Raw genomic sequence first — 144,179 nt, 5'->3', positions numbered from 1 at the left:
TGGTGACATTCTGCAGGTGTCGTACGCAGTGTGCTGGCTACTGACCGCAGGTGTCACCTGTCAGCTGTGGTGCACGGTGTGCAGCAGTCGGATGCTGTACCGGTACAGGAATATGTCCGCAATCGCGGTGCGTACACCTCTATGGCACACACACCATTGTGTGCAGATGGGGACACCTGTCTGTGTGGTCAGCACCCTCACAAGACAATGCACCCACGCGCCATGTCACAGGGGTGGTCTTGCACAGGTGGCCAGTAAGGCTCACAGGTATGGCATTGACAGAGCTGTACAATGCAGCACCAGTACGGGATGGTCACCCTGTGTGGTCAGTGTCCAGTCACAACACTATATCTGCATACACCCTCACAACAGGCAGCAGACATACACACATGTTGACACACTGACATGGTGGTGACCACACATGTCTACACGGAGGGATGATGTGTTGCATGTACTGCACCATCCACATCGATGCACCCCACACTGAGGTAGGTACAGATCTCTACCATGGTGTACAGTGATGTGTGGCACGTGGCACATATTCCCCCCGATCTGTGGCATGCATGGGCACACATTCCTGCACACATGTTGGTGCTAGGAATGCCACACCTGCTACATGGGATATGTGCAGGCGTGCAGCGGTATGTGGTGCATCCTGCGTACTACCACTGTATCTGGCAGCTGTGCCAATATTTGCACTTGGGAGGTGGTAGGGGTTACAGTGACCATGTGACATATGGTCGATGACACATGGCCGATGGGTATGCATTATGGCAGCGCTGTCGTGTAAAGGCGACATAGCAGACTGTATGCACATGGCAGGTTAGGATGGTGTGTGACACACCTGTGACCAGCACCTGCACACATGCATGTGGACAGGTGTTTAAACACATGGTGTACACACAGACTGCCATGCATGCTGTTACTATGCCACCATATGATGGCCCCCATGATGGGTATGCATGTGGTAGGGGGTTGCAACTGTGTTATGGACACCGGACACCGCTCATGCACGGCTGCACCGTGCACAGTACACGTGTCACATGTATCCCCTGTTGCCATGTGTGTATGCATTGCTACGTTGTGACATGTGTGTCGACATACATGGAACATGGACTGTGGTATGGTATCACAGCTGTCACAGGCAAACTGTACAAGGGTATGTGTCCCAGTGAACACCGCTACACCCTGTAGGGGGTGCATACCACAGACATGTGTCCGCCTTCCCTTCGTGTGTGTATTACCGCGTACACCTGTGTTATGCATGTGGTACATCACAGGCTTCGTATGTGTCCTGCGTGCAGTCCATACACACAGCCAGGAAATCACATATGTGACATATCCGGACATTGTTTCACTGTGGTACAGCTGCAGTCATGTGTCATATCTGTGTCAGGCCCATGGTATGTGTGGAGCATGCCTGTCCATGTATACCGGTATGGGTGGACTACATCACACCTGTGGGATCATTGATAGTACATGTGTACTCTGCACAACGGACGTACACTGCCACATAGTCTTCTGGACATATGTCACATGCAGTTGCTGGACCGTGAGGCATACTGCTGCACCGATGACATGGTGCTGGCATAGCAGCTACAGTGTTCACTGCAGTGTGTACATGTTCAGCCTGCACCCGTGACGCCTGTGCTGTCATTTGTGTGTGTACGTGTGACTGCATGTGTGTCCACCCTGTGCGTGCGTACGGGTTTACCTGGCCGTGACTTGCGGTGTGTGCACTCCGTCTGCATGCTGGACGGCACATAGCACATACTACGTGTGTGAGCATGGCCGGGTTGCTGTTGTGTGGGTGGACACACACGACGGTCCACATTTTGCGTCCCATGATTTCACCCCATGTGTATGCATGTCTGCACTGTGCAGATTCTAAGTGTCTGAGCATGCCCAGTAAGCAGCTGTGTAGATGGACACACAGTACAGTGCACACCGCGCCCATCTGCATTGATACCCCGTGTGCATGCCTGTTTCCCCTTCGCAACCGCCACGTCTGTGGCATGGCCGGGTTGCTGTTGTGTGGGTGGACACACACAACGGTCCACATTCTGCATCCCATGCCGTCGCCCCATGTGTATGCATGTCTGCACTGTGCAGATTCTAAGTGTCTGAGCATGCCCAGTAAGCAGCTGTGTAGATGGGCACACAGTACAGTGCACACCGCGCCCGTCTGCGTTGATACCCTGTGAGCATGTCTGTCTCCCCTTCGCAACCGCTAGGTGTGAGGGCATGGCCAGTACACCATTCGGGGGTACACACTACAGTCGGCACCGATGTCTGCTACTAGGCTTGTAGCCATGGCCAATGACATCCTGCATAGCCATGGTGACCATCCAGGTGAGTCATATGTGGTTGTTATGCCACAATGGCTGCCTACATCGTGCACGCCGGATGCCCTCTCATAGGGTATACTGTATGTGGTGCATCCCATATCCATGTTGTGATGTACTGCTCCGTAGTTAGTTGGTATTCCCGACTGCAGCACTACCGTGTTACTGTACGCCCACCTTGGGTTGGTAACATGCTGTGTGACTGCGCACTCTGTCTTCATTCCCTATCGGCTGCCTTGCCTCTGCAGATGATACCACCCACCTAGGGGTATGCCTCCTGACAGTGCTGTGCTTAGTAATCTTGGTAGCTCGTTCTGTAAATGCATCATGCTGTAGTGAGTTCATGTAGGTAGGCGTAGGTTTGACTCCCGGCCCTTCCTTGTGTGTGGGTGCGGTGTGTGAGGTGTGTGTGTGTGTGTGTGTGTGTGTGTCTGTGTGTGTCTTTCCAGCTGCCTCTGCAGATGAACATGCTTTTAGATGCTTCGCAACACATACCTTGGCTATTGTCAGCTATTCCCTTACGGATGATGTCACCAGCCTAGAAGTATGCCTCTGATAGCGCTGTGCTCAGTAATCTCGGTAGCGCGTTCTGTAAATGCATCATGCTGTAGTGAGTTCATGTAGGTAGGCGTAGGTTCGACTCCCGGCCCTTCCCTGTTTGTGTGTGAGGTGTGTGTGTGTGTGTGTGTGTGTGTGTGTGTGTGTGCTTCCAGCTGCCTCTGCAGATGAACATGCTTTTAGATGCTTCGCAACACATACCTTGGCTATTGTCAGCTATACCCTTACGGATGATGTCACCCGCCTAGAAGTATGCCTCTGATCGCACTGTGCTCAGTAATCTCGGTAGCACGTTCTGTAAATGCATCATGCTGTAGTAAGTTCATGTAGGTAGGCGTAGGTTCGACTCCCGGCCCTTCCCCGTGTGTGTGTGAGGTGTGTGTGTTTCCAGCTGCCTCTGCAGATGAACATGCTTTTAGATGCTTCGCAACACATACCTTGGCTATTGTCAGCTATTCCCTTACGGATGATGTCACCCACCTAGAAGTATGCCTCTGACCACGCTGTGCTCAGTAATCTCGGTAGCGCGTTCTGTAAATGCATCATGCTGTAGTAAGTTCATGTAGGTAGGCATAGGTTCGACTCCCGGCCCTTCCCCGTGTGTGTGTGAGGTGTGTGTGTTTCCAGCTGCCTCTGCAGATGAACATCCTTTTAGACGCTTCGCAACACATACCTTGGCTATTGTCAGCTATTCCCTTACGGATGATGTCACCCGCCTAGAAGTATGCCTCTGACCGCGCTGTGCTCAGTAATCTCGGTAGCGCGTTCTGTAAATGCATCATGCTGTAGTAAGTTCATGTAGGTAGGCGTAGGTTCAACTCCCGGCCCTTCCCCGTGTGTGTGTGAGGTGTGTGTGTTTCCAGCTGCCTCTGCAGATGAACATGCTTTTAGACGCTTCACAACACATACCTTGGCTATTGTCAGCTATTCCCTTACGGATGATGTCACCCGCCTAGAAGTATGCCTCTGACCGCGCTGTGCTCAGTAATCTCGGTAGCGCGTTCTGTAAATGCATCATGCTGTAGTAAGTTCATGTAGGTAGGCGTAGGTTCGACTCCCGGCCCTTCCCCGTGTGTGTGTGTGAGGTGTGTTTGTTTCCAGCTGCCTCTGCAGATGAACATGCTTTTAGACACTTCGCAACACATACCTTGGCTATTGTCAGCTATTCCCTTACGGATGATGTCACCCGCCTAGAAGTATGCCTCTGACCGCACTGTGCTCAGTAATCTCGGTAGCGCATTCTGTAAATGCATCATGCTGTAGTAAGTTCATGTAGGTAGGCATAGGTTCGACTCCCGGCCCTTCCCCGTGTGTGTGTGAGGTGTGTGTGTTTCCAGCTGCCTCTGCAGATGAACATGCTTTTAGACGCTTCGCAACACATACCTTGGCTATTGTCAGCTATTCCCTTACGGATGATGTCACCCGCCTAGAAGTATGCCTCTGACCACGCTGTGCTCAGTAATCTCGGTAGCGCGTTCTGTAAATGCATCATGCTGTAGTAAGTTCATGTAGGTAGGCGTAGGTTTGACTCCCGGCCCTTCCCCGTGTGTGTGTGTGAGGTGCGTGTGTTTTCAGCTGCCTCTGCAGATGAACATGCTTTTAGACGCTTCGCAACACATACCTTGGCTATTGTCACCCACCTAGAAGTATGCCTCTGACCGCGCTGTGCTCAGTATTCTCGGTAGCGCATTCTGTAAATGCATCATGCTGTAGTAAGTTCATGTAGGTAGGCATAGGTTCGACTCCCGGCCCTTCCCCATGTGTGTGTGGGGTGTGTGTGTTCACAGCTGCCCTAGTAGAGTGTAGTTATTTTAGATGCTTGGCAACACATACCTTGGCTATCGGCGGCTATTCCTTTACGGATGTTGTCACCCAACTGGACGTGTGCCTCTGACGGTGCTGTGTTCAGTGGTCCACGTAACGCGTTCCATACCTGTGTCATACTGTTGTGCGGTTGGGTATGTGGGGGTGTGGTCAATCACCATGCCTACCAGATGTGTGTGTGTGTGTCTATGCTCCCAGCCGCATGAGTTCATAGGGTTTGGCTTTAGAGTTTCTGCAGAACACTTATATCCTGCCGCCATCCCTGTGTTTGTGGATGGTGAGACGCAGCTCGTGGACTGCCTGTGTGCCTGCTGTGGTTGGCGACCTCCGTAGCGTGTTCTCCACGTGCACCCTGCTGTGGTGTGTTGGGGTGGTGCTGTGTACATTACACTCACGGCCTTGCCACATGTGTCTGTCTGTATCTCTCTCGTTGTATATGTACATACCTATGTTGTGCCCATAGCGCTGCTCTTGCATGGACAGCTGTCTGTCCCATGTATCGCACATTTGCATGGCTGACACATAGAACTGTGGTACGATGCATATCTACTCATTGTCCATGCAACGTCCGTATTCCAGAATGCCCTAGAGACATCTTCTGGATATCGTGGCAGACAGCTATCCTTGCTGTACTGACACTGTACCCGTACACGCCATAAACCTTGTGTATAATTGCCTGTTTATGGTGTGTGTATGTCTAACTGTGCTGTATGCATGGTCGTGTGTGTGTCCCGCTATAGCCATCTGTGCAGGTGTCACCACTATGGGTAATCCTTGTAGACCACTGTTTCATGTGCACTTCAGCACATACCTGCAGACCGTACTACCCCTCCTACGGCAGCGGCCTTAGATCGACCGCTGCCCTAGGCTATAGGGCTCCATGGCACCCACCACCACAACACATGGTGCCCCCATCCTGGTGTACCTACATGACATACCTACTAGACAGGTGGCCCTACTAGTGCGGCGCCCTAGGCAGCCGCAGGATTGGCGTATGCCTACGGCCGGCTATGAGCACATCACAAGGCATACGTTTACATTCAGTGTTTTACAAAGGCTAGGTTATAATACCAGAGGGGGGACCTCATCAACTATGCTTTAGAATGCGGATTGAGATGGATTATTAGGGGTAGGGTTGACCACACACCAGGGCTGACTGATGAAACACCGATTAAGCCTCTTTTGAGGAGCAGGTGGCTTAAACCCAAGTAACAGGAATGTAGTGTAGGTACAGATATAACAGTTAACACACATTAGTCCACTCTTTCAGCTGTTTACCACTGTATTACATTGATATGATATACATATCTGCTATATATATCTTTGGATCTTTGATTGATGAGTATTAGGCATAGTACAGTATCATATAATACATGTTGTAATAGGATGGTTTTGGAGATGTTAATATATGTGTGTGTAGTTAACATTGCGTCTGTGCTTTATATGCTGTGGTTAATTGTTCATTGTTTGCTGAGAAATTGACCAATGAAAGTGTAAGGGGGGATATTTAAAGCCTGGATGCTTCTATGTTATGTGTAAGTCTGACGTAGCCTACGGGTGAAAGCGGTTACTTGTTTATGAAGGAACCTTTGTATACCATTTGGGCACTGTCCTGGACAGTTTCGACGTTGACTGTTTCATCTACCTATGTGTGTTTTGGATTGTGTGCCATAAGGTGCCAGCAGTTCTTTGATGTTGATTAGGTGTATTCCATGGTCAATTGACATTAATCCTATTAATTCACTGAAGGATGTTCTTTATAAGTGGGAACGCCGTAGTTTAACCATCCTATGAACTTCCTAGCTGAAGTTGTTAGTGTGCCATTGGTATGTGTTCCACAGGTCGCCCATTTGTTCCGCAGTATGGAAGCGAGTGATCCCCATTTTGTTGCTGGCAGATTGAGTGCTGTGTACGCCGGTATTCGCACGGCAGTCTGACTTTGTATGGGGAGTGTCTACTGTGGTCCCTATCTGTATTTCCCATGTTATGCCTTACTGCAGCTGTGTAATTCCACTGGGTCTGCAGTTATGGGTGCCATCTCGGTCGTACGCTTGTCCATCCATGGGGATTGCCTACTGGACACTGGTATAGGGCTGTACACATTTCACACCTGTATTTAGCATTATCCAGTGGATGCTTTGCATTATTAGTGGGGAGTAAGGCATGTGCTACACCCACATCCCTCCCACGGGGCGGGACAATGGATTATCTGCCAAACAACACCGAGCCCCATGTCTGCATACCCAGGATCCCATGGCTGCAACCCTCGACGGTACCCATTACACATCCTTCATGTGTGCGGGACTGGGATGTGGACGCACTTCTATGGACTCGACAATCTGGGGATTTCTGTTCATATGTCCTGCATTTCATGGACACTTGTCATCAACCTTAAACACGCTGGTGGTGCATATGTCTAGCTGTGCCGTACTCACGGCTGTCGCTTCTTCTGGTAGAACGATAACGGCTGGATGGTATTCCGTACGGAACAATTTTTGGGTCCTACAATGGACACCAATGTGCATATGTAAAGTGTAGAACTTTTTGGACTGTGTCCATCTGGCCAGTGGTTTTGACTGCTGCTGTATGTTCCCCAATCGAGGATGTCTCTTTGACTACCCATATTATGAAGTGCTACGAAAACCAGGTGTTTCTAAAATGAACCCAAATGGTGTAAATCCAATGATGCAGGTTAGCAACTGCTTTAAATAATCCTCAGAAGTCACAATAGGAAATATCCGCCACTGTATTGTCAAACTAACACCACCAAAACATGTGGATCCTACTAATTCATTGAAGGATGTTCTTCATAAGTGGGAACGCCATAGTTTAACCATCCTATGACCTTCCTAGTTGACATTGTTGGTGTGCCATTAGTATGTGTTCCACAGGTCGCCCATTTCTTCCGCAGTATGGAAGCGAGTGATCCCCATTTTGTTGCTGGCAGATTGAGTGCTGTATGCGCGGTATTCGCACGGCAGGCTGACTTTGTATGGGGGGTGTCTACTGTAGTCCCTATCTGTATTCCCTGTGTTATGCCTTACTGCGGCTGTGTAATTCCACCAGGTTTGCATTTATGGGTGCCATCTTGGCCGTACGCTTGTCCATCCATGGGAATTGCCTACTGGACACTGGTATAGGGCTGTACACATTTCACACCTGCATTTAGCATTATCCGGTGGATGCTTTGCATTATTAGTGGGGAGTAAGGCATGTGCTATACCCACATCCCTCCCACGGGGCGGGACAACGGATTATCTGCCAAACAATACCAAGCCCCATTTCTGCATACCCAGGGTCCCATGGCTGCAACCCTCGATGGTACCCATTACACATCCTTCATGTGAGTGGGACTGGGATGTGGACGCACTTCTATGGACTCGACAATCTGGGGCTTTCTGTTCATATGTCCTGCATTTCATGGACACTTGTCATCAACCTTAAACACGCTGGTGGTGCATATGTCTAGCTCTGCCGTAGTCACGGCTGTCGCTTCTTCTGGGTGGAACGGTAGCAGCTGGTTGATATTGCATATGGATCAATTTCTGGGTCCTACAATGGACACCAATGTGCATATGTAAAGTGTAGAACTTGTTGGACTGTGTCCATCTGGCCAGTGGTTTTGACTGCTGCTGTATGTTCCCCAATCGCAGATGTCTGTTTGACTACCCATATTATGTAGTGCTACGAAAACCAGGTTTTTTAAAACTGAAACCAAATGGTGTACATCCAAAGATGCAGGTTAGCAACTGCTTTAAATAATCCTCAGAAGTCCCAATAGGAAAGAATCGCCACTTTATTGTCAGAATGACACCACCATAACAAGTAGATCACGAGCACTTTCGCCCGGTCTTACCGGGCATTTTCAAGTGTAATTAGCTGAAACAAATAACTAAATAAATAATAATAAATATTTGAATAATAAAGATATTAATATGTTATTTGGACAATAGCTTCTGCTATTGACATACAATGCTGTGGGTGGTGCCGGTTACCATACATATGGCTTTCTCAAAAGCCGACTTCACATTTCTAAACACTAGTGTGGTCTCTTTTACGGCCCCTGAGCCAGTGGTAAACATTACTCAGGCCACTGAATCACTTACATATGCCTTCTACCAGCACCTACAGGACTGCATGGATCAGGCAATCCCTTACACAACTGTGAGTCTTTGTACCAATGCCAGGCATCCAGTCTGGTGTACCCCAGCCATACACATGCTCTACAATGAAAGGAGGTAGCTACTACAAGACAGAGCAGACTCCTTATGAGGTATGACACCCTTGCTCATTATATGTGAAGAACTACAAGCTCTCATGACATCATCCAGGGCAAGTCCGACAGATATATCACCAAGGACTCGACAGACAATCATACGGCCTTCTTTAGCTATGTTGGACACCTTGGAGGACACTCCCAGATATGCTCTGACTGGGTTCACAATGATGTGAGGTTTACTGAACATACACACATTGCCAACATACTGGCTGACAGGTTCGGTGAAAACATCTCCACCCCTCCCCCCCACATAGAGAGATGTCTGTACCAGAAGATTGTGGCCCCCAAAACTTCTGTAATGCACAGGTGGGGCATGCTCTCTCCAAGGCAGTGAACACAGCATCCATGGGACCAGATGGTGTCCCGGCTGTGTACTCTGCAATCTCATTGAGGAATTAGACCCACAGTTAGAACAGCTGTTTAATCTTAGCCTCACCTCAGGTAACGTACCTAAGTTGTGGCACACGGCGACTGTACTCCCACTTCACAGGGGCAGTGCCTCCACTGACCCTGGTTATTACCGTCCCATTAGCTTGAGAAGCCTTATCTGCAAAGCCATGGGGAAGGATCATACTGGAACTCATAGATGACGACATAGGGGACTTGCATACTTTGCATCCAACCCAGTTTGGCTTGGTCAAAGGCAGATCATGCGTTTAAAACTTGGTTGACGTTTTAGGAACAGTCACCGAGGCCATTGATGAGGGTCAGGCAGTCCATACAGCCTACCTCGACCTGGCAAAGGCCTTCAACACAATACCCCCCTCGGGTATTATTGATAAACCCATCGGCTTGGATGTGAACCCGTACATCGCAGGATGGGTTGCAAACTGGCTAGGTGACACAACCCACACGGTCATAGCTGCTGGCACCATGTCAGACTCACTGCCGGTCACAGGCGGTGTCCCACGGGGCTCAGTCCTGAGTCCACTCTTTTCCTGCATCTACATTTCCAAAGTACAAGCAAACACAGGGGGGGTTATGGCTGACATTGTTTGCAGATGACTGCGAACTGGGTGCCATAGTGGGATGGACATCTAACACAGATATCCTTCAGAAGGGCCTCACAGATATGGCTATCTGCTGCCAGGGACATGGCCTACAACTAAATGCCGGGTAATGCATAGTCATACCCTTCAGGAAGTACAAGGTTACCCCTAGCTGCCATATAGGTGGCACTCCACTGAGCACAGAGGGAGTTACCAGGGATCTGGGGACCCAGGTTGTCAGTCACCATTCGTTCGACACACACGTTGCTAACGTGGTTAGGTAGAACTTCTACATTGCCCACCTGATCGTGCAGGGATTCACATCTAGATCAGGGGAGGTCATCATCTCCTTGTACTCATCACTCATTAGACCAATGATTGAGTACATTGCCCCGTTCGGAAGGTATCTGACCCGACACCTGCAGCAGCTGGGAAGGCCCCATAGGTTCATCGTCAAACGGATGCAGGGTGTCAGGAATTTGTGTTATGCTGCCTGACTGTAAGGACTCCTGCTCCATTCAGTCACATACCACTTGTTCAGTGGTGACCTGTGTCTGACATACGAGGCCATGTCGACCCATATTTGATGACTATGCTTCACCTAATGGATCTACATCCCTCAGAACCACAGGGGCAGGTGACGTGAACCTTGACACGGTCATTAATAGAATGTGTTGGAGGGACAGATACATCACCCAGACACTCACTATGCTGTGGAACAACATCCCAGTACATGTGAGGCAGAGCACCTCGCTGGCCTTGTTCGAGGGGGATCTTGACCAATGGATGGGAGATTGCAGATATACCCCAGGGATTACATCATTGTCACTGCTTGACAGAGGTACAGCAATATAATAGGCATTGTTATCTCCGGACTGGAGGGTTGGCAAAGGCAACATAACTATGGGCTAGGGTTATAGCTGCCCTTGGGCAGATAGCCTACTATGTACCTATGGACCTATGAACCTATGTTCATAGTTTGTCCCATTCACACTTGTCTATCCCCTATCCTCATTCATATGTGTATATTTCTGTGGCACATGATTGAACTATGTATTACCTGCAGGTATGCTGTGTACAGTGCACATACGTCATGGTTGATTACAGTGTATCTGTGTACCTACCTCTGTGATACTGAGGACTACCACACATCCTTCACAGCATTACATGCATATGTCCATACTATTATTCTTTGGCCTGAGGGGGGTTGTTAGGGCAACGGTTACACGTGTCCCTGTTTGTGCACGCGTCATGGTGGTCTTTGACCAGCCTCCGTTGCTATCGTGGGATGGACGGTAGTATTGGTGTGTGTTTGGGATGTGTTTCCACTGCCGGTATATCTGTGGGGGGTGGGGTTGGCACATGTTCTTCTTTGCAGGGAGCCCCATCCTGGACATTTGTGTCATGCGTCAACACTTGGCACATGCCATATGTCCTGTGCTATTCCCACAGTCGTGTATGCCTTCCTGCATTACTACTGCGTGTTACTGGCTGTTTGTATCTGGTACACATGGCTATTATGGTGGATAGCTTGGCCTATTCCCATGCTATGACATACTCATTCATCCAGGCATATACATGTTATTCCATCCTTTGCATTGGCCGTGGGTGTTTGGCCATCCGGCAACGCTATTCTCAATGTGTGATGTCCCACCTTCACCTTCTGTGCCTGTGGCACCCTGTTGGGGCGTCTTGCTTGGTGGGCAGATGTCCCACCATATGTGTTGTGTTTGACATGTCTGCATAGCTAATCATCAGTACGGTGGCTGATCATACTGCCTTGTCCGGATGTGTACAGTTATGGGCACCGTGGCGTGTGCACGCCTATGGGGTTTCGACAGGTCCATACCACATGCGGGATGTACACATTCTGTCGACACATTCACATGCAGCCATTTGGATATCTGTACCTGAGGTGGGATGTTAACATGTGGGGTACATATTTGCCCGCGTGGCACTGCCTAGGACAATACTTCTTACTACATTTCAGGTATACCCATTGTGTGTAGGTGTGCAGCTGCGCAAGGCTGCTAGCTGGGTTGAGTGCGCGGTCGTACATGGGTGCAGGTTACATGCTATGACGGGGCTGTTGTGTGTTACATTGGCATGCATGGGTTCTGCTTCTGGATATTACGCTTAGGCATACGCCGTCCTATGTGTATGCGACAGGCACATTGCTGGGTGTGGTACATGTTGCTATGCACATGTTTGTCTGTGTTTAGGGTATCTGGTTTTCTTCTTGTTGTTATATCGACACGGCTACCTGGCTGTGTACTCTCACTACTGCTGGTGACCATGCCCATGTGGCTACTTCTGTGTAGGTGCGGCGCGCTGACATGCTGCAGTACACCTTCACTGGGTATGCCCACTGACAGTGCATTGCGTGACGGACATGGTATTATGTGTATCCTTTGTTCTTTGGACGGGTACAATTTGGACTTCGTGGGTTAATGTTTGGTTCTCCGTTTTGTGTGGATGGGTACTATGTTGCATACTCTGCGTATGTTTCATTATCCATGGATCCTGGCTGGTGCAGTTACTATTGCAGGCGGCCTGTGGAAGTCAGCACTTTAGGTTGCTCATCGCCTGCCGGCTTGGCCACGCCTACGGCTGCATCCTACTTGGGCTCGCTCACGTGCCCTCTGCACGTGTCTGTGGTTGCGGCGCGCACTCATTACTATGCATATGGCGCTGCTATGACGATTATTCACTGCACTGCCGGCGCAAGCCTTACACCGGCCTTGCACCGAGCTTCATGAATCCCGGGGAATATCTACTCTTATAATATAAAATATCCAATCAACTCACTCAATTAATTAAGCATATGCTTCTTAAAGCCACAGTAATAAAAACAATACCATAATGCACTAAATACATTGAAACTAATGTTTCTTCTACAGAATACTAATAAAATATTAATTTCATATAAATACATATACTATAATAACATAACACTTTAATAATAAATGTATAAGTGCATATATATCAATTGTATAATACTCTAATAAATACAAATAGTAAAGAATTCATTAAAACGTATTAAAAATCAGAGAAATAACTAAACCAACACTGTGCAAAATTTGGGGGAAGAAGAAAAGAATGTGTATTTTAGTTGGCAACTAATTTCCTAGACTTCAAAACAGGTCTCAAAGATGCCCTCTCATTGAGACCTCTGCCCCTATCTGCTCTCAGCCTCAAAATCCAACATCTCCCGGATTCCAAAATGGTGGACAGCCTGTAATCACACTGACAGTGCAGCTCCTGCATTCCTATACTATAATCTGACTTCAAACCAGCGCATCACTTAGGAAAGGTATACCAAACATCAATGGATTAAAGCAGAAATATGAGTACTTACTTGTTTCATCTTTATTTTTCAAAGCTTCTCTCATTCTGAAGGAAAATAATTACTTGTTGGAAACAGAGCCCTGACCTGCATGGTGTGGATTCTTCAAGACTAACAGGCCTAATAAGAGGAAAGTAACAAAAAAAAACAACTTTCATAACAAGACTTATCATTTAAAATTCTGCACTACTACTAGGAATCTAACTATACAAGATTAATGGAGAATCAGTCAGATCGGATGGAAACTGTAATCACAAAAACCAAACTCTCTGCAATTACTACTCCTGAGAAAGAAACCACTTCTAAAAGGCAAAAAAATAACAAGCAACAACAAGAAGCTGATAAAATGTCTCAAAGATTAAAACAGGAACAACCTTTAACACTGGAGAATCTGAAAACTGTTTTACAACCTTTACAAACAGAAGTGCAGAGTTTCTCTCATAAGCTAACTACATTTGGCTCAACTCTGGACCAAATTGTGCTTAGGCTTGAACAAAATGAAGCTAAATTATGGACAATGAGCTAAAAATAAATGAACTGCAACAAAAAGCACAAACCAATGACACCATAATTAAAGAATTACAGCAAAAAATGTTAGACTTGGAAGCTAGAAGCCGGAGAAATAATTTTATCATAAGAGGTATTCCAGAGAGCTTTGATAATTCACAACTTATTCCAATAATAAAATAAATACTAAGCTCTCTTCTGGCTAATAAAAATCTCCTGGATGAGATAGTGATCGAAAGAGCTCACAGAGCTATAAAGCATACACAAACAAGTGATTTTCCTAGACAAATCTATATCAGACTGCTTAATTCAGCACATGTTCAACAGATACTGTCAGCTTATAAGATTAAAAAGAATGTTACATGGAGAGCGCATAAAATTATGATTACTCAAGATCCTCCTTTACAAATTAAACAAAATCGACAGAAACTCAGCTAATACTGCAATTACCTCATTGAAAATAAGATTTGTTTCCAAATGAGATATCCTGCAACTTTAACATTTTATTACAAAGAAGAAAAAATATTCTTGGAAACATCTGACCAGGCAAAATCCACCTTTCTGCGTCTCTTCAAAGTAAATCCTGCCTGAGACAACTCTTTTCATATCTTTTGATCCAAAAACAACATTTGGAAGGCTAAACAAGTGCTACAGCTCCAAAGAACTACAGGACAGAAGAATATACCACTCTTATCGGAAATAACTCTGCTTACTTGCCTGTAAAGAAAAACTCTTGGCTACACTGTAATACTTAAGGTACTGTCTTTTAGTAACTGCCTTTACATTTAAAAGTTACAAAGCTTCCTAACACTGTCTGCATAGAGAAATTACTTTAAAGTGCATTTACAGCTTACAAAAAAGAAGTGTTAAATTACACTTAAAAATGGGATATAACCTTTGATATAATAGTTTAAGTAGTGCAAATATTAGACACAAGTAGTTTCAGTTAAAATGTATACCCATTATTCTACTGGCATAATCATTGAGTTGCTTTTAAGTATGTCTATGAGCAAGGTACAAAAACATTTCTCTTTTTTTTTCTTCCTCTCTGTTTGTTCAGTTGATAGCACTGGTTAATTATTAACATATGAGTTCACAATGATTTGTTTATATGGCTTTGGACAGTACAATGTTAAATGAAGATTCCAATACATTTAAAGAACCACAGCTAGTTGTTGTTAGCAAGAATAAGTCAAATGTATTTTAAAGTGCTGCCTTCTTTAAATGTTTAAAATGTATAATCATTATTCTGCTGACATAACTATTGAGTTACTTTTAAATGTGTCTATTAGCAAGGTATAAAAACTTTTTTCTTTTCTCTCTGGTTGTTCAAGTAGATGGCACTGGTTAATTATTAATATATGAGTACACAATGATGGATCTATATGGCTTTTGCCAGTGCAATGTTAAATGAAGTTCCAATACATTTTAAAGAACCACAGTTAGTTGCTGTTAGTAAGACTAAGGCAAATGTTGAATTTTAAAGTGCTGCCTTCTTTAAATGTTTAAAATGTATAATCATTATTCTACTGGCATAACCACTGAGTTACCTTTAAAGGTGTCCTATGAGCAAGGTACAAAAACATTTTTCTTTTTTTTCCTCCTGTTTGTCCAGTAGATGGCACTGGTTAATTAATAATATGAGTTCACAATGATTCCTTGTAGGGTTTCCAATACATGTTAAAGAACCACAGTTAGTTGCTGTTAGCAAGAATAATGCAAATGTTGTTAAATTTTTAAAATGATGCCTTCTTCATTTAACACTGCACTGTTATATATACATATATTGTACTTGGTTTTTGAAAATATTGTTACTAATATTACTAATAATATTATTAATATTACTCTTTAATAATTCTTGAAATGTTAAGAATTATAATATATTGCTGTTACTACAAAACTTTTTATAAAAGCTACTTTTCCTTTTCTCTCTATATAATATCTAAGGGTACAATTAATATAATATTTTAAGAAGTCTGAAAATGAATCTGCAGTATATAAATAATGAAAGGAGCGGGATGGGCACAGTCTGTTAGCTGATGACTGTTCGCATTTGTAACAGTATGGGTATTATTGACATCCCTCTGATATATATCTACTCCTTGTTGTTAAAAATAATAGTTTCTTTTAGTTTCTTAACTCATGCACATTTACAAATACAGAGGGATGGGTGGTTAGGCACCTATTTAGAGTTTAGGAGTATAGAAGTCACAACATTTATTTTTAAGATAAATACACTAACAGAAAAAGTTTATAACTGTATTTTTGTGTATCAACTAATGAGAAACTTCAACAATATTAATAAAAATTGATAACCATAGACTCTTGGAATGTTAAAGGGATGGTAGATAAAAAGAAAAGAAATTTAATCATGCACCTGACATACCAAACTAAGGCTGATATAACTTTCTTGCAAGAAACTCACATAGATGACCAACTTTGGGTTAGGGAAAGGAAAAGAAAGTGGGTTAAAACAATAGTTGCTGCAAATTATAGTTCTTTGTCCAGGGGAGTGGCCATTATAGTAAATAAATCCTTCCAAGGAGAGATTACTTCCTATGAAGCTGACTCAAAGGGAAGATGGGTATTATTTTCTACTGAATATCATACTTTAAACAAACCATTACTCTTTCTTCATATATATGGCTCCTGCTCAAATCAACAGCTCTTCATTTATGAAATCTTTAATATATTAGTCAAATACCCAAATCATCTGTTTATTGTAGGTGGGGACTGGAATGCTTTACTAAATCTAGATAAGGATAGATCGCATAATAAAAACAGACAGTCACAATCTACCACTACAGCACTTGAAGAATTACAAAATACATTTGAACTATTTGACCCTTATGTTAAATTTCAATATGATACAATATCAAGATTCACTTTCTTTTCAGCCACTCATAAAACTTGGTCCAGGATAGATGCTTTTCTAATTTCCCTTGATTTCTTTTCTAACAAATTAAATTATGCTGTATCACCTAGAACTCTTTCAGATCATTCCAAAATTAGACTTTTAATAAACTTTCAAGCTCATAAACAAAATATTTCCTATTTCAATACCTGGACGTTAAATCCTAAAATTATACAAAACCAAGAAACTATACAAGAAATTCAGAATGTGCTAGCCCAACTTCAAAATGATCTTATATCCGATCAAATTCCATATGACATACAATGGGCAGCTACCAAGGCGGTCATCAGGGGTATTATTATTCAAAAATCTGCATGGCTCAAAAAAAAGTATAACAATCTTAAGATTGAACTAGAGTGTCAAATAAACACTGCTGAACTAGAACTTCAGGAAAAATATTCTAAAGAACTTGAGGAAAAAATAATTGATTGGCAAAAGCAATTACACAAACATTATTTAGAAAATATCTCCTTCTTAGAATTAAGGCCAATATATCAATATTCAGAATGGGCAAACACCATAAAAATTCCTAGCTAGACTAATTAACATAAAAAGTGGACATCCTAGGATCAAAGAAATAAAATATGAAGGACAGGTGAAATATAAAGATCAAGATATAGTGGACGCTTTTGACGATATTTATAAGAAATTATATAATATATCCTTATCATCATCTACAGACAGATTTGAGGATTTTATACATAATATAAACTTTCTACAAATTACAGAAGATCAAAGGAAACTCTTAAAAATCGCTGTTACATTTAAAAGAGATAAAAGCTGCAATAAACAAACTAAAATTAGGTAAACCCCCTGGGCCTGATGGATACCCATCAGATTTTTATAAGCTATTCATGGAACCTATCTCCAAAGTGGTATTAAAAGTTTTCAACTATATAATACAATATGGTATAACAGACAAATACTTAATTAACTCCAAGGCAGTGTTGATTCCTAAACTGCATTCTGACCCAACAGATCCAGCAAATTATAGACCAATAGCCCTCATAAACACTGATCTTAAGATATTAGCCCATGTTATAGCAAATAGACTTAAGAATATACTCCCCTCTATTATTTCTCAACAACAAATGGGCTTTATGACAAACAGGCAAACAAGTGACAACACCCTCCTTTTAGATACCATTGTAAGACTACTTAATAGGGATAAATGCCCCAGATATGCCCTTACAGTAGATGCAACTAAAGCTTTTGATAGAGTAAACTTACACTTTCTCTTTAATATACTGCCTTTATATGGTTTTCCTCAAGAATTCATTAAAATGATCCAGGTTCTCTATCAGAAAGCTTCTACCACTATACAGGTAAATAAACTTATAACTAACCCTATACTCTTATCCAATGGTACAAGACAAGGATGTCCTCTTTCGCCATACCTATTTAATCTTTATCTAGAACCCCTCCTTCTGTTTATTTCACAAAAAACCTTTCATCATATTCCCAGAATCCACAATACAAATCTTATATACTCGGCCTTTGCTGATGACTTAAATATATAATTCCAACTCCCCAATACTGACCTCCCAAAAATACTTAAAGTTATTGATGAGTTCTCGGTAGTATCAAATTATAATTTAAATTTAAACAAGTCACACATATTTCCCCTCAATCCTATAGGGCATAAAGAATTGTACTTTCCTATGAGTGAGATCAAAATAAACTACCAGATAAAATATCTAGGAATAATATTTACTTCAGACTTCAAAGATATTATAAACAATAACCTACTAACTACATGGACTAGTATTCAAAACAATATGGATAGATGGAAGAACATTAATATGTCTCTACTGTCAAAAGCTAGTGTTGTCAAGATGAATTTTCTACCAAGAATACTCTTTCAATTAAATGCTACCTTTTCAAATATTCCCCAAAACTTCTTCCTTGCCATGGAAAAAGTTATATCAAGATTCTTATGGTATCCCAAATCTACCAGAATTAAATATGCAAAACTTGTACTCTCCAAAGATAAGGGGGGATTGGGGTTACCTGATTTTAAGCTTTACTATAGTATAATTACCGTATACAGACTAATACAAATAATAAACTATGACTCATATATAAATACTTGGATACCCCAGTGGACCAAAATCTGATATAAACAGTTGAAATCCCTTGGCTGTAATATCAAATCCTTACCATTCTTGAATTTAAACCAGGCTAGCATATACACGAAGAATTTACACCCACTAATTAAAAACATGATTCTTACAACACAGAAACTATTTAAATCATTGCAATTAGCTGACACTTTTGCCCTTATACAACCATTACACCTAAATCCTAATTTACTAATAAATAATAAACCAGTAAATCTAACAAACTACCCCCTGATAAAAGACTACACAATATGGGATATATACCAATGGAAAGACTCTAACACGGGGCAAATGATACTTGAACTCAAACTTCCTATGAAATATAGTATTATCCTTAACCAACTTCATCTTATAAATGCTAATTTCTCACAAATACACACGGACTTACAGATCATAGATTTAGTTAAATTAATACTTGAAAATCTTGCGATTAAAGGGAAAACAATTTCTAAGACTTATAAAATTGTAATGAGTGCAAAACATCAGAATTCTTTAATATTTTCAAACTATTGGCAAATGAAAAATCAATCACTGACTGAAGAAAATAAGAAAGTAGCCATTGAAAATACAATCAAATTCATTCCTTTCAAGAAGTTGTTATATACACAAATTATGGTAAATAACAATCATTATTATACCTTATCTAAATTAAATAAATTCAATCCTAACTTTTCGCCTATATGTCCCCATTGTCCGGATCAAACAGCTGAAATTTTACATTTCATGTGGAACTGTACTAAGATACACAACTTATGGTGTTCCTTGAGAGTAAGATTAGAGAAGATGGGATAAGAAAAATCAACCCTTATCCTTACTTTGGAGACAGCTATATTGCACATTAATATCAATCAACTCCCAAAAATATTAAAACATGTCTTTATTACAATGTGTCCCCTTATTAAATACTTTATTACAAAGAATTGGAATGTCATGTCACCAATTACATGGGAACATTTTAGCAATCTTGCTATCAAATATATCTCATCTCACAAATTAATTTATTCAAAAACAAAAAACAAACGTTATTACCAAAAATATTGGGGTTACTTACTAGATATAATTCTTAACAAATAAAATTTGTCTACAAATTGTCATGAAAAGCTAACCTTTAAATAAGAAATTAATGTAGTATAACCAGTATTTCTTGCATTTTCTCCCTTTTCTTAGTATATGTGTAACTAGATATTTTTCCCTAAACATACAAATAAATGGTTAAATTTCTATTTTTACTTTATATATAGACTATCCCCATTCTAACTATCCCATATGAGACCAAATGAACATAAGAACTCTCATACTTTACTTGACGATGTAGTGACTTCTTGTGTATATATTATATATATATATATATATATATATATATATATATATATATATATATATATGTGTGTGTGTGTGTGTGTGTGTATAATTTTCTCGGAACAAGATTGTTCTCTGTTTTCTTTAGATAGGTATTTGTATTGTTTGTTTGTGTTTTTGAGTTATCGTATTGTTGTTATTATTTGAAAAAAGAAAATTGAAATAAAGAGATTTTAGAAAAAAAATCCAACATCTTCCTTTTCTCTGTGCCATTACTTATATCCCCTTCACGGGCAGTGGGCAGTATAACATCAATAGCCATAAATCTAAATTGGTGTTCATCTCCACTAACCATAACACACTTCACTAGTGCATTGGTACTTGATTTCACCCTAATGGCATATAAATGTTCCCTTATCCTATCTTAAACAATGAGGATTGATATTTTTGAAGGAAAATTTAGGTCTAAGATATATAGAAAGCCTACCTTCAATAATTCCTATTTACCATGTGCTAGTGCCCACCCTTTCAAGCAGAAGAAAACTATTGTGAAGGAGCAAATGGTTAGAGCAGCAAGGATGACCTCTAACTTTGAAGATTTTTTAGAAGAGAAGAAGCAAAATTCATATCTAAGTTATTTATAGAAAAGAATTATCCAGAAAGTTTGATTATTGAGATGTCACAGGAGGTGTTATTAGGTTGAGGATCAAAATTTATGCCATTACTAGGCACTGAACAGATGGAGAAGGTTAACACACAGGCAAAGTCAAAAGAGAATTTTAATAGAACTTCTTCTTCTGGATTTTCCCAATTAGGGGTCACCACAGCGGATCATCTGTCTGCTCATGATTGGCAGTGGAGTTTTACAGTGTCGAGTTTCCAGTCCGGCGCCCAACCTTCCACAGAAGACACACACACACTCACACCTAGGGCCAATTTAGAGTGTCCAATCCACCTACTGCATGTCTTTTGGGATGAAACCGGAGCACCCGGAGGAAACCCATGCGACCACAGGGAGGACATGCAGACTCCGCACAGAAGGTACCCCAGCCGAGAATCGAACCGGATATTCTCTTGCTGTGAGGCGACAATGCTAACCGCTGCACCACCGTGGCCACCTAAAATGCAATTATGCTGCTAGTTTTGTAAAGGATGAAGTATCTAGTAATTGGAAGTTGCTAACGTTTAACCCTGAATTGGTTGTGAAATTGGGTACAAATCCTAAATTTGTTTTTAATGTACCCTAGCTTCTTTTAAGAATTATTGCTTGTACACAATTGTAAACCATATTAGTACTATAATGTTATGTAACAATCTTGTTGTTCTACTTGTAATTATGTACTGTGACTTTAACTGTAGTGGAGCTTTTCTCCCTGGGTCTCTACTGAAAATGGACATGTGTCCAGCTAGACTAGCCCGGTCAACAAATGCAAAATAAAATAAATAAATAATAAATACATTTTAAAACAGGGAAGAATTTCAAATATATTTCTGAAGGAGGTTTTAGAGCTAAAGGGGTTAAACACACTAATGGCACTAAACGATGTGGTAGATGCTCCTATTGTAAGTATATTTATGAGAAGGAGTCAGCTATTTTAGGTAGCAGCCTTCATAGTAAGATTCATTTTAAAAGGGGCAATTATTCTAGTAAAGGGATTATTTACTTAGCTATGTGTAGGGGTTGTACATGTTTTTATGTTGGAAAGACTGAAAAACCATTGAGTAAGCATATATGCGAGCATATATAGTATTAGGACAAAGAATCCTAATAATACATTGTTTAAACATACTTTGGTGCAACCAATACACACTGAGTTTTCTTTTGCTATGTTAGAACAGGTAAACATGGACCCCAGAGGGGGAGACTGGGAGAATTGGTTTTATTATAGGGAGACATGTTGGCAGTTTGAAGGCTTAAACTGTTCCAGGATTAAATATGTTTCCATTAAGCCCATTTTAAAATGCAGAGCACCAAAACTTTGATCGTAATTTTACTCTGCATATTCAGGGTTTCGATACGTAGTGCCATTTGAGTGTCTTACATCTGTGTTTGGGTAATAATTATATATTAGGTTATTCTATGTTAATTATATTTTAAAATTTTTACATATTTTGAATTAATTTGTTTTACAATATATTTTAAACCCCATATACTTTATTTTTGAATGTCTTGTGATTAATCCTACAAAGTTAAGTGGAACAAACAATATTTATTAAGTCATTTGGGTACAGGATTTGAGTTATACAACTTTGGAATTACACAAATGCTTTATAAATGTTTTTTTAGTGAACTTATATTTGTGGAGGGTTATACGTCTTTAAACATTTAATTATTTAATTAATGTTTGTGGTGCCTTTTATTTAATATTAAGATATTTATATGTTGTTTCTGTGTAATTATTTTATTCTGAAGAAGTCCTGATTGCTACAGGATGAAAGCATTTAATTGAACACTTGTAATAAAAGTTTGTTTTTTATCCTGCCAGATTGTGGCCTTTTGTCCAGGTGTGTGCACCTAAAGATGCTTTTTTATTTTCGGTCGCTGCTAATGTTTGTTAATATGTTTAATTAATGGTGATGCAATGTGTTCACACTGAAATGTTTTTTGCTTTACTGACTTTGGTCTACTCTCTGGTTACACCCTACTGCTTTTATGGTTCTTTACCATAACTAATACCCTCTCCTCCCTGTAGCTGTTTTCTTACAATACTGTTGTAGGGGCCTTTTGTCTGTTCTGTACTACAGCTCTCCACTTGTGATATTGGCTTAGGGACTCTATTTTCAGCTTTTCCTCCTTGCTGTATTAATTCTCTACAAACTCTTTTCTCCATTTTTCACCCTGTATTTTATTTCTCCTTTTTTAAAAACTACTTAAAAAAATCCTTAGTGTGGTCTTACACTCTTACCCATTCTTTTTCCTCTCAGTACCACAAACCTTGATTTTACATGCTTTCTCTGAAAACACTAATAATTTTCTCTTCCTGAACAAACTTGCTTTTAATTTTTTCTCTTTTCATCTTCCTAGGTCATAGCCCATAGTTAGCACTGTTGCAACATATTAGATGTTTGACTCCCTGAGGCTTATTTTGTGAGCAGCAGCACCACAATTCCTTCTACTCCTACTAAAAAAGCAATAAACAAACAGTCAGTGACGCTAAAGAAAGTGAACTTAAGCATATGTGTTAGTGTAATAACTTCTTTATTAATTTAACCACCAGTAGCAGCCTCATCACATTACCATGTAGCATTTTTCTCACTGCTACCCGTATGCGTAGTCAGCCTTAACTATTTCTGCCTCCTGCATCCTAACCAAGTCCTAGTCCCTTTTTCAATTGTCTATTTTTTCCACATCATTCTGCAGATAGTAACTCTTTTCAATAGCAGCGACAGCCATATACATTAACTACCTTCATGATACTATTTAATTCTTCTTATTTGTACTTTATTGTCTCTCATTCTACTTTTTACTGCCTTTCAAGAAACATGGTTTCTAGTAGCATACTTATAAAACACTATATGCTACTGGAACCTTTAAAGATTGTTTTTCCCTAGGGTTTCCACCAAACACAAACTATGTCTTGCCTGCTCCATTCACCCTTGCTTCACTGAGGCACTCTCACTCCCCTACCCCACTGCCATTCCCACCCACCCCCACATACTCCAAATTTATAAGCTAGCCACCTTGACTAAACCCCATCCCCAACCAATAAACAACTTATCAACTTACACACCCTCTTAACTAACCACTCCAACCAATAAACAATCCATCAATTTCCAAACCCTATTACCCACACCACTAAATCACTCACTTAACTCTTGAACTCTATCATATTCTTTACTCTCTTCTCCTCCTACTCTAGCCCTGTCATTTCCAGTGAACCACTGCTTCCCTATGCACTCTAACATAATATTTCCTGTATCACTACCTCACCGCTAAATAACTCAACTACTAATTCTCTTACTCTCCTGTCCAGCTATCCTCTTTCTACAGGTCCTCCACTCTCATAATCACTTCATTCCATATTATGTTTTTCTTTTCCCTATCTAGCCCATTAATTCTCGTTCTCTCCCTCTTAACTACATATCACACTAAACTATCATACTTAAAACCATCACCAATTCTTGCACATACCTTTAGTAACAATGACAATATTCAGTCATATTCAATCTCTCCCTCATTATATAACTTCTCTTACACACATCTCCTCAAAATCAAAATACCATTCTACACCTCTCTCTCCCCAAAACAGGAGCTAAAATGTTACACCTTTTACCCTTATTCTCATCAGCTTACCCTATTTGCAAGAATTCTGTTGCTTGCTGGAGACATTCACTTCAACCAAGTCCCTCCACCTTACCACCCAGTCCCAACCACCCAATACCCTTATCTGTCCCCCTTCCTCCTTAACCGACCCTTTCCTCTTGACCTCTTCCACCCCCCAAAATTTAAGTATTATTTTCACGAACATACAAAGCGTACTCAAACTACTGAACTCCATTTATGAATATTCCACAACACTCCACACATCCTAACCTTGCCTAAAACCTGGCTAAAACCCCATACCTCAAATAATGAAATCCTACCTCCCAGATATAACCTCTACTAGCTGGATAGAATCCCAAAAAAGAGGGAGAGATTGCTATTCTCTATTCTGAACAAATTAACACCTCACCTTCTGCATTCCTCTCCCCAATTTTCACCCTGCAGAACTGTTAATACTAAACTGTCATCTAAACTCCGATAAAAATTTTAATATTGCCTCCATTTACATCCCACCAGGTAAAAACATCCCCATCATCCTCGAACACATTCTATCACGGATTACACACAACATACTCTGAGAGACAGTCATCCTCGGTGATTTAAAAATAAAGTGGAAAATACTTAGTACAGACTTACCAAACCTCAGCATAAATCTTCACAGTTTCAATCTAGTAATTACAAACCCCACACATATGAATTAAAACACTAACAGCTCTGTTCTTGACTAGATCCTCACAACTAATCCAAATCTCTATCACAAACCCTGTACTCTGTCTAATACCATAACTGGCCATATGCCCACCCACATCCAAAGATATTCTCCCAAGCTTTACAGGTCTTACTTATACAAAGACTATCGCAAAGTCTCCAGTTTTAATTCTATTACATTTAATAACAGACTCTCATCCTTCAACTGGTCCTGCCTCTGCCACCTTTCCCTGAATGACTCAGTAATAAAATTCAACCAAATCTTTTTATATATTCTCAACTCCTTAGCATCCCTAAGGAATATTAGGATAAAAGCAAACTATGCCCCCTGGCTTTCAAAATACATTTGCTCCCTTATGCATAAAAGAGATTGTGTTTGGAAATCCTTGCTTAAAACCAAATCCCTTACACACCTACAAAACTATAGAGAACTCAGAAACCACACGAAAAAAAAATAACAATGACAAGAAAAAACTCTACAATAAAACCCAAACCAACCACTACTCAAATCCCAAAAACTTCTGCAGCACCATCAACAAAATTCTTCACCCAGGAAATTTTACAACCCCAAACCCCTTCTCAAACAACACAGCACAAGAAAATGCCAGCCTTCTCAACTGCCACTTTATCAACTATCTGCAAATTAAACCACATAGATCCTAACACCAATCCCTCTATCACTCCCCTCCACATATCAATAAAACCCCCCTTTTCACTTAAACTTGTTTCTACCAGAGACATAAAATCACTCCTCCATAAACTAAAACCATGTTCTCCCTCTACCAATAATCTACCCCCCCTTTCTCAAGCTCACTGCAGACTCAATAGCCTATCCAATGACTATACTAATTCATAGATAAAACCAAGAATCCATTGTCCCTAACATCTGGAAATCATTCTATACTATACCTCTACACAAAGGAGGAAACTCTACCGACCCTTCCAGTTTCCGATCTATAGCTATTCTTTTCCCACTCTCAAAATTCCTCAAAAAATGTGTACACACCCAGCTTCTCAACTTTCTAATCCAAAAAAAAAAGTTCTGACTCCTACCCAACATGGCTTTCGTCCTAACCACAGCAATGTCACTGACCTTATATCTTTTACCCACACTGTAGCTGAAGCTAGAGACAACAAGCAACTTGTTTCCTGCCTGTTCCTGGGCCACTCTAAAGCCGTCAATACAGCATCTCACTCAAAGCATCTTACAAAACTATTTGATCTCAACTTCTCATCTTCCACCCTTAAACGGTTCTCCAGCTACCTTACCAACAGACTGAAGTCCATCAGATGGCACACCTCAATTCTCCCTTTCTACCCATTCAAACAGGAGTTCCCCAGGACTCCATTCTTGGACCTCTACTTTTCAACATTTTTACTAACAAATGACACACATCCTGCAGCCACTTTTCTCTTATTCAATATGCAGACAACTCTGCTCTTATCTCCTCCTCTGACAATATCACTCAACTTCACGCACTTACCCAAAACTCATTCCTTTCTTTTGAAAGATGGCTTGCAGAAAACCAGCTCATCTTAAATAGAAACAAAACCAAACTTTTTCTCTTCCTTCCAAAATCTGTTTTCCACCACAAAGGCATCTTTACTATCTCATCACTTAAAAATACTATCATTAAAGTAGAATCCCACACAAAACTCGTTGGTACTGTAATTGATGACCAATTACAGTTTTACCTACACATTCAACAGTAAAAACCAAAAAAATCACCAGTTAGACAGCCAGAACCAATGTACTCTTCTAATGTAAACAGCATTAACTCCACAGTTAAGCGCTTTCATCTTATCCAGACTTCTTCGGAATTGTAGAGAACCAAACTAAGAAGCAAGTTAAAATAGAGAGTGAACCTCCCCTACCCCCACCAGCATCAACCAATAAAAGACAAACTTTAATTAATACCTTAAAAAAGTGTATCTAAAGCTTAAACAACAGAAGTTCTCCTTCTTAATTCACTAATAACAGAAACACTGTCATTAAGTCCTGGAAAGTTTGAAGCATCATTTTTCAGCTGCCAAGATATTTCTCTGTGCAAACGTCTATTTTCCCAGTCACCACTATAGATTTAAAGATTTTACCAGAAAATTAAATTTACAATTGCTATTTGATGACAGTTCTATTCCCACTATGAATCCCCCTTTACACCCTGTGGTACACTTATTTGAGAGAAAATGTGAAAAAGAGATATGTAGTACTATCTGGGGTGGAGTGCAAAGATTTTGCAACCTCTCTGCACATGAAAGTGAATTACTGTATGAGTTTATGAGCAGCAAAGAAATTAGATGCATGAAATGTACAACTTGGACTATGTTAGCTGTTTACTTGGACATCTACAAAATGATAACCACATAGCACACTCCATATGTAAACCCACTGTCTGCCCCTCTTCTCTAGTGTCCTACTACATCCCAAATAATTCACAATGAAGCTCTGATCAACATCTCCTAGATATGTAAAAGCCAAATAAAACCACTGGCAAAATTTTATGCAAATAATCTAGATCTCAAGCCTGGGACAAACTCCCTTTTGATGTAAGAAACATCATGCATGCAAGTTGATTCAAAAAAGAACTAAAAAAGCTTCCTATCTAACTCACGGATCTGTCCCTGCCAGGACCCTACATAAACCCTCCTCCCCCTTTCTCTACTGCTAATATAAATTTTTATTTTAGCTAATATAAATTTTTATTTTACAGCTCTAACTCTCAACAAGTCTTTACTAGAGTATATCTTTGCTTCACTCAAATATGTGATGTATTAATCTATAATTCATATTTATCAATTTCTATATTCCTTCCTTTGTTATGTAACAACATCTAGTTATGTCTTAGTTTTGTATTTCACTGTACCTGCCATGCTAGGTAATAACTAAGGTCTCATGTTTGTTATCCTTCATGGCACCAGCCTATTACTGTTTATTTCTGTTATCTTAAATGTACATTTTATAATTGATTTTATTGTACCAGAGCTTTTCTCCTCAGGTCTCCACTGAAAATGGACTTTTGTGCTCAGTGGACCAACCCGGTTAACAAATGTCAAATAAATAAGTACATATGTTTACTGGCACAGCACTCTGATAAATATTGACCAATTCCAGGCTCTGTCCAGGTAAAATACAAAACATTTCACAAACAAAAAAAGAAAATACATAAATGAAAGCAGTAACAGAGTAGTTCAAACTGTTTACTTATGCACAATAAAACAAAGTAACAAATCCCTTTCCTGTGAACTATGACTGGAGTACAATTTGAGGCATGAATAAAACAAATTTCTACTTATTTGCAATATTGTGATATAAACTCAATGAAGGAGTGAAAGAGGTTGGAATTCATAGTTGACTTGTATAGTAATCAGTGGGTGCTTGAGTGCTTAGGGCTAGGGTGAGACACTGAAATAGTATACCAAGTATATAAATGTCTGAAGTTGATCTATAAATAAAGGCATGTGTGCAAATGATGCATTAATGCAAATGTATACAAAAAAGTGCCATACTTCATAGTCACAGCCAGTACAGGGAGTGGTTACAGAGACATTAAAATTACCCTTTTGGGAAAAATAAGGCCGGTATGAACTGTCCAAAGTTCGATCAGGGACAACGATTGCAGAGAGGTGCAGGCAAAAAATAATGACCTGCAATACTACCACCCTAAATAACTTTAGCAGTGGAACACATATGTTACAAACCAACACTCTGACTGGTATTGTAAATGTTTGTCCTTGCACACTTTTTTCTTGGGGGGGGGGATTGTCAGTGTCCTGTACAGAATGTGTTCCTGTTACTTGCAGGTCTTTCTGTCATATGGAATTTAAATTTATGATGGGGTAATGTGAGAGGCTCAATTTAAGTTTATGGCCGTCGATCAGGTTAATATTGATGATAAGGCATGGGGGGTTCATTTAGAGTTAAAAGAGTTAAGATGGCAAGTGAGTTTGCAAGCTGGCAGTTGGCCAGGCATCAATGCATGTAGCTCAATCACTCCAGTTTTGAAGTTAAAAGCATTGGAGAGAAAGAAAATTTCCTAAAGGTAGCACATTATTCCATACACGTTTTACATATATGTTTTTAATATTCCTCAATAACATATTTTTAGGCAATATAATATATTTTTTAATGCCGAATATAATGTTCAATATATATAAATGGTTTTCTATATCAGTATAGGTTTCCTTATACTGGTTGATTTTATATGCAGCATTTATACTTTTAGTGTAACTTTAAAATAGGGCTAGGTGGTGTTGATGTAAATTGAATTATGTCCAATCAAGTGCAAGGTGCTGATATTTAAAGGAGAGATGAGATTAATACCATGTCTGATGAAGTCTAACACTGGTTTAAATGAAAGCGCTCATTTTTTACTGTTTTTATGCTAATAACGAGTTTGGATTTTTCACTATTTGGCTTTCTCACTTGGTCGAACAGAAGAGTGGCTCAGGACCAGGTCACAACTTTTGTTTTGGTTTGTTTGTTTTTGGTTGTTTACAATGTGAGAGGCTAATATGTGTGGTGGACCTGTCAGTGGGAAGTTTTCTCACTGTCCTGTGTAGATGTGTTCCTGCTCTATGCAGTTATGTTTGTGATCTGAAATTTATTTTTATAGTTGGGAGATGTAAGGTGCTAGGTGTGTGTGTGTGTGTGTGTGTGTGTGTGTGTGTGTGTGTGTGTGTGTGTGTGTGTGTGTGTGTGTATGTGTGTGTGTGTCTGTGTGTGTACATGCGTGTGTAGAGGTGATAGAAATCTATTTTATGGTATATGCTATTTAGTCTGTTACCATGTAATCCACAATAATTAAAATCTTTTTATCAGTCTGTAATAAGTAGGGGGGCTCACAACTCCTGCCTACTGTGCAACAAGGTAAGTGTCAGAGGTGTGAGAGTTTGGGGGTGCGTGTATTGTGCTGACCAGTTTCTTTTCCCTGCCACATTTCACTGCTGTGCCACCTTCTTTCATTATGGGCAGAAGAGCATTTCAAGCATGTGGGAATGCCACAGGAGGGTACAAAGATTTGTGGTTGGGCAGGGCTGGTATGAGTGGTGTAGTGTGTACATACATTTTGCAGTTAGTGTCCCCAACCTGAGACCATTTGTCAGGTTGAAAAGAACAAGTGGTTCAGCAGGTGCCTTGACTATAGCCTGCTGAGGCTGTAGCTGAAAGTCATGCCAGGAAAAGAAGTCCATGCACATAAAACTGAAAGCAAGAAAAAGAAGTGGATTACAGATCTTGGGGCTGGGGGAGGGGGGGTGACTATAAAATCAAAGCACAAGCTCTTGAATAGAATCCATCTTTGCTATAAACACAACAGAATAATATTGAATGTTTTCACCTCTGACATATGAGACTTCTTAATACTAAGGCAAAGCTTGACAATTGCGTTAAATATCCACTCACAATCAGGCAAAAATAATAGACCAATCATCATCTTAGTTATATAATACTGATGAAACTGCAAATTCTGACATACAAACTCTAAAAGTCACTCTTACTCATGAAAAACTCACCAGTCACATTTCAGTGGACTTTTACTACCTGCATCCGAAATTAGTTGCCACCATAATTCCTTGAGTAGAAAAGTGCTGTTCAGGCCACCACATATTGATCCCAGCCTTACTGTTTCTGCTACAAAAATAGCTACATTTTAAAACATTAACATAACCTAGAGTTTTTATAGAATAGAGTAATGTTTTTGTTTTTGATCAAACTGAATATGTTTTTTCTGTAGATGACTGTAGCAGTTTCAGTGCACTCCCTCCTGTGTAAAATCAGTTGCAGCCATTGCACCTACCGACACAGACTCTGTTTGTATTGCATTCATAATACCTTAGGATTCATGTATTCTACCAATATGCCCATGATTTAGTAGACAGCCAGCATTCATTTGCAATGCCTATAAAAGCCTCAACAAAATGAGCGAAAGGGCATATTATAGTCAGCAGACAATAAAGGCTGATCTGGATCCAAGATTTTTTTCAAATAAACAGCCTGTTTATTAACAAACCTGGCTTTATGGCTTATGATTTTAACAGGGACAGCATTACCTTCTAATGCCATTTGTTAATTATGTTCTTAGTAATGGATGAATAAACACTTGATAGAACCTGCATAGCATGATTTTATAGAAGTATTGGCTTTTCACGTGCAAGACTACTTAATAATCCTTCATTCAAAACAGGTTTATGACTAATGTCTGCTTTCTACTACATATATAGCAATAGCTTCTACAGTATCAAATATATTAAAGAGCATTGCAAGTGTGTGCAACAGTGGTTAACATCAGCAATAACGGTTAGAAAAAAAAACTCAAGACTCAGTACCTACTGTGTGTATAATACAAGTATGGAGATTTGTCTGTTGCTAGTAAATAAACATCTGAGTTAACATCAATAAGATCCACACTTTTCAGTTCTGCTAAAAATGGCAGGAGTTGCATAAACAAATCAAAAGGCATTAACCTAAGCTGTCCTGTTATGTTTGGGCTTTACAAGTATAACCAAGGATTAAGCTTTTGAACACCAAGCATACACAACCTGATTGTTATAAATCTTTGGGAACCCCCCACAAAAAAAAAAAAAAATTACTAAAAGATTACTAAAAAAAAAAAATCATAAATATTGAAATCAATTAGACCGTCCTACAATATTTCCAGTAATGCAACATCAATTGTCTGATACGCCTAGTGGAAAATATCACTTCTTTTTAATTCATCCAGTCAATAAACAATTCTCTAATCTTTGTATAAAACTGATCCATAGTCGTGACCTCTATTTATTCCCCTCTTATCTGCATTCATGAAGCATACGTTCTTTATACTCCTTAGTTGTCTTAAGTCTAATCACTCACTAATACACTGAGGTAATTTTTTTTGGAAGGAGTGTTTTGATGACATATCCCTATCAAAGACAGAAATTGTATTCTGCAAGGCAGGAAAAAAATTATGTCTTTCTGCCTGTTGAAAATTTGAATCTCTACTAACCACAGCACTACTGTAAATTACGTTGCAGATAAACAGTTTATCCTTTATGATGGTGTTGATTAATCTCTTATGAATGTAGCAAAAGTAAAACATTGTTTCAGTACACTAATCTATTCTTTGGTGAACATATTTTCAGTTACAAATTAAGTTAGTAGAGTTTATGTTCAATGTCAACATCCCCTCCTGTTTTTCCTCTGTCTTAACACATCTGGTAAATTTTCCATGCTAGGGATATCCTTGTCTTTTCTGTTACCTCCCACTTGGCTCAAAGGTTGGATTCTCATGATTTGATTGGTTGGAATTAAGAGACCCTAAGATCTATCCTGAAACTGCCCAGCACTTCTTGGTGGGCATTATGGAACAGATGCTGCTTTTTTGGTTGAGAAGTGTTTGTTCTGAGGGTTTCTGATTGGTTAGAAAACCATTGACTCTAAAACAATTGGCAAAAGCACATTTTATCTGTATAGGATAAGTAGCATCATTTATATACTTATGGTTGTCCCTATTAAATATTAAGTTTATTTTCAGGCAAAACTTGATTATGCCTATCAAGCCACTGAAAAATATTGTTATGGTGACCTTCATGCAATGAAAACAAGTCAAGGTTTTCAATACTAATATTCAAATGTTCTTGTTGATGTTTAGACCAACTACATCTATGTCCCTCATGTTTACTTTAAATGTTCATGATTTGCAATCCCTTCTCATTATAAAGTTCAACCAGATCCTTATAAACTTCATTACCTTTAACGACTCTTTTATATAATTTTATAAAACATAACCCTTTTTGTTTTATCTTTTACACTCATCAGCATGCAATCCACATAAGAGATTTGAACTTAACATCTAAAATGTTTTGAGTTTATTTCTTTAATCTGAAGTGTTATAAGGTGAAATCATACATGACTGTAATCAACACTGCAATAAATACCAACAAACAGGTTCATGGCTTTTTGAAACAACTGTATTAAATTCTTCCTTTTATCCCTTCACCTGACACCACTCTATAGATTGAATTAATTGCAGGCATGACTGCTTTGGTGTTACTTGGTTGCTGTGAGCTTACCGAGGTTCCTTACTGCTTTGATTATTCTAACATCATTGAGGAGTCCATCTGGAACCAGATGAAGTGAAAACTGAGATCAGTCAATAGAACTAGTTTCTTCTATGCTACTAACTTCCAAAATGTAATATTAAAACTGAAACCATGTGCTGTGAAGTAGATTGAACTTCTCAAACAGTAAAACTATATTAAATATTTTAATCAGTAGCATAAATGAGATGGCATCAGAAGAAAAGCAAAGCTGCAAAATCACAGGGCATGTTTCTTAGTTATATAATAATAACAGAATTGCAAACACTGAACTGCAAATATGAAAACAAAATTCTCATTCCTGAAAACATCATTAACCATATATCAGAACAATTTTACTACTAATATTCTCATTAAGACCAGGTGGTTTCTTTTTATCCAAAAATCATTTGCAAGCATGACCTTTTATAATCCAAAATGTTGTCTAGATCACAACTTCTAGGTTTCAACCCCACTGCTTCTGCAAAAAAAAAAAAAAAAAAAAAAAAAAAAAAAAAAGAATGTATGCGGTTGTCACATGTAGTAGAAGTGAAACTTCTGTAAGGAAGTGAGAAGGAAAGTCCATATGTCTATCATGGGCAGCTAACCATTTCACAAACTTTGATGCAGCACTGAGTAAACACTAAGCAAGCAATAATGCCTGACAGGGTGCATCTCAATGTATAATTAACGCCCTCCCAGGGAGTTTTATATCTGTGCTGTCTATCTATCTATCTATGAGTCTATGTCAGAAGCTTGAGTTTTCAAAAACTCTAAATTTACATTGATGAGATGATATGATCAAGTTCCAAATACTCAGACTTCATCAAGCAACAAAAATCTATCTTTTTCATATTTTGTCCTCGGGCCATTAGCCTAGTATCTTCATATGATCCTGTAATCCTGTGTTATTACTGTTGAACGTATATACCATGCTACATGCATTAAAATTCAACTCTGCTAAAATCCATGTAGAACAGTTCAGCCTTTTGTCTTTTCCTTACAAAATATGATTTGCAAAGGGTTTATAGTGATAACTGTACTACCTGTATGTATTTCACTCCAAAAATTGCAGTCATGTTCTTAGTTTATCACATTATTCAGTGTCTTGAAAGATTCCATGGCCATTTGCTATTTACGAATATCACCCATCATTTGAAACAATATCATCTTGACCTTTTTATGATTTATGATACTATAAGGGGGTGAAAGATGCATCAATTCAGTCAACGTAACTAACAGCTTAACCTTATCTTGACCTTTAATAATTGTTTTACTATTAAAAAAACCCAGCAAATCCTTTTATCACTATAAAATAAACAACTTAGGAGATTAATAAAATCCACCAAAGGTAAGTCTGAGGCTATAATAGCTACCCATACTAAAGACTATCAGAAGGCATTTTTTAGTTATATTTGTAATTCGCAAAAGCATGATGTGGCAATGTGCTGAGCTGATTGTGAATGTTGCTTACAGTGAGGCTGAAGATATATTGAACCTACTGACCAATTAAATTTAGTTCTAACTTTACCCCCTGTCTCCTTTCCATCTGTCACTCAAAATATACCTGAAAATGGCTCACCTCTAGTTATCACATAAGACCAAAAACTAAACTGCTGTCTAAAGCTCAAAATACTACTTCAGTGGGTCCTGTCAATATCCCTGGATGAATCTTAAACATCATAAAGCACAATTTAGCCATACCCCTAACACTGTTCAGTCTCCACCTCTGTATAAGTTTCATGCCAAGTGAATGGAGAACAGCTACATTCATTCCCATGCATAAGGGAGGACCTTCCATCAACCCAGGCAATTATCCATAAGTCTGACCAGCCTGACATGGAAAGACTTGTCAAAAAACTAATCAGCTAGGACATAGGGAGCCTCCAAATACTGGACGAATCTCAGTTTGAATTCATTAAGAGCAGGCCATGCTTATTCAACCTGGTGGATTTTTTGAAAAGATCACCAAAGCAACTAATGAAGGCAGAATGGTACACACTGCATACCTTGACCTGGCCAGAGCTTTTGACACAAGTCCCCACTTGGGAATATTAGAAAAGCTAAATAAACTGTGAATAAACCCTTATGTCATCTGCTGGATTGTGAGCTGTGGCACAGATAGGACACAGGAATCCAAAACAGAGAAAGTTACTTCCATAAAGAGATCAGTCACCAGTGGAGTCCCTCCAAGTTCTGTGCTGGAACCTCTTCTGTTTGGTATCTATTTTTCTGAAGTAAAAGCCAGCACCATAGGGCTCTGGCTGACAAGTTTGCAGATGACTGCAAGCTAGGAGCAGTTATTTAATTCCCAAATGAATTGGCTACCTTGTAGGAAGGTTTGTTCCAAATACATAAGTGAAGCCAAAATCATATACTGAAACTGAATGCCAAAAATGCATTATTCTATCATTTGAGAAGTCCTCTACCCCAGTGAACTACCACATTGACAATATGCCCCTAAGAGTTGAACCAGTTGTCTGGGGTTTTGAAACTTGTGTGGATAGTGACCTAAATTTTGACCAACATGTGTCCATTGCTGTAAGAATGTCATTCCACATTGCACAGCATATAAACAAAAGGATTGTGAGCAGATCTATGGATGTCATTGTTTCCCTTAACTCACCCTCATTTGCCAATCATTGAATATAATGCCCCCATTGGCATGCATCTATTCAGACATATGCAGCAAATGGAATGCACACAGACATACCTTACTAAAAGGATAAAAGGTCTAAACAACATGTCCTACATGGACCAACCCAAAGTCCTGTCACTATACTCTGTATCCTGCAGACTGTAAGAAGTGACCCATGTCAGGCATGCAAAGAATTCTCCGACCCAGTACTGATGGATTTACTGCTCATCAAGTCCAATGGCATCAAAAATACTTAGTATGGATCTAAACTTCTTCTGCAATATCAACAGAAATGGAGGGGGTAGGTATATCTCACAGAGGATATTGCTGCTCTAGAACAGACTCCCCATCCACATAAAACAAAGTTCATCCCAGTCCATATTCAATTGCATCTTGAATCTATGGATGGGAAACACAAAATTTATCCCAGGGCTTCACCTTGTACTAATGGACAGAGGCAGTACCTAAAAGGGTCTCCTCAAATTATCTGCAGTATGATCTCAGTTATTCTTATTAGGGGTATTATATAATTATCAACCATGGGATGGGTAGTGCCAGTCTCTAAACAAATGGGATAGGTTAATTCCAGCACAAAAAGGGAAATTGGCTAGGCTTAAAATGACCCACAAGGGTATCTAGCCTAGTGCTTACCTATGAACCTATAAGGGAGTGAATGATAGACCTAACAGAATATGGTTTGAAGAAGCAAAATAACACATTGTACTAAGAGTGTGCATGTATATGCCTTTGTTTAAATTATAAGGTGCCACTCATTCCAATTATAAATGATAAACTAATTTAACTTTTCTCAATTCAAAAACCAAACAAAAGAACATCTAAAAACTAAGTGGCTCTGTCCTTGTGCTAACCCAGACTGAAACCTGTATTTCACTCCTATTTCAACCCTAGCCCTCCCTCTTGCCTCCAAAACTTATTTCTCTCCTCTTGTTTTATTCTTAGTAATTTGATAGGATTTGGGAACTTTGTTCTTTCTGCAATTGCCCTGGTGCTGTCTAGTGCATTTGCTTGTTTATGTCTGAAATGTTTTCTAGTCACTGTTTGTTAATCCCATTTGCTTTTCTCATTTTACCTATGTTACTATGGTACTGTTGCTTTATTACTCTATTTTACTTATTTGCTTTTGTTATATTGTTATTCTTATGCTTGGAGCTTTTCTCCCCGGGCCTCTACTGAAAATGGACATGTATCCAGTTAGACTAGCCCGGTCAACAAATGTAAAATAAATAAATAAAAAATAAAAATATTTGTATTATTGCTTGCTGTGAAATGTACTAACTCTAAAAAGCTAACCTTAAAAAGCTCAGTTGGCTTGAACTCCCACATCTCCTGCTTTATAACCAACTAATCATGGCCCATAAGATATTCTACCAAAGTGAAAAAAATCCTGTCTCCAAAATATACTGCCACCTCATTCCAGTAGCAGAACTTTACGCTCCACCAACAAACCACTTATTAAAATCAATACAGCCAAAAACTTAGCTGGAGAATCCCTATTTGCTAACTATGTAGGCAAAGTATGGAATTCACCACCTTATGAAATATCATCTACCCCAACCCTCTCTCAATTTAAATCAAAGCTAAAAACTCACTTACAAAACAAATGGCTATGTCCTTGTAATACCCCAGACTAGATCACTTCTCTCTTAAGGTTATTAGTGATCACACCTATATTTTCGCAATCAAGTCAGAATTGGATCTGTCACTACTAAGAATCTTGGACGCCCCTCAATACAACTCCTAAAAATGTTGTAAACATGCAAACTGTATACCAAAGTGTAACCCTATTTCCCTAACTGATCTCTCTTCTACGTATCAAAGTTGTGACTGTCTTTTTTCTATCTTCCCTCTCTTTTCAAATGCCTTACTATGTAAATACTTGCCTATTTACCATGTGTAAATGATACATCTTTACTCCTGTTATGTAGTTAGTTCAATTTCTTCTTATATAAATATTTTTTCTTACATAAATGCATTCTGTATAAATGTTTATATTACTGTTTTTGTTTATGTGGAGCTTTTCTCCCCGGGTCTCCGCTGAAAATGGACATGTGTCCAGTCGGACTATCATGGTAAACAAATGTAAAATAAATAAAAAATAAAATAAATAAACTCTAGAAAACCATAGTGCTCTTTTTGTGACTTCTTTTGTCTAGTTTATATCACTTACTCACTCATAGCTTTGTGTCTAGCAACATGATACTCACTGGCATTCTCTGCCTTCTGCTGACTGATATGTTGTATGTGTCCCATACCTGAATTGTTCTCATTATTATAATTAACAATGCCCAGATCTTGTATAGAGATGACTGTATAGGCTGATCAGGTGTCTCTCTTCTGAAGTGTGGGACTTTAACTAGAGCTATGTAAGCATGAGAATGAAATAATAAAGCAAACTTAATTCCAATTAGGCAGTACCAAAAATCATGAAGAATATTGAAGTCTCTTATCCTCATCATAAAAAAAATGTCTGTAAAGCTCATTGAAATACAGCAGTATTAGGCATTGCAGTTATTGCTGTCAGCTGTCACTAATTTTGCAGAATATTCATAGGTATCTCCTAGGCTAATGACCACGAGGGCTTTTATAAACCTAGCCAGTAGCCACACAACCCAACCCAACCCAACCCAATTAAATCTCATGCTAACATATGTGTCTCAGTTGGTGGACAGGGCATGTTGTTAGGAGGTTGCTAAAAAGTTGTGTGTGTGTGTGTGGGGGGGGGGTATGTTGGTTAGGGAATGTTTACTGTCAGACACTGGCTATAAGAGACATGGGGGCCAGCCAAGGGATGAATTTGTGATTTCCAATTCATTGGTTGAGTTTATGTTTGAATAGGGTTCGGGATGGACTCTGCTCCACTTGGATATGGGGCCTATTCCAGAGCATAGGAATCCTTTGAGACACATATCTGTCATGCCAGCATACTCTGTTTATGTCACAAGCAAGTTCATAATCCTGGATCTAGTGTTTCTGGTGCTTCTTGTTTGCGGATGTGCAAAAGCTCCATTAGGGCTGGATCTAAGGATGCCTTATATGCCAAGCACAGATAGCCTTTCAACAATATGAGATTGACTATAAAGAGACAGCTCTAAGTCGATCTGTATAGGACAGTGTGCTAATACCCTGGATACTCTTGGTGAGGAACCTCTGAGTGCATTCCATCTGTTGCACATGCCTAGCCAGATACATGCTTAAGGGGGTATTGTACTCTTATGGGTCTGATAAGGATGAGTAAGATGGTACTATAACTTCCTTGGATCTGGATGCCATACGCTATAAGTTGGGTGATATAAAATTATTTTCTTACTACCCTAGCTACTTCTTGGTCAAAGGACAGATTACTATCTACATATGTTTCAAGATCTTTAACTACCAGGTCATCTCTTAGATGGTGTCTTATCAAAGGAGTAATATTATTCGGTACACATTTTCCCAAAAGGCACTATAATGTACTTCTTTGTATTGAGTTTTAATGTTAGTGTCATGAGAATAATTTATGATAGCTCTCAGTTTGCAGTTGTCTGCGGACTTGATGAGAAGAGGCCCTTGACATTCGCTTTCTACTTTGAGAAGTAAACAGCAAACAGGAGTGGGTCTGGCACAGAGCCCTGCGGTACTCCACTGATGACCTGCCTCTTGGTGGTCTCAACAATCCTGCCTTCTTGGGTCCTGTTTGTGAGTCAGCTGAAAATCCAACAAGTTGTGTATTGCTTTATGCCTAGTTTGGTGAGTTTATCCACAATACATGAGCAGGGTATTGTGTCAAATTACTTAGCCAGGTCCAGGTAGGTGGTATGCACCATTTTCCCTTCATCCATTACTTTACATTCTCAAAGAAGTCCACTAGGTTAAGTAGGCATGGCCTTCCTTTGACAAAGCCAAATTGGGATAGGTCCAGTGTCTCTAGGTTGCCAATGTCTTTGTTGATCATTTCCATGATAATTTTTTTCAGTTTTGCATATTAGCCTAGTGAGACTAATGGGTCTATAATTTCCTGGGTTGATTGATTAATGGTCCACCCTTGTGAATAATCATTGCCATCATCCATTCACTTGCTACATAGCCTGTTTTGAGACTAGTTGAAAAGTGACTCAAGTTGTACAGATAGTTTATGTTTCAGGCTATTTAGGAGGCATCCTGTGATATTTTAGGGCCTCACTGGGGCTGTGTTTTTAGCCTTAGTGACCTGTTCCTTGTTGATAGTTTTTTTTGGGGGTGGTTGTTGGTAGGGATTTATCAAGGGGTGGTGTGGGAGTAGGGGGTAAAGTCTGAGCTGAATTTGTCAGCCAGCAGATTTTCTATGTAACTGTGCTCATTGAAGGTGGTACCATTTTCGACCAGTTCTGCACACTGTTGTGTATTACCTTTGAGGTTTCGGACGTAGCCATAGATGGCTTTGTGCTTGTCTTTAGCCTTTGAAGCTATCTTGCTCTCATAATTAGACTTGTTATATTTAATTACTCTTCTTAGTTTCCTGTTTAGTGTTATTAGTGAGCTCTTGTGATTGTGAGAGTTGCTCTTTCTGATTTTGTACATGACATTTTTCTTTTGATATATACCCACCAGTGTGGTTTGTTTTTGGGGTTTGTTTTGGACTGACTTTTGTTAGTTATAGGAGGCTCCTATACAGCCATTTAGATGTATGTACAGTGTTTCTGTGAATAATTCTGAATAGGCTGTTTAGAACTCTGAGAAGGATGAGGCAGTGAATTTTAACAAACTATTGCTTAATAGGATATAGTTTGCTTTAAAGGTTTTGCTGGGGTTTCCGATTTGATTTTTAGTTTTAATGAGAAATCTTTGAGATTTGACCTAAGCATTGAGGACATGACATAGGGTGGGGGTGCAGTGATCTCCCATATTGGTGAGAACAAGGTCCAGTATGTTTGAACCTCTGAATTGTGCATTAACTGATAAGGGCATTTGTGATGGTCGCAGTGTATGCTTCACAGTCTATAGAGGAATAGCTAAAGTCTCCCATGAATAGAGTTTGTTTGGAAGGAGAGTGCCTTGAGTAGGTCTAGATAAAAGTTATGGGATTCTAGAAACACATATGGTGACCTATACCTTGCTAAGATATGGTAAAGGGCTTTAGCTATAGTGATTTGCATGTGGATGAACTTCAGGGTGTGACGCCCATGCCCTGGCCCAGCAATCAAGGAGCCTCAATCTTCACCACTAACACCAGAAAGGATGTCGCATATATGAGAAAAGGATAACAAATACACACAGTAAGGTGCAATTTCCCTTAAGAGCACACAGAGATCACAGTCAGTCCAGGGCTGGTCACTCCCTTGCTCTCCAGGTCCCCAATAAGCCTCCTCACTGGCACAGCTATAGGGTCCAGATCTCAGCCTAGTGGGCAAGCTAAAACCTGTAAACTGTCCAACCAGTGCTTCGTGTCCCTGCCCACACACACACACACACACACACACACACACACACACACACACACACACACACAAGCACACACTTTGAGATAAGAGTTTATACAACCACACAGACTCTCCTGGGGAAGGCTGGCACAGTTTCTCCAGCTGTGCCCCTTTCTCCCAGACTATACAGTAGTTCCACTTGCCACCACCCACTAATACCTATCAGCTACTCAAAGGCCCTTCAAAGGGTGTCTAATTATTACTGTGCAATATTATTATCCAATTGGTAAGTGTGACTAATCAGTCAAAGCTTATTTGGAGTGACTTGGACAGTAAACTCTATAAATATGCAATGCACTCTAGAGCTTAACTTATCTCTACATAAACCAGCCACAGTTAAAAGGTTTTAAAATATTTAATAATAAGTAATTTAAACCACAAGACAATACTTTCTATTACACAGTGCTAGTCAAAAGTGTTCAGAGATCACACAGAAATGCTTAAAATAAATCAGTAGTACAGTTCTGACATCATAGAAAAACACGTAGTCTAATCTTTCTAGTTCCCAGCTATTCCTAAAAAAAAACACAAGTCTAAGATAACTTACATAAGACAACAGGCAGTGCTGTGAGTTGAACAATCCAGACAAAAATGCTCAATGCCTTCTGATTCTTTCTTTTTAAATTGAAATTGCAGTTCTAATAAACAATATGTCATAATTTCACTTTCCTGATGTTCCCATGCCAACAAAAACTGCATCTACATTCTTTTACACTTAGGCAGAAACCAGGGCAATAAAAATACATTTGCCTGTTTAAATCTAGCAATCTAACTCTTGGTTAAAACAATAGAAAGAATGTGCTAGCCCAGATGGAATGACTTCGAACCTTTAACTTCAAAGGACAGCATGAAGTAATTTTAATTTCAAAGGACAGACTAGAAATGATTGACTTAGCTTTCTTTACAGCAGATGGCAATGTTGCTACACTGTTTTAAGTTCAGCATTTCACAGCATATTCTTTCATTTAAGAAGACAAGTCTGTAGCTCAACATTCATATTTACAAATGACAGAATTATCTGCACAATTCTGTCTGGCTAGGCTGGCAGCCTTCACACAGGGTCTCATCCTAGTTTAACCAACTTTGAAGTTTACTTGTAGCTAACATAGATTGATAACCAGTAGAAAAGAAGAAAGTAGTGCCAAAAAATCACCAATAATTTCCAAAATTATAGACACCACTGAAGAAAGCACCAACAAATGACTCCTTCTTGCGGAAAAGCAACTTTTAATCCAGTTTAACGTACAACACTACAATTACATTTTCATCCAACAGACTTCATCAGATAACATTCAGTAATAAATCCCCACCTTTATAAAGTAAAACCAATCAAAGACCCTTTTTAATTGACACTTGTTAAAAATGTAATAACCACATGAACAAATTATCCCCCAGATTCAGCAAGCCCTGCACGGTGTGCAGGACTAGTGCAGGAGCTCCAGCAGGCAATATGTCTGCCGTGCGATCCAGGAATAAGCTGTAGGGACATGCACGAGCGCTCCTGCACTAGTCCTGCATGGACTCAGCTCCTGTATGCAAAGTACCCCATTTGCAGGTGAAATCCATGCAAATGAGGTAAATTTGCAATCCAGGAACCTGGAAGCTGGACGTGCAGGACTAGTGTAATCTGCAAAAATGTACTCGGTCAGTAACCGAGTACATTTCTGCAAACTACAAAACGGAGCCATGACAGCTCCAAATAAAGGGTGGATATTGTGTAGAAAGTATGCCAAATATATGGCCATTGGCATGGAAAACTGTTGCAGAAACAAAAAAAAAAAATCAACTTTTATTGTCTTTTAGCCGATCTCGGCAGTTTAAGCATAGGGCAGCAGTTTACAAATGGGATCAGGTGAAAAATAAAATAAACCCCCTAAAATAAGCATTCTAACCAAAATCACTATTTTGCCATTATACTCAATGGCAGGCAGAAGACAACATGGCCAGTGAATAGTGGTTGCTAAGGGGGATGCTCAATGTGGGACCTGTAACTATGCACCAGCAGGCACTCCTATGCAAATGAGGGAAATGATACTGAATCCCAGATTTACCCAGCATGCTAGTCAGCACCCAACAGTGTAAGAGCAGGAATAACTTGATGCAAGCCCAGGAGTAAGCTGACATCATAGGGGTGTGTATCAGGCATACTGTAAGCGGATTGGAGCCCAGTAGCTCGGGTTTGCCCTTAGCTTAGCAGAGCTAAGTAAGGGGGTGTGTCTGAGGCTGCCTAGTACTCTTTATATTGCCTAAGCAGGTGTGCATGTCATACACCAGGTTTTAAAGGGGAAAAAAAAGTTAACCAGGAAATAGCAGCTCTGTGCACATTTGAGGACTGTGTTCACATGGCACACCAATGGTCTTAAACAGGAAGGCAATGGGAAGGGAAAACAGCAGTAGGAAGGTAATCAGGGAGAACTAGCATAGCTGGCAGATGAAATGTATCAGAATCAGCCAGTTACACAGGCAGAAGACCAGCCCAGCCCAGAACACTACTATAAACTATGCAAACACCTTTCCCTCTGTTTTTTCTGGTGTATACAAGTGGGGGAATTTTAACAAACATGCACAACAAAATGATAGGGGCTGCAATAGCTATCATACATCAACATGTGGAAAAGGCTGTGGGTGGTGAGAATGAGAATACTGTCAACCAACCCACAGTGAGGAGATGGAGAAGAGTGTACAGACCCAGGGTAAACTACCAGGGGCTGCTTGAGCTGGAGATAGTGGAGCACTATAGGGTGGACAGGGACCTCCTACAGCAAATTGTTGAGCTGTGCCAGCCAGGCCTCACACACAGAACTAACAGAGGGGAACCCATCCCAGTGGATACCAAGGTATGTATAGGCCTAAGAATACTACCTACAGGTACCTTCCAAAGGCCAAGTGGGGATATTATGGGGATCTCACAGGGATCAGCATCCAGGGTACTCCACCAGTTCCTGAATGCCATGTCAGCACATGCCGGTGAGCATGTATATTCCCCCAACACCAGTGAGGCTTTGGCCAGCAATATGCATCTCTTCCACCAAATAGCAGAATACCCTGAGGTAGTGGGTGCTATAGACTGCATGCACATATGCATCAAAGCACCACCAAGTGAGTGGGGTAGGGTCTACATCAACTGCAAGGGTTTCCCCTCCATCAACTGCCAGTTTGTGTGCGATGCCCAGGACATTATAATGAATGTGTGTGCTGGCTGCCATGGAAGCTATCATGATTCCCACATCTGGCATCTGACACAGCTGTACCAGAGATTTGCCAATATGGACATCCCTTACGGTCACCTATTGGGGGATGCTGGTTGCACACTGGAGTCGTGGCTGATAACACCCATCAGAAATGCACACACACCCAAACAAGAACTCCATAATGAGGCACACGCACAGACCAGAATCATAATAGAGCATGTGTTCGGGATGCTCAAGTCATGGTTCCAGTGCCTGGACACATCCAGTGGAGCCTTGCAGTACTCACCAGCTACATGTACTCAAATTGTCATCGTATGTGCCATGCTACAGAATATGATCCTGTGGAAACAGCTGCAGCAGGAACAGTACCAGGCAGGGCTACACAGCTCCCCACCACTGCCAAGGCCTGCACAGGCACAGACTGACTTGGAGTAGGAAAAATCTGAGCCTGTCCCAGTAGGCAAAAGGAGGCATGCCTAGTATGCCATGGCCTTGGCAAAGAGGCAATGCGTAGCACATACACTGACACAGGAGGGACCCAGGGAATGACACCACTCTCTGATTCACACATACACTAAAAGGGGTGCCAAACATGGCACTACCTGTTCTCAGCCATGTATAAGGAGTGTACTATGTGCATCCAACATAATAAGCCCTCCAGCACCATCCTCAGTACTGGCATACCGACAAGGTAAATCACTCTCCTTACCAATTGCTGAATGGAGTAGTATGTGTTGTTACCTGTATCTATGGTATGGATGTGAGCATACAAGGGGACTGGGTGGCTGAATGGGATGCCAGCAGATAGCAGACACCTATAGTGACAGCATGAGATCTGTAACAAATACTGGTGTCACCATAGTAGCCAGTACTACACATGGTGACAACACCCACTGCAGGAAATGTGCTGGGCCAAATGTATGTCCATATGACACACACATGCCAGTCAGTGAGGTTCACATACCCAACAACAGTCTCAGCCAGCAGGGCAGGTGTAGGCAAACACAAACAAAGGCTGTGCTAAGGCCTCTGAATGATGCCGATGGGTAACCTCCCCTCCCAGGCCTACACAGACAGACTACATCAGGTCAGGCAGTGGGATGTTAGTTCTGAAGGGCAGGAAGTCAGAAACTGATATGTAGTTCAATCAAACCTAAGACCTGTAGTACACTGATATGCCTCTATTCAGCATGATAAGTTAGAATACAAAATTAAATGGAGTACCTGACATACCAGTACAGTCATAGCAAATGAGTACAAGTGTCAGGTGTGCCCCCACAATCCTGTGTAGAAATGTAGAAACAGTCAGGTGTGCCCCCACAATCCTATGTACAAATTTAGAAACAGTCAGGTGTGCCCCCTAATCCTATTTAGAAATGTAGTAACAGTCTGCTGTGCCCCCAATCCCATGTAGACATGTAGTAATAGTCAGATGTGCCCCCCCTCCAATCCGATGTAGACATGTAGTAACATGTATGTGTAGGTATAATACCAGTGGAGCACAGATGACCTGAGGTGGCCAAGGGTAGCAGGATAGATTGTAGCATTTGTACACTATGCAGGTATGTGTGTGTTAGGTTGGTGTGTGTTTCATATTGTGTGAGCGTGGTCAGTATGTATGCATGTTGAGGTTTGACCTGGTGGCCATTGCCCACTACTGCCGATGACAGGGCCAAGTCCTCACAACCGCAGTGCCAAAGACAATTCACCCCAGTATAACACATGCTAGCAGTAAGCCATTGCAAATGTATAGTGGTAATATGTGCCACCATCTGAAAGATGGACATGGCATGACTATTGGGCTAGATATACAAGCAGTACACAGGGAAAAGTACTCCAGACATACAGTATATAATGTGTAACCATGAAATGGACATATGCTTGGAATTGTACATACAGGTATGCATCACATTATCTGGGCTTGTAGTAGGGAATACCAATGTCATCTGGCCGAACACTTGCAGATCACAAAGGTGATAGGACTGATGTACTGGGAAACAGCTGATGTCCCTACACAAGCCAGCAAAACCGGAATGCTCCATGCACATCTGTGAGTCAGATGCAAGTAGTGTCTATAGCACACATGCACCCAGCTCACCCAAACACCACCCACAGGTACCTCTCTGTTTGTATCCCTGCTGTTGGGAATGGGTCCACTATGACCCCACCTGTGTATGGCAATAGTGAAAGAATGCAGCATGCAGTGCGGGTGTCCCATGCAGGTGTGTCCCTAGCTGTAAGCAGCACCCTGCCAGCATCCACACCACCTGATCAATACTGATAGAAAGTATTGGCATGTACACCTAGCACACCTACCCTGTCATACCAGGGGAATATACTGTATGGCACTCTGGGACTGTAGGACTGAAAAAATGCAATGGTCTGCTACAGCTGGCCTGCATCACCACCAAATGGCCTACAGGCCTCTGCCAAAGGCCTGTGTCTCACAATGTAATGTAATCACTGCCAATGTATGTTATGTCATGGACACCCTAATAACAACATAACACACTCCACATAAGCCATATGCAAGGCCAAGTGGGCATACCACAGAAATATGTCCACCATGTCCCACTGAAGGAACTGTGGACCAACACCAAAATACAGCTGTGATGAGGTGATAACTATAGGAAAAGTATGAGGGAATATATGCATAATGTATGGAAGAGGATAGAATAATACAGGGGGAGTGGTGGGAGCATGGTTAGCATGGAATGTGCAAGGTCCGACACACAGCCATGTGCACATACTATCCTTGGCAGCAAACACAATAATGGGTGGCTACAAACCTACCTGTACACCACAATAGGGGTAATGTCCTGACATATGACCCCTGCCTCTCGGTAACCTTTGTGAATCTTTACAGCTGTGAGGTATTGCCACAGCAAGATAAGGCTATACTGTCATGTTGATGGATGTACAAGTATGGGATCCCCTGCCAGCACTGTACCAAGGTGCTGAACTGGATACACAGACCCAGCAGCAAGTGTATGCAGCTCCCCCTCCAGAATGGCATCACTTTCCATGAATATTTAGGCATTTGACCACAATACTGGACACAGCTGCATTCACTCTGTGTTCTCCAGGACATTACTGTGAGCAAAAATGTCCAGCTGACAGTACTTGAGGACATAAAACATTACAGTGTATAACAGTATACATGTCTGAACGTCTCTGCTAACACCAGTACTATGTAGCAGAAGCAGCACAGACACAATCACCTACAGTACACACTATCCCTTGACCAGTTTGACCCCATATTGCTAACTGATCTACAGATGTCCTGCAGAAACAGTTTTCTACCTTTAGGTGTAGAGCACAAAGGTCTGCACTGGAGTACAAACTACCTAGAATGGATCCACACATTCAATACAGAAGGGCATACTGGGCATGCTCACACACTTAAACAAATGAAGCCCATGTAGGCCAACAAAGGCAATGTCAGACAACAACATACTGAAAGGTCATACTGGGCATGCTCACACACTTAAACAAATGATGCCCATGTCTGCCAACAACAGTGGACCATACATATCTGACAGTTGCAGATGTTAGTGCATACACTTCTCAGTATGCACCAGTCATGCTTTGCACACACATTGGATAGTAGTACACACATATACCCAAGGACAACACACTATAATATGTCAAAAGTACACATGCACAAATGTGTGGAAGAGAGTGACAGTGGCAAAGAGCCTTCCACCATGAGGCCTGTCCCACCCAGAACACAGCCAAATGGCTACAACCACATAATGTGTAACTGTCACTCACTGTAGAAATTAGCCACTGGTATCCCTCAACATTACAGACTCTGTGGTGCAAGTGCCAGCTGTGCAACATGACTGTAGAAGGCAGCAGTCATCTAGCAGTTGTATACATGTACCTGCAGAATATAAACCTGTGTGTGCCTGAGTGTGGTGTGTCTACCTCTAGATTAATGGGTTATGGCCCATGCACACACACTGCCCTCCCCATAGCCCTACTATGACAAGCCTGCTGATGTCTTTCACTTTGGAATACAGCTTTGGGAAAGGGGTAGTCCAGTAATTTCTGTGGTGTGTCCTATAACTGTGTAATGCGGTAGTGTGATAAACTGGTTAGGTAGAAGATCTAATCCCAGACATGGCAACTGTGTGTGTGTGTGTGTGTGTGTGTGTGTGTGTGTGTGTGTGTGTGTGTGTGTGTGTGTGTGTGTGTGTGCATGTGTGTGTGTGTGTGTGTGTGTGTGTGTGTGTGTGTCTTTGTCTGTGTAGAGAGCAATGCTTTTTAGTCTAGTCACACTCACTACAATACAAATGTCCTACTTTGACAAGGCTGCTGATGTCATTCACGTTGAAGTACACCTTTGGGAAAGGAGTAGCCCAGTAATGTCCGTGGTGCATCCTATAACTGTGTAATGCTATAGTGTGATAAACTATTTAGGTAGGAGTTCTAATCCCAGACATGGCAAGTGTGTGTGTCTCTGTCTGTCTAGGGAGCAATGCCTTTTAGGCTAGTCACACTCACTACATTTCAAATGCCCTACTTTGGCAAGCCTGCTGATGTCATTCACTGTGAAATACACCTTTGGGAAAGGTGGAGTACAATAATCTCCATGGCGTGTCCTATAGCAGCATAATGCTGTAGTGTGATATAGTATTTTGGTAGGAGTTCTATTCCCACACATGGCAAGTGTGGATGTTTGTGTGTTTCCTTGTCTGTGTAGGATGCAATGCTTTAGACGAAATTCACAGTCACTACAACCTCAATTGACCTTCTTTGGCATGTCTGCTGATGTCATTCCCAGTGAAATACACCTTTGAAGAAGTACTTCAATAATATCCGTGGTGCTTCCTATAACTGCGTAATGCTGTCGTGTAATAAACTAGTTAGTTAGGAGTTCTAATCCCAGACATGGCAAGTATGTTTATGTTTGTCATTTGTATCCTGTGTGGAGCTGGCTGTGAGTGTGGACAACTGGACTCATTGTGGAGTGGGTTTTGCAAATTTCTTATATGGTGGCCCTATTATATGTCACAATGTCCACCTTACAAAGATAACAGATGTGAAATAGCCGAGAGGCTGGGGTGCCATTCCATACCCTTACATGTGACATCAAGGCCTGGTGAACAAAGTTAACAACCCTTGTTTTACCCAGAAAACACTCTCAACCCATGTCTCATACACAAACAAACTTACTTAGGCAACAACCGGCATGTTGGTAGTAGCATGCATATTGCCCACAGATAGTAACCATGGTGTGATTGCAGTGGACTACAGAGGGCATGGCACCCTGTCCATCAGTAAAATAGGCACTTACATGCAGACAGTGTGCCTTCACTATGTTCCTAACTGGATGCTTGCAACACCTGTGGTGCCATCAAATGTGACCCACAAAGGACATACCATGCCTTAAACACATGCCCTGTATGGACAGATGCCACTGACACCAGGGAATACCTGTATCATGCTATCAATGTAGGTGCAGGGTCAACCTGCAGTCCATTACCAGTTCCTGCCACATGAGGTCAGGTCTGATGATAACAATATGTGTACACAACATGGGCCAGACACCCCAGGTACAGTTCCACAAGTCACTGTACATGTATGGGTGATGTGTGCACATCCCAGACAGCATTCATGTCATGGACTAAATAACACATACATGGCAAGCATTGCACAGCAATGGCCACACACAATAGTTACCCAGGTGACTGGATGGTGAATACAATACTCACCTGTGTAGGCCAATCCAGACACTACACCCCTGAGCCACACTGCAGACCATTGTCATGTGGCCTGATGCCAAGGTATACCATTCACCTAGCCTTGTATAGCCTTCTGGCACAGTCACCCACTACACACCCGTGAATCAATGCACGCATGCATGTCAGTACTGGCACCCTGTGTGTGTTGTATGATGCTGTTGACCACATTCACACTCACTGCAACTCCCATTGGCATACTGAAGCATGCTGTGTGATGTCAGAGACCTGAACATTACCTTTGCCCATATAACCTCTGGATAATCCATGTGATGCATGTGATACCTGCACATTACTGTATTGAGGCAAACTAACTAGTTAGGATGTGTATTCCTGACCCGGCCACGTGTGTCAGTGTGTGTGAGTCCTTGAGATGGTATCGCTGTGTTGACGATGACACCTGTTAATGTGGACAGGCATGTGTACTACACCTACCATATTGCTACCATATCACTGTTGCAGATGTCACTCACCATCACATATATGTTTGGATAGAACCTCAACATGTGGGCTATGTGGTGCATGCAATAACTGCATAGACATGTGATAGTAATGCATAGTCAGTCAGGGATTTGGAACCCTCTACTGGTAGGTGTGTGACACAAACATGGTTCGGTTTTACTCTCCCACTTCCTCCCTGACTTACTTTGCCTCTGTATCTCTCTCTCTCACTCCCTCTTTGGTGGATGTGGAGAACTACACCTGCTTTGCTTAGGCAGCAGTTTGTGTTTTGTAAGTGATGTTCATGATCAGCTGATGGCCTCTGCATGAATTGCAGCCCTCCTCTAACTGATTGCTTGTGTAATAGCTGTGGTAACATTCCCATAGCCAATTGCATAGAAACACCTCCAATATCTAGGAACATCATGTCGGTGTTGGGCCTTTTCATTCCCTGTGAGTAGGACCTAGATCTGGTGTTTGGCAAAGAGCATCACAGATGGATTTGGGATTTACCTCTAATAACATACACTGGGGAAAAAGGCCAACACACAGGAGGGGTATGTGCCTGACATGACTACAGAATGTAAGTGTTGCTATTCTGCATTTGGAGTAATGTCAGTTTAACAGGGTGTGTGTGTGAATATGGCTGGTCTACATGTTTTAATACCTGTCATGACAGTACTTTGTTTTTGAGGAAACCCACATCTGTAGAATCATATGCAGACTGGGCAGTGTGTGGTGCCTTTTGTTTCTTGTGTAACTCACAGAACACCTATCTGAGAACTGTAGAAGCATAGTGTGAGGATTGCAGTCAGTACATGGTGACAGCCATGAGAGGTACTGACTTCATATCCATCAAAGGACATATATCACAACAAACCCTGTAACAACAGTAAATGTATGAGGTTATCACAGCAACATGTCAATACTGGTCCTGTGTTTGTTCCTCCAGCCACAACTCTGTCATCCTTTGTACATATGTCATGCAGTAAGAGGTGCATATGCTCTGTACACCATTAGTTATTGACATCATATCTGATAAAATGCCAGTGAGATATCAGACTGCTACACATGTTATGTATAGCAGGGATTATATTTGAGGACATAACCTGGGCATTCCATGGTTGTGTGTACAGTACTGAGGTATGTGTACATATGGTGATTGTCGACAGTGTGTGTATTGCGAATATGTACCTTGGCCTGTGTACAGACTGTGGTAGATGTCATTGTTCTTGGTCTTGTTCTATCTGATGTTACATGATGCTCCAGTGCATGGTACCCTATAGGCTTACATGATTGTAGGGCCAAATACACACATGTCCCATACCACAGACAGGCACGGTTCACACTGTGTAGTGGCCCAGTATATGTATGTATATGTAGGGTTAGTGTGTGAGTGGCACATATGAGGATGGTGTTGATCAGACAGTCCATATACTGTAATATAAAGCTAGCTTACCATATGTGGCTGTGTTCACATTGGTTGTGGGTATGCACTTTCACACATGTGTCTGTTAATCTGTGCTGTGACATGCCTGTAGAGCCTGCTATATTTGCAGGTACATGAGTATTCCCCCATAAGAAATGTAGGCCAGTTTTGTGGCAGTCTGCCTGTAGTTTGCACAGTGCTTTGTTACATGTCTAGCAGCTTAATGTACTTACCCAGTGTGATGTTATGTCCAGATATTTGCCAGATGTACTGCTGCCGGGCCACCATAACTGTCATGTATTTCTGAAAAAAACAGTGTGATGTTGTACAGATGTATGTAACTAACTAGTGGGTAGTATGTGGCCATGTGACCTCTGCACCAGTGGTTATTATGTGTTAGGACAGACAGGAGTGTGTGAATGCATAACCTATGTGTGCATATGTATTCCAGTATTTACGTGATATACCCATCTACATGGCTGTTAACATCCACATTGTCAGGCTTGGCCCACATGTCTTGCAATAAGGGGTTCTGTGTATACCTCTGGACTGACCAGAGTGTGTCAGACTGTCCACATTTATTGGCTATATCTCTGCTGTAGTCCATAGGATCATTACTGTGCTAGCAGTGGTACTGTACTATGATGTCCTTAGGATGTCTGTCAGTAGCCAATGGCGGACATGTTAAAAGCAGGTGTGACCTCCCACAGACAACATGTCTGTTAAGACAACCCCTATTACAGTAGCAACAGTCTACATATATAACTGCAATACATACCTGACATCCCCTTGCACTAAGAGGTTGGGGCTACTGGGGCTGAGGTAGGACTCCACTCCATGTTCTGGACATATGGTGAACATATATGTAGATATAATTATCCATATATCTATCTAGATATATACACATATAAATATCGATATACATAGATGGATGTATATATATATATATATATATATATATATATATATATATATATACATATATATATACATATATATATATATATATATATATATATATATATATATATATATAAACACTCAAATATATACATATACACACCAATATATGTCTACACTTATACAGGTATAGATGCATATGAACATATACTTATGGATATCTACATATATATTGACAGTAATAGGTGTATCAGAATAGATATGTATGCACATATAGTTATAGATATCTACATATATATCTACATAAATAGGCATATCTGTACACATAGGATGTGCATACATATATAGCTATATACACATATATCTGTATAAACATATATATATATATATATATATATATATATATATATATATATATATATACACACATACATATATCTATATATACATACATATATATATATATACATATATATATATATATATATATATATATATATATATATATATATATATATATATATATATATATATGTATGTATATACAAAGAGATCTACACATGGCCATATATATGATGCACTATACAGATGTATACAGGCATATGTATAAATATACATGTGTATGTACATGTAGACATATATCAACATATGTATATGTATATATCCATATTCCTGTCATGTGTAAACATCACGGTATACACAACCGTGATGTTTACACATGACAGGAATATGGATATATGCATATGTATATGTATATATCCATATTTCTGTCATGTGTATCGCAGTTGTGTATACCTTCCCAGATGTATCTCACCGTATGTATCTGATATGTGTACATTATGATAAAACAACATATGTGATGCAACAGTCATATTAATAACAAGTAGTACACAATTGTAGAAGTAAAGGCAATTGTTCAATACTAATCAATATGTGTATTTATAGATATATTGGAAAAACAACAGCTGTCATCACACTGGTCATGGCATAGTGGTTAAATGTTGTGACTGTAGTGTACAAGGTCCTGGGTTCAAGAGCTGCAAGGGCTGCTCATTTTGTTGCTGGACAGAACAAGGGCTGTCAGATACAGAGTGGTTAAGGCAATTTTGGCAGCTTTAAGCATGTTTGCGTGGGTTTGTGCGAAGCTAAGCTGTGCTAAGCTACAGGTAAATGTATGGGCATTTACACAGTGTAGGCTTCTCTTACCAGTGTGCAAATCAGCTTAGCTGTTATATTGGAGCAGTGTTGATACCTGCTAAGCATGGCTTAGCCCTGGTAACCAATTCTCATCACCCAGTCCGATAACATAGCAGGGTAATGACATCTGCAATAAGAGTATGTAATGCCATGTACGATACATGCACCTATGTACTGTCAGTACAGTAGCAAGGGGTGTGAGTGTCATGTCTGGGACACACAAGTATGTGAGGCCTGTAAAGCACTGTTATCCTTGTGAATGTATTACATACAGGGGTAGTAGCTCAGGGTACATGCTGTCACACTGGCATGTAGTGTATTATGGCGGTACTACTGTAGACAGTGCTTTCCCAGGCAAGAGTTGAGTGCTAAATGTAGTACTGACAACAATCACACCTGCAGGCAAAGCTGGACTCTGAGGCCACCCTGTTGTGTCCCTGGTGTGTGAGCTGTGTCACAGTATATATCCCCTACTGGATAATGATCCGACATATGGAATGTAACTGTAGACTACCGTCTGTACAGCACATTAGTGAGGGCTTCTAACATGTAGTTATGGCAAATATATTGTTGTCAAATGTCTGTCTGTCACCACATTCATCCTACTGCATAGCTACTTGCCATGCTGATGACTGCCAGTCCCTCGCCACCTGTGGTGGAAAACAAGAAATGCACTTTAAGACTTGTACAGCATTGCATAACAGTACACACACATACATACACACACACACACGCACACACGCACACACACACACACACACACACACACACACACACGCCACCTTAATACCTACCTGTCCGTGACTTTACAGACAGTCCCATGTTTATTCTCATGCGTTCTCCATCCTGCATCACACTTGGTAACATACACTCATTAATACCACTCATTAATGTATCATTCCTCTAAATGCATAGACAAGTGATCACAACACAAGACCTGTTACTCCATTACCTCCCTGACCTGAGTAGAGTGGTTTTACATGGCCTCACTGTTGTCCTTCAGTGTTCACCCTGTGTATGTCTGGACATTGTGAGCATGGCCCCTATATGTGAGAGGCTACTATGTTCACTGCATAATATCATGCACTGGAGTGTCACATGTAAGTATTGCTCAGTACATGCCAGATATGCTGCTCAATCAACCTATCATGTGACAACTGTAATATATTGATGCACTCCCTGGTGTTGTCCGTAATTCCCCAATGCATCTGTACTGTTGCATACATGGATTGTCAGTCACCTCTCTGCTGAATGCAATATAAAGGGTATACCTGGTGTCTACCTTCCCTACCAATGCACGTTCCATGCTACAGACCTTATTATAATATCTGCTGTCCTGTGATTACATACATGACAAGTATTCCTGGTGTGTCATGTGTCCGTCCATGTCCATGTATTGCATCCCAAAGGGAAGTACTGCCATATGAACAACCCCATAATCACACAGCTGCATACATGGACACCCACACGAACACACACACATGCACACACGCATCCTACATGCATCAACCTCCCTCCACTTCACCAGACTGAGCCTACAGACAAAATAACCACCCACTGAGACACACACACACACACACACACACACACACACACACACACACACACACACACACACACACACACACACACACATACACATACAGGTGAGGTTGCACAATGATAGTACACACAGTCCTCCTATTACCCATCTGTCTATGTGCATAACATATTGTACAGATGCAGGGCAGCTATAGTGAATCCATGCTAGCAACAGTATACATGTGTGTGATGCATGTGCTCTGTTAGTAGGTGATGCCCTTTCCCCTGGATACCACTGCACCCATGCACACAGTATTGCTGTGCACCTGTTCTGTACCCTGCCAAGTACTGTGCACTAAACCTCACAGGTTGCTGAATGTGTAGTGCTGTGCCAGTTATGTCAGCTCTAATGCTCACAGCCCCTATGTTTTTCATCAACACATACCTGGAATGATATGGGGACAGATGTCATTTGTGAATGCCTGATATCTGGTTCACAGATCTCAACATCAGCAGGCTATGTATGGCTAATCCAATACTATTACACCGTCAGAGTATACTGTGGCTATGGTGAGTGTACACACCCATATTGATATGATGCACCCTTCCTTGATCTGCCATGAGACCACATCACCACATATATTAACAGTACATGAGCCCGATATGTGACATATGTCCTGTACATTCACATGCTGTGTCAATGGAATGTGATAGGTGTGCGGATGCTGACTGTGATGCATACACTCCGTGTGTGCATATGTGTACACACGCTTATCAGGACAGTTTGTTGCATCTATTGTTATGTGTACTACAGCAGTCACTACTCCTGGCAGGGGTATACTAGCAGGGGCCATCTGCATATGCCAATGTATGTTCAGTCTTCCCTATACATGTCCCCCAAATCTGCATGAATGCAAGGTCTACTCATGTACACATCCCTTGGTGTTCACACACTGCCATCACTATTGCTGTGGGGTAGGGTTATGTCTGCCACACTTCTTGAACCTGACTGTGTGCAGATACAACCATTCTTAGCATCCTTAGGATCCCTTCTGCAGTGCACTGGTGTATCATGCTGACACCCCCTCCCCACCTTCAGCCTTTTTGAAAATGCTTGACAAGTAAGGCCTATACATGTGTGTCACTTTGCAGTGTCCCATACACTGAACACCGCATGTTACAGCCTAGTCCCAGCTGATAATGTGAACCATGGTAATACGTTATACCTTAGTGTAACTCTGTAACAGTTGCCATTGTACTACTGGTATACACTGCATTTGCACTGTATATGGGTGATGTTTCACACATGTCCCTAGTGTAGGTCATGTCTGCCACCATTATATTACTCCCTGTGGACACATTCCACAATGACAGAATGTTAGTTAGCTCACCCTTCCAGTACCCCATTATGGTCACCACTGTGATGCCATGCATTTAACAGCAACAATACATGCACATGTACAGCATGCATTCTGGGTAGGTGTGTTAGATATGTGCATGGAATATACCATAGCCATTACATGCCCGGTGTATTGGCAAGCATCAACATAAACCATACTCTCCAGCTACAGGCTGCTGACTTGATGGTATACTGGAGGGACCTACATAAGAGTGTGAGAGATGCAAAGTCTGTGGCCACACCTTTGGCATTGCTACAGGGTTGTTGCAGCATTACAGTACATGAACAGTTCATGACCACAATACTACCATGTATGCACATCTGTTTATTACTACTATGCAGCAACAAACTATATGTATGACATGTCACATATGCATTATCTACCTGTACAGATGTGGATGCATATGCAACAGTGGTCTACTGATGTGCCCTGTGGCCTTACCTGCATGATCCTCAGCCAGTGTGCGGGTAGCATCCACTTCCATAATAGTGTCCAGCAGTTGGCTGTGCGGATGGGCAAGTGTCATGAGGCTGGCGAGGAACTCCTCAACACGTGTCAGGGGGGATGGATGGCATGGACCCCCCTGTTGCAGGTGATCCCCGCTGGACTGCAGCAGCATGCTGATGGGCATTGCGAATCAGGTCAGAACAATGATGCTGGACCTGTTCATAACTGCTGGTGTGCAGTCCGACATCATTGACCCTCTGGTCTAGGTTGTTCCACAGGGCAGTCCGCTCCTGCTGCTCCTGGGCGGCCCGGCCAAACAGGACAAGGTAATGCTGGATTAGGTAGTTTAGCACTATTTCATTCTCAGCAGTTGAGTAAGCAGGGAGCCATCCATGTGACATCTTGCCTGAAAGACATAAAGATGGAAACAGGTCTGAGCAACTCATACTGCAAGGTTACCACAGTTCTTAATACACATCTCTGTTACCCCCTCCACCATATCAGTACACACAACTCAAGAGGTATGGCTACAGCTTACCTACCAGTGAGACAGGTATTGTATTGTACCATGCTTTGTGCTATTGCTTGTAGCCATGTTTCCTGTGTAGACACTATCATTGCTGACCTGTTACAGACTATTCACCTTCATGCTATTGTCATGGCCACTATGGTTCCATATATGCCTGTGGTATGCTTGCTATGTGTTTGCTGCACATCTGACATTCTGTGTTATTGGAGATATCTATGCATGCTGTTGGACATGTTTCGGGTTTGTGTAGACTATTACTACCCAATAGAATTTTTAGGGAATTTGTGCCAGCAGAACTACCTCTCCAAATTCATCTGCCCATGTTACCAGGCCACATGACATGTAGGAGCCACTCTGGGGGCTCCTCATGCACTGGTACAGCACTTCCTTCAGGTGGAACCACCTCAGGGGATAGGTTCATAGGTTCATAGGTTTATACTAGGCTATCTGCCCTAAGGCATTTATAAGCCTAGCCCAAATTATTGTGGCTTACGCCACCCCTTATATGAAAAAATACTGTGCCCATTAGTTTGTTGTGCCTCTGTCCAGCAGTGACACAGAGATGATTCCTGGGGTAAACCTACGATCTCCCATCCACAGGTCTAGATTTCTCTTGAACAGAGTCAGCGAGGTGCTCTGCCTCACATGGACCGGGATTTTATTCCACAGCATAGGGAGTCTCTGAGTGATAAATCTATCCTCCAGCACGCCCTATTTATATCCGTGCTAAGGTTTAAGTCGCTTGCTCTAGTGGTTTTGGTGGATTTGGATTTTTGAGGTGGAGCATGTCCATTAATTCGGGTTGGACATGGCCTTGTATGTCAGGCACATGTCACCTCTGAGCAGACGGTATGCGACTGAATAGAGCTGGAGTTTCTTCAATCTGGCAGCATATGACAGATTTTGGAGTCCCTTTATCCTTTTGGTGAGGAACTTTGGGTCTCTCCAATTGCTGCAGATGTCGGGTGAGATACATCCCGAATGGGGCATTGTACTCGATCATTGGTCTGATAAGTGAAGAGTACAGGGGAACAATGACCTCACTAGATCTGGATGTGAATCCCTTCATGATCAGGTGGGCAATGTAGAAGGTCTTTCTAACCACTTTAGCAATGTGAGTGTCAAAAGAAAGGCCACTGTCAACCTGGGTCCCCAGGTCCCTGATAACCTCTTCTGTGCTTAGTGGATTGCCACCTATATGGTAGCTTGGGGTTACCTTGTTTTTCCCGAAGGGTATGACTATACATTTTTTGGCGTTTAACTTCAGGCCATGGCTCTGGCACCAGCTATCTGTTTCCGTGAGTCCCTTCTGAAGGATATCCGTGTCCGATGCACTTTCCAGGATGTTGTCCCTCCCAGGGGCACACACAGACATGACTTGCCCCCAAGGTCAGGCCCAGGGCCAGTTCCATAGCAGACTCCACAGACACATGTGGGATGTGCTAAATCACCTTGAGGCACCCAGTACACATTCACAGGGTCCACATGCTCCTCCTGCTCAGTCTACAGGCCAGGCACCTTCGGGACATGGACTGCTGTTGTGAGTAGCAGTGGGTGGGAGGCTTGTTCCCATTGTGCCATATTGGGCTCCATGGAGCTTCCACATCGCAGGCCACACACACCATCTAGGGTGTTTATCCACCACATGTGTCACATACCACCCCTGTAGGCTATCCTCTATATCTAGCAACCTGGACCACCTCCACAACTATACCTGTCATATGTCCTCATATTCCCACTCCCTACTTCACAGACAAGGGCAATGTGGTCCCAGCAAGGGGTTCACATGTCACATACCCATCCATGCTGCACACACTGGCAGCTGTATATATATATGTGTGTATTCCTATGTGTGCTGTTCCCTCGCACATAGCATGCAGCACTTTGCTGGTAATATACATGTATTTACATACATATATGTGTGTGTGTTCGTATGTATGTAGACATGTGCTTATAGATAGATATATATGATGTATATATGTGTTTATATATATATATATATATATATATCTGCATATGCGTATTGTATATGTGTGGACATACATGTACATTTAATATATATATATATATATATATATATATATATATATATATATTAATATATATATATATGCACATATATTAGATATAGATATGTACACATATACATACCTATATATGGGGTACATTCAGACATCAGGTCCACAATCTGAAAACACCTTCCTGCACAGCTGCACTGTTCTGCCATGCTACAACACAGACAGGTGCCACATATGGACACAGACTAACATTAGGGGGGTATATGTAGGGCCAAATTGCAGGTAACCCTATTATGCACCTATGGTATTCCAGCATGCTGCAATACAGGTTAAGCTGAGTATCCTGCAAGTGGTGGGCTGTGGAACCCACGTGTCTATCATTATGGCATTACTTCCACCACCAGCTATTGGCTACATTAATATACATGCTTCCCATTACACAACACATACTATGATGGCTTACATCTTCTCAGTCAGTGCTGCTCTGCACAGTTGATGAGTATGGCCCACTACCCACAGGGGCAGAGACTATTGTCCTTAGTAGTTGATCAGCTGAACATCATTACAACAACACCTGATGGCACATATAAATCATTCCATATCATCTATCCCATTACTATGGACCAAGTACTACAGTCAATCACATGCTTATATACTTCACATACCTGTTGTGGGAATGAGGTCTGTTATGGATGGTGTCCTTGTAAGGATTTTTTTTTTGTTCTCTTTAGCTTGGCCTTTAGCCAGCTTTCTTTCTTAGCTTGTTCAATTGTTTGTTTGTTTCACATTCAATTTCACTCTCTCTCTCTCTCTCTCTCTCTCTCTCCAGTAAATGGATTGAGCTGCTTTCACTAGATAGCAACATGGCTTTTGTAGGTGATACACATGATCAGGTGATGGCAGCTGCACCAGTCAGTGTCCTCCACTTGCTACCTGTATGCAGTATGCTGTGTAGTACTTCCAATTACCACTGTCATGGCAACACACTACTATAAATCCCTACATCTTGTGGGTGTGATCTGTATGGTGGACATTTTTCATGTGTGTGGGCAGCAGTTACAGACAGCAGGTAACAATACCTCTTGCAAGAGAACTGGCACACTCAGGCCAGCTACATATTTGTATGAGGTTCCAGAACTACAGACAGAGTGTGATTAGTGTTGTTGTATGCATTGTATAGCATGCATTCTGTCTGCATAGCTCTCAACTGTGGGCCTATCCACTTGATGGCCAGAGGTGTGCCTGTTATGTTTATTCTGTCCACCACACAGGTCTTGTGTCAGATATGTCACTGGCAGTGTGTGTGTCTTGAGTGCTATCAGTACATGGCTACATCCATTTGTGTTTCTAACTTCATATTCCTGACTATGGGTATGTTGCAGTCTATCCTGTAACATCAACAACTTGCTTAGTGTATGACAACACTGTTTCACATATAGGCCTGTGTTCCAGCCTCTGTCCTCCACCTACATACAAGGCTTTGTCCATATGACATCCTATCAGGGGGTTGTTCTGTAGTGGGCTGTGAGTATGTCATGCTGCCATTCCTGCCATCATTCCACTGCTGTTGTGGCCCCCACACATATTGTGGGGTTGGGTCCATATATGTGTAGGCTTCATCTATACAATACACGTGTGGTCTTATCCAGTCCAGAGGCCAATGTATGTAACAGTGGTATATGGCCTTGTATGTCAGTCTATGGGGGAGATGCACCACAACTAACCTAGGCTGTTACAACATGTGGGGGTATCAGGGCTAAGCTACCTTAAGGTATCTGTATGTGCATTACCATACAATTCACCTTGGGTAAATGCAGGCCTACTGCTTTCTGCCATACAGACTGTTCTGTTTGTCATTGTGATTGTGATGGTGTCAGTTATGCCTTGTTATGTAACAGATATGTCCCAGTGTGTCAGCTGAGGTCTTTACACCCTAGGGATTGTTTACAGAGTGTAGACAGAGGCTGCTGGACTATACATCTGCATTACTTACTGCTGATTGATTGTTATCCTCTGGCCCAGTCTGTCTTTACTGTTGTACTACTTGAAGGCCTTGGCCTGGACAGCAACATATGTAAACCTTTCCAGAATACTGTATTAATTTATCTGTTTGACAGTTGCATTAGTCTGTTTATATGTATTTCAGAGTCTAAACAGCTATATGACATGGCATATACAACTGTAATAGTACACAAGTAAAGATTTCCCATGTATGCAAACCCATGTGTGGTGTTATATCCTTTGACCTCTCTGTGGGTATATGTTGCAGGCAACAATTGTCATTTGTATGGGTGGCTCATACAGTGTTCAGTTGGTAAGGTGGCAACTGTAGGCATAGTGGCTATTCCGTATTGTGTGCACCCTCTACATATGTATCTTCCTATACATATGTCTGTGTATGTGCAATTACATATATATATATATATATATATATATATATATATATATATATATATATATATGTATCTATGTGTGTGTGCATATATATATATATATATATATATATATATATATATATATACACACACACATACATATATATATATATATATATATATATATATATATATATATATATTTATATATATATATATATATATATATATATATGGGTCTACTTTATTTGGTTGAATTTCATTTGGTCGAAAATTATTTCAGGCAGCAAACGTCAATGAAAGCTCATTTCACTGAACGCTCATTTGGTCAAATTTCATTTGGTCGAAAATGAAATATAGCCCCAGCCCCATTGCAGTGCATCCCTGGAGTGAGAATATTAAGTAAGGGGGTGTGGGGTTGTATATGTATATATGTATCTGCATATATGTCTCTGTGTATATGTATCTGTTGATTGCTTCCATATTGTACATTCTTTATGGTAGCCAGACTGTACTGCATGATATGTTACTGATACCAGTCTGACATCATACAGGTAGGATGGAGTACTGTTAACATCTTGTGCCCATGTTGTGACAGGTCCTGGTTATGGGATTTGCAACAGCTGGTATTGTACTGCTGGGCAGAAATGTTTCGCTCTGGGAGGGGATATCTATATGTACAAAACATATGTTGCTTGTGTCCCCTCACCCCCATTAATGGTGCATGTGGTCATATATGTTTTTGCTATATTCTCGTTTATATCTATAGATATATGTCTGTATATACATATATAGTTATATATTTATGCTTATATATATATATATATATATATATATATATATATATATATATTGCTCTGTGTGTGTATATATATATATATATATATATATATATATATATATATATATATATATATATATATATACATATAGATGTAGACATATAGATGTAGACATATATATCTATAGATATATGCATATATATATAGATATGTATATATCTATTTAGATATAAATATACACACACACACACACACACACACACACACACACACACACACACACACACACACATACATCTACATGTTTAAATACATTTCCTGTACTGCTGAATGACTATGCTGGATGATATGTTTGTGAAAACTTCAGGGTTATATATATCCCACATGGCTTAGTAGCAAATCAATTTGGCTATAGTATGCAGGGTCCTGGGTTCAAGCCTTGCAGCGGGTGTTTATTTTGTTGCTGTGCAGAAGAAGGGCTGTTGGATACAGAGTGAGTAAGGCACTTTTAAGCAGGTTTGCATGAGTTTGCATGGAGATAAGCACTTCTAACTTCCGGTTACAGTTTCTTATACTGATTTAGCTTCTCATTTGCTTAACCTGTGTAGGCATTGCTTACCCCTGCACAAACAGGCTTAAACACATTTACTGCTGCTTAAAAGTGTTTACTCCCTCTTACCAACATGCTAAAGAATTTAAATATTAAAGTATAGAAAAGAAAAAGGGGTTGATAGGAAAGTGGTGAAAAAGGGGCACAAAGCGGGAAAGACAGTAGGGAAAATTGCTAGGGATGTGCAGGAAGGGTATAGGGAAGGTCCATAGCTGCCCATTTCTTCTACAGCAACAGCTGTGCATATACACTGAATTTGGAGGTAGATTTGGACACTCAAACCCTATTAGACCAGATTACATGTGTCCAGTGGGACATGTGTGCAAAATGGACAGCTATGTATGGGGCGAGATTTTTTTTGGGAACAGATTGCCCTTTGTTTTTTTTTTTTTCAGGTGAGAGTGGGATGTTGGGGAGGGATAGTTGGTATATTTGGGGAGGTAGGTTGGGTAGGTTAACATACAAGACAAACAAGACTCATACAGGGGCGGTATATGACATATGTGGGGGTAAACACCTTGATGGGGAGGGGTGTAGGGAAATCGGAAGCCCGTGAGCCCCCTAGTGGAAACAGTGGGACTGAAGTCCCCACCCATGGGCAGTCACCACTGCATGTTCACAGCCCCAAAGGTGGCTGTGCTGGGGACTGAGTTGGAGAGCCAGGTAAACCCTCTAGTTGTGACATGCGGCCCTCGAGCTGGCGTAGCAGATCTCCAAACTGCTGGTTGAGCTCACTACACACCATGACCCAGACCTGGTGATGGGTGACAGGTTCTTGCTGGTGCCTACTGCAGGGGGGAGCCCCATCCCCTGAGACTGTTCCACCCGAAGGTGGTGCAGGACCAATGGATGAGGACATCCCGAGTTGGGCCCCAGATGTGCTGGTGCCCGGTGCCACGGCCAGCTGAGTTGGGACAGGTGGGTCCACTGGGACCTGCATTCTCATAAGTGCTATGATGGTTATGTTTTATCAACATATGTGGTTTAGTAATAGTCAACACATTCCAGGATTAGGTATAATAGCATGCATAGATATTCCCATTAACCCAAACACCAGATATGTAACAGTTGCATAGCAAGCAGAACACATGCATATATGGGACCACAGTAGTAATTACAACAGCAGGCAGGTACATTGATGGCATCATGTCACCATTGTTGGAGTATTTCAACATAGCACATGCATAGAAACAGATTTAAATATTATCAAACAATAGGTCATATGTCCCAACATTACAGTTAAGTTATCATGTACCAATTGAGTTGGGTATTTAGTTTATTGTTGCAGATATGGTGGGGGGGGGGGTAGAGAAAGATGTCAGTTAACAACTAGTATATTCCTGTAGTTCACATTACTTTCCTAGTCAGTGCTGTTATCTGTACCTTACAAGTATTAGTACACTACCCTATTGCCTTAGTTTGGACAGTGATATGGCTGTCAACAACTATATACTTGAAATGGTTTTACCTGCAGTATACACCCCTTACCTGGTATACCTGTGGAAGAATTGTTTGTTAACACTATCTAACTGTTTCTACACATACTCCCAGATTCCAGGTTGATGTTAAGCACATACCTGTCCATCTCTTTTTGCACAGACTATGGCCATGTCTTGACCACATGCAGGTGAACCGGGACATATGTAGACTATTGCCCTCTTCAACCTTTAGTGACTTACAACACTCTTATACAGGATTTCCTAGACAGTTATATTATGTAGCACAGTGTGGGTGACAGTGATGAGTGATGTCTTATTATTCAGAGCAACTGCAACACTCACAATGCCATACAATACCAGAGTAAACAGTACTAGTACAAGGTATCAATATTTTATTTCTAGGCACAGTGTTTGTATCTGACAGACCTGTGGGAGCAATATTTGTTAGCACTACCTGAATGTTGCCACACAAATTACCAGAATCCACATCAGTATTATGCACATACATCTCACTCTGTTACTGTACACACTCTGGTCACAACTTGACAACATGGGGGTGTAGATGGGACATACATGGCTTATTACTCTCATAACATTTTGGGGAGTTGCTAGTGTGACAGGTTTGTTCTTATAGATGTGTGACAATCAGTTGTATTTACTGTTTGCTGCCTAAACATCTGGGATCATCCCACTGATTTCCCAGAGGGCAGAGTGACAGGCAGCAGATATGGGCCTATTTACTGGACATTCTGGACATATCTGTACAGTTGTAGGATATGATTCTGTATGCAGACTACTACCACTCCCAGGATTCAAACCATGGCTGCGTGTGCTAAAAATACAACAGTTCACATTTCAGCGTGTGGTATTTGGATTTTTTTGTCTGGCTTGTCACTGTTTTCTGTCTATGTCTCTCTCAGTTGTACTAAATGAACTCTGGGGATTACAACAGTCATATACAGACATTCCTACACATTTTATTTATGTTGCACATTGTGGGTAACAGTGCTTAAAACAACAGTACTATTAAGTGATTGCAAATCTACATTGCCATATGATACCAGAGTAAACACATGCAGTCTAGCAGTTAGACCTTTATTGTCAGGCTATTATGTTTTTATTTACATACAACCTATATGATACTCTTCCTGCCATATTCTCTGGTGTATGCATTACTTGCCTTAAACAATACAGGTTTTAAACAGGCAATTAACTTACTAATACTTTTAGATTTATTTCCTGTGACAGTACATGCAAGAGTATTACTAGTCTGCCTCAAGTCGCAACCTTTCCAAGCGACATCCATGGGCCTCCTGGTTCACAGCCCGCTCACTTGCCACTGTGAAGGACATAAGAGGAATATTTAGCCATACCTATCCATAATATACATTAGCTGGCAATTATTAAACAGGTAGTGGAGTGATACTTACACACAGCTGGGACCTCCACTGTCCTCCTAGCCTCTTGGATCCACTGATCCAAGAGATCTCCCTTTCACCACTTCAGGTCAGCATACTGATGCCTGACCTGCTCACCAGTTTGGGGTATGCCAGTGGCACTGGTGAGGGCACGGGTGAGATGGTCCCAGGCTTCTGCTTTATATTGAGAACCCTGGTACTGGCCCTGCAGTAGTCTCTGCTCATGGTCTTTGACAAGGAGTCCTGCCATGATTCTAGACTCCTGGATGCCCCAGCACTGTGCCCAAAAGCACACACCCTCTCCCATTTCAGACATAGTGCCTGGGGAAGCTACAACCAGTTATGAGATGTATTCCCGCCTGTTGGGTTTAAATAGGGCCAGTTTCTCACACTTTGGTGTGATTGGTCAGTTTTAAAAAGGCTAAGCTATGGGCAAACCAACTTACCTAAGGTTGGCATTGTTTAAAGGGGTATACCAATGGGCAAATTGAATTAGCTGCCCTACACATTGCTTGCATCTACTAAGCTGGGCTATGCGATGCTTAGCGTTGCTTAATATCTAATTTGCATTATATTTGCTTTTTGGCATTGATTTATTGGTCATTATATGTTATATATGTGTCTGGCATCCATGATTCATGTGTACGTACACTGTAGGGGGTCATTGTGTTTATTAGGGGACTTCAACACTTTATTACAATTACACCTCACATCTGGGCTTACTGCAGTACTCCAGTTCACATATTTATGTTATGTAGTAGTTTATACAACATAAGACTGTATATAGAGTCCTTTCACATGTTCAGTTTGATTTTCCTATAGTGAGGAGTTTTTGGTGATACCTCAGTCTTAAGTACTGCTGTGATGGCTTAGTGATTAGCTACTGTGACTATAGTATACAGGGACCTGTGTTCAAAACCTGCAAAGGCTATTTATTTTGTTTCTGGCCAGAACAGCAGCTGTTGCATACAGAGTGATTAAGGCACTTTTAAGCACTTGTAAGCAGGTTTGCATAGGTTTGACCGAGAGTAAGCTATGCTAACCTTTGGTTAAATATGCTTACAGAGAGATAGCTTTAATATTGTTTAACCTGTGTGTGTGCATTGCATACCCCCACGCAAACGAGCTTAAACCTGCTTACTTCTGCTTACATATGGTTACACCTGGTTACTACTGCTTAATAGTGCTTATACTTGCTTACTAGTGCTTACTCCTGCTTACCACTGCACTAATTTCTTGGGAAGGTGGGGGAGTAGGAAGTTGTATTATCATTCATTACACATTTTACCTTTCATTTGTACCCCTGATTCCTGTGTACATATACTGTATGGGTCACGTGATTATTTGTGGACTTTGCAACATTATGACACTGACACCTCACATCTGCATTTAATGCAGTACTCCAGTTCACAAATATATATTATTTAGTAGGTTATGCAACTAAACATATTGGTCATAAAGTGATCTGACATGGAAAAGGGAATGTGCTGCAGTGGGACTTGAACCAGGAATGATTGCTCGTAAGGCAAATGCTCTGCCCACTACACTATTGCTGTACTGTTTCATTTGCATATATCTTGCTTTTTATCCTCTTCTGCTATTAAAGCTGCATTAACCGTAGCTAAGCGATGGGCAAACCTGCGCACCCACGGTTGAATTTAATCTGCTTCATAAAAGAAAAATATCTTTATATTTGTTGTTTTCACTATTGCTCTTGTACACATGGGAGGATGTTGCTGGGGGTATGCGTACACCTATGAATGGTATTGCTCATTCTTTTAGGACTTGTCTGCTGTTCTTCATTGCAGGGGCATGTATATTCTGACAGCTCTGCTCTCAGACATGCCCCCTGCACTCTTACATGCTTCATGAAAGATTAATAGCTCAGGCAGAGCGCCTTCATTAATATACATGGCGCGCTGCTGTCCTGCTCCTAAATGGCCGCTTCCATGCAAGACTAAGCTAGTCCTTTATGGAAGGATAGTAAATCCGGGGGTATGTGTTTTCCTAAAAATACATTATTTACATATTAAAATATTCATATTAACCTTATCCTAAAATTATTTGCTGTGCATTAAACCAGATTAAAAGTTGCTTTTCCACAAGAAGTAGTCATTTGTTGGTGCTTTTTTCAGTGGTGTCTATACTTTTGGAGGTTAACATAGATTGAGACACTTCCGCCTTTAGTCCCCAGAAGCATGTGGCAAGAGGGGCAATTGCCCCAGGTGCAATCAGCTATCCATCATCATGTTTGTCTTTTTTTTTTTTTTTTTTGCTCTAGGGGGATGTGAATGTAATTGTAGAGCGAACTTTTTTTTTCTTTGCTCTTCAATGGAAGAGCTAGCTCAGTGTAGCAATCAGATTATTACAAGTTTTTTTGGGGTCTTCAGTTGAAGAGTTACCTGTGATGGGGCTCTAGCTTGTGATATCAGCACAGGGCACTGATTTGAGCTAGCTATGCCTCTGTTAGTCCCCATCTGTGAAGCTGATGGTCTAAATTTGACTTTAGCACATGTGCAACTTGGCGGATCCTGGCCTCAGATAATCAACTGACAGTAAGCAACTTCTTGCCCATTCTAGTAAGTGGGGCATCTGTGTGTTGTAGAATAGAGTCCCATATGATAAGAGTTCTGGTGTGGTGCATGTAGTGTGTGTGTGTGTGTATGTGCGTGTGTGTGTGTGTGTGTGTGTGTGTGTGTGTGTGTGTGTGTGTGTGTGTGTGTGTGTGTTTGTATGTTCTTGGCAACCTTGTCTGTAGGCAAGATTTTTGCCTTCAATGAAACTGTGTATGCACACTTCTTGCAAATTTTGTTGGTTTCTTTAAGGATAGAAAGACTGTTGGTGAACATGAGACAATTGCTACTTTATCTCAGGATGTCCATATTTACCAAGCTGCCTATGGAGACATATGGAAATTGCATACCCATGTTGTCTGGGTCTGTGTTTGGGTTTGAGGACTGGGTTTTATAGATGTCTTCTAGGGCGGTATCTAGGATTAGGGGCTAGAGTAGAATAGTGCTAGGATATGGTATTAGTTCTCTGTGATGTTCAGACTAACTGCTCTGAGTTTAAATTTGTGCAATGCTTCATTAAACTGCAGGCTATTCCTAGTACTAGTTTTATAGTTTAATTTCTGTGTTTTCCTACTCAGATAGACAAGGTCACCACTTACTTCCACTAGATGGAGTATCCCAGTCCTCTTAATGTAAAAGCACAAAGACGATTGTTTGGGAGAGTATGCTACCACAAAACAACTTTTAACTGATTAGCTAGAGAAGGCAATTTCAAGTCAACCAGAACAATAGCAAGGCAGTTTGAGCAAATGCAGTAATATCAACCTCAAATACAGATATATGGCCAAATAAATTAAGAAATCAATGGTTGATCACTAGAATAGATTCAGAAAGTTCAGTTGTTAAATAGAGGTATTTACCTTGTGCCTGGATGGCACGTGATGCAAGGAAATCATTTTCAGAGGTACAGGCAAAGACATTACATTTTGCTGAGATCTGTGGTAATCAGCCAAGAGCCTTTCAAACATGACAAATTTATGCAGACACTTAAAACAAAGGAAACTGTAGAATCACTTTTAGCAAAGCCAGAATTGAAAGTATACAATAATTAATTAGTGAAAAAAATGCAAAGCAATAACTTATACAGTAATAATGCCAGGATAACTTCTCAAAAGTGCAATTCTCAGCAAACAATGTAGTATCACTGGTACTTAAAAAAAAATTTAAGTTTAAAAACTGACAGATAAAGCAGTTAAATGAAGTGAAACCAGTAAATAAGTCTTTTATTTGCCAAGGATGGGAGTGAATTTATTCAGGACCCTCTTGGCTTGGCAAGGTTGCTAAGCAGATGGGAGCTTTGTGAAAATGAGCATTTGTGGTAAAGGAGGTTAGCTCAACAGTAATAATTGCTTGCAGAGTGGGCTGTCAGTATGCTGGATCTAAGAAAAACAATATATGGGAAAAGTACTTAACCAACGTACACAACTTGCAATAGCAATCAAAGGGAGAGAGAGGGACTTTGGTAGTTAGATTACCATAGGGGCAAAAGCCAGAAATACTACAGAAAATTCAAGCTGATGTAAGAAGCAAGACAAATCACACACTACAACTTGTTGTCCACAGTATATCAGGTCAGCATGTGAGCCAAAATAGCTGGGAAAAAGTTTTTGGACCACTGATATATAGACTTAAACAAAAACCAGGATAGCATAGCAAAGCATAGCATAGCAAAGTCTGTAAAACAGATCTGTACAAAGGAGAAAAATGAGATCTAAGAGATTTTAAAACACAGTCAAGCTCCCACCAAGGCAAATTGTAAATGCTATGCCATTGATTTTGCCTTGTATTTTTTTTTTTGCTATGTCTCTCATAACATTTTTAATTTTCTGGTAAATCACTGAGAAGCAGCCAGTCAATAATGGCAGAAATTAAAAGTTTTGTACTTATTTTTCTGAAAATACATGCTGATGCAAAGGCTATTGCTCTATTAACTTTCTAAGCAAATAGAGTAAAGCTTATCAATTTTCCATGAGGTTTGGGCCTATTTTTTGTTTTTCCCAGAATTCTTGAGCATAGACATTGACAGGTATGTTATAACTGTTTAACTTCAATCTTGATTTGCATATGACAGAGTTGGGACTATAAATTTGACAAAACCCTGTTAAATAGCACTTTAATTTGACATTAATTTCATAATTTTTAAGATAACACATCTATTTAATTGAACGGGGGAGCGAGCATTTTATTTACATTGTTTACTCTTCACTACAAAAAGCAGTAACTGTCAAAATTTAAAATCAAATAACAGCATTCTATCTTGGGACATTACACTAGTGTTAGCAGTACTGTTTGACCAATTACAAATAAACTTTGTTTTGGAGTCAAACCCATCAGTGGAGTGCCTTGCTACTTACTTACATAATATCTTGTCTCATTAAATAGAAGTTATGTTCTTACCATAACGTTCCATGTTAGTTGTCTTCTTCTCGCCTTCTTCTTGCTGGATGGGTTCGGAGCCGACCTCGGCTCCGACTCGGCCACTCTAAAAGCTCGAGAGTTGGTTCCACCGGCTCGAGGCTCCCCTTATATCCCACAATGCTAGGCATGAGTTACCTCAGATCTCGTTTGTAAGCTAGGCCCAGCTTATAATAGTAGCAGAATAACTAGAAACAAAGTCCACCTCTATAAACAAGGGAGAAGAGAAGGGTGACCTACATCCTGATCCAGGAAAATATGCACAGCAGAGCATATACCTAAAGTAAAGAGGTGGTAGAAAGAGAGGTCACAATCAAAACTCCTCTAGGTCTGTCCAGGCCAGGGGGAGGGAGGGTGGGACGCAAGAAGAAGGCGAAAAGAAGACAACTAACATGGAACGTTATGGTAAGAACATAACTTCTATATGTTAAGTTGTCTATCTCGCCTTCATTCTTGCTGGATGGGACCTAGCACCTTGTCCCGGGTGGCCTAACGGAACAGACTCTTGAGAACAGTGGAACCAAAGTTAGCTCTATGCCTAGAAGCTAAATCCAACTTATAATGAGAAATGAAAGTGTGAGGAGTAGCCCAAGTAGCCGCTGCACAAATGGTGTCAATAGGCAGTCTGTCTTGGAAGGCTATAGAAGTAGCCAAAGCTCTGGTGGAATGGGCTTTAGGTTTGTTAGGCAGCTTTTGGTGTCTAATTTCATAAATAAGGGAAATCAGAGATGTTAGCCATCTAGATAATGATACCTTTGAAACTGAAAGTCCCTTTCTGCCTTCTGCATAAGAGACAAACAGCTGGTCAGATTTTCTGAATTGTTTGGTTCTATCCAAATAGTACCTTAACTGACGATGAACATCTAGCCAATGCAATTTTTGTTCAGACCTGTTAGAATATTCTGGAAAAAACACAGGGAGGTCAATGCTTTGATTTAGGTTAGACGCCGAGGCTATCTCAGGTAAAAAGGACGGGTTGGTTTGTAAAGATACCCTGTCCTTATGGAACAACAGATAAGGAGGTCGACAGCTGAGTGCATGAAGTTCTGAAACTCTTCTAGCTGAAGTAATAGCTACCAGAAAGAGAGTCTTCCATGATAGCAATTTTAAAGAACAGGAGGCTGCAGGTTCGAAAGGGGGAAGAATCAAAGAACTAAGAACTAAATTTAGGTCCCAAGGAGGAGGAGGATTTCTTATAGGAGGTCTGAGTAGAAAAACTCCCTTCAAAAAGGCTTTGCAAAGCTTGTGGGACATTATGGCAAACTCTGAAATGCCCACATGAAAGTTAGAAATAGCTGCCAATTGAACTTTAAGAGTAGAAGGAGATGAACCTGCATGGAAGAGTTCAGCTAGAAAATCAAGGACCATTTGGATGGAAGCAGTGAAAGGATCTATGTCCCTTCCTTGAGCCCAATAGGCGAAACGTTTCCACTTACTCAAATAAATCTTTCAAGTGAAAGATTTATGGGAAGCTATCAAAATATCTCGAACAGAGTGAGATATTTGAGGAAGTCTGGCTAAGGTTGGAATTGGAGGAACCAAGCAGTGAGGTTCAGAGAGGGAAGGGAGCGATGAAACTGACCCGACTGATGGATCAAAAGATCTGGAACTAGGTCCAGATGCCAAGGTCGCTCCAACAGAAAGTGATGTAGAAAGGGGAACCAAACCTGTCGAGGCCAGTAAGGAGCAATGAGGATCAACGAGGCCTTCTGAGCGATAGCTTTCTGTATCACTTGAGAGATTAGTGGGAAGGGAGGAAATGCATACAGAAGTCCCTGGGGCCAAACTTGGACTAGAGCGTCTCTGCTGGGCTGGCCTGGTAAAGGGAATAGGGTGAAATAATCTCTGCACTTGCTGTTTGGGGAGTAGCAAAAAGGTCGCAGCAAGGCTGACCCCACTTGAGAAAAATTTCTCTCACAACAGAGTCTTTCAGAGACCACTCGTGAGGCATGAGGATAGCTCTGCTCAACTTGTCCGCGATTTGATTGGACTTCCCGGGGATGTGCGTTGCTATCAGAAACCGCTGAGAAGAAATCGCCCATTGCCACAGTCTGAGTGCTTCTCGACACAGGGGGTAGGACCTGGTTCTGCCTTGTTTGTTGATATACCACACTACAGACATATTGTCTGTCTGGATTGCTATCGTTCCCAAGGGAAGAGAGTCTTGAAGGGCTTGCAATGCTAAAAGCACTGCTCTCATCTCTAGAACATTTATGTGCAAGTGGCATTCGTCTGGTTGCCATGTGCCCTGGACAGTTCTGCCCTGATAATGCCCCCCCCACCCGATCAGGGAGGCGTCCGTTGTCAGAGTAGCAACCGGAGGGGGAGGAACAAAGGGTCTTCCCAAGAAGAGCTGAGGGGAAGACATCCACCACAGAAGATGATTCCTGCATGTTTGCGTAATCATAATGGTGTGGGACATCGGAAGTTGCTGGTATGACCATTGTGTGAAGAGCATCCATTGAAGGATTCTCATGTGGAATCTGGCTAATGGAAGCAGAGGTATGGCAGCCGCCATAATCCCCAATACTTTCAGAACTAACCTGGCTTTGACTCTGTTGCTGCTGAAGAGGAGCGAGACCAGTTTGTGTATGTCTGTTATTCTCTGATCTGTTAGCCTTGCAGACATGTTGACTGTGTCTAGAATTGCGCCTATGAAGGTAATAACACGACAAGGCGACAAAACAGACTTTTAGCAATTTATTGAAATGCCTAAGTTTTGACAAATGCGAAAGGTGTAGTCCCTGGCCCTTAGAAGAAGATGCTTGGTGGGAGCTGTGAGGAGCCAGTCGTCCAAATATGGAAACACCTGGAATCCTTGACGTCTCAGGTGAGAGGCTACCACTGCCATGCATTTGGTAAACACCCGGGGGGCAGTGGTGAGACCAAAGGGCAGGGCTCTGAATTGAAAATGACTGGTTCCCAGCCTGAAGCGGAGAAATCTTCTGGAGCGTCTGTTCATTTTTATATGATAGTACGCATCCTGAAGTTCTATAGAGCACATCCAGTTTTTTCTTCCCAATAGGGGAAGGATGGACTGTAGCGTGACCATCCGAAATCGTGTTTTCTTGACCGACTTGTTCAAGATACTGAGATCCAAAATTGGTCTCCAGTCCCCTGTTTTTTTTGGAACTAAAAAGAACCTGGAGTAGATTCCGGATCCTTGCTGGTCTGCTGGAACTGGCTGAATTGCTCTTTTTGCAAGCAGCTTTGAAATTTCCAAAGCTGCAAGATCCCTTTGAGCGGGTGGAACATCTGGAAGGGATTTTTTTGATCGGTTTGGTATGCAAACAAAGGGAATGGAATAGCCTTCGGAAATGATGGACTGTACCCACTTGTCTCGAGTTAGGGATAGCCAGGCTTCTGGGTACAGTGACAATCTTCCCCCGACTGCCTCCGAAGGTGGACAGTCGGGCAACACCTCAGGGATGCTGAAAGGGCTTATCGGAGAAAGTTTCTCGATTGCCCTGGTTCTGCGGACCCCCCCTGCCTCTAGGGCGACGTCTACCATTGTTGGTCCCCCCTCTGCCTCTGGCGGGGAACCGACTCTGTGCGTCAGGCGAAGTCCCTTGAGATTGTTTGCGGAACCACATTTTCCCACTTTTCTGGCCTTTGGGGTAAGGCCTAGAAGGAGTAGAAAAACGGACTCCGATGGCAGAAAGAGTCTTGCCATCAGTCTCGCACCTAGTCAAGGTTTCTTTCACTTGAGGACCAAAAAGAGATGATCCATCAAACGGGGAATTAGTGAACGACGTTTTAAAGGGGTCCGCAAAGTTGCATAGCCGCATCCAGGCATGCCTGCGTAAGGCCACTCCTGTCCCTGCGGCCCTGCTCACTCCATCAGCCGCATACGAAAGGAGGCGCATGGAGGAGTTAGCTATGGAGTTCAGGGTAGCCAGCTGAGTGTTCATCTTGTCTTGAAAACCCGCAGCTGTAGGATCCTTCAACATATCACTCACTTCTTTGATCAAGTCTCTTTGAAGACGAGTAAAATGGCATAGGTAGTTCAGCGAACGCATTGCAAAGGTCGCTGACGAGAACATCCGCTTCCCGTACCTGTCCATAGACCTAGATTCCTTGTTAGGTGGATGGACAGGCACTGAAGGATCAGCTAGTTCCTTCTTAGTGGCAGCAGCGACCACCATAGCATCCACAGAAACTCCCTTTGTCAGAAATTGTTTATCTGCTGGTGCCGTGATAAATTTTGAGGGTCTCCTGGGAGTGGGGTCCACTAAATCAGGAGCCGTCCATGCCTTTTTTGCTACCACCTGCATGAGGGGGTCAAAGGGGGGAGACACCCAGGAGGTGGAAGGGCGAGAGCCAAACGCCTCAAGATACACAGATTCATCCTCCGAAGGGTTGAGGGCTGGCCAATTTCCCCTCTGTTTGTGGATTTCTAGAATGTCTGCAAAGGAGACATCTTCAGAAGGGGAATGGGGGGAACCCTCGGAATTCTCTAAATCTGTGTCAGAGGTGACAGACTCAGGTGAGTCTATGTGTTTCCTCTTACACTTTCTCTTCCGAGGGGGCTCTTCTGCCAATTCAGGAGAGACCTCAGAAGAGGATGAGATCCCCACAGGGGATTCCTGAGGAGCTGGCTCTCTGCGGTCTGGGATGAGGGAGTGAGTAGACTTGACCTGAGGCACCAAAGAGGGTGGGGCGGACGGAGCCGACTGTGGAGTTGAACCAGGTTCCAACACACTCCGCATGACCTCGAATGCACCCCTGTCAGGCAGAGCCAGAGGTCCCCGCTCCGAGAAGCTGAAAACCTCCCTCGGCACCGACAGTGATGGCTCCGAGGCCGATGTCGGAGCCGAACTCACCAGCGCCGAAGCACCGAGAGGGAGAGCGGGGTTGGACAAGGGTCCGATGCCACTCACCCCCTCGGAGCCGACGAGGGAAGTCCGGCGCCGAGATTCTTCTAAGGAAGATATCGGAGCCGACGACGGAGCCGAAGACATTTGTATCGGCTCCGACGCTACCACAGTCTCGGTTCCGAAACGCCCCGGCTCCGAGCTCAAAGGAGTCGGAGGAGGAACATAATGAGGAACAGGGTCAGGCATCGACTGATGAGTCGGGCTCTGAAGCATTTGGGCCAGTGGCTCGGACTTAAGAAGTCGACTCACTACCCTCTGAAGGTCATGGTCCGAAAGCCTCGATGACCTAGAGGAGTGAGATCTATGGCTCCGTTCAGACAGCAAGGGAGATGCTGGAGCCGAATGAACGGAGCCAAGGGACGGTGACCTGGACCTCTTTCTAGATGTCGGCTCCGAAGGTCTAGTCGGAGCCGACACAGGAATTTCCAACACCTCGGCTCCAGCCGGAGCCGAGGAAACCACAGAAACTGCAGTCTGAGACTCATCGGCTCCAGCCGGAGCCGATGTAGAAGGAGGTTTCGAAGCCTTAGGCCTCGACTCAGTAGCTGGAGCCGAGGACCTAGAAGCCTTAGAGGGTTTGCCCGAAGAAACAGTAAGGGAACCCTCAGGCTTAAGTAAACCTCTCAAAATAAGTTTATTTTTTCTTTCCTGCAGGACTCTGGGGCTGAAGCCATGGCATACAGCACAAGAGTCCTGCAGGTGCAAAGGTCCCAGGCAGTAAACACAAGAAGTGTGACCGTCTGTCAGAGACATTTTCTGACAGCATGAGTCACACTTCTTGAAGCCTGAGACCTTTGAATCCTTGGACATTATCAAGGACCTAAGTGTAACCACACACAAAAAACACACACACACTGATTACACTGAAAAGAAAGTTAACTAAATTATACTAATTAAACTATTTAGTTAGCTTAAGTATAAAAAATATCCCTAACACAATGCAAGCACTCCACTAGGGATAGCAGGGCCCTAAGGCCTAAGGGAAGAACTTTTAAGTTCTTGAGGGAAAAAAAATGGGAATAAAGAAGAAAGGGATGAAATACACTGAACTAAGGGAAATATGAACAATTTAGTTAAGAAAAGGGGATTTAAACTAGTTTAAATTGACTGATTAAACTACTGACCTGAGCCGGTAGAAAAACAACACCTCGATCGCTGTAGCGGCAAACGAGATCTGAGGTAACTCACGCCTAGCATTGTGGGTATAAGGGGAGCCTCGAGCCGGTGGAACCAACTCTCGAGCTTTTAGAGTGGCCGAGTCGGAGCCGAGGTTGGCTCCGAACCCATGCAGCAAGAATGAAGGCGAGATAGACAACTTAACATCTAACTTTAAAGCTGGGAATCTTTACCATCCTCTCCATTTAGAGTAGCCTTCCTAGCGAGACCATAGTCAGTGTTGCATAGGACTGGTCTGAAATACAAGAGATTGTTTTAGAGACCAGGTTAAAAGGTAGTGCTTTAAATAGCTAACTTCAGTTGAGTAGAACTGCTTGCATTAAATTCAGTATGATCTAGTTTCAGAAAAGAAAGTATTTTCTTTAATAGGTATGGGACGTTCTTCATAAAAATCTCTTGTAAAAAATATTACTTCGGTAGTTAGGTGAAATCTTTAAGAACCAATTAGAACTAGAATTGGTACTTACGTATTATCGCAACCAGATTTCCAAAGTCACATAATTTGTCATGTTAGTGCGAAAATAGGTATGTCACCATTGAAAGGGCTGTGTAAAGAAATAAGTAGTAGTGTGTCACATCGGGTATAAGGCAGTAGGAGGAATAACGGTGAAATTTTGTACTCCTCTGTGGTGCACCTCCTGTCTTTTGTGAACGGTGTTGGTGTGAATGACCTGAGATGTACCTTCCTGGACTACATGAAAAGAGACATGGAAGAGGTCTCGGATCTTGTAGCCCAGGAGGGTATGACCGTAGCCCTGAGTAGCATCCTGCCATCGCCCAGAATGATACCACAATACAAGTACAAAATGATTGACTTCAACAATTGGCTAAGCTTCTGATGTCATTCTAAGGGGATCCAGTCTGCCTGGGATGGCATGGTCGACAGACCACGATGCTTTGCCAGAGTGGCCTACACCTGTCACCCCTGGGATTCTGGATACTGGCTAAGGCTCTTGCCACCCCTATAGTGCCTTTTTTAGGCATGGTTCAAATGATAAATTCACCACCGTAACAGGTACAAGTAAGCAAACTCTGTGGGTAAAGCTACTCAATGCTAGAAGTCTAAACCTCAAAATGCACTCACTCGATTCACTCCTTAAAATGGAGAACATCAACATCTGTGCAGTGACTGAGACCTGGTTCAAGGCTCCAGAAAGCACCCCTGCATTACCAGGCTATAATACATACCACACCTTTCGGCCACCTAACCTGGACTGAAACACTAAAGGTGGAGGCATGTCCATATTCATTAAGAATATCCACACCTCCAGGATAGTTGGTCAACATAATGCATCCAAAATTATCCAAGTGCAACTAACACTGGGCAAGACTGCAATCCAGGTTGTAGCTTGTTACAGAACCTCCAGCATGCCCCAGGATTCCCACTCTTCATTTCTTAAGATACTGGAAAATATTAAGGTACAACCCAATACCTTAATTATGGGCAGTTTCAACTACCTCACCATCAGCTGGGAAAACTACTTGTGTACCAACTCATTCGCGCAATGTTTTCTGGAATATATCAATTCCAACACCTTGGATCAGCTTGCCACACCCCCAACAGGAGCAGTAATATCCTGGACCTGGTCATTACCAATATGGGTGACCGGTGCTCCACGCCAGAGGTCAACTCTTCGTTGGTCAGAACCGACCACAAGCTAATCACCTTAGACATCCATATCCCATCCCCCCCCCCTATTAAGGAAACCACTGTCAAAAACTACTCCAACGCCAACCTCATGCTTCTTAAGACAGAAGTGGCAAACTTCATGACACCCATGCAGACAGAAGATAGAGGTATGACTGCTGAATCTTACACAAATGCACTGTATAAGCACATACACAAGTGCATGGATCGTGCCATCCCCAACAAAACCAAGATGCTAGCCTCCAAAAAAAAGAAGCCAATCTGGTGGTCCCCTGCCATAAACAAACTCTACAACAGAAGGAAGAAGCTGTTGCAAAAAAGAGTAAAATCCCAAGATTGGAGGAACTCCCTGATCAACCTCAGCAAGAAGAAGAGATCCCTCATAAAATCCTCCAAAGTCAGTTATGAAAATAAAATCACCACGGATTCCAAAGACAACCACAAAGCATTCTACAGCTATGTCAAGAATCTCAACAGCAACACTCAGATCTGCTCTGAGCCACAGCACAATGGTACTAAATATACAGAGCCAACTGATATTGTCAACATCCTGGCAGATAGGTTCAGTGCTAACTTTACCCCCCCCTCACCCTCCAAAGGGCCCTTCTTAATACTGGAAGAATGCAAAGCCCCTGTAATCCCTGATGAACAAGTAAAGACTGCACTCTCCAAAGCCAAGAACACAGCATCCGTGGGACCAGACAACATTCCAGGGTACATACTGCACGAACTATAGAACAAACTGGCACCGCATCTAAGTACCATGTTCAATCATAGCCTCACCTCAGGCTATGTGCCTACTGAATGGTGCACAGCGACGGTTATCCCACTCCCGAAAGGGGGTGCCACCATGGACCCTGGAAACTACCACCCCATTAACCTGATGAGCCTGGTCTGCAAGGCCATGGAACATATCATCTTGGTGCTTATAAACAAAGACATAGGTAACCTCCAAACCCTGGACCCCATTCAGTTTGGGTTTGTGAAAGGTAGATCATGTCTACTAAACCTGATTGACTTCTTTGAAGCAGTCACTATAGCCGTAGATGAGAGCAAGGTAGTGCGCACAGCTTATCTTGACCTCGCCAAGGCTTTCGATACCACCCCCCACTCTGGAATTATAGATAAACTCACTAAACTCTATGTCACAAGATGGGTGGCCAACTGGCTCACTGACAGAACCCACAAAGTAAAAGTAGCTGACTCCAAGTCCGACATCAGACCAGTGATGAGTGGAGTACCACAGGGCTTGGTCCTGGGCCCTCTCCTGTTCGGCATCTACTTCTCTGAAGTGCAGGCCAACACAGATGCTCTTTGGCTAACAAAGTTCGCAGATGACTGCAAACTGGGAGCCATAATAAAATCACCTAATGATGTAGACATTCTACAAAATGGCCTCACAGAGACAGATGCTTGGTGTCAAAGTCATGGCCTCAAGCTCAATGCCAAGAAGTGCATTGTCATCCCCTTTGGGAAAAACTCAGTACCCATGAACTACTACATAGGTGGTAGCTCATAAACACTGAAAGGTGTGATAAGAGACCTCAGGACACAGGTGGACAGTAGTCTCTCCTTTGATAACCACATTGCCACAGTAGTCAGGAAACCCTTCTTCATGGCACACCTCATCACAAAAGGGTTCTCCTCTAGAAAAAAGGAGGTCATTGTTCCTCTCTATTCATTTCTCATCAGACCCATTATAGACAACAATGCCCCATTTGGTATGTATCTCACAAGACACCTACAACAACTGGAAAGGCCACAGAAATACTTCACTAAGAGGATTACCAGCCTCAAACAGATGCCATATGCAGACCATCTCAAAAAAAACTCCAGCTCTACTCTGTCGCATATCGCCTGCTCAGAGGCGATCTCTGCCTAACATACAAAGCTATGTCAAACCCAGAGCTGTTGGACATGCTACACTTAAATAAATCCCAATATCTTTGAACCACATGCTTCAGGGACCTAAACCTTGTCACCACAATAAACAGAACATGCTAGAGGGATAGATTCTTGTCCCAAAGACTTCCCATACTCTTGAACAAACTGCCCATTTATGTCAAGCAAAGCTGCTCATTGGCCGTCTTTAAGAAAAATCTTGACGACTGGATGGGAAATAGAAAATTCATCCCGGGGATCTCTTCTGTGGCACTGCTTGACAGGGGCACAGGAAAATAATTTTCTTGGGTGGCGAAAGCCAGGGAACCTTTTTGGCTAAGGTTATATAGGCCCCAGGGCCGATAGCCTAGTACCTACCTATGAACTCTACAGTGGCACTGTGCTGTACAAATCCTGCATTCCAGATTACCGATCATAACTCTTTATAGTGCGTGGGGTTGTATGGTTACAAACAGGTAACAAAAGGGGTTTTACTGCTTTTTAAAGTCAGGAAAGCATTTACCAACAGCAAGTACATTATCATTACAGAAAAAAAAAAGCTCAGGGACTGATGTGTGTAAACCTCTGCAAAGACAGCTACATTTTTAACTAAGTACTTCAGAGTTTCAACTGAGAATCCAGACTATAACAGGTGGGTGACAACTGATCACATACCTGAAAATGGAGATTTCAAAATAAGGGAGTCACTTTCTCTGAATGAGCCATGTTCCTGACTCCTTGTCTTGTTGGGAACGTCTTGACTTTCATGACTTGTAACATTAAGGATGGCTGCAAAGCAGCAGTCAGTTGCATAGGTCAGGAAAGGACACTACCATGGAACAGGAATTTTTCCGTTATTCGTCTTCCTGTGTGAAAAATAATCTGACACAGTACTAGTTAAAGAGTATACACACCCCTTGTTAGGTTAAGTGACATGGTTACTTCAAAACTGTACAAATTATGGAACTTCGGAAATCTGGTTAAGATAATATGTAAGTACCCTGGAATTTTAGCATATTGAAGCCTTGTTCTTTAAAACTGTTTACTAGCTATTCAAAATATGTGACAACTCACAAGCAGAAATAGTAGCATTTCTTATGACTGTATTAGTAATGAAACCATGTGACTGTAAAAAGTTTTATGACATTAATTCTATAAATAATTTTCTTCCAGAAGCAGAAGTACCTCTTAGGAAAAACTCTATTGCATGGTTTTAAGATGTTTTATAATTTTCTTTTGACTTTTGTACAATGTTTTGCCCTATTTTATCCCTGGACTGAAAGTGTTTGTACTTACCTGGTTACAAAACAAGCAGACTGTCAGCACTGATGCTAGAATTATGTGATATGTGGAAAAAACTGTGTACTACTCTGATACTGAAGGGTTTCAATACAGAGAAACTGTGTCTGTGCATGTGTGGGGGGGTTATATGTACTTTTGTGATAACATTGAGAATGCATTAACACTTTAAGTAATGAATTTCTCTCCTTTAAAAGAACTGTAAGACACAGAATGGAAAAGGTGATGTAGCATTATTTAATTTACTTAGTTCCAGTTATTTACATTGGTAAGTTGGGCAAAGTGACCTTTTTCAGATGCAGCCCAGGTGAGTAAATCACAGTAAAAGTATAATTGTTAGGGAAAATACAAAAGGAAAGTTACAGCTTAGTAGATAGCAATATGACATGTTAAATGACTATATATTCAATAATAAATTGCTAAAGTACAAAAACATTGTTAAATCTATACAAGAAAGATTGCACTTATACAAATTGATATTAATGATATATACTTTTTATGAAAAAATAAAAAATCGTGGAGTAGGGGTTAATTGAGAAACAGCTGAAGTGCTAGTTTCATACCTCTCAACCTCTTAGTGTAAAAAATCTGGACGAAGCCAAAGGCCCAAAAATAGAGACAATTTTTAAATATTGCTCTTTATAAACTTTGAAAGTTGCTAGAATAACAGGTTTTGTATTAGCTTGCATTTTCTGAAGGATATGAAGTCTGAAAGTCAAATGTCTTTCATTATTTAATGACTTCAGTACTCAGTGATTTGTCAAAAAACTACACAATTCATGAGAAACAGACCAAAAATATAAATCAAAAATCTGGACAGATGAGAGGTATATCTAGTTTCCTAGGTGATGTGACCTTTTTGCTGGCATGAAAACTGTTTTTTACTTTAAACTGTTACTGCCTGAAATTTGAATAAGAGGTGCACTCGTACTCAAGTACAGATTGTCAAATATGTGGTAGCAGTGTTAGAGAATCGATGCTTGGTATAATGACTGGTTGATGGAGTGAACAGTGTGAGGCTGTGAGGGAGGTGCTTCTGAGGTTTTATGATTTTTTTATTTTTACTTACAGGCTGCAGTAGCACATGCACTGCATCTTTGACTGCATAGCTGAAATAATTATACTTAACCCTAGTGTCCACTGGTCATATTTTTCAGCTCGGTCAAAAAGCCTTGTTATGGGGGATCAGAGTGGCAGTTGCAGTAGAGCCACCTCCCCAGCACTGCAGGAGCGAGTGCTGAAGGCAGGGTGGCTGAAGAAGCAGACGGGCATTATGAAGAACTGGCAACAACGATGGTTTGTACTCCGAGGAGAACAGCTCCATTACTATAAGGATGCAGAAGAAACCAAGCCTCAGGTAAGCCTGTCCTTTGAAAGGCAGGTTTCATGTCACTATTGACTTAGCTTATTATTGCTTGCTACATTTATTGTGAAGAAGGAACCAGATTCCAGAAAAAACACTATTATTTCCTTCATTTGTTGACATTATGTTTTGCATACTGCTTGATTTATGCAGCTACAATAAATATTTTACATGAGTGTCCCTGGACAATGACCAAACAGAACATACTATTTAAATGCTAAATGATGAATGACATTTTGAATAGCTACTCTAAGTACAAGAGGGAAAAGGTTAATAGATCTTGTTTTGTCTTTTATATAACAAAATACTGGAAGATTTGATTACTGGAGGACAGCAATAAAATATCTAGACAGAAATTAAAAATTTCCTGTTGAGCTCAGCATGCAGTAGTTATATTCTCCTATAGCAGTGGACATTCACTACTTCAGTATTTTGTCATAAGATACATTATTTTTTGTGCCCTGCATCACTGTGTTCTATTGCAGTTATTTTTACATACTAACAATTAACCCAGCCACTAGGGGACGTACAAGCCAGTGTATTTTTTGGTGCCAGTCCCTAGCCAGTGTATTTTTTGGTGCCAGTCCCAAGCCCGGATAAATGAGGAAGTTTACATCAGGGAGGGCATCAGATGTAAAATATTTGGCAGATCAAAGATGTGTACAGCAATACAGATTTCCATACCAGATCAGTCAAGCCCCAGGACTCAGCAAGCTCTGCACGGTATGCAGGAATAGTGCAAGAGCTGATGCATGCAATATGGCCGAGGAGCGATCCAGGAATGAGCTCCCAGGATGTGCACAAGTGTTCCAACACTATTCCTGCACAGACACAGCTCCTGTATGCTAATTACCCCATTTGCAGCTGAAAACCATGCAATTAAGGTGAATTAGTGATCCAGGAAGCATCCAGGCGTCTGTGCAGGAATAGTGTAACCTGCAGAAATGTATTTGGTTACTAACCTAATACATTTCTGCAAATTACAAAACGGAGGCATGACAACTCCAAAGAAAGCATGTATTCAATGTAGTAGGCATGCCAATGGCCAAATATATGGCCAGTGGCATGGCAAATAGTTGCAAAATTATAAAAAATATTTTTTTTTTGGCCGATTTCGGTTATTTAAGCATTGGGCAGTAGTGCACAAATGGGATCGGCCTGAAAATAAAAAATGAAAAGCTGGAAATAAGCTTTTAAACCAAAATCAGCTTTCTGCCATAATAGTCAATGGCATGCAGAAGACAATGGCCTGAAAATAAAAAAAAGAAAAGCTGGAAATAAGTTTTTAAACCAAAATCAGCATTCTGCCATAATAGCCAATGGCATGCAGAAGACAACAATACCATTGAATAGTGGTTGCTAAGGGGGAAGGCTGAGTGTCAGTCTTGTAACCATGCATTAGCAGTCAGTTTTATGCAAATGAGGGTATTGATACTGAATCACAGATTTCCCCTCTAGCTAGCACCCTAGCTAGTAAGTGCAGTAACACCATGATGCAAGCCTAAGAGGTAGCTGACTTCATAAGGGGGTGTGTCATGCATGCTGTAAGCTTATTGGAGCTCTGTGGTCCATGTTTGCCCTTAGCTAAGCACAGCTAAGGAAGGGTGTGTGTCTGAGGCTGCCTAGCAGTATTTCCATGCCATGCACCGGGTTTTAAACAAAAAAAAAACAAAACAAAAAAAACAGGAAATAGCAGCTCTAGTCACATCTGAGTGCTGGGTATGCGTGGCACCTTCAGGCTTAAATGGAAAGGCAATGGGATGGGAAATCAACAGTAGGAAGGCAATCAAAGAGAACTAGCATAGCTGGCAGGTGAAATGTATCAGAATCAGCCAATTACACAGGCAGTAGCCCAGCCCAGCACACAGTGGTTTACTATAAACTATGCAAACACCTTTCACTCTAGTTTTTCCCACAAACTGTACACCACCAGTGTATGCAGACAGAAAAATTTTACCAGACAAAACTAACAAAATGATAGGAGCTGCTGTCCCTCTCATACATCAATATGTGGAAGAGGCTGAGGGTGGTGAGGATGAGAATGCTGATGACCAACCCATAGTGAGGAGAAGAGTGTACAGACCCAGAGTAACCTACCAGGGGCTACATGAGCTGGAGATAGTGGAGCACTATACAGAGGGCAGGGACATCGTACAGCAAATTGTTGAGCTGTGCCGGCCACTCCTCACACACAGAACCAACAGAGGGGAACCCATCCCAGTGGATATCAAGGTATGTAGAGGCTTAAGAGTACTAGCCACAGGTATCTTCCAAAGGCCAACTGGGGATATCATGGGGATCTCACAGGCATCAGCATCCAGGGTACTCCACCAGTTCCTGGAGGCCATGTCAGCAAATGCCAATGAGCACATATATTTCCTCAACACCCGTGAGGCGTTGACCAGCAATATGCGTCTTTTCCACCAAATAGCAGAATGCCCTGAGGTAGTGGGTGCTATAGACTGCATGCAGTTATACATCAAAACACCACCTGGTGAGTGGGGTAGGGTCTACATAAACTGCAAGGGCTTCCCCTCCATCAACAGCCAGGTTGTGTGCAATGCCCAGGGCATTATAATGAATGTGTGTGCTGGCAGCCCTGGAAGCTATCACAACTCCCACATCTGGCATATGACATAGCTTGTACCAGAGATTTGCTAGTGGGGACATCCCAAATGGTGACCTAGTGGGGGATGCTGGTTACGCACTGGAGCCATTTCTGATGACTCCCATCAGAAAAGCACACACACCTGAACAAGAACTGCATAATGAGGCATACGCACAAATGAAAATCATAATAGAGCATGTGTTTGGGATGCTCAAGTTATGGTTCCAGTGCCTGGACATATCCGGTGGAGGCTTGCAGTACCTTCCAGCTACATGTACCCACATTTTCATTGTATGTGCCATGCTACACAATATGATCCTGTGGAAACAGCTGCAGCAGGAACAGCATGGAGCAGGGCCACACAGCCCCCCACCATTGCCAAGGCCAGCATAGGGACAGAGTGACTTGGAAAAGAGACAATGCATAGCACATACACTGACATGGTAGGAACCCAGGGAATGACACCTCTCTCTGACTCGCACATACAGTAAAAGGGATGCCAAACTGACACTACCTGTGCTTTACCATTTATAGGGAGTGTACTATGTGCATCTGACATAGTCAGGCCTCCAGCACCATCCTCAATACTGGCACAGCCACAAGTAACTCACTCTTCCTATCAATTGCTGAATGGAGTAGTGTGTTCTGCTTGTCATAGCTATGGTATGGATGTGAGCATGCAAGGGAATCGGGTGGCTGAATGGGATGGCAACAGATAGTGGACACCTATATGGGCAGCATTGAATCCATAACAAATACTGGTATCAACAAAGTAGGCAGTAATAAACAAGGTGACAAATCCCACTGCAGTACATGTGGTGACCCAAATATGTGTCCATAGGACACACACATGCATGTCAGTGAGAGTCACATACCCAACAACAGCCTCAGCCAGCAGGACAGGTGTAGATGACCATAAAGAAAGGCTGTGCTAAGGCCTCCAATTAATGGCAATGGATAACAGCCCCCCTCCAGACCTACACAGACAGACTGTAACAGGTCAGACAGTTGTATGTTCGTTCTGCGGGGTATGAAGTCTGAAACTGAAATGTAGGTCAATAAAACCTAAGATCTGTACTCTACTGATATGCCTCTAGTCTGCATGATAGGTCAGAATACAAAACGAAATGGAAGCAAACAGGGTACCTGAAATACCAGTACAGTCATAACAAATGTTTACAGTTGTCAGGTGTGCCCCCCCCCCCAATCCTATGCAGAAATGCAGTAACATGTACAAGTGGGGTTAATAACAGTGGATCACAGATTACCTGAGCTGGCCCAATTTTCAGGATAGATTGTTGCATGTGTACAATCTGCAGGGCTCTCTGTGTTAGGTTGTTGTGTGTTGTACATTGTGTGGAAGTGGTCATCATATAGGCATGGAAGGTTGTGTCCCGGTGGCCTATGGCCACTACTGTTGATGACAGGGCCATATTCTGACAACTGCGGTGCTAACCACAATGCATTCCAGCAAGACCCAATTCAGCAGTCATCCATACTCATTGTTCAGATTTCAATATCTGTCACCATCTGAAAGATGGACATGCCATGAAGGTGGGCCTAGGTATTCACACAGTACACAGGTGGAAGTACCCTAGACAGAGTACATAAAATGTAACTGTCAACTGCATACACCTTTGGAACTGTACATACAGGTTAGCAGCACATTAGTTGTCTGTGTAGTATGGAATACTGATGTATTCTGGCCAATCACTGGCAGACCACAAAAGGCACAGTTACGAAGTAATGAGAGAATGCCTATGTTCCCGCACAAGGCAGCGTAAGGGTAATGTCCCAAGTATATTTGTGAGTCAGCTGCAAGAAGCCTTCATATCACACATGCACTCAGCTCACCCCACCATCATCCACAGTTTTATCTCAGGTCAATATCCCTGCTGTTGGGAATGAGTACAGCATGACCCCCACTTCTGTATGGGAATGCCCACAGAATGCAGTATGCTGAAGACGTATCCTATGCGTCCCTCCCTAGCTGTAAGCAGCACATTGCCAGCATCCAGACCAATGGATTAATATGGACAGGAACTATTGCCATTAACACCTCCCACACTTACCTTGTCACCCCAGGGGAATCCAGTGGCTCATAGCCTGGGACTGTAGGAGTGACAAAATGCACTGGCCTGCTACAGATGGTCTGCATCACTACCAAACGCCCTATAGTCCTCTGTCAAAGGCCTGTGCCTCACCCTTACTGCTGTTTTTAATTTATCCAAGTCTTTTGGGTTTCTAATACCATGATGGGAATGGACCCCATTCCTAAGTCAAAGTACGATTAAAGTTCATGAAATTAGCATTGTTTCACTCTTTGATGTTAGCCAAAAGTGCTTTTTGCAGCAACTGCAATGTGCCCAGTAATGACTCCTTCTGCAATTCGTACTGTGTTACATGAATTGGTAACATAGCTAAATACAATTGTAAATTCTTTTTTATAAGACCAGTTGTTCCTACTACTATTGGAACTGTCTGGGTATCTTTCTTCCACATGGCTCTCATTTCTACCTGCAGATCGAGGTATTTTATGACTTTGTGTCTCTCTGTAAGCAAGACAGTGTAGTCACTAGGTGTGGTGATTTCAATGATCAGTGCTACTTTTGTCTTCTTTTCTTGGACCACTGTATCCAGTCTTCTAGCATCTATCTTTTGGACTGTTGGTACTGGGTGATCCCATGTGATGTAAACTTCATCATTTTCTATGATTCTCTGTGGCTCATGTTTCCAGTGTTTTTCAGCCACTTCTCATCTTTTGCACAATGTTTGCACAATCTCCAGTGTAACAATCTCACCACATTATTATGCCTTTCAGTATACAGTCCCTCTGCCATTAGAGAGTCGCAGCCAGCAATAAGGTGTGTGACTGTTTCCAATTCGGTTCCACAAAACCTACATATGTCTGTTTCTCCCACATGTTCAATGGACTTAGTAAACCAGCATGTATGTAGCCCACTATCTTGGGCTGCCAATATTACTTTTATTTCTTGATGCTAATTCACCTCTCCTCAACCATTCCTGTGCTCGTTCTTGATCAACATGAGGCTCTACCAGAAGCTTTCTATACTTGCAACTATATTTATGTTTTTTCCACATTTCTTGCCTTCTCATCTGATCCTTCACCTTATATTCTTTCTTTTGTTTTTTAGCACATTCAGTTGCTGCCTGATTTTTATCCACTTCTGGTTTGATTTCCATTCCTGCTTGACGTTGATATGCTTCTGCTAAATTAAGCAGAGGTATCATCTTAGATTTATTCTCCTCATGTTTCAAAACGTTCATCACATTTGGATCTTATGAGGTCAGTAGATATGTGTGGAGTCCCACGATTGCAGATCTATACATGTAATCAATTTCAAGGTGGCCCATCCCTCCTTCAGAATGGGAAATATATAATCTTGGCATACACTGATTTTTATAAATCATTTGGTGAGCATGAAGCATCCTTCTTGTTTTAATATCCAATCTATTCAACACTTTTTGGGGCCAGTCAATCACTCCAAAACCTATAAGTTAGGACAGGAAGAGCAAACTGATTTATAGCTTGGATCTGGTTCCTAGGTGTCAGTGTTGTTTTCAGGATTAATTTACGTCTTCTAAAGTACTTGTTACTAAGCTTTATTCACATTTGTTCATGTTTTATTGCTGATCCTTCATCAATTCCCAAGTATTTATACACCCTGTCTTGCTCAAGTTTTTTTTATATCACATTCTTGTCCCAAACTGATGTTTTCCTGGTGCTGCACTTTTCCTTTTTTAAAGGTTGCTTTTGCACATTTTTCAAGACCAAATTACATTCCAATATCATCTGAAAAAATGTTGACAACCTGTAACTGTGCTTTCAATTCCTCATCTGATGAGCTATACAGTTTTAAATCATCAACAAAGAGAAGATGAGACATCATTAGACTTTATTTTCTAGAAGCTAAATTATAGCCATGATCTAAGCTGTTAAGTAAACAACTTAATGGATTAATGGCAGGGCAAAATAGCAATGGTTACAGGGAGTCACCCTGAAATATCCCCCTTTGGATTTTTATCCCTGGGATAATAATCTGTCCTTTATCATGGCTTAATTGCAAAGTGGTCTGCCACTGTTTCATGGTTACTGTAATGTAATCAGTCAGTGTAGAATGTAACTTATACATTTTTAAGCACTCTTTTATTCATGAATGTGAGATACTATCAAATGCTTTTTTATAGTCAATCCATGCCATACTTAGATTCCTCCCTTTCTTTCGGTTCTCCTCTATAACTAAATTTGGGTCTATATTAGATCAGCGAACGCTTAAAAAAGCGAACGCTGATTGATCAAACTTATGTAAGCGAATGTTTAAAATATCGAAACAACAGAAACCCGAATTTTTTCCTAGGGAAATAATTCGGTTGTCTCTTTCTGTTGCTTCAGTATTTTCAGTGCTGTGGTGGAAAGTTACGGGTTGGATTCAGGTAAGTGTGTGATTGTGTGGATGTGAGTGTTAGGGCGGATTAGGTGAGTCAGGGTTAGGGCGCGGCTGAGGTATGTGTGCGATTGTGTGGACGTGAGGGTTAGGGCGGGTTAGATGAGTTAGGGTTATGGAGGGGGTGAGGTGAGTGTGCGATAGTGACGAACCTTAGGGTTAGGGTTTGGGTTAAGGTAAGTGGATAGTTAGTGGTGTGTGCATAGTTTAGTGTAGGGTTAGGTGTCAGATTTTAGGTGTATGTGTGTGGATTGCCGTTTGTTTGGTGTGCTTGTGTTGTGTGTATGTGTTGTGGATCAGCGATTTTTTTCCCTAGGAAAAAAATTGCTGATCTGACAGTTTGAGATTGTAAGCTTTCACTTACATAAGTTTGATCAATCAGCGTTCGCTTTTTTAAGCATTCGCTGATCTAATATAGACCCACTATATTTAACAACAAATGATCCTTTGTTCCATATGACTTTCTTTTATTGCCCTTTTGTTCTACTGCCATAATTGAGTTTTCCTCTAAATGACTATAAACTCTATCGGTGTCAATCCCTGTGAATAATTTATACGTTGTCGGAAGACAAGTTATTGGTTTATAATTTTTACGGTAGCTTGCAGGTTCACTCTTAAGTAGGAGCATTGTTTTTCCTGTTATTAACCAGTGTGGTGTCTGTTCAGGGTGTGCATATAAATAGTTTGTACTCATGGCTAGATCCTCATGTAAAGAAGTTAATACTTTAAGCCAAAAGTTAGGTACTGCATCTGAGCCTGGGGTTTCCAATTAGAGGCTTTTCTCAACTTTGCTTCAATCTCTCTGTCTGTTATTTCATCCCATTTCATATCCTGTACCTTTAAACTTCTTATTCTTTCTTTTACTTCTTCTATCCATTTAGCATCTATGTTATGTTCCACAGGATCTTCATAGATACTTCTCCAAAATGTATTTGCTTCCTCTTTTTTCGGCGGTCTATCAATTTCTTTTACCTTATTTCCCAATTCTCTATAAAACTTTTTTTTGGGTCATCAGTAAATTGCTTATTTTGTGCTTTTCCCTTATATTTATTTTCATATCTTCTGAGTCTTTCCACCTGTTTTGAAATGTTTAGTTTGTTAGTGCATAATAGATCCTGGTCTGTTCTAATACTGCGCATTGCTTTTATCACATATGTCTTTCTTAATATTTTTGTTGATCTGTTCCCTCTTCTATAATCTTCTAACAATGACACTTCTTGTCTTAGCTGCTTTATAGTTTTCTCTATTTGATATTTCCATGATGGTATTCACTTTCATCCCCCCCCCCTTTTCCCTCACTACCCTATGTTCCTGTGGTAGAATTTTATCAATTATTCATTTAGTAGCACAGTAATATATTCTGTTTACTTATGTTATATCGCATGGATCTCTATGGACAGTCCTAATTACTGTGTTCATTTGTTTTATCAAGCTTCTGACTTTTGGGGTTTTATTAACTTTCTGCAGTCTATTTCTCTCATTGATCTTGATATATCCATTTTTGTCTATTAAATCAAGCAACTCTTCTCTTAACTCCTTTTCTTCCATACTGAGGGCACATCCCTTGTTTTACATTTCCTGCAGGGATTCTATAGAAAGTTCTATAACATCTTCTTGTGGCACATTCTCTTTAATTTCATCCTGTGTCATCTGTTGTTTTGTCATATGGAATCTCACTGACCTATCATCCTCAACATTGACTGCATCAGAGTTTCCACAGTTTCCTGTTCCTTTCCTTCCTGTCTAACTTCAAGTGAACTTTTATACTGGTTTCCTGTAGAAGGCTCCAAAATATCTTGATATGGCACCTGACCTGTTGCTTCCTGTTCCACTTGTTTCCCCTTAATTTGGATATCCATTGCTCTATCCTGTTGTGGTGCTTTCTGCATTTGATTTTTTACACTGAATTCTTCACTTTGCAGCTGTTCTATTACCTCAATTTTTTTCACTTCTCCATTACTAATCTCTTTTTCTACTTTTCCTCTTAGTCTTCTTATCTTTTGTATTGTAAAGTTTTCCATATCTGGATTCCTTTGCCTATATTTTTCTTCAAATATATTTGGTGCTGCTCTTTTTTATTAGTTAGTTTTTCTTTCTCCTTGCATAAATATTACACCATATTAAATCTGTTTTTCTTTCCCCTGTCCATATTTCTTCTTCACATGTCTCCTGATCTTCTTGCTTTTCCTTATTCTGGAGACTCCCTCCATCATGCTGTGATGTAGTCTGTTTTAGACCTTCTACATTAAATCCTTCACTTCGCAGGCACTCCATAACTTCAACTTCTATTTCTTTAACTTCTACTTTACTAATCATCTTTTCTGCATTAAATCTTTGTGCTTTTAGTCTTTTAATTGTGAAATTTTCCATATGTGGATGCCTTTGCCTGTATTTTTCTTCGAATATGTTTGAAACTGCCTTCTGTTAACTGTGTTAACTTGGCTTTCTCCTTTGCATAAATATTGCGCCATATCAAATCTCTCTTTCCCACGTCCATATTTCTTTTTTATATTTTTCAAATACCTCTAGGTTTTGTTTTTTATGTTTTCATACTTTCTCAGAGGCTTATTTTACCAAACAGATCAAAGTTTCTTGATCCATATACTGTTTTTCAAAAATCTGTTGTATTAATGAAAGCAAATTTTTATTTGAAGCTTGTGACAGTTTTTCCTGTGGAAGTATTTTTCTTTCCTCTAATTTCTCTCTTAATCATTTTGTATATCTTGTGTCTCAGAATTCTGGATGTTTTACATAATAGTAACAATACATAATTTGTTTCTTATCCTCAATAGTCCACTCTGTTGTCTTTATGGCTCTTCTTTGGCCAATCAGTTTTTGCCGTTTTTGTGGACAGCTACTTCCTTCTACAAAAGGGGGGCCATCCTACTTACTGCCAATGTATGTTATCTCATGGGGTCCCAAATAGCAACATAATACAGTTTACAGAACATAAATGCAAGGCCATGTTGAAAAATCCCAGTAGCATGCCCACCATCTCCTACTGCATGAACTGTGGATCAACCCCTAAATAATGCTGGGATGAAGGGACAACTATAGGGATACTTCACAGATATAACTTGTATAATGTTAGGAAGAGTATAGAATAACAGAGTGGGGGGTGTAGAAGCATGGACACCATGGAGTGTGTGAAGTATGAAACTCTGATGTGTGCCCATACTACCTCTGTCTACAAACCCAGTAATGGGTGGCCACAAACCCGCTCGTAAACCACAATGTGAAGGGGAACTTACCAGATATCTGAGCCCTGCCTCTGGGTAACCTGGGGGAATCTGTACAGCTGAGAGGTATGGCCACAGTAGGATATGGCCATTCTGTTATTTTGATAGATGCACAAGCAGGGGATTCTCAGCCGCCACAGTACAAAGGGGCTGGACCATTTACATAGATCCATCAGCAAGTGTCTGCAGCTACCCCTCCAGAAGAGCATGAGTGTGCAAGAATATGTTAGCTGCAGACCACAATACTGGATACAGCTTCAGTCATCTTGTATTTCCCTGGAAATAACTGTGAGCAAATAAGTATATCCGTTGGTAGATGATGACATAATACATCACAGTGTAAAACAATACATGTCTGACTATCTCTACTAACACCAACCATGTAACGCAAGTAGCACAGACAGCAATAGTTACAGTATCCCACTGTCTGTTGCCCATTGTGACTCCATATTGTCAACCTATCTACAGATATCCTGCAGAAACAGGTTGCTAGCTGTAGAACACAAAATGCTGCACTGGAGGATTCACACACGCAATACAGAAGGTTATACCGGGCATGTTCCTACACTTAGAGAAATGAAGCCCATGTCTGACAACAACAGTGGACCATACATATCTGTCAGTCGCAGATGTCTGTACACACACATCGCATTGCACACCATTCATGCTTTGCACACACTTTGGATTGGGATACTCACACATATCCAAGGCCAACACACTATAATAGGTCAAGCATACACACATAGAGATGTGGGGAAGAGAGAGATGCAGACAGTGACAAAGAGATTGCCATCATAAGGCCTGTCCCACCCACTACACATCCAATTGGCCAATATCACATGATGTGCTGATGTCAATCACTATACACATTTGCTTTTGGTAGCCCTCAGCCCAATAGTGTATGAGATGCTTGTGATAACTGTGTAACATGATAGTACAAATCACTATTCATCTACCATTTGTATACCCAGTCCTGCCAAATGTAAGGCTGTGTGTGACTGAGTGTTGTGTGTGTGTTCCCAGAGGAATGGTTTATGGCCCATTCACACACACAGCACTTCCCATAGCCCATGTTAGCACCAATTCTGATGTCAGTCATCTTGAAATAAACCTCTGGCCAGTTATCAGCCCCCTAATCTCCATGGTGTGTGTGATAACTGCATAATGCTATAGTGTAACATACTAGTTAGGTAGGAGTTCTAATCCCAGACATGGCAACTGTGAAACTCTGTGAGTGTGTGTGTGTGTGTGTGTGTGTGTGTGTGTGTGTGTGTGTGGAAAGATTAATGATTTTGAGGCCATTCACAGTCGCTACACCTCCCATTGCCATACTTTAGCAATCCTGCTGATGTCATTCACCTTGAAATACCCCTTTGGACAAAGGCTAGCCCTATAAGCTCCATGGCATGTGTGATAACTGCATAATGCTATAGTGTAGCATATTAGTCAGGTAGGAGTTCTAATCCCTGCCATGGCAACTGTGAAACTCTGTGTGTGTGTATGTGAAGGGAGCTACATCATTTTGCAGAATATACATGTCCCAGAAGGTCATCTGTCCGAGAACTGACTGGCAAATGCTAACATTTCAAAAGAATCATGTCATGGAAATTCATTCCATCAAAACTAGTTCATAGGTTCATAGGTTGGTACTAGGCTATCAGTCATAGGGCCTATAAAAGCCTAGCCATAACAATTCCATGGCTATTTCTTCACAGAATATTTATTTCCTGGTCCCCTGTCTAGCAGAGTGACTGACGTGATCCCTGGGGTGAATTTCCTATCTCCCATCCAGTCATCAAGGTTCCTTTTGAAAAGGGCCAAAGAGGCACTTAGCTTGACATGTATGGGCAGTCTATTCCATAGTATGGGGAGTCTCTGGGTCAGGAACCTATCGCTCCAGCATGTTTTATTCATTGTGATGACCAGGTTTAGATCCATGGAGCATGTGGCTCTGAGGTATTGGGATTTCTTTAAGTGTAGCTTGTCCAACAGCTCTGGGTTTGACATGGCCTTGTATGTTAAGCAGAGATCGCCTCTGAGTAGGCGATATGCGACAGATTATATCTGGAGATGTTTTAGATGGTCAGCATAGGGCATCTGCTTTAGGCCTGTGATTCTTTTAGTGAGGTATTTCTGTGGCCTTTCCAGTTGTTGCAGATATCTTGTGAGGCACATACCAAATGGGACATTGTACTCTATAATGGGTCAAATGAGGGATGAGTACAGTGGGTCAATGACCTCCATATTTCTGGATGAAAAGCCCTTAGTGATGAGGTGTGCCACATAGAAGGATTTCCTGACTGTTGTGGTGATGTGGTTATCGAAGGTGAGACCACTGTCCACCTGTGTCCCTACGTCCCTTATCACACTTCCGATGTTTAGTGTACTGCCACTTATGTGGTAATTCATAGGTACATGTTTTTTCCCAAAGGGAATAACTATACATTTCTTGGCATTTAGCTTGAGCCCATGGCTCTGGCACCAAGATTCTGTTTCTGTAAGGCCCTTTTGTAGAATATCCACATCATTTCGGGATTCAGTAATGGCTCCCAGTTTGCAGTCATCTGCAAACTTTGTTAGCCAGAGTCCCTTAGTGCTGGCCTGTACTTCAAAGAAGTAGTTGCCAAACAAGAGCGGTCCCAGGACTGAACCCTGAGGTACTCCACTTGTTACTTGTCTGGAGCTTGATTTTGAGTTAGCTACTTTTACAGTGTGTGGTCTGTCAGTAAGCCAGTTGGCAACCCATTGAGTGACATATGGATTAATGCCCAGCTTAGAAAGTTTGTCTGTGATTCCAAAGTGGGGGATGGTGTCAAAGGCCTTGGCGAGGTCCAGATAGGCTGTGTGGACTGCCTTACCTTCGTCCATGGCTCTGGAGACTGATTCAAAGAAGTCAGTCAGGTTGAGAAGACAAGATTGACCATTTATGAAACCAAACTGGGTGGGGACCAGTGTTTGAAGGTTCCCAATGTCTTTGTTTATAAGTTCCATGATAATGCGTTCCATGGCTTTGCAGATCAGGCTCATCAGACTGATGAGATGATAGTTCCTGGGATCCAAGGTGAATCCCCCTTTGTGGAGAGGGATAACTGTAGCTGTGTGCCACTCATTGGGCATGAAGCCTGAGGTGAGACTATGATTAAACATGACACTTAGGTGAGGTGCCAGTTCGTTTTGTAGTTCATGTATTACACATCCCAGGATGTCATCTGGTCCCATGGATGCTGTATTTTTAGCTTTGGAGAGTGTGTTCTTTTACCTGTGTGGTCGTGATTACCAGAATTTGGCAATCTTTTCAATTTTGAAATCCACACTGTATGGTAATAATCCTGAATCCAGTACATCGGAAATGTCCTCCAATGCAGTTAGCACGGACACAGACCTTGAGACACTTGAGATACCTTCTCCTATACATAAAAAAGTGAGATTGAAAGAAGGCCCTTTAGAAGGGGTGGAAAGAAACATCGGAAGAGAATACCTGAAGGAGATGAGGGAGAAATTCGAGAGACTGATGGAAGAGAAATAGATGATGAAGGACTCATAGTAAATTTAACTAACTATCAGCTAAATGCTGATGAGAAAGCCGTGTTGAATAAAGGCTTTAACTATGTACCTTCCTTCTTTTTGTCCCAACATGGTATGTGTATGGATATTAAAATTTTTTGTAGAAGTTTGAATTTAAAATATTTCTTTCATACTAGAAGTGACATTTCTACTACCTCTAATTTTAGATTTAAAAAAAAAGTAACTTTGTACCCCCTTATCATCCTAGGGTGAGATTGTTTGAAGAAAGTATACTTGGTGAACTTCATAAAAATCAAAATAACATCTTCAGACACCATGGGTATAATTTGACATCACAAGAAAGGGCAGCTTTGAAAGGATTGATGGAAAATAAAGATTTGGTGATACTTAAAGCAGATAAGGGTGGGGCTTTGGTAATATGGGATGTAGAGGAATATATAAGGGAAGTTAAGAAACAATTAGGTAATGACAGGTTTTATTTAAAACTTTTGTCTGATCCTACCTCTGATTTGAAACAAAAAATTGATAAAAGATTAAAAGAATTTAGATCGGAAGGATATATTGATGAAAATTTATTAAAAGAGCTGATAGTTAATATTCCAAAACCCCAATTATTTTATATATTACCAAAGATTCATAAAAGTATTTTTCCACCCCCAGGTAGACCCATAGTATCAGGAATAGGGTCTCTTACAGAGTCGATTTCAGCCTATTTGGAGCAACAATTAAAACCTTTACTAGCTCTTGTTAACTCTAGAATTAAAGATACAAATGAGTTTTTACAATTAATGGATGATATATGGTTGTCTGAAGATTGTTATATTTGTACACTCGATGTACAATCGTTATATACAAGTATTCCTCACCATGGGGGTATAGAAGCTGTTAAATACTGGTTATTACAGTATGGCTTATATTCTTCTGAACATTGCTCTCTGTTGATTGATTTAATCGAAATTGTGTTGAAAAACAATGTCATCTTTTTTTGGAAAGGAATGTTATCTGCAAATAAATGGTACTGCAATGGGTACAAGATTTGCACCAATATATGCAGATCTTTTTATGGGGTACCTTGAGTGCAGTTTGATCTATGAGGAGGGTGTTCCCTTTAAATCAAATTGATAATGTGGTGTTGATATCTCGACGACTGCTGGGCCATATGGTCAGGCTCATCAGATGAATGGGATATCTTTGTTGAACATCTAAATTTCAATGTATTTGATATTGTTTTTGTTGATAAAAAAGAAAAGAAAGCTATTGATTTTTTGGATGTACATGTGGTTTTGAATGATGATGGTACTTTAGGGACAAGTCTTTATAGAAAACCATTTACTAAAAATTCATTATTGAGGGCAGATAGCTGTCATCCAAAACACATTATTTCAAATATTCCGAGAAATCAACCACAGAGGGTTAGACGTATTTGTAGTAATGAGGAAGAATTTGGACAAGAGATAAAGAATATGGGTTTTAGATTTAAACAAAAAGGTTATAATAAGAAAGATATTGATAAGGAAATGTCAAAGGCTTCGAATATGAAGATACATTTGGAATCTAGAGATTTTTCTGAGGTTGTGAATGAGAATGTTCCTTGTAGGTTAATTACTACTTTTGGAACTAATACGTTCAAACTTCGACATATAGTAAATAACTATTGGTACATTTTAAAACAGGACCAGTTTTTTGGTGGTTACTTGGGTGAATATTGTAAGTTTGGGTACAAAAGAGGTAGGAATATTGGAGAGTCTCTCTCTTGGTATAAAAAAATGAGAGTGGATAAAAAATTTGAAGATATAAGTATAGGCTGTAATCCTTGTGGTAGATGCATCTATTGTAATATTATCCCTAAAACTAAATCTTTTACATCTATTAATACCTCAAAAGTTTTTGATATAAAACATTTGATTACGTGTAGAAGAGAATGGGTTGTATATATGGCAATATGTCGATGTGGGGCATTCTATGTAGGCCAAACGTCGAAATCTTTTAAAAATAGAGTGGCATTACATATTAGTGACATTAAATGTCAAAGAGTACGAAGTGCACTTTATAAACATACAATTGACCATAATACGGCCCATTTTATATTCGTTGGGATAGATACAATAAATAGGAATATTATAGGGGATGATAGAAAACATTTAATATTGGATAAAAAGGAAAGGATGTGGATTTTGACTTTCAGGGCTTTGTATAGGCCAGGGTTGAATGAGAACTTATAGTGAACTATAGTTCATACTGCCAGTTCTATATGTATGTGTGTGTGCATTTGTATGCATGTATGTGTATATGTGTGTATACATATGTTTGTATATGTATGTATGTGTATATGTGTATGAATGTATACATGTATATATTTATATGTGAGGTTTATATTGTATATATATTTTTTTAAAAAATGTATATTATTGTGGTAACATGACAATATGTGATATGTCTCTTTAAGGGAGACGTATAAATAGTGACTGGTGTTTATTTTCTTAATCCACTGATGACGCCTAAAGGGTGAAACCGGTTTGGTTTTTGATTGTCTATTGTCTGCGAGCCATGGAATAAAGGATTTTCGCTTCTTCAGTGTATGTTTATTATATTTGGGCAGTGCTGGATTCGTGTTGGTGATTTAAATACTTTCCGTGCATGCATATTTACGTTTAACGTGCACAAGTGGTTATTTTGGCGTATATATATATATATATATATATATATATATATATATATATATATATATATATATGTATATATATGTATATATATATATATATATATATATATATATATATATATCACATTATACAAAAAATGACTACGGTGCATGACATTTCTTTTCCTGGAATTCATATTTAAATATATATATAAATAAATGAATGAATTAATAATTAAATACATTGTTAATCATAAAATTCATAAAATTCATAAATAAAACCATCTATTCATGGTAGGTTGTTAAGTATAAAATGTTACATATGAATAGTCTATGGTAATATACAATGAGATTATATACAATGAGATTATTTTGTTGCTTAACACCCTGGGAATAGTGTACTTGTATTTTATATTTTATTTGCTTTGCATTTCTTTGGGTCTAATGAAAGTAACGTTAACCTGTGCCTTATTTTTATGCTTAGTGTTAGAGAATTTAGTGCACTTAGGAATTATAGTAGGATGTTTTTATTGTGAAATTATTATTTATTCATCTGCATTTATTTATGTATTTAATGTTATATTTAGCTATTTATATCACAAAATACCAATAGCAATACGAATTTCATACATTATAATCTATTGGACCCTAATGGGTTAAAAGTAGTTCATTAACTGACCAACCAATGGAATGTATTTCAACACTATTTAAATGATGGAAGTATGGTAAAGCAGATGATTCTGATGAAGTCTCCGCCTTAGGAGATGAAAGCGCTAAATCTGTTTTTATTTTGCTTGGTTCGTAATAAAAGTTTATGTATGTAACCTGGTTATCACTTTTTGGAATATATATTTGATAAGGAAGACAGTCTTTATTGGTACCTTACAGCGCTTTTCTATTTGGAATGGCACGATTATTGGTACCTTATAGCGCTTTTCTATTTGGAATGGCACAATTCATGCACAAGTGGATGTGCTCGTACAGTGCCTTAGTGTAGGATTCAGCAGTTGAACTTTCAGTTCCCGTCTGCATGGGTGTCATGAAGTTTGTCACTTCTGACTTAAGTAGCATGAAGTTGGCTTTGGAGAAGTTTTTTATTGAGGTTTCCCTACTGGGGGGTGGGGTGGGATGTGGATATCAAGGGTGATTAGCTTATAGCCAGACGTGACCAACTAGGGGGTGACCACTGGTGTGGAGCATCGATCTCCCATGTTGATAATGACCAAGTCTAGGATATTTGGGCCCCTGGTGGGACTATAGATTAGTTCATCCAGGGCATTGGAATTTATGAATTCCAAGAACCGTTGGGCAAAGGTGTTTATTACCAGAGTAGTTTTCCCAATTAATGACAGGGTAGTTGAAATCACCCTCTATTAGGGAGTTTGGTTGTATCTTAATATTTTCCAGTATGTTTTGTAAGGTGTAGTGAGAATCTTGGGTCATGGTGGGGGATCTGTAGCAAGCTACAATTTGAATTGCAGTTAGTTGCACCTGTAGAATTTCAGATGCATTGTGTTGGGCAACTAGTCTGGAGATGTGAATATCCTTGGTGAATATGAAAACTCCTCCACCTTTAGTGCTTTGGTCCTGATTTGGTGGCCGAAAAGTGTGGTAAGACATGTAGCCTGGTATTGCAGGGCTGCTCTCTGGAGCCTTGAACCAGGTCTCACTTACTGCACAGATATCGATGTTCTCCATTTTTAGGAGTGCCTCAAGAGAGAGTATTTTGAGGTTTAGACTTCGAGAATTGAGTAGCATTACCTTCAGATTTTGCATGCTTATATCTGTTACTGTTGTGGTTTTGTCCTTTGAGCCTTTCCTAAAAAAGGCAATATAGGGGTGGCAAGAGCCTTGGCCACTAACCTGAATCCCAGGGGCAACACGTGCAGACCATCTCCTGCAAAGCATTATGGTCTGTCGATCATGTCTTCCTAAGCAGACTGATACTGAATCCCCTTTGAATGACACCAGAAACGTAGACAATTGTTGAAGTCATTCATATTGTCCTTATACTTTGGTATCATTCTGGGCGAAGGCAGGATGCTACTCAGGGCTAGGGTCATACCTGCCTGGGCCACATGATCTGAGAGCTCTTCCATGTCTCTTTTTATGTAGCCCAGGGAGGTATGTCTCAAGTCATTCACTCCAACATGGACAACGACAGAGTCGTATTTGTACTTTTTGTGGAGTGAATTGAGTGCAAGCATTATGTAGCAGATCCTGGCACCCGACATGCAGTTGACAGTAATTTTCTCCTTGTTCAGCCTGGTGATTGGGACATCAGTGTGCCTGACTACAGAGTAGATGTGTAAATGCCCTCTTTCCCACTATATAGCTATACAGTGATACTGGAGTTGGTATATATATATATATATATATATATATATATATATATATATATATATATATAGTTGGCTGCCGATGTTGTGGACACAGCCACCCTCACTGGGGTTATTGCTGTGTATTTCCCCACACTTAGTCTGCTGTAATACTGTACAGTGTATGTTAACAGGTTAGGTAGTTGTCACTCACACTATGTGTGGCTCTACACCACCCCACACCCTCCAAAGTGTAGGGCTGTGCCACCCACACCAGCACATCTATGTTTACCAATGCCGAGATTACACTACATTTGGGAAGTGGACATATACCATGCCAGCACCATTGTCAATGACATTAAAGTAGCAGACTGATTATTTACTGATGAGATGTTTTGCCTATTATGTCTTGGTGGAATTACATAGGCTAAAATGGGTTCACTGCAAAATTAAGTACATCCATATGTACAATATTCTCTGTGTATTGCATCAATACCAAAGCCTCTGTGTGCATGTGTTATACACAAACGTGGTGTGTGCCACCCAGTACACTTACCATTGTCCACTGTAGAAGGGCTGCTGACATCACCCACCATGTACTCACCTGTATACACCCCTCAGACCCATCAGCCATGTGGCACATGCAGTAATTCTTATACAGACCTGCCTGTTACTTGTGTTCAGCTGTACCCAGGATATGACACAGTCAATGTGTCACCACAGTGCCATACCCCTTGTAGGAAACAACAGCAGACCAGCATCTTGCTGACACATAGACACCTACAACACAAACTCAATACATTATGGACACCACTAACACTCAGTGTTAATAACAGCTATAATGCATCATGGCTGAACAGCTACGCATCCTGGCATGTAAGCATTACGCTTTCCTGCTGAAAACATGTTATACAGCATTACATTGCTACACCTTAGTACATTCACCCTGTGCATCAGAACCATATTAGCCTGTCCCTGCATTGATGGTATGGATAACAGGGATGTGGCACAGGTATCATCATATGTACAGGGTGTGTTGTGGGTTTGCCAGAGACCTAGGGTGAGCCGTTTGGATGACATCATGTGTGTGTTAGGGGGTTTCATTATTAATTGGGCTGTGCAGATGTGGTGTGTGTAGGTATGGAGGTGCCCTAGCTGTGTTGGTGATTGTGTGTGTGTGTGTGTGTGTGTCTGTGTGTGTGTGTGTGTGTGTGTGTGTGTGTGTGTGTGTGTGTGTGTGTGTGTGTGTGTGTGTGTGTGTGTGTGTGCATGTATACACACAGTTCTGCCATGTGGCTGCCCTATACAGGAGTTTGTTGGACAGCTGCAGACCATACATGGCAGGGTGTGTAGTTCACCATCCCTGGCCATGGACATGAGAATTGTGCCTGCCAGGGGTTCCACAGGCATTACCAGGAACAATGCCAGATATGCTACTCTCCCCTGATGATAACACATGTCTGCTGGATCTGGGTCCCTGTTTGGATCGGCCAGGGCCATGTGCACGTGGCCTGCTGTGTTGTGGTGTGGACAGCACCCCCTGCAGTGCTGATGCTGGTACTGCCACTACAGGAGCAGCTCTGACTTGTTGCACATCCATGTAGACCTCCACCTGTTGGTGTTGCTGACCTATATCCACATGGCTATCGCCCTACTCCCACCATATGCTGTAACACAGACATTGCACTGTCGAGGATTCCCACCATCACACCCAACCGTCTATCCAAGACCGCTGCAAAATAATGGTGGCCACCTACGAGATCACGGATGTTGTCAATAACAGCAGAATGAGTAGCCCTCTGAAGCCTCAGACTCTGTCTGGTTTAACATTCCATATGTGGCTATGCCTCCATGATGACCCAAAACATGTATCTGGTGACACCTGCTGTGGCACTTCTGCCAGGGGCATGATGGCCAGCAGCCCTCCGAGCACCCCTGTACATCTGCCTGTGTGGTACCTCGCCAGTCATCTGGCTATAGCTGCTGTGTACAGACACACTTGCCATAGTCCCCACAATGTCCTGTCCCATGCCACCACCTGACAACTGTCCCTCATCTATGGTCACTGGTGATAGGGTACGTACAGGCAATGTGACTGTGTGTGGGGATGGAGTGGATAACAGTGGGATGTCAACCGATGGCACAGCTTCAGCCCCTGACAACACCTTCCTGTGCCTCACCATACCTATCATTATTGTCAGAGTCTGTATGGACACTAATATCAGTTTGCCTGCAAGAGGGACCCTGACCCACCTCACCACCTGTGAGAGGAAAACAGAAAACATACTTTAAGACTTGTATGTCATTTCTTACCTCTACACACATACATGCATGCACACACACACGCACACACACACACACACACACACACACACACACACACACACACACACACGCACACACACACTTACAAGTGAGGTGGCACAAAGATATTACACAGAGCTCTTGTTACCCAACTGTCAACATGCATGACATAGGGCACTCAACAGCATGCACTGCAGCTATACTCAATCCCTGTTACCAACATTATACATCTCTGTGATGCATGAGTTGTGTTAGTAGGTGATGCCCCTTCCCCTGGAACACACTGCACCCATGTACACAGTATTGCTGTGCACCTTTTCAGTACCCTGCCATTTATTGTGCACTATACCTCACGTGTACAGACCATTGCTGAATGTGTATATGTGTGGCAGTTATGTTTGCTCTGTTGCTCACATCCCCTATGTGTTTTTCTGACACATACCTGGGTTGATATGAGGACAGATGTCGATCAAGACATCAGATTAATTATACTGACAACCTCCAAAGCTTAATGTGGCTATGAGGAGTGTACACACCCTTAGTGACATGCCACTCTCTTCCCTGATATGCCATGGGGCCACAGCACTGTATATGTTAACATTACACACGCCTGATATGTGACATATAAACTGTGCAATCAAATGCAGTATCAAACAAATGTGTTAGTTGTGCAGATGTTGATTGGGATGCATGTGGGTTGCATAAATGTGCACACCCTTAACATGATGGTTTGTTGCAGCACCTGTTAAGTAAACTACAGCAGTCACTATTCCTGGAAGGTGTATACTAACATGGCCCATCTGCACTTGCCATTATTTGGTCACTCCCCCTACAAATGTCCCCCAACTCTGCCAGATTGCAAGGTCAGATCATGTGCACAGCCCTTGGAGGTCACATAGTGCCTTCACTATTGCTATGGAGTCAGGGTTATGTCTGCCACAATGTATGACCTTGACTGTGTTCAGATACAGCCATTCTTAGAGAGCTTTAGATGTATACTTCAGTTCACTGTTGTGCTTCAGGATGACATCCCTCCCCATCCTCAGCTTTTTTGCAGATGCTTGACAACTATGGGCCACACATGAGTGTCATTTTGCAGTGTCCCAAATTCAGAACACCATGTCTACTAGCCTAGTTCCTGCTAATGAACAGCAAACCTACAGGTGTACACTGGTACCAGCAAGGTACAGATGGGGATGGTGGGCCTGAGGTAGAGTGAGGTGTTGCTTGTGCAGCACATGTATTTTTATTAATTAAATTAATTAATTAATTAAACCTTAATTAAGGTTTCAGTCTTGGTCTTGGTACACCATTACACATTGCAACACATGTCTTTGGGAGACTTGATGTTATGAATATGCCACCTGTAGAGAGCCCTGGATGATGTCTCCTGTAAAACAACTCTTCCATCTGATTACCCTAACCCATAGGCCACACTTATGCAGACTCCAGGTAATTGTTGACACAGGTACTGCACAGGCAGTACTTGCTAAACATTCCTGCAATTCCCTCAGTGTTGCTGCATGTGTCTGGGCAGCCTCCGTAACCAGTTTGCAACATATGTTGTCATCTGTCTTGGATGGAAATCTGTTTATTTCCTACAGTAATGGTGTCCCATACTTCATTGTCACATACATGCTTGCCTGCACTGTTTGGCATGGTATATGCAATGGTGAGGTAAGGCTACGTCTCCCACTCCTGAGTGCTACCTTTTGGATATGGGATCCATGCCATGGTTTGTAAGATGTGTGCAAGCCATGGCTGCCTCTGTTGCAGGTGAGTGGGCAAATGTCATGAACATACTTCTTGGACAGCAGACTATTACTTGGTGTGACATTGAGGACCCGTACTTGATGGAAGGTGCAAACCCAAGAAGAGTGAATGCTGCAGTACCTTAAAAGCTGCTTCCACAATATATGATTTGGAGTGTGTACACACATATGCTTCCATTGTTTGTTAAGGTATGTATTCCCCATATTTGTTGTCTTAACAGGATTCCATCTTAGACATTCATTGCTCATGTTAGGATCACATTACAGGTTGTAGAAGTTGTGGAATGTGGTACTGTGATATGCCATTGTGTAGATCTGTAACAGTTTCCATTGTAATACTGATATATACGCTCACTGTTGTAGGCACTGTATAAGGGTAATTTTTCAGTCATGTCCCTACTGTAGGCCATGTGTCCCACCATTATGTTCATTTTTGTCCTCACATCTTGCATTGACAGGTTGTTAGTTATACTGCAGGACTCTTACATACCCTTCAGATATTCCACCATGGTCACCACTGTGATGCAGTGCAGTTAACAGCAACAATAAGTGAACCTGTACAGCATACATTATGGGTAGGTGTGTTAAATGTGTGCATGGCAAATGCCATGGTCATAACATGGCCAGTGTATTGGCAAACCTGAACAAAATGCCGCCATACTCACCAGCTATAGGCTGCTGCCCCAAAGGTATATCAGAGGGACCTACATAGTTGTGTGAGAGATGTGATGTCAGTAGCCACACCAGTGGCATTGGTACAGGGTGGGAGCAGCATTTCAGTACATCAACAGTACAAATCCACATTACTACAGATTATGCACATCTGTTCATTACTACACTGCAGTGACTGACTATGTTATCTGACATATGCATGAAGATACTTTGCAGATGAGGATGGATAAGCAACAGTGGTCAACTAATGTGCCCTGTGGTCTTACCCGCATGCTCCTCATCCATTGTGTGGGTAGCACCCACCTCCACAATGCTGTCTTCTGGTTCTTGACTTTGCTGGCAGGCGGGTGCCCCAAGGCTGGTGAGGAGCTTCTCCATGTGTCAATGGGGCCTGGATGGCATGACCTTCCCACCTGTGGCTAGCTGGTCCCTCCTAACTGCAACAGCATGCTGAAGGGCGTGGTGGATGAGGTCAGTGTAATGATGTCACACCTGCTCATAACTGCAGTTATGCAGGCTGACATCGTTTACCCTGTGGATGAGCTTGTTCCACAAGGCATTCCTCTCCTGCAGATCATGGGCCCTGCACCCAAAGAGGGTTGCATGGTGATGCACCAGGAAGTTGATTAGAATGTTGTTCTCTTGTGAGGTGAATGCCAGCAGTCGCTGTCTTGACATGGTGCTGACAAGACATAAACAGGTAAAAATGTCTGAGGACCTCATACTGCAAGGATATCATAGTTGTTAATTGACATCTCCCCCCCACCATATCTGCATAACTAATCTGAACACAGACATCAATGAGTATGTTTACACCAATCCTTCTGTTGGGACATATATCCTATTCTGCAATAAATACTGAAATGTGTTTCTATTCATATTCCATGTTGAAACACTATAATTGGTGGCCTGTTGCTAAAAATGTAACCTGCATGTCATTGTAATGGCCACTGTGGTTCCATATATGCAACTATGCAACTGTTCCAAATCTTGTGTTTTGGGTAACTGGGAATATGTATGCATGCTGTTATAACTAATCCTGGATTGTGTTGACTATTGCTACCCACATATGTTCTAAAACTGCAACACAATATCACATTTGAGAAGGCTATTCCCAGAAGACCCACCTTTCCAACCTCATCTGGCCATGGCACCAGGCCACAGCACATCTGGGACCCACCCCAGGACCTCATCATCTGCTGGTCCTGCACTACCTTCAGGTGGAACCACCTCAGGGGATGGGGCCTGTCCCCCCATGGGAGCACACACAGAGAGAATCCTGTAACCTAAAGTCAGGACCAGGGTCTGGTGCATAGGGAGCTTTGCAGAGAATTGTGGGATCTGCTACACCACCGTGAGACCCTCATGACACACGTAGAGGTTCAGCTTGCCCCTCCTACTCAGCCACCTTCAGAGCCATGAAGGTGCAGTGGTGACTGCCCATGGGTGGGAACCACAGCCCCACTGTTTCCATTTGAAGGCTCATGGGCTTCCAATTTCCAAACACCGCTCACTGTCCAAGGTGTTTACCCACCACACGTGTCATATACCACCCATGTATGCCGACTTGTCTGTCATGTCTGTCTTCCGAACCAACCTACCTCCCCATATATACCTACTATCCTTCCCTAACATCCTACTCTCACCTTAACACTAAAAAGGGAATCTGTTACCAACACAAATGTCACACCATACATGACTGTTCATTTTGCACCCACTTAGACCTATTTATGGGTGCCTTAATCACTCTGTATCCAGCAGCCATTGTCCTGGCTAGCAAATACATTATCAGCCCTTGCAAGTGTGTAACCCAGGACCCTGCACACCATAGACACATCAATGTACTAGTAAGCCATCTGAGCTGCAGATATGCGTGATGTGGTCTCAAACATATCATGCAGCGCAGTCATTCAACAGTAGGGGAACTGTATGCATATATATATATATATATATATATATATATATATATATATATATATATATATATAAACACACACACACACACACACACACATATATATATATATATATATATATATATATATATATATATATATATATATATATATATATATATATATATATATGTATGTATATAGAGTGCCTTCAGACATCAGGTCCACACTCTGAACCTCCTTCCTTAGCTGATGCACTATCCTGCCTTGCTACAACACCGAGTGTCACATGTGGACACAGCCTAAAATTAAGGGGGGTTATAGGGGATAGATAGGGGCAGATCACAAATAGGCTTATTACAAACCTATGAAGTTTGTGCGTGATACATTTCACATTAGCATGACTGTTCTGAAGGTGGTGGGGTCTGACACTCATGTGTCTATCATGACTTCATTACTTCCACTTTCAGCTATTTGCCAGACTAATATATATGTTTGGAGGAACAGAGCAAACATTATGATGGCTTACATCTTGTCATTCTGTGCCGATCTGCACAGTTGACAGGTATGGCCCACTGCCCACAGGGCCTGATGCTATGTCCATAGCAGTTGTTCAGCAGGACATCATTACAGTAAGTCTTGATGGCACATATCAAGCTTTTGAAATCATCTGCCCCATTATTACAGACCAAGTACTACATTCAGTTATATGCTGACATGTTTCACATACCTGCTTTATTAGTATGCTCTTTTCTGTGTTGCTCTTCAGGATTTCTCCCTTGTTTGTGTGTTTTTTCTCTTTAGTATTATTTTTGTTGTTTACTATTATTTCTGTTTCTGCTGTTTTTTGTTTGCTTACCACTTTCTCCCTGTCTCTCTGTCTCTGTCTCTCTCGCTCTCTCTCTCTCTCTCCACTACAGGGATCAAGCTACTTTGAAATGGTTGCAGCATGGCTTTTGTAGATGATGCATATGATCTGGTGATGTCCTCTGCACCAATTGATGTTCTCCACTTGCTAATTTCATGCAGCCAGCTGTATAGTACTTTCAATAGCCAATGTCATAGCAACCCACTACTATAAATGACTACATCATGTGGGCGTTGTCCCTTTACCTTTTCCTGTATGGAGGACATCCTTCCTGTGGGCAGCAATGTTACAGACAGCATGTAGCAATACGTCTTGCAACAGGACTTGTGGACACAGGCCAAATACGTTTGTATAAAGTTCCAGACTTAAGGACATTGTGAGTATTGCTGTTATATGCATTGAATACTGCTGGTTTTACAGGGTTTGTGTGTACATGCTAGTTTTGCATGGAATGTGATCTGTCTGAATAGCTCTCAACTGTGGGCCTATCCACATGATGGCCAGAGGATTGGCTATTTTGTCTGTTCACCACACAGGTCTTGTGTCTGACATAGTGGCATTATCTCCATTGATTGCTATTGGTACATTGCAACATCCATTTGTGTTTCTGACTTCATATCCCAGAGTAAGGGTATGTTGCAACCAATCCTGTAACACCAGCAACTTTCACAGTGTGTAACAGCAATATTTCAAATATGGCCCTGTGTACCAGCCTCTGTCCTCCACATATATACCAGAATTTGCCCAGATGTCATGCAGTAAGAGGTTGTTAGGTAATGGCCTATCATTATTTAGTGCTGGCATTCTTTCTATCATTCCAGTGATGTTGTGGACTCCCATACAAATTGTGGGGTAGAATCCATATATATGAGGGCAACAGCTGGACAAAATGTTTGTGACCTTGTACAGTCCAGAGGTCAGTGTATGGAAAACAGTGTTATATGCCTTTGTAAGACATTTTATGGGGGAAGAGTATTAAATGCTTTTAACCTAGGCTGTTACAACATGTGAGGGATATTAGTGTTAAGAAACACTGAGGTATTTGGCTGTGCATTTTCACACATTTCACCATGGGAACAGTGGCAGGCTACACACAGTTCTGTTTGTCAGTGTGATAGTGACATTTTAAGTTAAGCATTGTTATGTAACAGATACATTTACATTGTGACAACTAATAATTTTCCCATAGAGGCTGAGTACAGAGTGTAATTGGAGGCTGCTGAACTACATCTGTAATTAAGTGCTGATTTGCTCTTATCTTTAAGGCAAGTGTTTTATTTTTTCTGTTGTACTACTTGAAGGCCTTAGCCTGAACAGCAGAGTATGTTATGTTTTTCACATTACTGTATCAAATATTTTGTTTGACAGTTGCATTAATCAGTTATGTATTTCAAACACCTAACTTCTGTAAGAAATGGCATAAACAATTAAATAGTACACAAATAAACATTTCTGTGTATACAAACTTGTGTGTGGTGTCATGTCCTATGCATTGTGTGTGGGTATATGTTTCATGAAATAATTCTCATTTTTAGGCGTGAATCCAACACTGGCCATTTTAAAAGGTGGAAAATGTAGGACGAATGGCTGTTTGATATGCTGTACACCCTCTCTCTCTCACTATATATATATATATATATATATATATATATATATATATACTCTTCTTATACATATCTATAAGTACTAATATATTTATATGTGTATATGTGTATATACATATATATATATATATATATACCTATATATATCTATATCTATATATATATATATATATATATATATATATATATATGTGTGTGTGTGTGTGTGTGTGTGTGTATATATATGTATCATTGGAATGTTTAGTGCTTCTACATTGTACATTCCCTATGGTAGACTGAGACTGTTCTGCATGATATGCTACAGATATCATCCGGACATCTTACAGCTGAGATGGCTTACTGTTAACTTGCTGTGGGTATGTTTTGCAGGGTCCTGGGTTCAAGACTTGCAAGTGCTGGTTATTGTGTAGCAAGGTATATCTATTCAGCTGTGGAGGAAGGGGAAATGGCAATAATTACAAGATATCCCTAACTTGGACCCCTACACCCCCATTAACAGTGTGTTTGGTCAGATGTTTTGCAGTGAGAGGTTCAGAGTGTGGTTCCAATGTGTGAATGCAATACACACACATATGTGTATATATATATATATATATATATATATATATATATATATATATATATGTGTGTGTGTGTGTGTGTGTGTGTATATATATATATATATATATATATATATATATATATATATATATATATATACATACATCTACATATATAAATACATTTTCGCTACTGTTGAATGACTGTGCTGCATATGTTTGAGAAAACCAGCTCAAATGGCGTTGTGGTAAATCACTGTGGCTATGGTGTGCAGGATCCTGGGTTCAAGACTTGCAAGGGCTAATTATTTTGTTGTTGGGCAGAACAAGGGATGTTGGATACAGAGTGACTAAGGCACTTTTAAGCAGTTGTAAGCAGTTTGAGTGGGTTTGCATGAAGGTAAGCAATGCTAACTTCCCGTTAAATATGCTTACAGTCAGTTAGCTGAAAAATGGCTTATTCTGTATAGGCATTGCTTACCACCATGCAAATAGGCTTAAACCCACTTACTACTGCTTAAAAGTGCATACTCCCACTTATCCCATGCTAATTTCTTTAAAGGAAAAGAAAAAGGGGTGATAGGAAAGTGGTGAAAAAGAGGACATGTAGAGGGAAAAACAGTAGGGAAAGTAGCTAGGGATGTGCAGGACGGGTGTAGGGAAGGTGCATAGCTGTGCATTTCTTCTACAGCAACAGCTGTGCATATAAACTGAATTTGGAGGTAGATTTGGACACTCAAACCCCTGAGAGGGGGGCGAGGGCAACAATAATATGTTGTGAAGCCAATTAGACCAGATTACATGTGTCCAGTGGACATGTGTGTGAAATTGACAGCTATGTATGGGGCGAGATTTTTTTGTGGGAACAGATTGCCCTTTTTTTAAGGTGAGAGTGGGATGTTGGGGAAGGATAGTATGTATATTTGGGGAGGTAGTTTGGGTAGGAAGACAGACAAGACAGACAAGACAGCATACAGTGGAGGTATATGACACATGTGGGGGTAATCACCTTGTATAGGGAGGGGTGTTTGGAAGTCAGAAGCCCATGAGCTCCCAAATGGAAACAGTGGGACTGAGGTCCCCTTACATGCGCAGTCATCACTACTCCTTCACTGCCCCCAAAGGTGGCTGTGCTGAAGGCTGTATAGGAGGAGCAGGCTGACCCTCTAAATGCACCGCAAAGCCCTCAAGCTGGTGTAGGAGATCTCAAAACTCCCTGCAGAGCTCGCTATGCACCAAGCCCAGTATCTGACTATGAGTGAGAGTTTCCTGTCCCCACCCACTCCCAGGGGGAGCGAGCCCCATCCCTTGAGGCAGGTCCACCCGAAGGTGGTGCAGGTCCAGCAGACGAGGAGGTCCCAGGGTGGGTCCTAGACATGCTGGAGTGTGGTGCCATGGCCAGATGAGGTGGGAGAGGTGGGTCCGCTGGGACCGGCCTTCCAAACCTGCTGTGGTGTTGCAGTTTTAAAACATATGTGGGTTAGTAATAGTCAACATATTCCAGGATTAGTTATAACAGCATGCATAAATATTCCCATTAACCCAAAACACCATATTTGGAACAGTTGCATAGCAAACAGAGCACATGCATATATGGAACCACAGTGACTATTACAACAGCATGCAGGTTACATTGATAGCAACAGGCCACCAATGATAGTATTTCAACATGGAACATTAATAGAAACACATTTCAATATTTATTGAACAATAGGACATATGTCCCAGCAGTAGGTTTGGTGTAAAGATACACATTGATTTGTGTATTTAGGTTATTGTTGCAGATATGGTGGGGGGGGGGGAGAGATGTCATTTAATAACTTATATATCTTATTCTCTCCAGTAGAGCTCTTTTAAATGTGTACCTTTAATTCCCAGTGGGTGTAACTTCAGCCTTTAAAAAAACGAAGTTATCACCTTACAGTTTTAACAAATGCTCATTAACAGAGTTCAGATATCAAATAATTGTGTTTGCCATCATGTCTGCTTCAAGATAAAATATTCTGATACCTTGTATCTAACATGGTTTTGGAATTATTAATGCAAATATGAACAGACAATATTTGACACCTAGAGGAGCAGTAGGAGGTAACTACAGAAACGCCTGGAGTCGTCACTCGGCTGTAATGAGATATCTCTGTAGTTCTCACAACTTTAATGCTCATTGCTGTAATCGGTAAGGTACAGGTATTATTACTCGATCCTGTGGCCTTGGTTTGGCCAGTGGTATGTTTGTAAACTAGTGTATACTTCAACTGTTTTATAGCTAAATTCTACATATCTTACCTGGTATACCTGTGGACAGAATGTTTGTTAACAATACCTGACTATTTCTACACATATTCCCAGATTCCGAGTTAATATTATGTACATACATCTCAATCTCGTATTGTACACACCCTGGTCAAAGCTTGACAACATGGGGGTGGAAATGGGACATAGTTTGAATTTTGCTCTCGTAAACTTGGAGGGCTGATAGAGTGACAGGATTTGTTTTCATATACATTTTCTGAAGGTTTTGAGGTCTGAAAATCAAATATATGTCATTATCTGCTGACTACAAATCTGAGATCATCCCACTGATTTGCCACAAGGACAGGGGAACAGGCAGAAAATATGAGCCAATTATCTGGAGATTCTGAAAGGATGTGTACAGTTGAGAGGTATAATTATGCATACAGCTTACTACCACTCTCAGGATTCAAACCATGGCTGTGCCTGCTAAAGAAATAACAATTTAAGTCACAGTACAATGTGCTATTTGGATATTGCTGTCTATCTCTTCAGTGTTTTCTGTCTAAGTCTCTCGTGGTTGTACAATCTGACCTTATAATTACAACAATCTTATACAGACATTCCTAGACATTTTTATTATGTAGCACAGTGTGGGTAACAGTGGTTAATACAGCATTACAATTCAGAGAATGCAACACTAAAAATGCCATACAATACCAGACTAAACGCTACCAGTCCAGGATTTCAGTCTTTATTGGCAGGCACAGATTTCTTATCTGACAGACCTGTGGAGGGAATGTTTGTTAACACTACCTGAGTGTTTCCACACATATTACCAGATTCCGAGTTAATATTATGCACATACCTCTTAATCTGTTAATGCACACACTCTTGTTATAGCTTAACAACATGGAGGTATAAATGGGACATATTTTGAATATTGCTCTCATAATCCTTTTGTGAGTTGCTAGAGTGACAGGTTTGTTTTCATATACATTTTCTGAAGGTTTTGAGGTCTGAAAATCAGATGTATGTCATTATTTGCTGCCTAAAATTCTGAGATCATCCCACTGATTTGCCAGGAGGACAGGGTAACAGGCAGAAAATATGAGCCAATTATCTGGACATTCTGAACAAATCTGTACAGTTGAGAGGTATGATTATGCATACATTACTATCACTCCCAGGATTTGAACCATGGCTATGTCTGCTAAAAATACCTCAGTTTAAGTCACAGTAGAGTATGCTATTTGGATTTTGCTGTCTAGCTCTTCACTGTTTTTTGTCTAAGTCTCCCTTAGTTGTACAATCTGACCTTGTGATTACAACAGTTTTATACAGACATTCCTAGACATTTTTATTATGTAGCACAGTGTGGGTAACAGTGGTTAATACAACATTACTATTCAGAGAATGCAACACTAAAAATACCATATGATATAAGAGTAAACACAACCAGTCCAGGATTTAGAGCTTTATTGCCAGGCAGTTACAGTTTTCTTTAAATACGACCTAAATGGGACTATTACTGTCATATTGTCTGGTTTATTCAGTACGGCCCATACACAAAACAGTTTTTATACTGGCAGTTGACTTTCTACTACTTTTATATTTATTTGGTATGACTCCTACAAGCAGGATTGTTATTCACCAGCCTCACGATGCAGGCTTTGCAGCCTACTTACATGGGCTTCCTGATTCACAGCCCACTTAGCTGCAGCTGTAAGAGAAACAAAGAAATATTTAACCATACCTATCCATCATATACACAGCCTGGACATTATTAAACAGTTACTGGTATGAGTACTTACACACTGCTGGGACATCACCCCTTCTGCTGAGATTCTTGGATCCACTTCCTCTGTTTCAAGTTGGCATAGTGGTGCCTGACCTGCTCACCAGTCCGAGGGGATACCAGTGGCACTGGTGAGGTCATGGGTGAGACGGTCCTAGGCTTCTGCTTTATATTGAGAGCCCTGGTACTGGCCCTGCAGCAGTCTCTCATCATGTTTTTTTTTACCAGGAGTCCTACCATGATCTTGGACTCCTGGATACCCCAGCACTGCACCCAGAAGCACAATCCCTCTCTAACTCCAGCCATGGTGCCTACAGTGGGAAGTTGCAACCAGTTATGAGCTGTATTCCCATCTATGGGGTTTAAATACGCCTGATTTCCCACCCTTTTCTGTGATTGGACGCTTTTGAATATGCTGAGCTAAGCTAAGTTATAGGCAAACCTGCTTAGCTAAGGTTGACATTGCTTAAAGGGGCAGGTTCAGCACTGCTTACCAATGGGCAAATCCATTTAGCTGGGCTAATCATCGCTTAGCAGTTATATTTACACAGTGCTTACACCTGGTAAGCTGAGCTGTGCAATGCTTAGCACTACTTATTTTTCATTTTATAAAGTATCTGCTGTATAGCATTGAGTCATCATTGATTACATATTATAACTTTGTTTACTGTCCCTGACATCCCCCAATGTGCTTTCATTACATTTATTCATGTGTGAATATACTGTATGGGACACTTGTGTTTATATGGGGATTTCACAGCTTTATTACACTGACATCTCACATCTAGACCTAATGCAGTACTCTGGTTGACAAATGTATGTTATTTAGTAGGTAAAATGAAAACAAAATGTTTATGCACTGCTGTCACATTTAAAATGTGAATGGGTTATAGTGGGGATCAAACCAGGAATGGCTGTTCGCAAAGCATACACTCTAACCACTACACTATTGCAATACTACTTATGGTGGATGTATCTTGCTATTTAACTTCTTGTGCTGTTTAAGTTGGACTAAGAATAGCTAAGCAATGGGCACACCCTCCCAGCTACGCTTAAACTTTATTTCATTTATAAATAAAAAAAAAAAAAAAGTTTTGTTGTGTTATTTTATCTATACCCTTCAGAAAATCCCTGCTAATGCTAAACCTGTTCTTTTATCAGCTTTCTGCTTCATGGTGGGCATACCTTTCAATTTTTTGGAGCAACAACTGTGGACATACCCTAAAATGATGGGGGGGACAAATAGGGACAGATTTTAAATATTGCTCTGACAAATTTTTAGACAGTTGATGATAGATCTTGCATTAGCATGGATTTTCTGAAGGATGTGGAGTCTTTTAAACTCAAATGTTTGTCATTATTCAATGACTTCAATCCTCAGCTATTTTCCAGACATGTACAGATTTTAGGTAGAACACACCAAAATATGGGACCAAACTGTGGACATTCTATGAAAATCTGTACAGTTGAGATGTATCCTGACATGTTGGGGGTATTATGAGCATTCTCACTCATTTTAATTGCTGGAAGGCAATTCTGGAGTGCAGTGGCATGTGTATTGAGAGCTCTGCTCTCTGACACACATCCTGCACTCATACACAGCTCCATGTTAGTTTAAGAGCACAGGCAGTGCACCTTCATAAATATGCAAGGTGTTCTTCTGTGCTGTTCAGGAGCAGTCCCTGCCATGCAGGAATAACTTATTCTTTCATGGCCATTTGCTGAATCCCAGGTCCAGCCTGGGTTAACAATGACCCCCTCTAGTACTATTACGCAACAGGGTGTTGGTGAAAATTAGATTACTGTTGGCCAAAAGAGAAGGAGAAGAAGAGAGGGAAGGTCTGGAGGCAGGAGGAGAGGAGAAAAGTTAGGAGTATGGAAGTGAGGGTAGGAACCTTGAATGTTGACAGCATTATTGGTAAAGGGAGAGAGCTAGCTGATACAGTGGAGAGAAGAAAGGTTGATATATTGTGCATGCGAGAGACCAGATATAAGGTGAGTAAGGTCAGGTGTATCACAGGTGTGTCCAAATTATTCTACCATGGTCTGGATGGGAGGAGAAATGAGGTAGGGGTTATCCTGAAGGAACAGTATGCCAAGAGTGTTTTGGAGGTGAAAAGAGTGTTGGTTAGGGTGATGTTTATGAAAATGGAAATTGATGGTGTAATGATGAATGTTGTTAGTACATATGTTCCACAAGTTGAGTGTGTGATGGATGAGAAAGAAAACATTTGGAGTGAGTTGTATGAAGTGGTGGAGAGTGTACCCAAGGGTGAAAGAATGGTGATTGGTGAGGATTTCACTGGGCATGTTGGTGAAGGGAACACAGGGGATGATGAGTTGTTGGGTAAGTATGGTGTTAAGGACAGGAATGCAGAAGGTCAGATGGTAGAGGATTTTGTGAAAAGGATGGACATGGCTGTGGTGAATACATATTTTAAGAAAAGGGAGGAGCATAGGGTGATGTACAACAGTGAAGAAAGATGCACATAGTTGGATTATATCCTATGCAGGAGGCCCACTCTGAAGGAGATTGGAGACTGCAAAGTGGTGACAGGGGAAAGCGTAGTTAGGCAATATAGGATGGTGGCCTGTAAGATGATGTAGGCGATCAAGAAGAAGAAGGAGAGAGTGAAAAGAGTAGGCATTCAATTTTAATTGCCAAACTAACTCCATCTCCTCAAGCCTGAGTGGCCAAGGACCCCCCCCCCCAGGATTGGCGTCTAACTGTTTTACAACTAAATAGTGGAAATAGTGGTTTGGTTGTTCCAGTACATGTTTGGCTACAGCATTTGTTATATTTTGTTTACTAATACTGTATTGGTGCTCATATATATTCTTTGTTTTAATTGCCATTCTGTTTTTCTTATATAAAAACAGTGACATTGTTCGCACTTCGCTAGATATATGACCCCCTGTGATGCTGTGATGTTTTGGGTTATTTAAAACCTGACTGTGATTTTAAAATGTCTGAAGAAGTTCAGTCATTGAATGTGAACGAAAGTGCTCACAATAAATTTTACGTGTGGATTTGGAATTTTGAGTGGTGGAGTCTTTATTGGAATTATATTATATTTCTGTTCCAGAGCCCCAAGTCCTCTGGCTTGGACAGTAGATGCCATGTCTTTTCCCTGGAAGGAGATATCCCTTTACACTTTTCCTTCTCTTCCTCTTCTTCACAGTATACTGCACAAGATCAAACATGACTCTCCAATAATCTTGCTGGAGACCCTCTTTTGGCTCAGACATCACTGGTTTCTTCTTTTTCTTCTGGCTAGGGGCAAACATCACTAGCTATCTTACCGAATTTTTTATTATTATTTTACATTTGTTGACCGGGCTAGTCTAACTGGATACATGTCCATTTTCAGTAGAGGCCCGGGGAAAAAAGCTCCAGGAAAACATACAAAAAATTAATAAGCTTTACAAAGAAAGAAGCAGCCATTGTTACATAAACATTATAACAAACTAACAAAAATAAATTAAAACAATTTTTTTCAATAGTTGTACATAGTTATACTACTCAAAGTAAACAATAAGAATAATATACATATAAAGATAGATTTGTATGCAGAACATAGTATATAGAGGTATTGTGGGGAAGATTGTAGTGGTTGTAGGCTGAAAATAAGAGTAAAGGAAAAAAGTTAGTCAGGGTTGGTACAGGAGCATAACCAGTGGTTATTGAGAAATAGTTTTAGATTCCTTTTAAAAAGTGTGAGTGAGGTCTGAGATGTAAGGTCAGGTTCATAGGTTCATAGGTTCATACTAGGCTATCTGCCCTGGGGCATTTATAAGCCTAGCCCGAGTGTGTTTGGCTTTCGCCACCCTTTGATTTGAGTTTGCTGTGCCCTTTTTAAGGTTTGTTTACTGTGCCTCTGTCTAGTAGTGACACAGAAGTAATCCCCAGGGTAAACCTACGATCTCCAATCCACTCATCAAGATTCCTCTTGAAGAGAGTCAGTGAGGTGCTCTGCCCAACATGGACTGGGATTCTATTCCAGAGCGAAGGGAGCCTCTGGGTTATGAATCTGTCCCTCTAGCATGTTCTATTTATTTCTGTGCTGAGGTTCAAGTCCCTTGGGCGCGTGAGTCTAAGGGATTTAGATTTTCTGAGGTGGAGCATGTCCATTAATTCTGGGTTGGACATAGCTTTGCATGTCAGGCATAGATCGCCTCGAAGTAGGCGGTATGCAACCGAGTAGAGCTGGAGTTTTTTTTAACCGGGCAACATATGGGATCTGTTTGAGTCCCTTGATCCTCTTTGTGAGGTACTTTTGGGATCTTTCTAGTTGCTGCAGGTGTCGGGTAAGGTACATCCCAAAAGGGGCATTGTATTCTATGATGGGCCTGATGAGGGATTAATAAAGGGGCACTATTACCTCACTTGATCTAGATGTGAATCCTTTCATGATAAGGTGGGCTATGTAGAAGGTCATTCTAACCACTTTGGCAATGTGGTTGTCAAAGGAGAGATTGCTATCAACTTGGGTCCCCACATCCCTAATTACTTCTTCCGTACTTAATGGGTTACCACCTATGTGGTAATTTGTGGGCACTTTATTTTTCCAAAGGGTATGACTATACACTTTTTGGCATTTAGCTTTAGGCCATGGCTCTGGCACCAGTTATCCGTCTCTGTGAGACCTTTTTGGAGGATGTTCATGTCAGCTGGAGAGTCAATTATGGCGCCGAGTTTGCAGTCATCTGCGAACTTAGTCAGCCATAGTCCTCCCGTGTTGGCCTGTACCTCGGAAAAGTATATGCCGAACAAGAGAGGTCCCAGAACAGAGCCTTGTGGGACACCACTTGTAACCAGTTTCGAGTCTGACATGGCTCCGTCAATTCTGACTCTGTGGGTTCTGTCTTTGAGCCAGTTAGCAACCCATCTTGTGACATAGAGGTTTATATTTAAGCTAGATAGCTTATCTATGATGCCCGAGTGGGGTATTGTGTCAAATGCCCTTTTCGAGGTCCAGATAGGCTGTGTGGACTACTTTCCCTTCATCTATGGCCTTGGTGACTGTTTCAAAAAAGTCGACCAGGTTCAAGAGGCAGGATCTGCCCTTGACAAAGCCAAATTGGGTAGGATCTAGTGTCTGTAGGTCCCCAATGTCTTTGTTTATGAGTTCCATGATGATCCTCTCCATGGCCTTGCAGATAAGGCTAGTCAGGCTTATGGGGCGATAGTTACCAGGGTCCGTTGAGGCACCACCTTTGTGGAGTGGGACCACTGTTGCTGTACGCCATTCTTTGGGTACATATCCTGTAGTGAGGCTGAGATTGTACAGCAGTTTTACGTGAGGGTTTAGTTCTTCTTGGAGTTCATGTAGGATGCAACCCAGGACTCCGTCTGGTCCCATTGAAGCAGTGTTTTTTGCTTTGGAGAGGGCAGATTTCACCTGATCATCTGAGATGTTAGGGAGGCTGCACTCTGCTGGGATAGATATTTGCTCTTTTGGGGGGAAGGGGGGGGGGAGTTTGCACTGAACCTGTCTGACAGGATGTTGGCGATGTCTGTGGGTTCAGTGTGTTTTTTGTCATTTAGAATCAACTCTGAGCATATCTGGGAGTTGCATCCCAGGTTCCTAACATAGCTAAAGAAAGCCTTGTGATTGTCTTTAGTGTCCTGTGCAATTTTTCTCTCGAAGCTGGCCTTGGAGGATTTCATGAGGGATCGTAATTTTTTTGCTAGTACTGATCAGAGATGCCTTCCCTTTTAGGGATTTTGCTCTGTCATGTAGTAGCTTCCTCCTTCTGTTGTACAACTTATTTATGGCTGGGGTCCACCAGACTGGACACCTGCCTTTGGACGATTGGGTCTTGGTTTTGTCTGTGATAGCATGATCCATGCATTCCTGAAGGTGTCCATAGAATGCGTTTATATAGGATTCTGTGGTTTGGGCCATAGTTTCCACTGGCCCGGGGGCCTTGAAAGATTCCACCTCAGTTTTGAGGTGTGAAGTTCGCTTTTGAGAAGTTTTTCACTGTGGTTTTCTGGGCTGGGGGTGGGGTCGGGTTTTGGATATCCAGTGAAATTAATTTATGGTCTGATCTTACCAATGAGGGGTATACTTCTGGTGTGGAGCATAGGGTCTCCATGTTGGTGATGATCAAGTCAAATATGTTTTCCCCTCTTGTGGGAGTTGTGACTAGTTGTTCCATGGCATTTGAGTTTATAAATTCCAGGTGGTAGTTGATTCCATACTTTTTCAAAAGATTTAGAGAACAAGGAGTCGACTGCTGAGTTTTTTGATTTGGTAGTATTAATCAACATTTTGTTTGAGGAGCGTAGGTTCTTGAGGTTATTATATGGTATAATGAGGCTAGAGAGTATTGGTGTGTTGCTGGGTTGATACAGGTTTTTATGGGCTATTGTAAGTTGGTGAAATTGAAGCTGGTTAAGAAATTCTAACCAGCCTAGTTGTTTTAGATTCAGACAGTGATGAGTTCTAAAAGAAGAGCCGATAGCAAATCTAGCAATATTATTATATGATATAGCTAGTTTGTTGAGGTTGTTTTTAGAGAGGTTGGTGTATATGGGAGAAGCATAGAGTAGGGTTGAGATTAATTAGTTCTGGCTATAGTGGTCCTAGCTTCTGGTGTAAGAAAGGGTTTGATTCTGTAGAGAGATCCTAGTTTTCTGTTAACTAATTTTATAGTGGTATTTGTGTGAGTATCAAAATTTAGGTTATTGTCAATTGTAATTCCTAAGAGTTTAGTGGTTGGGTCAGGAGAAATAAGAGTACCATTATTGGATGTGAGAGTTAAATGTAAGGGGGTGGACTTTTGGGTTGGTGTGAAGAGTAATAGTTTAGTTTTTTTGGGGTTGAGGAGGAAGCAGTGGTTAGAGAACCATTGTTCTACAGTGTTGAAAGCTTTTTATGTAAGAGATGAAGTTCAGCCTGGGAAGTGGCTGAACAGATTATAGTAGAGTCCTCTGCATATTGAATGCAGGTGGAGAGTGGAATGGCTAAATGAAGGTCGTTGATATAAATGGAGAACAGGAGTGGGCCTAGTATGGAGCCCTGTGGAACACCTAGTGAGATAGGAAGATGATTTGATAGTTTATTTTTCCAGAGTACAGCTTGTTGTCTGCTTTCAAGATAAATGTACAAAAAGTATATAAACACCACTGGAGGTAAGACACAGCTGCAAATCGATGAAAACAGGAACAAAACCAGTTGATCAAAAAAGTAGAAAATCCACTATTTATTTCAACGTACAACAAGGTAAGCGCTTTCGCATAGGAGCTTCATCAGATCATTAATAAACTGAGTACCTCACCAACCTTTATATAAGGCCATCCCATTACAAATCAATTAAAAAATCTACCAATCAACCATTAAAGCTACAGCTTAAAAAGCTAAAGTAAAAACATAAAATAATGCAACATAAGAAAAAACATTCTTAAAAAACATTCTTAAATAAAAAACATAGTATCACATACAAAAATAAAAAAAAAACATAATACATCCACAAAGTGGATTAAATAAGGTGAAAACTGCAATGAATAAACTTTATTTACACAATCTCCTTTTCTTCAACATGGGCTTAAGAAGCTCTTTCGTTCAAGCCCCTACCCCTGTCTGCTCTTAAAAGAACAATCCAACGGGTTTCCTTGTACTCAGTATGTGTAATAATGTCACCTTCCCTGATGCTCTGTGCAATAACTTCAATCACCTGAAACATGAACGTGTGAGAATTACCAAACTCGATGACATGCATGGCAAGTGCATTGTGTGGGGACCCCTTCCTAATGTGATAGAGGTGTTCCCTCATCCTATCACGTAGGGGTCTGTTGGTTTTCCCAACATATAATGCACCACATGCCCCACACCGTGCCAGGTACACAACATTTGGGGTGATACAATTACTAGCTCCCTTAAAATGAAATTCTTTATGTAAATCAGGGTGATAAAACGCACGAGATAAATCAATATAGCCACAGAAATTGCAAGCTCCACATGGTTCAGTATGGCCATTAAATGGCCTATCGATGGTAAATCTCCCAGAACATAATAGCCTCTTAAGGTTCTTATGATTCCTATACCGAAAACTGGGATGACTACCTACAATATTACCAATATCATGGTCTACTAAAAGGGTAGGCCAATGCTGATGAAACAGATGAGTGACCTGTTTATTATCATTGGTAAAAAAGGGGGATTTTAGTCTGGTTGTTTCTGTTAGGTGCACAAGGATTATTCATTTCCATGGATGGACCAAAATAAGGACATGCCCTGGTAGACCTAAGCTCCACTGTCAGACCATTGGCTGTTCAATTCATCTAAGGTGTAACCTCTGTCCAAAAGTTTTTTCTCCAGGCTGGTCATTTCCTGTTGAATTCCTACTAAAGAGGGATTTAATCTAGATGCTCTCATACCCTGTCCCCTAATAAGATTTTTAAAAATAAAACCTGGGTGCATATTGGACCTAAATAGGAAGGCATTCCTATGACATGTCTTCCGAAAGATCCCCGTATTGATCATGTTATTACTCAATTTTTCAACATAAACATCCAAATAATTGATACCTATATACGACAGGCTATAGGTAAACTTGAGACAGTCAGTTAAATTATTCACAATCCCAAAAAACCCAACAAATTCCTCTGATGTCCCTCGCCACAACACAAAAAATTGTCCACAAAACGTCGATAAAATACGACATGGTTTCCAAACTCAGAAAGTGGAAATAAAAACTCAGACTCCCATTGGGCAAGGAACATATTGGTGTAGCTATTGACACACAAAGTGCCCATAGCTACACCATGCTGTTGCAAAAACATATCTTCCCCAAAAATAAAAACATTATTGTTCAAAACTGTCTCTAAAAAGAAACAAATCAGATCAATCTGCTTGGGTGAGTATTCACTGTGTGCTAAAAGATATTTCTGCACACAGTGTATGCCAAGCTCATTGGGTATCATTGTGAACAATGAATGAACATCAAGTGTAACAAATGCCAAATCATTAATGTAATCTAATCCCCTGACACAGTCATATAAATCTGATAGAAACTGTTTAGAATCTTTCAACACAGTTGAATTCAAACTAATAACTGGCCGTAAGAATTTTTCTACATATAATGATAAAGGTTCAGTCACCCACCCCCCTCCGGCAACAATAGGTCTCATGGGTGGGTTTCTAGGTTGTTTGTGGACCTTCGGCAACCCTTGTATAACTGGAATCAGGGGGTTAGTAACATTCATAAATGAGAACAACTCATCAGTAATAAGACCAGCTGCATGTAAATCTCTGATGTCATGGTCTATAGAAGAAATAATCCTGTGCACCTCTGAAACTGAAATTCTGTTATAAAAACACGTATCACTGAGCATATCATGCATAGCTTGATGGTAAAAAGTACTATCCATAATAAAAATCAATCCCCCCTTATCAGCGGGTCTAATAGTAAGGGAACTATTGTTCTAAAGTTGGTTCAAAGCTAGTCTCTCCATATAAGTGATATTATTTTTGTAAACCCTCTTAAAATGTCGCTTATTATCATAGAACTGTAATATGTCCTCTTCGGTTAACTTAAAATAAACTTCTACAAGGGGATGATTAACGGGTACAAAAGTACTCATCTTCCTAAGATGGACCTGTGAACCACTTTCATCATTCCCAACTATAGTGGATCCACCATAAATTAGACATAACATCACATCCCTACAAAAGGTCTTTAAATCTAAAATGGTATCAACAACATTGCTCCTACAAGTTGGTATAAAATTATGCCCTTTAGTCAAAACATTAAACTCATAAGGGGTCAAACAATGACTAGAAATATTAAAAATCAATGACTCTTGTTCTTCCCCCACATCTTCTTCAAGGTCTGATTGGGTAAGTGTTCCCCTGATAATTTCCGCTTGTGTCGGCCCCTGCTGGCTGACCTCCCTCACCCCCTTGCCCTGTCCAGTCGGGCAGCAATGGAAAAGGAAGTTCACCACCAGTCCCTGTAAAAACAGTATCAACCAGTACATTTTTTTTTCTGAACTTCCGGTGCTTTTAGACCCAATCGGCGCCCTTCTCCCACAATGGGAGGCTCCCCTTCTAACAAAGCCAAAAGAATCTCACCCAGAAAGGAGTATTCCTGTACCTACTGCCCAAGGGTTCCCACCTGGGAGTGAACTATCTCATTCTAAGGAGGCTCCCCCTCTAACAAAGCCAAAAGAATCTCACCCAGAAAGGAGTATTCCTGTACCTACTGCCCAAGGGTTCCCACCTGGGAGTGAACTATCTCATTCTAAGGTTATTACCTGGAAACTTGTATCTATATCCAAATATCATTAGTGTGTGCTCTGGGTCTAAACGCATCTCCAGTTCCTATCACATAGCCATAAACTACCCTAAATTTTAGCTACAAGGCATAGTCTTGTGAGTAAGTGCGCTAAAAAGTAAAACTGTTTTTACTCTTGCCCACTCTATTTTATGTTTTCCTAGGTCCCCTTACTATAGTATCATAGCCCATTACACAGTTTTAACCTTAAAAAAACTATATTTCAGGCACAAAGAGTCAGCTTCTTATTAAATACTTCTTACCTTAGCCCTCCACTTGTTTAATGAATCAGCCCCACTCCCCTTATTAAATCCCTCCCAGTTTCCTTTCGAAACAGAGGTTACAATTATCCCTACAGCTACTGATATTTTCTGAACTTCCGGTGCTTTTAGACCCAGTCGGCGCCCTTCTCCCACAATGGGTATGCTATTTGTCTTATTTTAAATATATAAACTACTTAAACTGCCTCTGTACTTTAAAACTAAAAGATTATGTATGATAACTGCTGATTTATATACTAAATGTGTTATTATTATCAAAGAACGTGAGCTGATAGGCATACACCTCTTGAGTCTCTCAGTGCTGCATTGCACGTGCATTTGTACGCCATAGCATTTACTTGTTTCGCTATGATAACCATAGCCCTATATTATGTTTTGTCCATTTTTTAAAGTGCTTATCTGGGTTTTTGACTCAATTAAATTCTAAAATACACCAGCGAAGGAATTTATCTTTGAATGTCCGTTGTAAGTATAAACGCAGCAGTATCAGCACTGAATCTACATGTAAACTTAGAACGCTGATATTACTCGCTGTTTGGCTGTGTTTCCGAACGACTATAAAGCAATTCAGTATGTAATTTTATCTATTTCTTTGGGTAAAGGTCTGTTGAAACAGTAACAGCAGTAGATTATGCTTTTGTAAGGGTGTTTGACTAAAACGGAACTATTTTCTGCTACTTAGTTGCCTCGCTATTTAACAGATGTGCATACTTCTGTTACAAAATGCTTAGCACCAAAGTTGTATTTAAACTGTTAAATAGAATTTAGTCGCTACCTCTTAATAATCATAGCGTACTATGTTTTCAGGATACTGTAGTGTTTTAAACCTCTAGCTACACTTTTTAACAAAAGTGTATCACTGAGCGAAGCCAATTGCAGCAATGCCATATTGAATAATGATGCATATTTTATTACTTTAATACTGATTTTTTTTATAACAGAAGTGAATGTTAGACCTGTTTGATCAGTGGTTGTATCCCCATGCCTGAGTATATCACATTGTTTGTATGTTTAATTTACAGGAGGCTCCCCCTCTAACAAAGCCAAAAGAATCTCACCCAAAAAGGAGTATTCCTGTACCTACTGCCCAAGGGTTCCCACCTGGGAGTGAACTATCTCATTCTAAGGTTATTACCTGGAAACTTGTTTCGATATCCAAATATCATTAGTGTGTGCTCTGGATCTAAAAGCATCTCCAGTTCCTATCACGTAGCCGTAAACTACCCTAAATTTTACTACAAGGCATAGTCTTGTGAGTAAGTGTGCTAAAAAGTAAAGCTGGTTTTACTCTTGCCCACTCTATTTTATGTTTTCCTAGGTCCCCTTACTATAGTATCATAGCCCATTACACAGTTTTAACCTTAAAAAAACTATATTTCAGGCACAAAGAGTCAACTTCTTATTAAATACTTTTTACCTTAGCCCTCCACTTGTTTAATGAATCAGCCCCACTCCCCTTATTAAATCCCTCCCAGTTTCCTTTCGAAACAGAGGTTACAATTATCCCTACAGCTACTGATATTTTCTGAACTTCCGGTGCTTTTAGACCCAGTCGGCGCCCTTCTCCCACAACTGGTATGCTATTTGTCTTATTTTAAATATATAAACTACTTAAACTATCTCTGTACTTTAAAACTAAAAGATTATGTATGATAACTGCTGATTTATATACTAAATGTGTTATTATTCTCAAAGAACGTGAGCTGATAGGCATACACCTCTTGAGTCTCTCAGTGCTGCATTGCACGTGCATTTGTACGCCATAGCATTTACTTGTTTCGCTATGTTAACCATAGCCCTATATTATGTTTTGTCCATTTTTTAAAGTGCTTATCTGAATTTTTGACTCAATTAAATTCTAAAATACACTAGCGAAGGCATTTATCTTTGAATGTCCATTGTAAGTATAAACGCAGCAGTATCAGCACTGAATCTACATGTAAACTTAGAACGCTGATATTACTCGCTGTTTGGCTGTGTTTCCGAACAACTATAAAGCAATTCAGTATGTAATTTTATCTATTTCTTTGGGTAAAGGTCTGTTAAAACAGTACCAGCAGTAGATTATGCTTTTGTAAGGGTGTTTGACTAAAACGGAACTATTTTCTGTTTCCTAGTTGCCTCGCTATTTAACAGATGTGCATACTTCTGTTACAAAACGCTTAGCACCAAAGTTGTATTTAAACTGTTAAATAGAATTTAGTCGCTACCTCTTAATAATCATAGCGTACTATGTTTTCAGGATACTGTAGTGTTTTAAACCTCTAGATACACTTTTTAACTAAAGTGTATCACTGAGCGAAGCCAATTGCAGCAATGCCATATTGAATAATGATGCATATTTTATTACTTTAATACTGATTTATTTTGTAACAGAAGTGAATGTTAGGCCTGTTTGATCAGTGGTTGTATCCAATGCCTGAGTATCTCACTTTGTTTGTATGTTTAATCTACAGGAGGCTCCCCCTCTAACAAAGCCAAAAGAATCTCACCCAGAAAGGAGTATTGCTGTACCTACTGCCCAAGGGTTCCCACCTGGGAGTGAACTATCTCATTCTAAGGTTATTACCTGGAAACTTGTATCTATATCCAAATATCATTAGTGTGTGCTCTGGGTCTAAAAGCCTCTCCAGTTCCTATCACATAGCCGTAAACTACCCTAAATTTTAGCTACAAGGCATAGTCTTGTGAGTAAGTGTGCTAAAAAGTAAAGCTGTTTTTACTCTTGCCCACTTATGATTTCCTAGGTCCCCTTACTATAGTATCATAGCCCATTACACAGTTTTAACCTTAAATAAAATATATTTCAGGCACAAAGAGTCAGCTTCTTATTAAATACTTCTTACCTTAGCCCTCCACTTGTTTAATGAATCAGCCCCGCTCCCCTTATTAAATCTCTCCCAGTTTCCTTTCGAAACAGAGGTTACAATTATCCCTACAGCTACTGATATTTTCTGAACTTCCGGTGCTTTTAGACCCAGTCGGCACCCTTCTCCCACAACGGGTATGCTATTTGTCTTATTTTAAATATATAAACTACTTAAACTGTCTCTGTACTTTAAAACTAAAAGATTATGTATGATAACTGCTGATTTATATACTAAATGTGTTATTATTCTCAAAGAACGTGAGCTTTCAGTGCATTTGTACATTTGTACACCATAGCATTTACTTGCATTTGTACACCATAGCATTTACTTGTTTCGCTATGTTAACCATAGCCCTATATTATGTTTTGTCCATTTTTTAAAGTGCTTATCTGGGTTTTTGACTCAATTAAATTCTAAAATACACCAGCGAAGGCATTTATCTTTGAATGTCCGTTGTAAGTATAAACGCAGCAGTATCAGCACTGAATCTACATGTAAACTTAGAACGCTGATATTACTCACTGTTTGGCTGTGTTTCCAAATGACTATAAAGCAATTCAGTATGTAATTTGATCTATTTCTTTGGGTAAAGGTCTGTTGAAACAGTACCAGCAGTAGATTATGCTTTTGTAAGGGTGTTTGACTAAAACAGAGCTATTTTCTGCTTCCTAGTTGCCTCGCTATTTAACAGATGTGCATACTTCTGTTACAAAACGCTTAGCACCAAAGTTGTATTTAAACTGTTAAATAGAATTTAGTTGCTACCTCTTAATAATCATAGCATACTATGTTTTCAGGATACTGTAGTGTTTTAAACCTCTAGCTACACTTTTTAACTAAAGTGTATCACTGAGCGAAGCCAATTGCAGCAATGCCATATTGAATAATGATGCATATTTTATTACTTTAATACTGATTTCTTTTGTAACAGAAGTGAATGTTAGGCCTGTTTGATCAGTGGCTGTATCCCCATGCCTGAGTATCTCACATTGTTTATATATTTAATTTACAGGAGGCTCCCCCTCTAACAAAGCCAAAAGAATCTCACCCAGAAAGGAGTATTCCTGTACCTACTGCCCAAGGGTTCCCACCTGGGAGAGAACTATCTCATTCTAAGGTTATTACCTGGAAACTTGTATCTATATCCAAATATCATTAATGTGTGCTCTGGGTCTAAAAGCATCTCCAGTTCCTATCACATAGCCATAAACTTCCCTAAATTATAGCTACAAGGCATAGTCTTGTGAGTAAGTGTGCTAAAAAGTAAAGCTGTTTTTACTCTTGCCCACTCTATTTTATGTTTTCCTAGGTCCCCTTACTATAGTATCATAGCCCATTACACAGTTTTAACCTTAAAAAAACTATATTTCAGGCACAAAGAGTCAGCTTCTTATTAAATACTTCTTACCTTAGCCCTCCACTTGTTTAATGAATTAGCCCCGCTCCTCTCGCCCTCACTGTGTTCGGGCTCACTCCGCTCCCCTCCCTGCCCCCAATTCTCACCCGCCCCCAGTACATCTACATTTAAAGACACTTAGCCACACCTCAACCACTACTACATCCTATTGAATCAACTATCTTCTCTTCCTCTCCTCTATCCTCCCACCTATCAGCAAAACAGCCCTCATTATCTCTCCGCCCACCTCCCTTCTCCTTTACTCTGTTACTACCCTCCCCTGTACGTGCTTCTCACAATAGTTAACCCAAACATGCATATTACCAGAATGTAACCCTTATCACAACCTATATCCTAACTATGTATGAAACCCAACATCTTACCAGGTATCACTGCCAGGTAGGTCACACCAAATCTCCACATGAAAAACCAGACTTTTTTAGATATATATATTAAACCATGACACTAAAACAAGACAAAACTTATCCTCATTTGTTACCCAACAGACTTTCAACCCACACCACACCAGTCCTAAAGCCAAACTTTTTGATAACATTTTAAGTAAACTTATGTGTATCATTATACAGTACAGACTAAACCTTAGAATCTGTGGAGATATCCACCCAATCCTGGCCCTATTACCCTTAACCCACCATCTAATAGAGATATCTATAACAAAAATATAATCAGTAGACCCACCAACTCCCTCTTGATTTGCCATCTTAATATAAGAAGTACAAAAGTCAAGAAAGAGTCTCTGGAAGATTCCTGTTACGTATCCAAAAATTTAATAAAATAGTATAGTAAAACCACACAAATATCAAGCAAGTTAGTGCTTTTGGGTGTTAACCCTTCATCAGACAATGAACAAATGTTACAAAGCACTATTTAAAACAAAATACAACCAATCAAAAGTTAATAAAAAACCCGCCTATTTCTTAAGGTGGGTTTAATAGGAACTACATCATTTAAACTTGGGTTCCTGTGTGCAATGAACTCTATGATCTTTCTAGATTCAACTAATTCAGTATATTGTTTAATGTCCCCTCCCCTCCCCTCTAATATAAGAAGTATAAACAAAAGAATACATGAATTTCATGCCCTTTTAGATGTCTATTCCCCTGAGATATTATGTCTATCTGAAACCTGGTTAAAATCATCTACCACTGATAATGAAATTCTTCCACCTGGCTATAACATACATAGACTAGATCGGGCCACGAGGAAAGGGGGGGTGTAGCCATCCTTTATAAATCTGAACTAAACGTAACTATTGTAACTATCCAACCACCTCAGATCAACAACTCTGAAATATTAGCTACCAAATTTCATCTGAACAAAAGTAAAAGCATTAATATCATCTGTATGTACATTCCCCCAGGAAATAATGTAGCTACACTAGAGGATACCTTTCACTGGCTATCCTCTCAGTATACCCAAGAAACCCTAGTTCTGGGAGACTTTAATGTAGACTGGGACTCCTGTTCATCAAAATCCCCCTCCATTCATATTAACCTTCATGAATTCACTCAAACAATAGCCACCCCTACCAGAATTGACAAACAGTCCCATAAAGAGAGTATACTGGACTGGATACTTGTAAATAGTAACCCCCTAATGTACACTGCAGGCACCCTCCCAGATGATCTAAGTGATCATCTCCTAACCTATATAATTAAACAAAAAGCTAATACCCAACAACTACCCTTGCTCAGGAAGGTTAGAAGCAAAAGAGACCTTGATCCTGCTAAACTTCAATTGGAACTTAAATCCTGCAACTGGACTATACTAAAGCATCTCACCTTAGAGGAAGCTGTAACTTACTTTAACAACAAATTTATCGAAATCCTAGACCTACATGCTCCTGTCCGCCTAAAACAATTAAAAGGAAACAATGTTCCTTGGCTTTCCAAAGAAACAAGAACAAAAATCTATAGTAGAAATAAACTATGGGCCACCTGGCGAACTACCAAAAATCCCCAGGATCATAATAAATATAGACATGCACGGAATGAAACAAAAAGACTTGTACTACTGGAAAAAAAAGACTACTACAGTAGGCTACAGATGAATAATCAGAAAAATCCTCAAAAAGTTTGTGCTGGGATCAACAAATTACTGTATCCAGGTAAAACATCAACGCCTAACCCAACTACCAAATCAAATAAGACCCCAGAACAGGTTGCAGACAGCTTCAATCACTTCTTTACTGAAACTATTCAAGCTCTTGCCAGCCAAATACCTCAAAGTTCCCTTGATGAAAAAAACTACAACTCTAGTAACCAAAACCTATTTTGCTTTCAGCCTGTACCAACCTCCTTTATATGCAAGCTTCTCAAAAAACTAAAACCCACCACCCTATCCGCAGACCAACTCCCAGCTGAATATCTACAAATGACGGCTGATGCTATTGCCTTTCCAATCTCTATCCTAATCAACCAAACCATTTCCGAAGCCAAAATGCCCAATATCTGGAAAACATCTTATGTCATTCCATTACATAAAGGAGGTCCCTCTACTGAATACTCCAACTATAGACCCATAGCCATACTCTCCCCACTAGCTAAGATAATGGAGAAATGCATACATAAACAACTTATGCAACATCTAGTCCAGAATGACCTGATGGCTGAGACCCAACACGGCTTTCGACCACATCATAGTACTACCTCTGCCCTATTATCCTTCACTAACACTATTAATGATAACCGCAACAATAATCACACCTCGTCTGCCCTCTTCCTAGATCTTTCCAAGGCCTTTGACATGGTGGACCATCAACTTATGATTTCAACCCTGCAGAATCTCAGACTACATCCCAGTGCCCTTCTATGGTTTAAATCCTATCTCAATGACAGGCAACAAGCAGTCATCTGGCAGAATAAGCTCTCAGAGCTCTTACCCAATACTATCGGAGTTCCACAAGGCTCCATACTAGGACCACTATTGTTTTCTATCTTTATTAATGATCTTCCTTCCATCATACCAAACACCAGCTGTATCCAGTATGCTGATGATTCCACTTTAATCTGCTCAGCTACATCTCCAGATGATCTAAAAAGGGATACCCAGGCTACTTTTACTATGGTAGAAAACTGGCTATCCAAACGTTGCCTACTACTAAATCCCAAAAATACCAAAATGCTCATATTTCCACCAACCCATAGGTCCATATCCTTCTCCTTTACCATTCAAGCTAATGATGGGACAGTCATCTCCCCTGACCCCAATACCAAATTGCTAGGTGTCACTATTGATAATTACTTAAAATTTGACCTCCATGTAAACCGGACAATCAAAACCATTAACAAAAAACTCGGTTCACTTTACAGAGTAAAAACCTTCCTCACCCCCATAGCTAAAATAGCCATTGCACGCTCGCACCTACTATCCACCCTCCTATATGCTTCCCCACTTCTAGAAAATATAAGTAAATCTGAACTTAACAAACTTACAGCCTGCTATAATCACATTGCTAGGTTTGCTACGGGTTCTCCTTTCAGAACCCACCACTGCATTAACCTGAAACTACTTGGATGGTTGGAATTTCCCAATCTTGTCAAGTATAACCTGTTAATATTGGCTAATAAAATCCTAAAGTACCCAAATAACACTCCAGCCCTTAGTCACCACATCTTCCCCCAAAATAATTCAAGACTGCTCCGCTCATCCAATAAGTTACAAATCCAAACAACTAAAATTGACAATGCAGCTGGCATGGCCCTATTTGCAAATTCTGTAAGTAGAACCTGGAACAAACTTCCAGATGACATTACCAAGCTCTCCTCCCCAGACCAATTCAAAGCCTCTGTCAAACAACACCTGGAACAAAAATGGATATGCCACTGTGACAAACCTGACTAACTTTAAATAATGCATGTAATTTTACTTATCTAATTTGTGTTTTCCTTTTTGTAATCTAATACCACCCTCAAAAATGAAAATTTGTAACACTGATTGTTCAGAATGTACTTCTAACTGTTTTCCTTTTCTTAACTACAATATTACCTAATAATTTTATGTATAATCAATGTTCTTTTACTTGACCGCTATTATTCTTGTATTCTGTTGGAGCTTATCTCCCTGGGCCTCCGCTGAAAATGGACATGATTCCAGTCGTACTTTCCCGGTCAACAAATGTAAAATAAAAATAAAAATAAATAAACCATGCTGTTCTGAGTAGCTGGTCTAGTCTTATCTTTAGGCCTAACAGAACAATCAGTTTTCTTAATATTCAATGAGGCGGAATCATTTACAAGTACTTCAAAGTTGGACCCATCCTTAGAATTGATGGGGAACCCAGTTGTAGTACTACCCGGTCTGCTTCCTATTGCAGAAACTGCACAAGAGATACCAGAGGCAGCAGAAGACTCAACGTTGTTTAAAAGAGCATTGTCTTCCCTTTGTATAAAGGCAGCAGTACTCTTACCTAAATTCTCAGAAGGCAATCGTACTCATCCCCTATCACAATGAGAAACAACATTGGTGTCAATAGGAACATTTATAGTAGTAATGTCATTAGTTAAAACAGTCCCATTAACATCAGAATGTGAAGAAACATTATTTTGAGAGCGATTGACAGATGTATAACTATTGCGTGGCCACATAAAGACTTGACCCGCCCGAAAGTCAGATAAGTCTCTAACAATTTTCGTTCTCTTCTGTTCGATTAATTTATGCTCGAAAACATCAATGCTATCTAAAAGTCTCTCAAACAGTGGAGTTAAAATACTCTGCTGGTATTTCTGAAACAGTTCATCCTGTTTAAGATGTAACGATTGCTTTAATATGTCTTCCTCTGGCTCAAAGATATCAATAAGTAACCGCATATAGCTGGCACTCACCTCTAAAAGTCTTTGCCAGCGAGCTAACAATTCCGGATATTGGGAGCCCTGACTGGGCATATTGAGGATGCAAAGTCCTCTAGGTACAATCTTTTTATTCAAACTGGTCTCAAAATGTAAGCGCTGCAGCTGCAAGCACTTTAGACGAAGAAAGTCTCGCTCAATATCCTCCATGCTAGATTGTAATAATTCCAAGTCTTCCGTCTGTTCAATGACATCATCATCAGTTACACCCACATCGGTCATCCACAAACAGTTCCCGTCTCTCTCCAAATACTGGGTAAACCTCTCCGAAAGGGGATGAACCACAGAGCTATATCCAACTGAAGACAATATAGCACCAGCGGTACCAAGCAGTTTACTATTAACAGCAATGTTCACATCAATAGGTGGCACATAATCCAATTCAATATCCAGTTGTTTTTCAGTCGCCATGCCCCCAAGGGTAACCAGCAATATCACAAATAAAACCACAAATACGAAGATATGGAGACTTTTAGATAGCGTTGCTGTTTTCGACCGTAAATTAATCGAACAGAAGAGAATGAAAATTGTTAGAGACTTATCTGACTTTCGGGCGGGTCAAGTTTTATGTGGCCATGCAATAGTTATACATCTGTCAATCACTCTCAAAATAATGTTTCTTCACGTTCTGATGTTAATGGGACTGTTTTAACTAATGACATTACTACTATAAATGTTCCTATTGACACCAATGTTGTTTCTCATTGTGATAGGGGATGAGTACGATTGCCTTCTGAGAATTTGGGTAAGAGTACTGCTGCCTTTATACAAAGGGAAGACAATGCTCTTTTAAACAACGTTGAGCCTTCTGCTGCCTCTGGTATCTCTTCTGCAGTTTCTGCAATAGGTAGCAGACCGGGTAGTACTACAACTGGGTTCCCCATCAATTCTAAGGATGGGTCCAACTTTGAAGTACTTGTAAATGATTCCGCCTCATTGAATATTAAGAACACTGATTGTTCTGTTAGGCCTAAAGATAAGACTAGACCAGCTACTCAGAACAGCATGGTTGATACTGTTTTTATAGGGACTGGTGGTGAGCTTCCTTTTCCATTGCCTGCCCGACTGGACAGGGCAAGGGGGCGAGGGAGGTCAGCCAGCAGGGGCCGACACAAGCGGAAATTATCAGAGGAACACTTATCCAATCAGACCTTGAAGAAGATGTGGGGGAAGAACAAGAGTCATTGATTTTTAATATTTCTAGTCATTGTTTGACCCCTTATGAGTTTAATGTTTTGACTAAAGGGCTTAATTTTATACCAACTTGTAGGAGCAATGTTGTTGATACTATTTTAGATTTAAAGACCTTTTGTAGGGATGTGATGTTATGTCTAATTTATGGCAGATCCACTATAGTTGGGAATGATGAAAGCAGTTCACAGGTCCACCTTAGGAAGATGAGTACTTTTGTACCCGTTAATCATCCCCTCATAGAAGCTTATTTTAAGTTAACCGAAGAGGACATATTACAGTTCTATGATAATAAGCGACATTTTAAGAGGGTTTACAAAAACAATCTCACTTATATGGAGAGACTAGCTTTGAATCAACTTCAAACAATAGCTCCCTTACTATTAGACCCGCTGATAAGGGGGAATTGATTGTTATTATGGATAGTACTTTTTACCATCAAGCTATGCATGATATGCTCAATGATACGTGTTTTTATAACAGAATTTCAGTTTCAGAGGTGCACAGGATTATTTCTTCTATAGACCATGACATCAGAGATTTACATGCAGCTGGTCTTATTACTGATGAGTTGTTCTTATTTATGAATGTTACTAACCCCCTGATTCCAGTTATACAAGGGTTGCCGAAGGTCCACAAACAATTTAGAAACCCACCCATGAGACCAATTGCTGCCGGAGGGGGGTGGCTGACTGAACCTTTATCATTATATGTAGAAAAATTCTTATGGCCAGTTATTAGTTTGAATTCAACTGTGTTGAAAGAGTCTAAACAGTTTCTATCAGATTTATATGACTGTGTCAGGGGATTAGATTACATTAATGATTTGGCATTTGTTACACTTGACGTTCAGTCATTGTTCACAATGATACCCAATGAGCTTGGCATACACTGTGTACAGAAATATCTTTTAGCACACAGTGAATACTCACCCAAGCAGATTGATCTGATTTGTTTCTTTTTAGAGACAGTTTTGAACAATAATGTTTTTATTTTTGGGGAAGATCTGTTTTTGCAACAGCATGGCGTAGCTATGGGCACTTTGTGTGCCAATAGCTATGCCAATATGTTCCTTGCCCAATGGGAGTCTGAGTTTTTATTTCCACTTTCTGAGTTTGGAAACCATGTCGTATTTTATCAACATTTTGTGGACGATTTGTTTGTGTTGTGGCGAGGGACATCAGAGGAATTTGTTGGGTTTTTTGGGATTATGAATAATTTAACTGACTGTCTCAAGTTTACCTATAGCCTGTCGTATATAGATATCAATTATTTGGATGTTTATGTTGAAAAATTGAGTAATAACATGATCAATATGGGGATCTTTCAGAAGACATGTCATAGGAATGCCTTCCTATTTAGGTCCAGTATGCACCCAGGTTTTATTTTTAAACATCTTATTAGGGGACAGAGCATCTAGATTAAATCCCTCTTTAGTAGGATTTCAACAGAAAATGACCAGCCTGGAGAAAAAATTTTTGGACAGAGGTTACACCTTAGATGAATTGAACAGACAATAGTCTGACTTAATGGAGTTTAGGTCTACCAGGGCATGTCCTTATTTTGGTCCATCCATGGAAATGAATAATCCTTGTGCACCTAACAGAAACAACCAGACTAAAATCCCCCTTTTTATACCAATTATAATAAACAGGTCACTCATCTGTTTCATCAGCATTGGCCTATCCTTTTAGTAGACCACGATATTGGAAATATTGTAGGTATTCATTCCAGTTTTCGGTATAGGAATCATAAGAACCTTAAGAGGCTATTATGTTCTGGGAGATTTACCATCGATAGGCCATTTAATGGCCATACTGAACCATGTGGAGCTTGCAATTTCTGTGGCTATATTGATTCATCTGGTGCTTTTTATCACCCTGATTTACATAAAGAATTTCATTTTAAGGGAGCTAGTAATTGTATGACCCCAAATGTTGAGTACCTGGCAAGGTGTGGGGCATGTGGTGCATTTTATGTTGGGAAAACCAACAGACCCCTACGTGATAGGATGAGGGAACACCTCTATCACATTAGGAAGGGGTCCCCACATAATGCACTTGCCAAGCATGTCATTGAGTTTGGTAATTCTCACACGTTCACGTTTCAGTTGATTGAAGTTATTGCACGGAGCATCAGGGAAGGTGACATTATTACACATACTGAGTACAAGGAAACCCATTGGATTGTTCTTTTAAGAGCAGACAGGGGTAGGGGCTTGAACAAAAGGGCTTCTATTAAGCCCATGTTGAAGAAAAGGAGATTGTGTAAATAAAGTTTATTCATTGCAGTTTTCATCTTATTTAATCCACTTTGTGGATGTATTATGGTTTTATTTTATTTTTGTATTTGATACTATGTTTTTTATTTAAGAATGTTTCTTAAGAATGTTTTTTCTTATGTTGCATTGTTATTTTATGTTTTTACTTTAGTTTTTTAAGCTGTAGCTTTAATGGTTGATTGGAAGATTTTTAATTGATTTGTAATGGGATGGCCTTATATAAAGGTTGGTGAGGTACTCAGTTTATTAATGGTCTGATGAAGCTCCTATGTGAAAGCGCTTACCTTGTTGTACGTTGAAATAAATAGTGGATTTTCTACTTTTTTGATCAACTGGTTTTGTTCCTGTTTTCATCGATTTGCAGCTGTTTCTTACCTCCGGTGGTGTTTATATACTTTTTGTACATTTGTTTACTTTATACCACGGAGGTTTTACCTAGTGGGTGCTGGCAGTCTTTATCTTTGTATTTGTGTTTTCAAGGTAAGATACAAACCAATTCATAGATAGAGGGTCAAGTGAAAGGGACTTCAGTATGTGTAAAAGGAGTTGGTGATTAACCATGTCAAAAGCTTTAGATAAATTAACAAAGACTGCAGAGGAAAGAATATTTTTGTTGTGGTTGTTGTTGATGCAGTTTGTGAAGGATAGCAGGGCAGTGGTGGTACTGTGGAAAGGTCAGAAACCATGTTGACAGTTAGCTAGTAGGTTGTGATGGAGAAGGTGGTTAAGTAGTTGTTTGTGAATGCACTTCTCCATTATTTTTGCAAGTGGGGAGAGTAGAGCTTTGGGACAAAAGTTGGAAAAGTCATTGGAGTTCCCACCTTTATGTAGTGGGATGATATGAGAAATTTTCCAGATAGATGGGATAGTACCTTCCTTTATGTTTCTATTTATCAGTATGGATATGTGATAAGCAATAGCTTTAGCTCCTTTTTGCAGAAATTCTGCTGGGAGTTTCTCAGCTGAGGGGGTGGTAGGTTTTAGCTTTTGGAGTAGGGAGCAGATGTAGCTTGTGGGTATTGGTTCTAAATGGAATAATGGGGGTGGGATGGTAGTGGGAATAGGCAGGTTAGAGGTATCGGGGGATAGATGGCTTGCAAGAGTTAGGATAGTATCAGTGAAGAAAGAATTGAAGACATTGGCTGTTTGTATTGGATTTTTAGAGTTGGAGCCTAGAGGGTTAGGGGTGATAGTTTCACCTAGGTATAGAAGTTTGTTAATACTAGTCCAAAATGTTTGTGGTTCCTTGAGGGAAGATTGTCGTAGTTGGAGATAGTAGTTCTTTTTGTCTAGTAGGATGGCTTTTTTTGTATTATTTCTATGTTGCCTAAAGGTTTGGTGATCTGTAGGATTCTTAGTAGTACACCATTTTGCCCAGGATTTGTTTCTGCAAAGGATTAGTTGCCTAGTATTATTTGAGAGCCAAGGGACTGGTTTAGTTTTATTTCTAATAGAGCATGTTGGGGCGTGGTGGTCTAGGATTGTTAAGAAAGTGGAGTTAAAGTATTCAACTGCTTTATTTATACGGAGAGATTTTAAAGGTGTCCAGTTGCATTGTTTAAGTTCAATTTGGAACACGTTGGGGTTAAAGTGTTTTTTGGAATGTACTGTTCTGATAGTGTTAGGGATAGTTAGGCTGGTTTTATGTCTGATAATATATATTAGCGAATGGTCACTTAGGTCATCTGGAAGGGTTCCTGTAGTATAAGTTTGATGAGGACTATTAGTGAGTATCCAATCCAAGGTACTTTCTTTATTGTTAAGTCTATATATTCTGGTTGTGGAATTTATAGGTTGCAAGAAACCATAAAGGTTAATAAGGGTGGTGGGGTTAGTGCTGCTACATGAATTCCAATCTATATTAAAGTCTCCTAGTACTATGGTTTCTTGAGGGAGGTTAGAAGAAAGTCAATTTAGGATGTATTCGAGTATACTGTTGTTATTTCCTGGGGGAAGATAGGCGCAGATGATGTTTATGGCTTTGTGCCTGTTAAGCTGAAATTTAGAGATAATAATTTCTGCATTATTGTCTAAAGGTAGGTTAAGATTTACAGTGCTAACTTGTAGTTCTGCTTTGTAGAGAATTGCTACCCCTCCGCCTTTTTTGATTGTGCGGTCTAGTCGAATGATGCTATATCCTGGGGGGTGATTTCATTGTCCTTTATTGTGGGTTTTAGCCATGTTTCTGATAAACAGAGGATGTCAACCTGGTGGACATCTAGAAAGGCATGAACTTGAGCAATTTTATTGTAGATACTGTGTATATTAAGATGAGCAATAGAGAGTGAATTGGAAGGTTTGGTCGGTGGTTGGGGGCTACAGTTTGTAGTGGTATGGGTAGAGTTTGGGCTAGGGTTTGGATGAATTTCTCTGTCTATTAAGGAGTGGAGGAATGTAAGGTGCTTAGGTTGGAGAGGCTTACAATAGTAGTCAAACAATTGTTTAGTTTTTAGGTTGCTATATTTAATATGAACTAGTCGATGATATTTAGCTAGTAAGTAGCTGGGTTTGCAAGTGAAATTTAAAAAGTTTGGAGATATGGTTAGTGTTGGCATTAAAGTGTGTTTGGAAGAGAAGAGGAGGATAGAGTAGAGGGGTTGTTCATAGGAGGTTAAGAGGTAGGTTGTGGTTAGAGCAAGTAGGAGTGAGACCAATATTAATAGTTGTGATTGGTATGGAAGAACTTATTATAGATGGTGAGGTGGGAATTTAAAGTTGAGATAGGTTTTATAGGTAGATTAGGATGTGTGCCAGTAGGTGGTCTATGTTGCCAAAGGGGATGAGAGATAATGTATCAGGTGGTGTGTTTAAGAGATTGAGGCTGGATGTGGTAAAGATAAGATTAGTGTGATTGGAGTAGGTGTACAGGGAGTGTGTCTATAGAGTAATAAATGTAGGACCACTGGGGGTGGGTGGAAATTGGGGGTAGGGTAAGTGAGCGGAGTGAGCACGAAGGGCGAACGGAGTGGGTAGAGACAAGAGAGTGGACTATCAAGGATGACAATTTGTAAAGTGGGAGAATTCTGCAGGTAGGTCTGAAAGTGAGAGAATGTAGAAGTAAGTTAAGGGGCTAGTAAGAGGAAAGTACGGATGTCAGAGAGATAGAATAAGGTTAAAGGTACCCTAGGACAAGGGTGAGAAAGGTAAAAGAGTAAGTCTGTGAAGAGTAAAAGCTGAAAACAGGGTTAGGGAGGTATAGTAAAGAAAATAGGTTTAGGAATTGATATGCAGAAAGCTTATGGTAAGGTGCCACCTAGTGGCCAGTCACTTAATTGCAGTGAACTGTTCACATACAAGGGTATCAGGCTATGGGAGAGAGAGTTAGGCTCCTTATTAAAAAGAGAGAGAGTAGGCTGGATATAAGGGCTAGCTAAAAAGAAAAGAAAAAATGATAAGTGTGGGGGGGGTTGTTGGCTGCTGGCTAACCTGTGTGGGAAGCTTGCCTAACCTAGCAGAGTCTTTCAACATTAAATATTAGTACAAAGTTCTGGTAGCTGTATCAGCACATACTTTCACTGTCTTAAAAAAGGTTGGTCTCTCAGGGAGCTGGTGGGTAAATTCCTAGTTCGGACTAGTTTTCAGAGACGTCCAGAAGGGTGATTTCTGGTGTTAAAGTACTGGGATGTACTGGTTCACAATGCTCTTAACAGTAAGAAGAGAGAAAAAGGTAGTGAGGCAGACAATACTAGAATTGGAAAGCAAAGAAAGAGTTTTCAGACACAGTTGCATGTAATTGTCACAAAAACATAAAAAAACTTAATTTGCTTTGAAGCACCTAAAGAGTACAGTAAACAGGTACAACTATGACTCTCATACTCTACAAAATACATACAGATAGCTAGGATGGAAAGAGCTGCAAAAGCTTTTTCTTTGAAAGTAACTTGACTTAACAGAGAGCATTTCAGTTAGAATATTAGCAAATGCAAACTATGTGCAAAATGTATTTAACAGTATAAGATGGTGGTGGCATTTACAGAAGCCCCACAAGTACAGTGCTAACTATATATAAGCATGTATGGTACATTTAAGCACTATAGAAGTAATTATAAGGATTCTGAGAAAAATTCCCTAGTAGTGTTTCTAGAACATTAGGCTGTGCCTAAGGTACAATTCATTGATTTTACAGGGAGAAATAGAGCTAAATACTAAAAAGTAACTTCAGCGGCAAGTTAATGAATTAGTAATAGAATGCAGGTAAGCCACTTACATCAGCTCCAATGTACACGACACTTACTATGTCTAAGCAAGAAAGGAACATCCAATCTATTTATAAGAGATTATTGTGATAATACAGTAAAAAACCCTGTGTTAATCTAAAGAGTGTTACTAATGCTAATCCAGGCTGAATAGAAAAGACATTACATGTAGAATAGAATAATAAATTAGTGGTTGAAAAGTCTCTTCATGAGAAAGTGTGTATTAGCAGTACTAGGCAGTTGAGCTGCTTATAGCGGTTCCATGTGCACAACGCTAAGTATGTTTAAGCGAGCTTAAATACGCCAGCTGTTTCATAGGATTCCAGAACCCTTATTCAGTAAAACCTTTCTTT

The 144,179-nt window shown here is 40.8% G+C and overlaps 1 protein-coding gene across 1 annotated transcript; it reads left to right on the top strand.

Moving 5' to 3' along the window:
• Positions 1-83,699: 83,699 nt before the first annotated feature.
• On the top strand, positions 83,700-128,193 carry LOC122788751 (rho GTPase-activating protein 22-like). Its single transcript, XM_044055645.1, has 2 exons — positions 83,700-83,972; positions 128,047-128,193. The coding sequence occupies exons 1-2, from the start codon at positions 83,700-83,702 to the stop codon at positions 128,191-128,193; spliced, it is 420 nt and encodes a 139-aa protein (XP_043911580.1).
• Positions 128,194-144,179: the final 15,986 nt, after the last annotated feature.

The sequence above is a fragment of the Protopterus annectens genome, chromosome 14.part0 (assembly GCF_019279795.1).
Source record: "Protopterus annectens isolate FY-2018-M chromosome 14.part0, PAN1.0, whole genome shotgun sequence".
In the NCBI taxonomy this organism is placed as follows: domain Eukaryota; kingdom Metazoa; phylum Chordata; order Ceratodontiformes; family Protopteridae; genus Protopterus; species Protopterus annectens.
Note: the sequence above shows the minus strand (reverse complement) of the source record. Positions and strands in the feature narration are given on the sequence as shown.

Bases quoted from the DNA above. Each gene is read 5' to 3' on its own strand.
- LOC122788751 (XM_044055645.1), top strand. From the start codon at position 83,700: ATGCACTGCATCTTTGACTGCATAGCTGAAATAATTATACTTAACCCT. The intron at 83,973-128,046 runs GTAAGCCTGTCC...TTTAATTTACAG, and splicing joins CAGAAGAAACCAAGCCTCAG to GAGGCTCCCCCTCTAACAAA.